At 46.2% G+C, this 144179-nt stretch overlaps 6 protein-coding genes across 6 annotated transcripts; all 6 read left to right on the plus strand.

Annotated features, from left to right (window-relative positions):
- The first annotated feature begins 24038 nt into the window (after window positions 1–24038).
- LOC117853977 (amino acid permease 6) lies at window positions 24039–30079 on the plus strand. Its single transcript, XM_034736254.2, has 6 exons — window positions 24039–24278; window positions 28118–28351; window positions 28460–28553; window positions 28655–28872; window positions 28981–29120; window positions 29212–30079. Exons 1-6 carry the CDS (start codon window positions 24149–24151, stop codon window positions 29854–29856), a joined length of 1461 nt encoding a protein of 486 aa, XP_034592145.1. The 5' UTR covers window positions 24039–24148; the 3' UTR covers window positions 29857–30079.
- A 1899-nt stretch (window positions 30080–31978) lies between these two features.
- LOC117853599 (amino acid permease 1) lies at window positions 31979–35123 on the plus strand. Its single transcript, XM_034735917.2, has 6 exons — window positions 31979–32054; window positions 33107–33340; window positions 33478–33571; window positions 33684–33901; window positions 33985–34127; window positions 34221–35123. The coding sequence occupies exons 1-6, from the start codon at window positions 31979–31981 to the stop codon at window positions 34830–34832; spliced, it is 1377 nt and encodes a 458-aa protein (XP_034591808.1). The 3' UTR covers window positions 34833–35123.
- A 28906-nt stretch (window positions 35124–64029) lies between these two features.
- Window positions 64030–64777, plus strand: LOC140222638 (uncharacterized). Its single transcript, XM_072293464.1, has 2 exons — window positions 64030–64169; window positions 64567–64777. Exons 1-2 carry the CDS (start codon window positions 64030–64032, stop codon window positions 64775–64777), a joined length of 351 nt encoding a protein of 116 aa, XP_072149565.1.
- An 8980-nt stretch (window positions 64778–73757) lies between these two features.
- Window positions 73758–79817, plus strand: LOC117851965 (amino acid permease 3). Its single transcript, XM_034733887.2, has 4 exons — window positions 73758–74148; window positions 77992–78225; window positions 78317–78410; window positions 78547–79817. The coding sequence occupies exons 1-4, from the start codon at window positions 74037–74039 to the stop codon at window positions 79526–79528; spliced, it is 1422 nt and encodes a 473-aa protein (XP_034589778.1). The 5' UTR covers window positions 73758–74036; the 3' UTR covers window positions 79529–79817.
- A 16484-nt stretch (window positions 79818–96301) lies between these two features.
- LOC117853828 (cell division protein FtsZ homolog 2-1, chloroplastic) lies at window positions 96302–101414 on the plus strand. The gene is made up of 8 exons (XM_034736115.2): window positions 96302–96558; window positions 97597–98285; window positions 98369–98668; window positions 98793–98883; window positions 99463–99587; window positions 100702–100794; window positions 100947–101012; window positions 101102–101414. The coding sequence occupies exons 2-8, from the start codon at window positions 97683–97685 to the stop codon at window positions 101216–101218; spliced, it is 1395 nt and encodes a 464-aa protein (XP_034592006.1). The 5' UTR covers window positions 96302–96558; window positions 97597–97682; the 3' UTR covers window positions 101219–101414.
- A 3464-nt stretch (window positions 101415–104878) lies between these two features.
- Window positions 104879–108284, plus strand: LOC117851304 (uncharacterized). Its single transcript, XM_034733100.2, has 2 exons — window positions 104879–107616; window positions 107702–108284. The coding sequence occupies exons 1-2, from the start codon at window positions 104973–104975 to the stop codon at window positions 108046–108048; spliced, it is 2991 nt and encodes a 996-aa protein (XP_034588991.1). The 5' UTR covers window positions 104879–104972; the 3' UTR covers window positions 108049–108284.
- The last annotated feature ends 35895 nt before the right edge of the window (window positions 108285–144179 follow it).

The following is a 144179-nucleotide window of genomic DNA, read 5'->3' on the forward strand; positions in this document are numbered from 1 at the left end:
TCTAAAGGAGATCATTTTTTAAATCCTTCTTTCCTCAGCCTCGACGCCTTAGCCCCGGACTTGAGCGTTCCATCGAGGTTATACACTCTAATGAGCCATTGTCGTCGGAGGATAAAGATTTAATCGAGGTTCATCGTGACGAACTTCGAGAACATATCTCTACTGACGCCCGTCGGGTCTTGGACTTTCTGGAGAGCAACGGCCGTCGGCGACCTCAAGCCGACAGAAGTCATCCGCTTCCTCCGCAAGTCGCCCTTGAAGACGCGGCGGCAGGAACGTCACGCCCGGCGGTGAACCGGAGCCACCCTCTCCCCCGTCAAGTCGAAGCGGAGGCCTCAATGAAGGAAATAGAAGAAGAGTACATCCGTCTCATGATAGAGTTAGGTCGGACTGAGAGAGAGCGCAAGAAAAAGAATAATTAGTTATTATATATTTTTTTGTTCTAAGGGCGACTTGTATTTTGTCGGCCATGTAATCCACCGTCCGTACCGAATGAATATATCGGCCGATTTGGACGATTCCATTTTTGAACCGTTTTTGTATCGGTTGTGTGCGATTGTATTACGGTCAATCCTTTATGCTCCGACCCATATACTAGGGTAATACCTTTTTAAATACCTTCCGTTCAAATCTCTAGTAAATTCTTCTCCCTTGATTGTTTCCAAAATATAAGCGTTCCCCGGAGCACATCTGCCGATTTTATACGGCCCTTCCCATGTAGGGGACCACTTTCCGAATTTAGGATCTTTCGACCCAATCGGCAATACTAACTTCCAAACCAAATCCCCAGGGGAGAATTGTTTAACTCTGACCTTCTTATCGTACCACCTGGCCACTTTCTTTTTGTTTTCCTCAATGCTTATTAAAGCTCTTAATCGCTGGCCGGTTAAGTCATCAAGTTCCCTTTTCATGAGTGACGAGTAGTCGTCGGCCGTTAACTGGTCCTGGAGCGAAATGCGTCTCGATCCCGCCCTTGACTCCCACGGTAGTACTGCATCGTGACCGTACACCAACTGATAAGGGGATAACTTGGTGGCCCCATGACAAGCCATCCTGTACGCCCATAAGGCCTCGGTCAAACATAGATGCCATTTCTTTGGCTGCTCTTCAATTTTCCTTTTGATTAACTTAATTATCCCTTTGTTGGAGGATTCGGCCTGGCCATTGGCTTGGGCGTAATACGGAGAGGAGTTTAACAATTTGATCCCCATATCGGCTGTAAATTCTTCAAATTCCCCCGATGTGAACATTGTTCCTTGATCGGTTGTAATAGTCTGGGGAATGCCGAATCGGTAGACGATATGATCCCTCACGAAGTCGGCCATGATAGCCGATGTTACGGCTCTTAATGGAATTGCTTCCACCCATTTGGTAAAGTAATCGGTAGCCACCAGAATAAATTTGTGCCCCTTGCTTGATGGTGGGTAAATTTGGCCGATAAGGTCTATTCCCCATCCTCTGAACGGCCATGGTTTGATAATGGGATTCATGGCCGATGCGGGTGCACGTTGGACATTCCCAAACTTCTGACAATCCTGGCATCCTTTATAATATTTGAAACAATCTTCGAGGATCGTTGGCCAGTAATACCCATTATTCCTGATCATCCATTTCATCTTATGGGCCGATTGGTGTGCTCCACATACTCCTTCATGGATTTCTCCCATTAGAGTCTTGGCCTCTTCTGTTCCCAGGCATTTGAGTAGGACGCCATCAATCGTACGGTAGAACAGGTCGTCTTCGAGCAGTACGTACTTAGTAGCATGAAAACGTACTCATCGTTCCACCTTCTTAGACGGATCTTTCAGGTAGTCGGCAATTTCTTTCCGCCAGTCATCGGCCGCGAGTTCCAGAGCCATAGTGCCTAGAATTGGCTGATATCCAGATGCATGCTAGGCGAGCTTGTTGGCATCCTCGTTGTGGTCCCTTGGGATGTGTTCGATTACTGCCGATTTAAATTCTTTTAAGAGTTGTAGGCAATCTTCATAATAAATTCTTAATACATCGTCCTTGCATTCGGACCTTCCGGTTAATTGATCCACAATAAGCATGGAATCCCCGAAGACTTCGACGGAATCGGCCTTGACTTCTCTTAGTAGTTGTAAGCCCTTCAATACAGCTCGGTACTCCGCTTGATTGTTAGTGGCGGTGGCTTCTATCGGTAGAGAAAAATCATAGCTTGCCCCCCGAGGCGATATGAGAACGATGCCAATTCCTGATCCGACCCTGCATGACGACCCATCAAAGTATAAAGTCCAAGGCGCCGGCTCTACGAGGGTAACCTCTGGTCCGCAGTGTTGGGCGACGAAATCGGCCATGACCTGACCCTTGACGGCTTTTGCCGATTCATACCGCAGGTCGAACTCTGACAAAGCTAAGATCCATTTGCCGATTCGACCTTTCAAGATCGGCAGTGATAGCATGTATTTTACTACGTCGTCTTTGCACACGACCACGCATTCTGCCGACAGTAAATAGTGCCTGAGTTTGGTGCATGAGAAGTAAAGGCATAGGCACAACCGCTCCACCGGAGGATATCTTGTTTCAGCATCCAGAAGTCTTCTACTGACATAATAAATTACTCGTTCCTTGCCTTCGAATTCCTGGACTAGAGCCGACCCAATAGCCTTTTCATCGGCCGATAAGTATAATTTAAATGGCTTACCAGTCTGAGGAGGAACCAATACCGGTGGTGAAACCAAGTACTGCTTGATATCTTCCAAAGCTTTGCGTTGCTCCTCCCCCCATATGAACTCCTGGTCAGGCTTCAACTTCAACAGAGGTGTGAACGCCTGAATCCGCCCAGACAGATTAGATATGAATCTTCTGATGAAATTCACCTTTCCGATTAAAGACTGCAATTCAGTTTTATTCTGCGGGGCCACGACTTTGTTGATAGCCGCTATGGTCTTCCGATTGATTTGTCTTCCCCGCTCGTGCACCATGAATCCTAAGAACTGTCCGGCGGATACGCCGAAGGCACATTTATTGGGGTTCATCTTTAGCCCGTGTTTCTTGGTGCATTCTAGCACTCTTTGTAAATCGGCCAGATGCTCTTCCTGTCCTTTGGACTTGACTACGACGTCATCTATGTAGATCTCTACCAGAATGCCGATGAGTTTGTGAAATATGTAGTTCATGGCCCTCTGATATGTAGCGCCAGCGTTCTTTAAGCCAAAAGTCATTACCACCCATTCGAATAAACCAAGGTGGCCCGGGCATCTGAAGGCCGTTTTGGGTATGTCCTCTTCGGCCATTAGTATTTGATTGTATCCAGCGTTTCCGTCCATAAAGCTAATAATCTTGTGTCCTGCGGCGGCGTCGATCAGCACATCGGCCGTTGGCATGGGGTATCCGTCCATCGGTGTGGCCTGATTAAGATTCCTGAAATCAACGCAAACGCGTAGCTTTCCGTTCTTCTTGTACACTGGTACAATGTTGGAGATCCACTCGGCATAACGGCATTGCAGCGATTAGCCGAGTTATTTCGGCTTTTATGTCTGGTAGAATTTTAGGATTGCAGCGCCGTGCAGGCTGTTGGTACGGCCGATATCCTGGTTTTATGGGTAGCCGATGTTCAACAATAGATCGATCTAAACCGGGCATCTCATGGTACTCCCAAGCAAAACAATCCTTAAATTCTCTCAACAAGTTTGTCAATTTACATTTGTATGCTGGGTCTAAATTTGCACTAATATAAGTCGGCCCTGGTTTGGTACCATCGCCTAAGTCTATCATCTCTAATGAATCGGCCGACGTGAACCCGTGCCCTAGCTTCCCATCTTCGCGGGCGAACTGATCCATTTAATCTGATTCTTCGGAGCCGACTGCTCGGATCGGCTGTAGGCCAAAATCGGAGACCCTCAAGAAGTCGGTATCCCAAATTCTGCCGGATATGCACTTGATGGTTTCGCAGCTCCACTGCTGCGTGTCGGCTGCCGCGATGCTGTATGCGGAATCGGCATTGACCACTTCGATGTTGTCGCCGACCCATTGTACAAGACACTGATGCATTGTCGACGGGATGCAGCAATTTGCGTGTATCCAGTCCTGTCCGAGTAGCATATTGTAGGACCCCTTGCCATTAATAATAAAGAAGGTAGTGGGAAGGGTCTTACTGCCGATGGTGAGGTCGACGCAGAGGGCGCCGCGAGCGGGAGACACGTTGCCCTCAAAGTCCTTGAGCATCATGTCCGTCTTGGTCAAGTCGTCATCGCTTTTTCCAAGCTTCCGGAGCACGGCGTATGGCATGATGTTGACTGCAGCTCCTCCGTCTACCATTAGTCTAGTGAGGGGGCGGCCGTTGACATGCCCTTTGAGAAACAATGCTTTCAGGTGTTGTCGTTCGTCGTCCTCAGGCTTCTCGAACGTGGCTATCATTGGCTCCAAAGCCAACTGTGCCATCTGTTCTTCTATTGCCGACACATCCTGTCGGTCGGTAGGAGTCATAAACTCCATCGGCAGTATGAAAACCGTGCCGATATCGGCTGCCGATTCATCACCTGCCGATTCGTCGCCTCCTCTGTCGTTTCTTTTGGGGCGCCATACCCGAGGCCTAACTTCCTTCTTGTCCATCGTGCTCTGTTGTTCCTCCTCCTGCTGTTCCCACTGGCGGAGACGTTGGATCCTTCTTTTTTGAGATTTGGTCAATCCATCGGGACACCACCTGGGGTTTACTGGTTTGGACCTTGGCCTGGCACGCTCCCATTCTGGCTCACGTCCTAACGGGTTTTCGTCTGTCACCCGAGCATCGGCCATCTCTTCAAGCCGACTGTGAACGTTGGCCCTGCTTTCTGACCGGTCATGTCGATCAGTCCTGCCCCCCTGCCTGTCATGGCGTCTATCTTCCGACCGGTCATATCGGTCACTTCTGCCCCCCAGCCGATCACGCACGGGAGGGCGCTGGTCGTCTTGGTCGCGCCAGTTCCTGCTGATCGGTTCTGGTCTTCCGTCTCTGGAGCGAGACCTGTTGAACGGCCGATTGCCACGATACGGGCCGTTGCATTCTGGGCAATTATCGGCCGAAGGTAGCCTGAGGTTGCTTTCCCAACAGTAGATGAAGAACGGGCACCTCCAGTGATCTTCGTGCCGCCGCATCGCTTCTTCCCGGGATCTTGAGCGTTCATGCTGACGCTGATATTTCTGGAGTAGGAACTGGGAAGTAATGCGTGGCTCTTCCGATTCGTCATCGTTGTCCTCCATCCGCCGCTTTCCCTTGACATCTTCAGGTGTAGCTTGATTTCTGGGGTCTACGGCGCCACTCTTTTTAGCCGATTCGGACGTCAGCACCTTCGTTTGGAGCGAATTCTTCCCTGTATCAACCATGTTGGTGGGGAAGGGGTGTTGGTCAATCTTCATTGGCTTGGCTGACTTTGCTGGTACTTCAAACTTAAGTCTGCCCTGCTCAATGGCCGACTGTATCTGCTGCCTGAAGATTTTGCACTCATTAGTGTCATGTGATGTAGCGTTGTGCCACTTGCAATATTTCATCTTTTTTAGTTCTTCGGCAGAAGGTATTGTATGATATGGCGAGAGCTTGATCTGTCCTTCCTGGAGGAGAAGGTCGAAGATTTTATCGGTCTTTGACGTGTCAAAACCGAACGTTTCAGGTTCTTTCTTGCCGAATGGGCATGATATCGGCTTCTTTCCTTTGACCCATTCTGCCAGACCGACCTCAGCATCTTCTTCGGCTTCAACCTCTTCCAGGAACGCCACCTTCTTCTGGAAGTTCCTCCGTGGATCGAAAGAACGCACTTCCTGTCCCGACAATCGGTGGACGATTTGGCTTAAGCTCTCGAACTCCTGTGAGGCGTATTTTTCTTTGATGTGGGGAAGGAGACCTTGAAAGGCTATATCAGCCAGCTGTGCGTCGTTTAGAGCCAAAGAGTAGCATTTGTTCCTGATTTCTCGAAACCTCTGTACATATGAGGATATCGGCTCGTCGCTTCTCTGCCTGAGGCTGGTCAAATCGGACAGCTTCATCTCATGCACTCCGGCGTAGAAGTATTTGTGAAACTGTTTTTCCAAATCGGCCCACGTGATAATGGAGTTTGGCGGCAATGTCGTGACCACTCGAAGGCCGACCCTGACAGAGATGACGAGAACAACCGCACCCGTAGAGCATCTTGCGTAGCTGCTTCTCCGCATTGGATGATGAATCTATTCACGTGTTCCACGGTTGAAGTATCATCCATCCCCGAGAACTTGGTGAAGTCAGGAACTTTATACCGATGGGGAAACGGCAGTAGGTCGTATGTAGATGGGTATGGTGTCCTATAGGTGTAAGTTTGTACCTTCGGCTTCAAGCCGAATTGTTCCTGAATCACCTCTGCAATACGTGCCGACCAATCCGGCTGTTGCTGGTGAACCGTTGGCTGGGGTATTGGCACGTGCTGCTATACCGGAGGTGGAATAGCCTAATGCTGAGTGAAAGCAGGTGGCATCTGAGTGAAAGCCGGCTGTGTATTAAAGATCGGCTGTTTGAATGAGCCACTCGTTTCATCATACAGTACGAGCTCTGTTGTTTTGCTCATCTCTGGTGCGACAGGCTGGTACGGCGGCATGGCTGGTCGAGTGGCCGCTTGGAAAGACGCCTGGAATTGGGGACTCCCCTGACTGGCCGATTGGTTTTGACCGGCCGTGGCTGATGGTGCCCCCCAAGGCGCTGGGCTAACCGGAGGGAACGGCGCAGAGGACATTTGGATGGAGTTATACCCCATAGGAACTGATGATGAGGAAGCACCCGAACCCCCAACAGAAAATTGGATCGGCTGAGAAACCGAATTCAAGTAACCCTGGTTTGGTGGAATCGGCTGAGTATATGCCGATCCCCTGTATCCTTGAGGTATCCCACCAGCGAAGGAGTTGACAACGGCGTTGTACACCGTACTTGCAAGCACCGGGGATTGATCAATGAAGGCGTGATAAACGGACTGTTGGACCATATCGGCCATCTTGTCCGAGTCCTCAGAGATTGTGATCTGGCGGGGAGTTGGAAACGGAGTCTTCTTGATAGTCTCCCCGCTTTTGGAGCGACTGAAAGACTGTAGGCAAGCTTTCCGGAACTGTGCCGTATGCTTATCCAATTCTTCCTTCTGGTCGTCCTTTAGATCTGCTTCCGTCACCCCGATGACGTTATCTTCGGAGACTTCGGCAGCTTTCGACATGGCGGCGGTTGTATTGGTCCCACCGCCAAAAGTGTGTTGGCGCTAGAAATCGGTCAACCGGATTCCCAGCGTCTGACACACGACCCGGGAGAATCTGCTTAACTCCTGTTCGGGTGATTGCCCTGGTGCGGTTCGCACGGCGTGCCAGCCAATCTGACCTGTTGATTGGCAAGGAAGAATACGTGTCAGGTCCGGAAGTCACGATTGGCTAAATTTCCGATCTCGAGAGAGCTTATCAGCGAATCGGCCGATTTGCCGTAATAAAGAAATCGGCTATAAAGCAACCGATCACTGTGGCAGTGTAGACAAAAACTACTGGAGTAATCGACACAATGCTATGGTAACAACACTAGGAATAGATCTAATCGGCTATGTGTGAAATAAGTAAATTAAATAGCAAAGTATAAGGAAAGCCGAAACTGCCGATTCCTAGCTGGATAACTGGTGATAAAACTAGAAAAACAGGTAAAACCTATGATTCTAGTAAATATCGATAACTAGTGAATAAGTCTAAGCGAAACAACAGCGATGCGCCCGAAGTTAAAGCTTAGAATTTACTCGGTAAAAGGAACTTACAAGATCGGCCGGAGGTCAAGTTGATGCAGCCCCGCCAACCCGTACGAACTCGTGAAAAGAGAAAGTTTTTGGCGAAGTCGCCTGCTTGAAAGTAAGTATGAGGGAATAGTAACTTGTTGTATTGAGTAGTTGATGATTACATATTTACAAAGGTAGATATTTATAGCCCCGTACAGATGACTCCTTAACTGACTAGAACTCTATCCCTAATTCAAGTAGAAAACGAATATTTACAAGTGCGATTCGTACTAGGTTGGTTATTATACGCTTCACGGGCTGATCTCCCCTTCATCCTTCTATTCCTTTCCAAGCCCATACCGGCCCAATTATTCCAACCTCCTAATCGGCCGATTCCTTATCGGCGAAAGGTAACCGATCGGGAACCTGGCGTGTCCGATCCGAACCCCAAGGTTTAAACGAGGCAGAAGCCATCGGCCGATCCGGTACTGTAGCATTGGCCGACCCTGGGCTGTAGCGCAAACCAACCGATCTTGAACTGTAGCGCCATTCGGCCGATTTCCAACTGCACTTTCCCATTTCCTCTTCTCCTGGCGCCGATTTCACTCGTGACGAAATCTGGCGTCAACAGAATCACTCATAGTTGGATCTGGTAAGTAATCGCCATCATCCGACGAGTCTGATGAATCATGCCAATCATGAACCTCAAGAACCTTAATAGCAACTTGATATTGCAGCCCACACTATTCATGTTGTATAATGTCCTTTGGTTGCAAATACAACTCTACACCAGCATTCGGATCATCTGGCTCTGGTATAAAAGTATCAACCTCATTAGGCAATTTGTCAAGATCAACACACCAGGTAACACCTCTAAAAATCGTCAAGTCAGCTTTTGATAATGTGCTTGGAGTTGGCTTGAAACCATTGCATGATCCACCAAGAATGCGCTCCACAACGGGTAAAGACCGAGCATGTGATGGAATCCCCTTCAACTCTAAAAGTGTTTGATATAGCAAACGGTGCTTAGTCGCCACGGATTGATGGTTCCAACGTTTGAATTTGAATACCAAGTTTACTACTGCCAAAGGAGGTGCATGGAGGACACGCTATAATGTCTGACCCTCAGAAAATATAATCAAGAAATTTTGGTCATAGTAAAGATGCAGAGTGTAGTCATTCTCTGTGAGTGCATACCTCTCCTGGAAAAGTGTATGTACTTCGGCAACTATAAATGACGAATAGTCTCCAATAGCAATGATAATAAGAGCATTTTGCAGCGATTGCTCCTCTGCAATAATTTGTGGCATTCTAGGAACAACACAAACTTCCAATGCTGGACGTCGTGATGGATGTCCCCTTGGAAGAGGTTCTAGAGACGGTGACCTCTCCCAAGAGTGCCGAGAAAGAAATCCCTTGTCATCTAATTGTGTTCTCATCAACGCACCAACCGAAGATATCAGCTCAGGGTGTGGAGTATCAGAGGGTAAAGTCCGCTGAGCAACTACTTTTGATTCCATCAAGCTTAACCTATAAATAATATCATCCAGAGGCCGTGTTGGAACCTTCGTCTCCAAAAGCGCAATGGTCCTCTTCATTGCATCGATCTCCTCCTACTGCCTTGAACACAGCTCTCTAAGGAGCTTTATCTTGTCCCTATCACCGATTACTTTGTTTTGTGCCATAGTTTTACACCAATTCCAAAGACCAACAAATTTACAACCGAATCAGTTGCATCCAACACGTGAAGTGAGGCTACAAATAAGAGCATAAAAACTAAGAACATGATATCAGAGAAGGAATGAATCAACTAAAACTAAAATAGATCTACCCATAGAAACAAGGGAGAATGAAATGACGCGATGCATTAGACGAAGCGGTAACCACAACGGCACCAAATCAAATAAGATAAAGCACTCTAGTAACGCAACATTCAGGGCAAACCAACGAGAAGGCAACATGGAAACACAATATCGATGGAAGAAAATAAAGAAGATAGGATTTCGATCGCATACATCTCTTATCACCCACCAAGAAGGTATGGAAGAAGAGCGGAGCTGGTGACCAAGCTTGCACCGATGGGACAATTTGCAAACGGCGAAAGAAGCTCGATCAAAGACGACGACAATATCGTTGAAAATTAGCGGCGGAGAAAGGAAGGAGCGAGACGATAATGGAGAAAAATAAACAAAGAAAGGGGAATGGTGTCTCGCAATGCCCCTACTATTGACACGACGGGGGACTCTTTAGAAAATTATCAAGATTCTTATCCTTTTGGTATTAAGATGTATTGGACTACAAAGCGTTAAATGTAAAAGAAACAAACGCATCCATTGTTCGCAAGGATTTCGTGGAATTTCAAATAGAATACAACAAACCAATGAGGTTTGTTTCGTAAAATGTCACGCCTATGGGCCGTGCAGCCTCCACACGGTTGAATTGAAAGGAGCGTCGATGGTCTAGATAATCACTTATATGGTCCGTAAACTTACACAGATTGTCCATGTGGACCAGTTCAATTCTTCATTTGTCGCCTCTTGTTGTAATATCGTCTCCTTCCTTTTGCTCTTCCATTATTTGTTTCTGCTTCTACTTTCCCCTCTTCGCAATCTTCTCCGATCTGTTTCTAGTTGTCACTGGTGTTCGTGAATAAGCTTCTTAGCTACCAAATTTGATCCCCTTTTTTATCTTTCCACTCTTTCCGATCTAATTCACAGCTGCTTTTTATATAATATAATGTATATAATGTAAATAAAATTATTAATTATAACTATAGTCGGTTTCTATATATATTTTTTATCTTTCCACTCTATCCACTCTTTCTCCAGATAACTCTTTCCAATACATGTCAATAATAATATACAATTCCTTAACTAATTTCCAAAGTTTATACATGTCTAGCTTCTTTTCTGGTTTTTAGGGCTTGACCTCTTGCTTATGTCCAGACACAATTTGGCTCAATTTTCCAGTCTCTTCCTAGTAGTTGAAGTGACACGTTCCACCATGCGGCCCCGTGTGGAATCATCCGCCTCCTCAAACGACACGCTAATTAACTCCTCTCACCTACATTTCTACCTCCCCCCATGGTTTTTTTTCACTGCTTCTCCTCTCCACTTCGTCTGACATTCTCTAGAGAAGTTGAAGAACTCTAGAAAAAACTGCAAAGGTTGGAGGATTCTAGGTATATTTGATTGCATTGTTAATTTTTCACTACTGCTTCTCTTCCTCTTCTATGCGCCTGACAAATCTTTTATCCGATGTATCAAAACAACTCGACAAGGAACCGCACAGTTTGGAAAATTCGAGGTATGTTTCCCTTTAATTTGGATCCTTCTAGTTTGATTCTTATGTTCTAATAACATTTGTGGGAAATTAGTTTCTTTACTTGGTCCCTTTCATTCTTGTTTTAGAATTAAACCAATCTAGGATATTTGTATGCACTCAACCTCTTATATTTTCCTATTTCTCTTTCTTTCGTATATTTCTCTATTCTTTTTTAAATAAAGATGGTAGTCCCTTTAAGCTCTTTTTTATTTAGGTCAAGTTCATGTGTTTTATTCATTATTCATACCAATCTAATCTACTATATTTGTTTAAATTTCAGGTAGATAGATTTGCAAGATGCTTTCCATGGTAATCTCTCTCTTTATATACCATTTCTGTTATATAATTTTTATAGTCTCAATATATGTTGTCTACAGTGGTTTAGAAGATGTGAAAATTTCATTTCGTACTATAAATAAAGATATACTTTAGTATGGTTTCTAGTCTACTTGTGTATACTACATAATTTACAGGCAAAAGGTACTAAAGTAATTTATTTTTTGGATGATTACATAAAAGATTATTATATATTGTTTAAGTTCGCATTAGAGGCACCGGTGGCTGTTACAAAGTTGTATACCTTGATGACCTGTTTCTCTGGGTACATATGTAGGCTTTGTTTTAATCTAATGGGTTTCACTATCCACAAATTATTTATTATTTGGCTACCTATAGAAAAATATTTGCTAGATGTTTAATTTGTTTTATGCTATCCTATGATTTTGGATGTTTACTGCTATTGAATATAATCCCTTTTTTCTTTTTTGTTGTAATTGAAGCTTTGGTTTGATAGGCTTCTGTCCGTCCTGATAAGTAATTTCCCAGCCATGTTAAGTCATAGTTGATTTCTTCAACAGCTAATCAGTTTATTCACACATTGATTTTCAAGCTAATGTAATTGTTGATTATTGAACTAACGTTCATCAGAGGTATTAGTAAACTGTAGGACAATTAAATACTTTAGTGGCCTCTTATTCCTATAATTGTTATGCTAAACCACTTACATGAATTCAGTCGCTAAGTCATAGTGATGGAATTAATGTAAATTTCATAACTATGTTCTGTAATTTTTAATCTGGGTACATTCGAAGGATGTTTTTCATATGAGGGGTTTCCACTATCCCAAAAATATTTGCTATTTGGCTACCTATAGAAAAATATTTGTGCAATTGCTTAATTTGGTGCTCCCTGTTGTTATTATATACATATAATTATATCGTTCTTTTGTGCTTGCTGAATTTTTTACATTTGATTGTTTTTGTTTTCAATTTGATACATACTTGTCACAATCCTGATTCTAATTGTTCTCGAATTTTTTTTGCAGAACCGTGTTCTTGGCGAAAGCTCTTTTGCTAGGAAAGACGTTCTGATGACTTGTGACAACATGTGCTACCTTGGCATACATGATGGTCCTCAAGACTGTCTGGTCTTAGCTTGGTCCCAAACTAATGGGAACAACAACAGGTAGATGATCACAGTTTGTGCTTTAGAAAGTTTGGTTGGCCAGAAGAGACTTTCGTCATTCAAGGTTCCAGTTGATCTAGCTCATAGGTTTGGTTTCATTCTCTGCCTAGATAATCAGACCGCAAAATTATTCGTGCTCTGTATGTTGAAGTTGGGCTAGAGAAGATCTTCTTTGACTTGGTGAGGAGTATCAAGTATTTGCCTTTTTACAATGATCCCAATCAGCCCCACAAGATTTTGAGGTGGATCTGAACAAGTCTTCTCAGCACCTAATCAAGCATCATCCAGACATGTTCAGTTCAAGAATCTAAATTATCCAATTACTATATGTAGTTCTTTCAGATGCCTGCCGTCGAAAATCTAATATATGATGAAATCTGAACCATATTCATATGGAGTTATCCAGATGCAGCTTCAGCTTCCTTTTGTTTTGTGTAATATGCGAGTAGCAAATGTTGCATCTATATATCTATAATGCTAAAATGTTTGGAATGCTGAACATATGTAAACAACTTATACTATTGTAACATCAATGGTGGTTAATATGTTAGAATGCTGCCTTTTAGATTTGCATTCTTCAAAAAAAATTTATTCACTGAAATATGTCTAAAGCAGACGTCTGGTCAGCAATCATTTTTCATTTGACAAAAAATGCAGCAGCAACATTGATTTTCCAGTGCAGTTTCTAATCGTCTGACATCTCCTCGGCAGTCCAAGAGCATGCATTTGTATTCACTTCTCCACGTTCACTGCATCAAAACAAGATGAATCTATATCTCGCTTCTCTTCCGATTCTCATTGCTTTCTCTAATCATTAATTGCCGATGCAAGATTTAAGCAAAAGGAAACTATTCAATGTTTTAAGGTTGCATCGGTTGATTGGCAAATCCTGAAGCATATATTGAACCATCTCACAGACTCCCAAAATATCATAGGGAAGATCTCCATTCTGATTTTATTTCTCCTATAATAAGTAGCCATTTCCAATCAAATTTAATTTTGCTCCTTTGCAGCAGCCCTAAGCAAGTAAACCGTCGAACTCTGACACTAAATATGGTAATTATAAAAAGGTTAAAATAAAATTTTCAGTAATTTCAACTAAATTTCTGATAAATGACATGGAAAAAATATGCGTTGTATAAGGTACATACAGGTTATATGATACTACCATTTGTAGTATGACAATACATAACCATTAGATGCTGCAGAAGTGCAATATGCTACTAATTTGTACATGGCACAATACTGAACTAACAATCAACCTTCCGTACAGAACTACTAAACCAAAGGTTCGCATATTTTACAACTTATATTACCACTAAAATAAAGTTTTGCATATTTGATAACTTTTATTAACGAAGCATAGGATGTATATCCCGACATAGAAGTTGAAGGCATTACTCCATATATCTCGAGGCTGGAAATAGCACTCTGATTACTTTCCTGTACAAATACATATAAATCCACAATATAAGAATAACAAATCATGTATTGAATTGTTAAAGTAAAGTCATAGATTTATACCACGAACACGATAATAAGTACTATAAATATTTGTACATGCATTTAATCAGAAACAGACAACATAAGAAGCACATATATATATACCTATAAGATGGCGTTCCTGTTATCATTCAGCAGAAATAGTAGCAGGATCCGTGTAATTAGCGCCAATACTGATTCTTGTAGTTTCAAGCCGAATATCGTCATTTAGATGAATCTCGGATAAAGCAGCGAAACATTTTGGCAAAATTTTAGTATTCAGGATCTTCGGTATTTTTTGCATGTTCTTGCACCATGCCATACACCAATAATCTTCAGATGTTTCATCAAGTATTGCGGCATAATCCATAGTCTCCAGGTAACAAAAGCGACCAAGCATAAATCTAATCACTGTCTCAGTACACATATGTGGAGGAATATGTTTAAGATGGATCTTAATACAGTCATCAAAACTTTCTATGTAAGATCCAAATGCAGGTGTCCAAGGTCCTAATACAAACTCACTCCGCACATTTAGAAGGTTGGCATGAATACTGAAAATATCAGGCCCAGAAGGTAACTGTACAATATATTTGTTTTTGCCAATGCACTGCACATTTAACTGACATCTAGAATGAACTTCGAAAGCTGCAATAAATTCTGTGTCGGTAAGAAATTTCTGACCGACAGGACGGGTACAAATAAGAGCTTCAGAATACTTGTATCGAAGCCAACTGCTATAGAGAGATACTGAAATATAGCAATCTGCTTCGTGCTTAACTGCAATTGGTCAGACTTGATATTTGTAGGATCTTCATATTGAACATGTAAAGAAACACTAGGTTTAAACTTTCTTACTTGAAGATTGATCTGGAAAACAAACACTCTTTTGTAGCATCGTTCACCATCAACAGCATAATGCAATGAACTACCAACGGGAACATAAAGCTTAATAACTAATGGTACTGAAATTTCCTTCTGGGACCAGGCTGCATCTATAAGATATCAAATTCTGACGTGATTTAGTCGAATCATCGACAAATTCAAGTGCACAATATGGACTAAGTATATATTCTATGGCATCATGATTCCATAAAAATAGTGGCAGTCCCTCGATGGTCACAAGAATATGCTCGTCGGCCAAGTCTATGCCAAATTCATCAAGTGGATGCCACTACCTGTACTTAAGAAGCGCTCCACATGGAGCAATATTTATAAAAGATTCCTGTATCGCAGCATATGCAGGCTTTGCATCATCATCATCTGTAAAAGAAAAGATACACTCCTAACGACTAATGACACCATGAACATCAATAGCACCTTTCTTGCAAAACATAATTTGAATTTCATATAAAGCCTTAGGAATAGTGGTCCATGAGTGTCAGGTGTCATAGAAACTACCATTGGAAATCGTATGGATTCACAGCTTCTAAATTGCAATTGCAATTGCAATTGAGATATGAAGTATCTCGCATCCATTGTTAACTGAATAAGAACCACCATAGCTTTAGACTTTATATGATAAACATATATAACAATAGATAAAGTATTTGAAAAAAATATCAACAGCTAATGCACCATACAATGCGAAATTAGAAAATCTGTGATTAAATTTCTTGTAAGCAATAAATAATAAAACATATATTCTCAGGGTATAGGGATGTTATATTCACAATTTCAACATAGTAAAAGGTAACAAGAATAATTACGATACTGCATTCAAGAAAAATGATACAAGCAACCACAAAATATAGTGACGACAAACAAAACGTGAATAACTACCATGAAAAATAAAGTAAATTACAAAGATACTTTAAAACTAATTCTAGAAGTTATATCTATATCAGAGGAATAAATATGCCTATAATACATGAAATTTTCTATGATCCAATCGAAGACGAATTGGAAAAATGTTGAAGATTAGTAAAAAAATAATGATATAATGAAAATATAAACATCTAAAGTACCAACGAGTAAGCAAAGATGGAGGATACCAGTGAGTAAGCAAAGATGGAGGTAATCCAAGGATCCCAAATGGAAGCAGAATAGCATGTTGTGAACAACTATAAATAGTAACCAAATTTAAATAGTAGATGAGTAAGAGCTCTAGCACTGCACGTACAAGAAAGATACCTGGACAACAATCAATCCAGAACGTCATATGACGTGGCATATTAAGACACATCACTTGCATACGTCGTGTCATAGTAGTAAATTTGCACGATACTCATAAACAATTCATATACAGACAAATCATACAAATGGGCCAAGAAACTTGATATTCAATACACACATACGGCCCAAGAAAGCATTGGAGCTAAAGGCTATACTAATCACATTGTTTGAAACTGAAACAATAGGTTCACGTAAATTTAAATTCTACTGATTGTAAGATGACTACATTTTAGAAGCAAATGAAGCCCACCTCTGTTACAAGGACACCCCTCACAATTCTTGGCCTCGGGTTGGAAAACAGAACGAACGAATAGAACTGTTTTTTTGCTAGGGTAAATAAAACAGGATGAGCCCTTTATTCGACCAACATGGTAAATCTGGTGGGCCACGTCCAATGACCAATCCGTAATAAATTTTTAGGAACACAGCCAATTAAGTCCAACTCACAATGATGGACCTAAACATAGCAGCACATAAGGTTGCTCAATGCAGCCCACTCATTCCCATACCTGTAACCTCTTTTCATATTGAAAGAATATTTCTAAATTTCTAATGAGCTTGTCATTTCTCAACCAAATATGGCATGGTTCAGTATTGAACATCTACAGATAGGCTGGGAATATCATCATGAGAAAGGGATAGGATAATGTCACTCTATCAAAGCATGACACATATCGGGTTGAATATTCGATCAGAAGTATTATAATAACCAATTCCCTCAACATCAGACATGTTATATCATTAGAATAACCAAATAAAGTATAACGAAATGTGGTTTAAAAATATCCATCAAGAACACAAGGAAGAACCGATGAAGATCCAACCTATATACATTTTTTTAAAATTATAAAGTTAATTCATTCTTGAATGTAATTGGAAGATGGCCATATAATCAATGCCATATGATCCTTCAAATCAAATTCAAGGCAAGTGGAATGTGTCACCTACAAACCACATTCATATGCCTACGAATCATATTAAGTATCATACATAAATGATATCCAATAACATATTTCAACAATACAGGTACAATAAAATATTAAGTTCATGATTACATGTTCCATAAACAACAGTTAATACATGTAAGTAATTCTACTCGACGTCCACACCAATTTTCAATCTTACTACCACCAAGTAGGCCAAGCACTGAGACAGCGTCAAATTTACGTTACCGATAGATAAATCTCTCATCCGCGAGTCCTCATAACCTTTGGAAGATCGGCCAGGAGATTACGCAGTGTCGACTTCACTTGGACCTCCACCATCCTCACTCGAGTCGTCCACACAACGGAGCTTGCTAGATGGTCCGCTGTCACCGTCTTCACCGTCGTCGCTGTCATCATCTTCGCCATCATCGCTGTCATCGTTGTCGCTGTTGGTGTCATTGTCGACACCTTCATCGATGTCTTCGCCACTTTCAATGCCGTAGAATTCGTCGGTCGAGGACCCTTGCTCACCATCAGATGATACTGCGATAGAGTCCTTCTCCTCCTCGTTATATGAGACAACCTGAGCAAGCTTGCGAGGCCACAACCCTGAAGGATCAATCGGGGAATCTGGCGGGGTGGACATTGTTGTCGTATGTGTGAGTCTCTACTCCTCCTACACTGTGAAGAATGATGCAGTTCAAGAATGGGACTATCGAAGATGAAACGCCGCGATTAGGCATCGGCACAATAGTGCGATGTCATATTTATTAATGGTGAAACAACGCGACCAACCTAGAGAAGTGGCATCATTTCGTTCCAACGATTTGCCAATACTCAGTGGTCCTTTCGTGGCTTCTGGCAACTGTACAATACGGTTCCTTTCCCTTGTACACTAGCCTTATACACCTTTTCTTTTAATACATACATCAAACTACTTAAAACAAATTAAATTATCATGACACGTCTGAAGTGGCAATCGAAACTTAAGGATAGTATCATCCTCAATTTTAACCCAATCACACCATATTACTCAAGGGCTATTGCATTCTTGCACCAACTCTGAACCCGTAATATCACTTTACCCTCATTTTTTTCCACATTCAGATCTTGCCTGTTCTTTTTGAAATCGAAAAAAAAATTATTCCCCAATACAATTACCACCACATAACGGTATCAACAAAGGTGACATATGATAATTTCGCACTTATCAAAATGCCCTTCTCATTATTTTAGAGAACAGTGATTTCACCCCTATTGAACATCAAATATATATACTCTTTTCACATTAGAATATTCCATAATATCCAAAACTCCATCACAAAGTTAACCCAAATATTAAAGTGGCAACTTTCTATTACCGCTGCTTCTTGCTGGTCACCATGATAATAGTGGGTAAATAGAGCAGGTCGTCACTGCATTTCCCAATAATTGCAACTATCGACCTTTTATACGCACTTCACAATGTTTTAATACCTAATTCCGGCTACTGAAACATGTCAAAGTGTTGGTCCTTTTAAACATTCCATCATAAATTTCTATAACAGATGCGTGTGACATGTGCCTAGCCACAAAATCTCATTGTCAAATGCAACTGAATGCTAAGATGTTTTTCTAGTAAGGTACAAAATCAAACTCGACAAACACGACACAATGGTTTCCATAAAATAGATAAACTTCTTCTACGAAGTTAGAAAATAGAACCAAGTAATTTGTACAACAAATGAGAAATCTATACATGTTTAAAGTTTTCATTATGAATCAAAATACAAAATAAGAAGATCCATGAAGAATTGATGAAGAATCTACCAAGATCCAAGCACCGATAGGTGGGACCCGCATGTCAACCGCACAGACGAAAGCGCAAACAACGAATGCGCCTCCTCGGTTCCTGTTCCCGTGTACGCTCACCGAAAAATGATTGCCACCCCAGAAATGCGCCACCGCCTTAACTTCCCGGCGGTCGGCAGCAGTTCCAAGAGAGGTTTCAAGAACTCCGCCTCGTCCTCGTCGCCAGTTCCCACGCCAGCCATAGAGGGGATTTCAAGAACTACTCTTGTTGTCCTCGCCATTTCACTGATAGGTAGGACCCGCATGTCAACCGTGTTGGAGGTATGCCCTAGAGGCAATCATAGAGATGATGATATTCCATTTGTATCCATGATTTGTATATTGTGTTCATTGAATATCCATTAAAGGCTACTTGAATTGATTTGCAATTATGTGAATTGTATGTGAAACTCTTTACTTGTATGGTTATTCTAAAGTTGTCCCTAGTCGGTGTTCATGTGAGGACACACATGAATATTAGACTAGCACATGTATTAGTTGATGACTATGTTTCACAAGTCATGGACATGGAGATGTTGAACTAATAATGTGGACACATGTGGAGACATGTGTTAGGACTGACCCAACACGAGAAGTAGTTCTCTCTTTAAACAACATATACGCTTTGTCCTTAGACCTGAGATTGTCGCATGTATTCTAGATGTGGATTGACCTACTTAGGGGCTATCAAACGCTGCACCGTAACAGGGTAGTTATAAAGGTAGCTTTCGGGTTTGTCAAGAAGCATGCTATGAGACATGGTCAATCAAGATGGGATTTGCCCCTCTCTGATTGAGAGTGATATCTCTGGGCCCCTCGAGTGATTGGATCCGAAAATGCATGGCCATGCTACGTACGGTTAAGAGTTAACCTACAAAGGGATTCCGAATCACAGGATCGAGAAAGAGCGGTCGGCTTGAAGCTAGACCAAATATCGTGAGGCAAAGGGAATAGCATGTATATTATGTTGTGATGGTTCGTCTGATATGATCTTCGTATGCGTATAGGAGTTGGCACGTCTTGCTAGAGGCCGCTACCGACTATTGGGCCGAGTAAGAGTACTCGGGCCATGTCTATACGTATCCGAACGCATAGGGTCACACACTTAAGGGGCTGGAAGCCCAATTCGGATCTGATCCGAGTTGGATTAGGTTTAGGAGTACTAATGGGCCTCGGATCCAGAGGCCCATCAGGAACCCCTATAAATAGAGGGGTGGGGGCGCCCTAGGGTTCCACACCTTTTGGCTGAACACACTTGCCGCGCCTCCCACGCCCTCGCCTGTTGCAACTCGCGGATCTAGCAATCCGGCTTGCGACGCTTCCTCCCTGCATGTGTGGATACCTTGGAGGTGTTGCGCCTGCAGCACTTGGACGAGCCATCGACGAGCCGCCGACGAGCCACGACGAGCCGACGACGAGCCGCGGCACCGGAGGCGATCTTGCTGTGCACGTGGACGAGCTGCTGAGGAGCCGCTGGACGTGATCGACTACGTACGACTACGTTGTTCGACTACGTACGACTACGTGATCGTCTTCACTGCACCGACGCATATCTACATCTTCCGCACCAGTAGTGCGTCGAGTGGTAATCCCGTGATCCTTATACAGCAGTTCTTCCTGGTTATACGCGGTAGAAATTTTGATTTGCGCTAGCGTAGCCTACCTCGTATCCCAACAAACCGCACATACAAAAACGCAAACGAAGAATGCGCCTGCTCGGTTCATGTTCCCGCGCACGCTTACCGAGAAGACAGCTACCATCACTGAAAAATGGCACCGCCTTGACTTACTAGCGGTCAGTGGTAGTTCCAAGAGAGGTTTCAAGAACTCCTCCTCGTCCGCGCCGTCAGTTTCCACGACAGCCGCAGAGGGGATTTCAAGTACTCATCCTACCGTCATCCTCGCCAGCTCCCAAAAGAGAGGTTTTCATGAACTCCTACTGTAGCCCCCGCTCAGCCCCTCCACCGCCCGCTCTTTGATTACCGTACATCGCACCGCTCCGCCTCTCCAGCGCCATAGCTCCATCCACGCCACCGTGTGAACCCTCATCGCACTCTGCGTCACGCGACGTCGATGTTGGCAATCATGGCGGCGAGGCGGCACCTCCCGTCACTGGCAGTGCTCCCTACCGAGGTGGCCATTGAGATCGCCGGCCACCTCACTGCGACCTCGAAGCGGCCCATGGACGACCTTCGCATCCTACGGGTGACCTACTCGTTCATGCGCTGTGTGTGCAGCGACCGTGCCGTCAACCGATGCGTGGTACTAGCCCGTTTCAGATGCGAGATGTCATAGAACAAGCCCGCCAGGTACGCTGCCCTCCTTACTCACCTGACCCTAATCGGCAACCTGAATGCCTGCTTCCTCATTGGGATACGAGAGTTCTTTGAGGAACACCGCAGCCCCAGCCATCCCTCTATGAGCTCACCCGAACCGCCACGGGCGGGCACAATGTGGTGGCCTATTTGGTTCCCTTCCTCCTCTACAAGAACAATAGCGGCGCCAGCGACGATGACATTGTGAGGTGGTACGTCATACGGGTCAAGGGCGAGGAAGATTCGGCGGCGAGCGGCGGCGACAGACCAAGGATGCTGAGCAACAAGGAGTGTCAGTTGTGCCGTGAGCAGGCCACGCAGGTGATTGGCCAAACGACGCGGCGCAAGGTGGGAAAACCACTGCCGCCAGCACCGGTGCGCGGCGACCTTTCGTGCGCTGGCGGCGGCTACGGCGGCACTTTTGGATGGCCACAGAAGACACTATTTTGCAACGAGGACTGTGGGATTCGCTGAGAAATTGTTTTGTTCCAAAGGGCACTTGGAATAGATAACTAATTCACTCTTTACATGCAACTGTGAATTAGAGTAACTTTTGCCTTTCTGCTGCTTTTGCTTGATGAGGTCCAGGACTGGTTGGCTGACTTTGTAGTCAATATGACTTGACCAAAGTACCAACAAATATCCCAACAACAACATATTCCTGACCAAGCAAATGAACCGCTTTAGCGTCAAACTCATTTGCACGATTTTCCCATAAAACAAGCTTCATCTCAAGACCACTTCAAATATGCAATAAAAACAAATCACCAATGCTACATACAAATATAAATAACCATGTATAAAAACCAATAGAATTTAACTCCAACAAGCAAGCAACATACCTCAAATCCTTGAGACCAAGGACTCTTCTAGGTGTATCAATTGAATTACTCCGTACCCATATATGAGTAACATCAAACACACCAACTATCATTGCTATAACATCTGAAAGTACACAATCATTGTAAGGGGGAAATAAATTTTAAAAGAATAATAAATAACTCAAAATAACCTAATAATCAATATCGCATCACTAACCTGCAAAATATGCCTGACTTCCTACATGCAAAGAAAGATCAGAAAGTGGCGACAAGTGAAACACAAATCGAGGAAACGATTCAACGACAGATTCAACACGATCCATCTTCGTCCATGGGGTGAGTTTGATCATATACTTCGCACAAAAAGGCTTGTAGGAAGGCTTCATATTGACCACAAGAAACTTACTAAACAAATACACACCACCTTCTTCGACGGCACTCCTAACCTTATCAACATCACGCCCACCAGTTTCTGCATACATAACGTCTCCCTACACACCCAACAGTCCGATCAACATACATACACATAAATACAACTACAATCCGAACGAAAAGCACACACCTTTTCGTCTACAAGGACCAAATAAAGATGCAAAGCAGGGTGTCCATCTCGAACACCGCAATAATCTCACATGCGAGCGATACGAGCACGCACACACAAGTTCTTGCTCGCTAGCGAAACATCACATAGCCTAGACCACACCATAATCGCAGTGGGTAATCCAAACCAAGAGAAACTCTGGAATTCCAAACATCAATACATTAAAGCGAAAAGCTTATATATAGACATAATCCAAAACAAAAAAAGCACTACATATCAACACGTTGGTGGCCACATGTGCGTACCAAAGAACATATCAACATTGCGCTGATGTACACATATACACCACCGCTGCCACCTATAACAATTTTATATATTTAATATAAACAAACACAAAGCAATCAAGCGCATCCTTATCCTTGAGGCTTCCAACCAGGACTCCCAACCAGTGGGACAAAGACACGTAGCCCAACACCTCGGAATGGAGCAGCGCCCCCTGGACCCGAAATCGATAAGCTGAAAACTTGTGGGTTTTTTCGCACAACTACGCGTTCCGGTGGCAGCCCTGGACGGCTGAGTCGGCCACGATCAGGCAGCTGCAAATTCGAGGCGATGTGGCCAGGCCTGGGGGCCACAGCAAGACCTGTCATTAACAGGCATGAAGCAATCAAGGAGGCGATGTGGCCAGGCCTAGGGGGCGCGACAGGACCCCTCATTAATAGGCACGAAGTAATCAACAAGCGCATCCTTATCCTTAAGGCTTCCAACCAGTGGGACGAAGACACATAGCCTAGCACCTCGGGACAGAGCATCTCGGGCCGCGGGCACGCGTCGAGGGCGAGCGGCGGCGGGGGGCTCCTTGCAAAATGCCAGGTGGGTGTCTTTCTGCAAAATCGGCACGATTTTTGAATTTTTTTCTTCTTAGTGTAGAAATATTTTGGACACAAGGAGCGCCACGTAAGAAAAACAAACGTGTTTACCGTAGACGGGGGCCTTCCTTGGACCCAGAATCGATAAGCCGAAAATTTAAGGAACTTTTCGTAAAACTGCGTGCTCCCGTGGCAACCCCGGGATGGCCGGATCGCCCACGATCGGACGTCCACGAAAAGCCCGGGTGACGCGATAGCACCCCGGAATAAGGGTAGTTGATAGCGTGTTTGATTTAATCCGGACGAGATTCACATAAACAAACCATAATCCAAACATATAGATTCAAATCGACAAAGCGAGATCCTTTTGGCTGCGGTTGCTGTACACATTTAATGAGCCGTAGTTTGACCTCCCACGCATTGACGCTTCCTGGCAGAGAAGGCGGGCGCGAGAGTCTGTGTACTGGCCGGCCACGCGTTTAATTTTTTTTTCCAAGACTGACTCGACTCGACCGTACCGGGCCCGGCCCAGCGTGTTCCTCCCTCTAGCACGCCTCGCGCCGCGCCGTGCGCGTATAAAATCTGCCGCGGGCTCTCGCTCCCGGCGCGGCGGCACAGACCGAACGGGATTCCTTCCTCCGAATCTCGACACAAATTACCCCCAACCGCACGGTGCCGGCCCGTCCCACCCGGCGGCGGAGATGACGCAGGACCTGGAGATGGCGGCGCGCCACGGGGGCAACGGCGCGGCCGACGGGCGGTACTACCCCCAGCCGCGGGCCGGCGCCGGCGGCGAGGAGCTTGACGACGACGGCAGGAAGAAGCGCACAGGTAAGCTAACAACTAGAGCCCAGTCCCGCCGCCGCCTTCTCGTCTAGTACTATCTTCCCCCTTCCCTCATCTCCTGCGTCCTGCCTCGGAGGAAGGCAAACCAATCGGAGGAAAGCAAACCAAAAAGAAAAGAAAAGAAAAGAAAAGAAAAATCTAGGGGCAGTCCGGCCTCCGGCGTGCATACAACTGCCCGGTGCTAGCCGTGGTTCCTCGCATCGAAAATCCTCCATCGATGATCGAAGGCAGTTGTAGCAGTAAAAAAGATAGCAGGGCGCCTTGCGGACTTGAGGTGGTGCCCGTTGTAGGCTGGGGGTAGTTGGTGTTCCCACGATGGAGTTCGGGTGAAGATTTGCTTCCTCTTTCAGGGGAAGTACGGCGAGGCGCCGAGGCCCACTCTTCTCTCTCTCTCTCTCTCCCTCCCTCCCTCCCTCTTTCCCTTGATTTGCAAGCTCTCCTCAAAGTGTATATCATCATATCATCTATTACGATTATTATTATCATCATAATCGATTTAGGAAGAATGGCTCAAAACTTTCGGTGATATCGATGGGAGCAGCACCAGCTGCTGAATTTTGTCTCGGCGCTGCACAACGGGACGAGTCAGTCATCCATCCGTCCCTGACGTGCACGGCCCAACAAGATCCTGTCTCGTGGCAGCTGGATGTTGCTGCATCGTTGCCAGATTGGACCTGCCAGATTATACTAGCTCGTCTTTGTTTTGCGTGCCTGGAGGAGGAGAGGAGGACTGGAGGAGGAGGACGACGCGCTTGCGGGCTTGGGGCAGCTGGGACTGCCCAGTGCCCAGCATGGGTCGCGTGCTGGTGCTGGTCCAACGCAGACCCAGGTCAAATGACACGGCGCAGCCGCGCAGGGAAGCGGCCTGCATTACGTCATTACATCTCATTATTAATTTATTTGGATTTTTAAATATATCTTTAGTACAGAGCTAGCAGAAATGCCGTGCGTTGCTATGGATCCTTACTTACTCTTACGTTCTTATTCGCTTATTTCTAATATGTTGGCTTCGCTTCACAATATGTTGGTACGTTATCTCTAGTAGTTCTCTCCTTACAAGTATAGTAGTAGAAGATATTTGTGCGTGGTTTGATGTCATCTGTTTATTTTGTGGGACCCACATATGGAAAAAAAATCACCGCTTAACTTCCGCTCTATCCATTCATTGGATTTCCCCTGTACTCATCGTCATCTAGCCAGTTGCTGCCTCTTCGTCCATCGGCGCCACCCGCATCTTGCCCCTATCCTCGCCGTCGTCCAGGCGCTGTGCATCTTACCATCCTTGCTGTCGCCCAGGCAAGCGCTCGTCCTCCCTGTGCCTAGCCTCATTCCCGCTTCGAGCATTAGGCCACAGCGCCTCTGGCTACCATGAGCAGAAGTGCGTTCTTCTCTTCTTCTCGTTTCCATCCACCTCCCTTTTATAATCCACTCCAAATCGTTCCAATCAAGTGCAAAATTGAGCCCCCAATTGCTAGATGTGGAGGTCTTAGTTCCGGATCTGAAGGGAATGGACGTCATTGACGGGGAGGGGGGGTGAGGTCCCAGGCGAGCGGCAGTAGTGCGTGGTGAGCGTGGGGAAGGTTGGCCACACGAGCGATGGAGCGGTGGCGCGCGTCCCATGCCGCCGCCGGCAAGCGCGTTGTATGGGCGGGACAAAAGAACAGGAGCAAAGGTTGGACCTCGGATCAATTGCAGTAAAGTTTAGGGATCTTTTTGCAAAATCGTCATGACATATTCCAAGGACTGCGGGTTGATTACGAAAAAGGTAAGGGATTTTTTTTTGCAAAACAACCACGACGGTTGGAAGAAACAACCGCTTTAATATTAGGTAGAGATATTAGCCATGACTTCCGTAACATCGAATACTTTTCATCGGAGGACCAATTTCCTATTGATTTTACTTTCCAAACAATTTCCTATTGATTTTACTGGAGTAATTCTTTTGGCATTAGACCATTTTGGAATGCAAAATACAGTCAGTAGGGACAATAATTACAAAAGGGCAGCATCATTATTTCATCATTTGTTAATGCAGGAGATATTGAGACACTAGTGAGAGGCAAAATAGAAAAATCTCTTCTAACTCAGAGATTTGCTACTTCTAAGAGGCCATTAGATGTTAATCATCTGATTGTTCGGAGAATTTTAGTGAAAGATATCACTATTTTATATTTTATATTGAAGTAAAGTTGCTTGTTTTTTGTTCTCCCTTGTGTACTATCCAATGTGCATATTGGAATTGTGTTAGGTTAAAGGCAAACTTGTTCCGCAGAGCTTAGATGCCAATTGACCTGGTACATATTTCTACTGCGTGCTTCTGCCCTAGTGTGAATAGGGAACTACTCGCATGCAACTTTCTGATTCAGCTTGTACTTTATAGATAGAATCCTTCTTCTGCACGTGTTGGACAAAAGTTACAGTTCTTTTTGACCGGCAATGTTTAGCACTTGCTTTTACACGCCACCGGTGTCTTCGACTGCGAGTGTTAATCAGCCTGCGTTTCCATGTCAGGGGCCCTACCTTGGGGCCTTAATCTTCAACAATCAACATACCTTTTGGCTGGTCTTCCTGGTGGTTTTCTCTTTGTGCAGAATCTGTGTCCTTGACGCAAAACCAAAAACATTTGGATGACAGAATCCTTGCTTTCTGTTTCTCTCCTTCACTTGGATACTCTCGCTGAATATCAAACATTCGCGGAAAATATGGTCAGCAGAGTTACTCTGACCAGGAGTCTAAACATCACATAGGTGGATTCTTTGGGTGGGAGGTTGGAGCAGTACTCTAAAAGAATACAGGCATGACCTGCTTCAGTGTGAGGGCTAATCAGCTGCATCTTTTGACCTGATAGATAGCTAGTCGGCGAGGAGATATGACAAGCAACAGTCAGCAGCAATGAGCTTATCAATGCAAGCATACATACACCGTAGGCCGCCGTCTCTGACCTTTTGGCACACACCCCTATGAACACCATTGCTCCCTCTCTTTTCCGCTGGACAAATACATATCAATATTTCCCCTTGATTTCTCTTATTTCATCTCATTAAAGGAGGTTGCAGATGATATATGAGATCATTTCATCTCACTATTGCCCCCCTAATGTTAGCAATACACGCGTTCTTGTCTGAAAGGATGAGGAAATTAAAAAGGGGCAATGCGTGGTATTTTTTTTCCTGTCCTTTAGTCCATTGCTAGGACGACAATTACATCCTATGCAGATAGGAATATAGGATAGCATTTTTATGCCAGCAATCCCCAAGCAATCAGCCAGGGCAGTCACATATTTTATATAGCACCCTGGACCAAACGGAAATCAAGGGGCCTTTGTTTGTTGAGTGTTGACCAAGGGGCGTGCGAGAGGCCTTTTTGTTATTGACTTTCTGTGAGGGGACATGAGGCCTTTTTGTTATTGACTTTCTGTGAGGAGACATTGTGTCTCCGGCGTTCAATGATTCATTTGGACTTGTCTGTGCCTCTCTGACCATGTGAGACAGGGACACAGGTCTTCTTCTCTGAATTTGGGCATGTGTCAGATTTTTGTTTTAGGTTAGGGCAACTGATCGAATTATTGCTTGTTAATTAGTAGGTGATGATATATAAGGAGCATTATGTGTTTGTGTACTCCAAATCTCCAATGGGAGACTCTGGTCAACAACTCGTAGAAATACAATCATTTTCTTTCTAAACAAAAAATAACTTTGCATTTCAATGTGGTTAAAGGTTCTTGTCATTACTCAGGCACTGATCGTATTCGTGCTATAAACATTCAAAGATTCAGAACGGTTTACTGCAACTTACAGCTCATTCAGTTTCTTGATCTATTTCAGGAACGGTATGGACAGCGAGCGCACACATCATCACGGCGGTCATCGGCTCTGGCGTGCTGTCCCTTGCCTGGTCGACAGCACAGCTTGGCTGGGTTGTTGGACCGGTGACCCTGATGATCTTTGCCTTCATCACGTACTACACCTCCAGCCTCCTCGCCGACTGCTACAGGAGCGGCAACCAGGCCACCGGGAAGAGGAACTACACCTACATGGATGCCGTCGCTGCATATCTGGGTACATAGCTGCTTCATGTTTTCACCTGAAGTAGACCAATGAATCATTTTCTGAATTTTCACATGGAAGATGATGTATATTGCGTACTGTGTATGAATTATGATGCAGGTCGATGGCAAGTCTGGTCCTGCGGTATTTTCCAGTATGTCAACTTAGTTGGAACTGCCGTTGGGTACACCATTACAGCGTCCATCAGTGCGGCGTAAGCAATTCTTGCAATAGGCTCATTCATTCATAGATTCTGATGATCCTCCAATCTCATCGTCGACTGAGATCTCTTTTGGTTGAATTGACGATGAGCAGGGCTGTGCACAAGGCCAACTGTTTTCACAAGAAGGGTCACGCGGCAGACTGCAGCCAATACGACACCGTGTACATGGTTGTCTTTGGGATTGTGCAGATCTTCTTCTCCCAGGTCCCAAACTTCAGCGACTTATCATGGCTGTCCATCCTCGCCGCTATCATGTCCTTCTCCTACTCGTCCATTGCTGTCGGCCTCTCGTTGGCGCGGACCATTTCAGGTGAACTAGCTACAAGCCTGTAAATTTCATCAAGAAGGTATTTCACAATGATATATAGACTTTCTGATCATCTTCTGACACATTGTGTGCCGTGATGTGTTCTCACAGGCAGTACTGGTAAGACTACTCTGACTGGCACTGAGGTCGGAGTAGACGTTGATTCAGCCCAGAAGATCTGGATGGCACTCCAAGCTCTCGGCAACATTGCGTTCGCGTACTCCTACTCTATGATTCTCATAGAAATCCAGGTAAGCACGAGCACTCAATAAAAATGTTCAGAGTTTAGCAATACGAACTCCAGTCAGTCACTAACTCTTAGAACATAAATTGAAACTTCAGGACACAGTGAAGTCCCCTCCGGCCGAGAACAAGACAATGAAGAAAGCGACTCTGCTGGGCGTGTCGACCACCACGGCGTTCTACATGCTCGCAGGCTGCCTTGGCTATGCTGCATTTGGGAACGCCGCACCGGGCAACATCATGACTGGGTTCGGCTTCTACGAGCCCTACTGGCTGATTGACTTCGCCAACGTCTGCATCGTGGTGCACCTGGTGGGCGCCTACCAGGTGTTCTCCCAGCCCATCTTTGCTGCTGTCGAGACGGAGCTCGCCGCGCGCTGGCCAAACTCCAAGTTCGTCACCGGCGAGCACCCCCTCGTGGCCGGCAGGTTTAACGTCAACATGCTCAGGCTGACGTGGCGGACGGTGTTCGTGGTGGTGAGCACGGTGCTCGCCATCGTGATGCCCTTCTTCAACGACATCCTGGGCTTCCTCGGCGCCATCGGGTTCTGGCCGCTCACCGTGTACTACCCGGTGGAGATGTACATCCGGCAGCGGCGGATACAGAAGTTCAGCACCAGGTGGCTGGCGCTGGAGACGCTCAGCTTCCTGTGCTTCCTGGTGTCGCTCGCCTCGGCGGTCGCCTCCATCGAGGGCGTCACCGAGTCGCTCAAGCACTACGTCCCCTTCAAGACCAAATCATGATGCATGATTGAGCTTCTCTGTGTCACTAAAGGGTTAGAAATTGTGTAGGACCATGCGATGCTCGCTCAAAGCATCCCTAGGGCCTAGATGTGTTCCGGGGAGAGTTATCTTCCGTTCTGTGGCTCAAAAATCCGGGGAGAGGTTTCGATGGCGTCTTGGAATTGTTCATTGTACAAAAGCCTGGGTTGATATAAGAATTTAAGAGGTAGCCAGCCTTGTTCAACCTGAAAAGAATCAAAAGGCAATGCAATGAATGCGAATTGTCCAGCCGTGCAATTAGGTGCCGGGCAGTTATATACTCGCTTTGGTTGCAAAAAAAATGCATGCGGTTTTATATTTGTGCGCCACGATTAAGAAAGTACTCACTGTCAAATTGTATCATCGCCAATTCATTATACTAGTCCATCAACGTGCAGGAGCACAACCTAATATTTTTAAAAGCTATTGAATTTGAAAATTATTAGAAATTAAACTCCTACCTAATAATTAAAATTGTTAACCTATTACTCTCTCATTTTTTCAATACTCCAACACAATACTCATATAGATATTTTAAATATTGTTGAAAATTTAAGAGGTTATTTTAAATATTGTTTATAATGGCATGAGTGGGTAATTTTGATGAAGGTTAGGGGTTACTTTAGTTAATTTTATATAATGATAAAGGTGGGTAATTTATATATAGATTTAGGGGGCTACTTTAGGATATTTTTATAATGACATAGGTGGGTAATTTTTTAGAAAACATAATAGATCCAATAGCTATGATGATTTGAGTTTACCAATTAATGGCCAGATGCTTTGCTTTTTTGTGAGAATTTCTAGAATTTCTCTCTTTTTCTAGAGTATCCATTTAGGAATCCTAGGTGACTTCACCTGGAAGCTTCAAAAGGAGTCTCCAATTAGTAATAGTAAGATTGGTGAAGATGGCTCATTTATTTGTGAGAGGGCTAACAAATAATCAAGTGAAAAAGGAGGGAAATAGAAAAAATTTAGTATGATTAGAAATTTTAGTATGACTTACATTCATTAGAAAATCTAAAATAGGCTAATTAACTAGGGAGAGTAGCTAATTGACACGTTTGAAATGTGGTATGATCAGTAAAATCAAGAATTATTCTGCAAGAGATTTAATGCATATTTTTATGGACTAAAAGATTTAAACCAAATTTACTAATATCGAGGTAAAATGTTTTGCTAGAATCTGAAGCGATATTTTAGGCACAAGATACGAAAAGGTAAATGCCACCTAGGTGTTTTAGAGGGCTCGCAAAATAGATTATGTAATACTTTTTTTTTCATTTTCTCGGATAGAAAATTATAGTTAAAAAGGAGAACCTATAATCCACTATCACAAAGTCTCAAATGGATAATCTACAATGACTATGCACCTTGTAACTTATATGTTGTAGACTATTTTCTTGAACAACCATATACTAGAAATAGTACTCCACGCAACCAGCACTACTCCACGGCTACATGGGATGTTTTGTAGAGGCTAGCTTCGTATGACTGTGTTATTGGGTCATCACAACGATTGGCATGTGCGGCCAAGGATTTTTGCAACCAGGCACATAGATAGCGGTCTATTTAAAGATTAATTGCCATTAGCGTGTTTGTTGGATCATGTTAATCCCACTATCTAGAGGTCAGTGTTTTCAAAACTTCGTATCAACTGGTTGCACTGTTCTTAAAAATCAAAACAAAGCTTCCTTTCTTCGAAAAAAACGTGCATCTCATTTGCTCTGGCTCTCTGCCTCCCCCCTCACGGCTGCGCACGCATGGCTTTCTTCTCTATCTCCGGTAGCTCTGCGACCGCGAAAGACGGGGAAAGGAAGCATAACATGCGTCAACCTGTGGTCGCTCCACGCCCAAGCTTTACCTGCCCACCCGTGCCGCGTTCATTTCCATCGGTAGCGTGGCGCTCTCTCCCTCGCTCGCCGGCGCCCCTATGCCTATATATAGCTTCCCCTATTCCCTCTCCCGTCCAATGGCCGGCCGGCGCCGCACGCGGAGCACACACGTCTTGCTGCCCTGCATGCCACCGGAGGAAGGCGAGGGAACCAATTAAGCACAGTATTCTCTGCTGTGGGCACGCCGGGGTCTGTAGTGGAAGAAGGGAATGAGCGGCGGAGCCATGGACATCGACATGCGAGCCCACGGCGAGGTTGACGACGACGGCAAGGAGAAGAGGACAGGTAAATGAATCTCGGACCTCGCTAATGTTGAATCTGGGCTTCTTCTGGATGTTTGATGAACAGACATGGGCAACTGAACATGCATGCCTCATGCAAATTAACATAAGCGGCCGGGGGGCAATGATCTAGACCAATGTGTCATACTACGGATTATATCGTGAAATGTGGAGATTGGGAGACTATTTTTTCAATAGTATGGATATGCATGAAGTGTTTAGGACATAATATATCACAGTAAAAAGAGATGCATAGGAACTAACATTTGTCTTTTTAGTTTTTTTTTCAAGAATTTTCATTTTAACTTTAAAGAACTTTATGGTAATAGAAATAACTAATAATCGTTTTTTAACTCGATTCCTACGTCCTTCTCAAGAGATTACGAAGAAATCTCTTGGACATCCATCTTCCAGTATTATTTCAAGCTTATTTTTATCTTAGTAGCACGCCTTAGTGAAAGTTAGCTCATATCAGCTTGTTAGGTGCTGACAATGGTAGTGGGTAGGGAAGCAAAGAGGATAAAATAGCAATGTGGTGGCAGAGGACAAGAACCACGGTAGGGAGGGACTTTGCAATTGCGGTTGCGATGATGGTAATTTTGGTGTGAATAATTGTGCTAAGGTATGGTGGGGGGTGGGGGGTGGGGGGGGGGGGGCTCAAGCCCCCTACCTCCCCAAACAATGGATACCCTCTCTGAGGGGAAAGAAAGAAGAAGAAGAAAATGAAGAAAAACGTACCTATTCTCCAAGGCTAGATCCACCATTGAGGGCATTGTGTCCTGTGGGAATCGGCCGGTGTGTCAATGTGTTAAATGAATTGGAATAGATGTGCTAAATGATTCCCAACCCTCACAAGACCCTCTAGAAGACCCTCTAGAATTTGTGGCGACATACATACACACCCTCTAGAAGATGAATTGGAATAAATGTGATAAATGATTTAACTATTCCTGTATTGAAGAATATGTTGAGATAATTTTTTCAAGTTCAATAAATTCAAAAGTAGTACAACAAAGTAATACTACTTGCATTGGTTTCGTATCCATGCTTGCACAGGTACGGTATGGACGGCGGCGGCGCACATCATCACGGCGGTGATCGGTTCCGGTGTGCTGTCGCTGGCGTGGGCGATGGCCCAGCTGGGCTGGGTGGCCGGGCCGGTGATCCTCCTCCTCTTCGCGGCCATCACCTACTACACTTGCTGCCTTCTCTCCGACTGCTACCGCGTCGGCGACCCTGCCACCGGCAAGCGCAACTACACCTACACCGAGGCCGTCGAGTCCTACCTAGGTACTCGAACCAAACACTTGCAAATTCAAGAAGACCAAACAGAGGCTTCGTGCAAATCAGCAAATGTTAACTTCACATGCAGAGATGGATGTAACTGACTCTGCAAGAACTCTACTCTTCCTCTCTTCTTTGTGCAGGCGGGTGGTATGTCTTTTTCTGCGGCGTCTGCCAGTATGCCAACATGTTCGGCACCGGCATCGGCTACACCATCACAGCGGCCGCCAGTGCGGCGTAGGTCCCTGGATTTGTACTGATTGATGAATGATGATCAACAAAACCAAACGATGTCTACTTGATCTACTGACTGATCAATCGGTTGTTGGTTTGGGGTTTTGGATGGCAGGGCTATCCTCAAGTCGAACTGCTTCCACTGGCACGGGCACGACGCTGACTGCACCCAGAACACGAGCGCCTACATCGTCACCTTCGGAGTGGTGCAGGTCATCTTCAGCCAGCTCCCCAACTTCCACGAGCTCTGGTGGCTCTCCGTCATCGCTGCCGTCATGTCCTTCTCCTACGCCACCATCGCCGTCGGCCTCGCCCTCGGCCAGACCATCTCAGGTAGCATATACATGGTGTGCACCAGCAAATAGTTCACATACTCCGTACTTGATAAATATATCTCTGTGTGTTCAATCTGCCAGGTCCCACGGGGAAGACGACGCTGTATGGCACGCAGGTCGGAGTGGATGTTGCTGACACAACGCAGAAGATATGGTTGACGTTCCAGGCTCTCGGCAACATCGCGTTTGCCTACTCCTACACCATAATCCTCATTGAAATCCAGGTGAGCGAAGATACTACTCCTGCTCTAATGGCCGCCGCAAGAAATTACTTGTGACGAGCTGGCGATGACGGCGGGTCGGGTACGACGGTGCAGGACACGCTGCGATCCCCACCGGCCGAGAACAAGACGATGCGGCAGGCGTCGATCCTGGGCGTGGCGACGACGACGGCGTTCTACATGATGTGCGGGTGCCTGGGCTACTCGGCGTTCGGCAACGGCGCGCCGGGGAACATCCTCTCCGGCTTCTACGAGCCCTACTGGCTGGTGGACTTCGCCAACGTGTGCATCGTGCTCCACCTCGTCGGCGGGTTCCAGGTGTTCCTGCAGCCGCTGTTCGCCGCGGTGGAGGCCGCCGTGGCGGACCGATGGCCGTGCTCCAGGCGGGAGCACGGCGGCGTCAACGTGTTCCGCCTGGTGTGGCGCACGCTATTCGTGGCCCTCATCACCCTCGGCGCCGTGCTCCTGCCATTCTTCAACAGCATCCTGGGAATCCTGGGAAGCGTCGCCTTCTGGCCGCTCACCGTCTTCTTCCCCGTAGAGATGTACATCCGGCAGCGGGAGATCCCGCGGTTCAGCGGCGTGTGGCTGGCGCTCGAGACGCTCAGCTTCTTCTGTTTCATCATCACCATCGCCGCCGGAGCCGCGTCCGTGCAGGGCGTGCGCGACTCGCTCAAGACCTACGTGCCCTTCCAGACCAGGTCGTGATGGAGTATACGTACGCCGCCGTGCTCGTCAGAGGGAGCCGGCCGGTGCTGGTCTAGTCTGTGCGCTTGTAAAGAAGATCCTCACGTGCTGGTCGAGCATGGGGTGTGTAGGAAGCTGCTCAAGCTCCTTGATTCTGAAACAGGGGGTCTGCGATTGTGGGTTGGATGGCATGGCGCCGTTTTGGGCCGGGATGAGCATAGGAGAGCAGATCCTTGTGGGCGTTATGAAATCCTTCTCTATTCTTGTGGCTAACTTGCAGAATTTATATAGCAGCAGATAGGAACTGTAAAATTTAACCAATAACAACCAGCAGCTAACAGTACTCAGTTTGCTAAGCAGTATACTACTGGTTTCAGTTATAATTGAACTTCTCCACTAGAGTATGCAAGCGCATAAATATTTCCATTTCACGACACGTGTAATCTAAACGGAGAGGTCAATCGATTTAGACTTAAATCGAGAGCTCCTGTATTACGTCTTGAGCAAACCAATAACAACAAGCAAAAAGTAATTCTCTCCAATTAACTCCCACCCCTATAACTTGAAGAAGCTCACCGGCACTGTTGGGATTCGAGGTTTTGGGTTGGGTGGATGGTCTCTGGACTGTGGAACTAGAGGGATGGCTGGAGGCAGCGTCGGTGGGGTGTGAGCCGTGAGGCCACCAGCCAGGTGGTGGAGGACATCTGGTGACCGGTGCATGCAATGGGGGCAAGGAAGAGGAGTGGTTTGGAAGGGTGGGGGACGGGGCGGCGGTGGGAGGCAGGCGAAATAGCACGGTGGCGAGGTCACCACCAGGAGACGATGGGGTCTTGAGGTCGGGATCGGATCATCACAAACGGAGACGAAGAGGATGACAAGGATGGCAGCAAAATCTCCTCACATTCGGATGGAGGAGGAGTAGAGTGAAAAAGGAGGGAATGGGAGGATGGAAGGTGGTGCTTGATTGCGTCAAAGGCGACGCTGGCGAGGAGGATGGCAGCGTGGGCGGATTGGGCGGAAGACTGTAGGGGGAGGGCAAAGGGAGGTGGAGGTGAGCATTTCTTCTATCTTTCCTTTCTTTTTTAGGACCACTAGTGGATGGAGATGGGCTGACGGGCTAGGGGAGCTCTCGATTGATTGATATTAGGAGACCCATCTCCTGCTAGCAGCCTCCTTACAATAATATCATAAATTCAAAAGCGGCACCACTACTATTAGAAAAACACTACAGTGGTTTCTTGCTAGTAGTCCTAGATTACTAGGGTATTGGTGAGATCTCACTAAATTAGGCTTGAATGTGCACAAAGAGTTAATCAGGTTGAAGATGATAGGTGGATCCCACAAGGAAATGAGAAGAAGAGAGGGAAAGAGAGATGGGTTGGGTAGAGCAAAGGTTTGGAGAGGTTTTGGCTAAAAAATCCTTTAAACATTTTGTAGTTTAGAATTTAAGGTTATTTTTTTGTTGACGCAACATCTGGACCTCAGGCTTCTACGTTGAACAACACGGAGGACCTACGAGATCTGTTTAACTCTAGTATAGGCTCCAAATCGGCTCGTGAGTGGTGCAAGGTGTGCCAGTCAATTTGACCTGAAAATTGACAAGGTAAACATTAAATTCCTGAGCCGATCGGCGGCGAAGCCTTTTGAACTCATGGACGGGCGTTCTTGGAATAAATACCATGACAAATAGATATTTAATATAAGCATGTGGTGTAAATAAAAATATTAATTGCATGTGCCATCGGCTATGTCAGCCGATGGGCTAAGATAAAACATTATAACACAACAGCCATAAAAGAGAGCCCTTGTTAACTATGTACTTATTAGATAAGCTAATGGATCTAGCCAATGTCTTGATAAATGTATTAAACTCAGACAAGGTAACACGAATGAGAGGGCATTGGCATCAATCTACTAACTTAAAAGATTAGAACGTAACGGCAAGGATAGCCAATGCTGACCATACACAAGGAAGATACATTAACAAATCTTAATCAATGTCTTGATAAGTGTATTGAACTTAGACAAGGCAACATGAATGAGAGGGTATTAACTTCAATCTATCAACATAAAAGACTAGAGCATAATCACCAAAGGTCTGTTGCCTACCGCTTACAAGCCGATTAAGGTAACAAAATCTAATCAATGTCATGACCGTGAATTGAACTTAGACAACATAACACGGTGAGAGGGCATTAACTTCGACCCATTAGTCTTAACAGACAAGCTCGCGGCAGCAAGGCCTCATAAGCGCCACTATCAGCTCAATGACATCATCACACTTCTGCGAGATACGGATAAGATCCAACCAAGGCTTTGGCTCTCAATAGTAGAACACTGACGTTAGAGGTCAGACGGTTAGCAATACGAGGGGTAGGGGTAAAGATCTATCGGACTTAGCTTGTGTAAAATAGTAAAAGCATGCAAGATCTACTTGCCGATACGATCTGATAACTATGAACATTTAACAAATCAAGGAAGCCGATGAAGACAACCTAACCAGATCTAAGCCGTTCGATAACTTGAGCAACGTCGAAAACAAGCAGAATATTGGACAAAGCCTAGAAAGTTCTACTTGCAATCTAAGATAACTCAATAACTAGCCACACGACAATATTAGAATATAAGACTTAACATAGAAAGTTCTAATAGAGGTCGTAATGATCGGGTGACGGTACTTACAAGCTTGCCCGAGATCGAAGCCAATGCAGCCTTGCATGCTAAAAGGAACTAATCTACTCTACTTTTACTCCTAGGGTTTTGGTGGTGTGGCGCTGAAAGGTTGTATTGATTGATTGTCGTCCTTACAAGGATCATGGGTTTATATTTATACCTTGGAGCAAGCTAAAATCTTAGTTAGATATGACATGAATTATTACAACTATTCCTAAAAACTATGAAAGACAAACATCCATGCTTTCCCTTATTTGGTGTAGTCGATTTCACTTTGGACTGGGCCCGCTTGGTCTTCCATCAGCTTCTGGAACCCTGGTCAACAGTGGCCAGTCTTGGTCAACACGATGTCATCAACAGACCCTGTTCTCTCTCCTTCATCGGCTATCAGAACCTTATCCACAACGGTTGACTCTAGTCAAAAACCGGTGTCAACACATGCCCCCCAATTTTGTAATATAATATTATGTTCCAAAATTCTCTTCTCTTATCAACATCTTCACAGGCCCGAGCCGATATCATTCCAAAATCAAAAGAGTTGTTGCCGCAATCATGATCCTCTTTCTAGTCTTCGCGATGGCACCGCCCTTGATTTTTGAGATTCACCTAATCAATAGTACTGTTATATAACCACTTCGTGCCTTCTTCTTCCACCTCAAGTCAAATAACCTTTTGCGTCGCTGCAAAATGAAAACCAGATCTCCACTTTCAAAACCATCTTCAAGTGCAACATTTGCAGAAGCACTTTGATGGTCTTAATAGCTACAACCACTGCCATCCCTGAGGTACTGTGATTCGGAATCTCTTTGTAGGTTAACTCTTAACCGTATGTAGCATGACCATGCATTTTTGGATCCGATCACTCGAGGGACCCAGAGATATCACTCTCAATCAGAGAGGGGCAAAACCCATCTTGATTGACCATACCTCACAGCATGCTTCTTGACAAACCCGAAAGCTACCTTTTTAACTACCCTAGTATGGTGTACCATTTGATAGTCCCTAAGTAAGTCGATCCACATCTTGAGTACATGCGACAATCTCAGGTCTAAGGACACAACGTACATATTGTGTAAAGAAAGAACTACTTCTCGTGTTGGGTCAGTCCCAGCACATGTCTCTACATGCGCCCACATTATTAGTTTGACATCTCCATGTCCATGACTTGTGAAACATAGTCATCAAGTAATACATGTGCTAGTCTAATATTCATGTGTGCCCCCTCATGAACTCCGACTAGGGACAACTTTTAGAATAACCATACAAGTAAAGAGTTTCACATACAATTCACATAATTGCAAATCAATTCAAGTAGCCTTTAAAGGATATTCAAGGAATACAATATAAATTATGGATACAATATAAATCCCAGTTCAGCCGACCCATGGTTGGCTCCCCTCGTGCCGCCTTTCATCCGGGACACTGCCAGGTGGGTCCCAAGTGGGTACAGGGTGATTGGCGGTAACTTTAGGCAGTTTAACCCCTAATGTGGGCCCTCCAATCCGTGTGCTTTCTCCTGATTGGTTGAGAGTGTGTTTCCTTGCTCTTTGAGGTGTGTTTTCTCCCTTAATGGACCTGCATACAAATATTCACCAACACTTGTGGAATTCGTTAGTAATAACTCCTACCACTACTGTTGATGCTTATCTTTTATGTGTTTATGTAGGAGTTGATGACCTATATTTGGTACTTAAGAGCCGTCAACAACCCTACGGTTTAGCTGCCGTATGGTCTCCGGGACGCTACCCAGCTCTTCCAGCTGGACCTCGAGCACCGGCTTTGCCCCGCCCCTGCGAACACCATGTTCGTGGGAGCAACAGAGTATGCGCCGGCATCCTTCCACGATCTGATGGAGGCTCACTCTGTGAGTAGTTCATCATTAGAGTTAGAAGTGGTGCACCACAACAACTTGTCATGTGAGTGCTTTATGGTGGAGCTCACCGCCCAGACCCTGCTTGGGGATTAGCACCCCCAGCCGTACCAGCCCACCGCTGAGCAGCGGGAGGCCGACCTCGTGAGAAGGTAGAACGCCTTGCTGCGGAGGCATCGGAGCTGGATGACTGCCATGCGCGGTTGGAGCGTGATCACGCCGAGCTGAGCAAGCAGCGAGGTGAGCAAACGGGTGGCGCGGCTCGCGACCGCTCACGTCGCATGCATGAGCAAATCATGCGCGATGGGGACGGTGTCCACTACTTCACGCGGGCCAGTCAGAACATGGCGGCCGTGATGATGATCTTGCGCTCAATCCCTGAGCCACAAGAACCCGAGGGCTTGCATATTCATCATGAGCTCAAGGGGTTGCTCGAGATTACAGCGGTCCAGCAGGCGGAGAGTTCCCTCCAGCGGAGGCAAGAGGCGAGCAGCAGCCATCGAACATGAAGCACGGGTGGCCCCCAGGAGGAGGGAGCGAGGGCGCCACAGCGACCCGCTGCCTCGATGCATAGTCGCCTAGGCAGCGCCCATGACATGCGAACTTAGATGAGCATGCTTGCCTAAAGATTTTTGTTCACAAGCATCAAGATGATAAGCATGGAATAAAACATATGCGAGCCAACCATAGGAAACATGTAGAGCAGGTGGAGCATCCTGATTCATTTTATTTTGAGATTGATTTTGGTATATCAAAATTAAAATTCATTCAAACTCATGAATCAAGGAGTAGAGAGGTAGAGGGTGCGCATACCATCACTCTTGAAGAAGATGGGGATCGAGGTGGAGCAGTGGTGATTCGGCCAAACCATGGGGTGGCCAACTCATTCTGGTGCTCTCGCCTTGCCCCTTGTCATGTCGGCGCAGTCGATGTTGTGCGACACCTTTGTAGGAGATCTCGAGTGCGTATGTTGATGATGAGCTTTAAAGATCTCCCCCACACTTATGCTTGTACCTGTTGCTTTATTCAAATAAGAAGATGGAAACAAAAGAGGGACTCTGTTGGTTCGAAAACTAGGGAGCCTTACTTTATTTGAACTCAAATATTTTTTTGGATTTTTTTAATTTTTTTCACCATGAGACATAACTCAAATAAGGTTGAATTAAAAGTGCATCAATATAAGCAAAAGAGGATATACTTACGGTGGACCCTTGAGGGGTGCTATGTACCTCCCTTTTATGTTGTGGAACATGAATCCGATGCCTTGGTCTATCTTCCCATTTGAATCAAGCTTAACGACTTACCCATTTGGATTTGAAGACTTTCCTGTAGGGGTTAATCCACATATACAACCAAGATCTATAAAATTATCAACTGTAAGGTTCATCAATCAAACTCGACACCATGTCTATTTTAATTGAAGAAGACATTTTAATCTAAGCACCATGCGTAATTTAAAAAGCCTATGAATGCACATCCGGAGACATACATTCAAAGCATAGCATACGAGCATAGAATAAGGAAGCATGAAAGCATGATCAAGCTATTTTCAAAGGGAGATAAACATGAGTATATGATGGTGAACCTCGGGCAACCTCCCGGAAGGGCTTTGTTTAAAGTCAAAAGTAGGACATACCTAAAGGCACTTACCATGGTGTCTAGATGATGAAGAATTCTGAAGAATCGCCGTGGTAACTCCTCACTTCTCTTTTTTTCATTTTTTAGAGGGTAAGATGCAAGAACCAACACCATCTCCAAACCAAGATAAGATTTGGCATCAGAGGAACTTACTCGGGTTACTCACTTACCTCCCCCACACTTGGAGTTTGCCTTGCTGGCAACACAACTCAAGTGTGTGCAGTTCAAGCTTCCTTTAGTAATCATTCCCTCATCAAGACTTACCAAGGAGTTGTAGTCGGTGTAGGTCCCATGCTCTTAGGCATCACCTGTCTGTAGTTCTTTCGTCACACCCAAAATTTTTTGAATTTCAAGATGTGATTAAAAGGAATAATTAAACAATGATTTTCTCATAATTTTAAAATTTTTACCAACATTTATTTTTCGTTATAGGAAATTTTGTATAGGAAAAATTATTCTTTGTTTTTCTAAATAAAATAAGGTTGTTCTGAGTGTTACATTTACGCCGATGCATCTTGGTGTTTCATGAGAGCAAAAGTTTCAAAAATGCGTTTAGACGACGCCCAGACCCTTCTGAGAAATTTCCAGCATTTTCTGGAATTTATTCTCATTTTCCTAGAGCTAAATCCATTTTTGGAAGGTTGAGTCCAAATATTTTATTTGGACTCCTTGTGTCCCAAACTATCTCTAGGATTTTTTCTGAAATTTTTGGGATTTTTAGAGTATTTTTTCTTGGCTTAATTGGTTTGTCTAGATTTTTCTAGATTTATCGTTACACGGGAAATAATTTCTGGAAAATAAACCCTATCCTTTCCCTTTGGGCCGAGCCTTGGGCCCGACCAGCTTAGGCCCTGCAGTCGGCCCGCTAGGCCCATCGGGGCCCGTGCCTCCCAGGTCGAGCATGGTCGGTGCCGTCACCGGCCTCCCTCGGCGTGCGCGCCGCTAGGGTTCCGTGCAACCCTATAAAGGGTGAGCACCCGTCTTGCGCCGCCTGCTACTCCTCGCGCCAGCTGTTCGCGCCGCCACCTTGCAAGCGCAGCGCCACCGTTTGTCCGCCGGCTGAGCCGAGCGTCGCCACCGATTCTCCCGACCTGGACATCGCTGACGAAGTCCGTCACCAAGACGAGCTCCACGTCGCCAGGCCGCACGCCCGCCACCTCTTCCCGCCATCCAAATGACGCCGGAGCACCGCCGCCGGGGGGGAGGGGACCCGAGCTAGTCGTCTGCCACCGCCACCGGGCCGATTTTCAGACATCTCCGACCGCTCGCCGCTGGTGAGCCGCCCCTGCAGACTCCCCTCGACCCCCTCTCCCTCTTGCGCCACCCGCCGTCGACTCCAGCTCGCTAGAGCGCCGGCAGCCGACCGGCCAGAGCTCCCAGCCGAGAGGAAGAATATGGCCCAACAATTTTGCGGTTTAGCCCCTAAGAACCTCGGTAACTTCGTCAAAAATCGTTGTGTCTTGTGCGTCTTACAGAAAGCCCCCTTGAAGGTTTAGATGCCTACAACCTAGTCCTACCCGAGACCTTTTGCAGATCCAACCCTGAAGATTTACCTATTCATGGTGACTATTCACTGAGTCTAAGGAATCTTCCTTGCTAGCCCCTGTCATCTATGGTTAATGATGTTTAGACCCTTGCAACCTTGTTTAGCTCATAGATTCTACGTTTTAGCTCCGTTTAACCAAGTTGAAGTTGTGTTAGATTCATAACAACATAAATTACGTGTTAGTAGTGATGTTTGCATTCATGCATGTCTTTAAAAATAAATTTAATATTAATTTGATTAATGCCTGATAAACATGCGTCTTCTCTAAATAAAATCTACTCAGAGTCATACACCGCTTTTCATAATAAACATCAATTTGATTAATGCTTACTTCATATCCTTTTGTAAATAAAAGACAATTAGGTTATATATCGGTTTTTCCTAAACTAAAGTTAATTTGATTAACGCTTATCTAAATAATTCTTCCAATTAAAAACTAACTAGAGATATATCTTGGCTTTTCATAAATTAAATTCAATTTGATTAATGTTTATTCAATTTACTTTCCGAATAAAAGCTACATAGGTCATATCTCAAGTTTCATAATTAAATGTTAATTTGGTTAATATAAAAATAAATATGTTTTGAATTATAATTTGGTTAGTTCAACCCGAACCATAAAGCTATGCGCTTAGATGTTCATATAAGCTTCATTTCCAAATTAAATGTTTAATTTGCATAACTTGTACATAAATATTTGTAAATAAAATTTGCCTAAGTTTTACACCGTGTTTTCATAGACAAATGTAACATGATTAATTCTAACTAAGGATACTTCTCTGAAATATCTTTACATTATTTTTCTCAACTAAAATAAATGAAGCATGTAGCTCTTGTCTTTTCTTTTATAATTCAAATCTCTCGATAGTTTTATCTCTTCAACCATAGCTTGATTCTAAGTGTTTCTTGCATTTGCATAATCCTAGAATCGAGCCCTATCCTTTAGTACACTCTTTTAAAGCTCTTCTCTTGATTGGTGTATTGTTCTTAGTTGTACTTGTTTGTTTGCTTGTATGTTTGTGCCGATGATTGCTTCGAGTAGAAGGATCGCAATTCGGAAGATTTGAAAAGTAAGAGTTTCAAGAGAGCAAGAGTTGAAGAGCAGTAAGAGTAGCTTTCCGTTGGAGAAAGGCAAGTGTGTCCTTGTGCTTTTGTCCCAATAACTTTACTTAATTGCTATTGTATATGCTTGCATTTAATTTGATGGGTCCTATTAAGGTTCGCCTAGTTTTTATGATCATTCCTTGTCAACCTGGGTTTATCTTTCTGTTGGGTAGCTATGCTTAGCTGCTATACTTGGGTTATGGTGGTTTTAATGAACTCAAATATTAATCTTGATTTACTTACGCTATACCTACCACTAATACAAGATCACATTGTTTAATTGGAACATGGAGCGACCACCTAGGAAAAACAGTGCAACCACAAGACTAAATGGCTCTGGTCTTGGCTAATTAATTAGAGACTCTTGTGGGTGGTAGTCAAACAAAAGGGCAAGAGGGGGTCTTGTGATGGGGTATAGCTCGCTCCTTTGAGTGGTATTTTCTTTGTGGATATTCACCTTAGGGGAGGGTTATGCACATGCAACTGTCGAAACCTTAGCGGACTCCTACCTACAGGGGAATCTTTGTAAAGGCCTCGTAGCGTCCCTATGCAATCACACCTCGAAAGTGTGGTATGGTGCCTAGCTAGCACCGCATGGTTGGGTCCAAAGTTCTTTGAACTTTTACGCGACTTGTGGGTGAAGATGTGCAACCCCTGCAGAGTGTAAAACTGATCGATCAGAAGTGCTCACGGTCAAGAGCAGCTTGGACCCTCACATGATTAATATACTCGAAGATGGACTTAAATCGTGGTTATGGTTGTGCCATATGCTTATGGCTTATGTTTATGTTAAATGTGGGTTGGTATATACTTATACCTTAGTAATAAGGTGCTAATAAAATTTGACCAACTAAAAATGCTTAATGCAGTCAACCAGTCAGTCTTTCCTTGTTTAAGCCTTGCATTCATATTTTCCTCCACACTTGCTAAGTATGACATGTGCTCACCCTTGCTATACCCAATGTTGCTAAGAACAAAAAGCTGCTATAAAGGTTTTGTGAAGATGATGCTGAGTTCTACGCGTACGTAACCCCCCATCGTTTGCCTATGAAGTTTGGAGCCTCCGTTTCCAGGGTTTAAGCTATGTATCTCTGATAGTCTCGTAAGTCTTATTTGTATCTTTTTACATGATATTGTTGCTATTATTCACTTATGATGTCAATATATGTATGAAACTAGATCCTGGCATACATATAGGTAGCACTTGGCTTTCTTTTAATATAGGGTGTGACATCTTTTTAATCTCCACCTGAAATGGTTAGAGACCAAAAATACCCAAAGGAGAGTTTATCCTAAAGACATGCTCTTGCTTTTATTGAAGAGAAATTCTATGATAATCTGGGCTATCTCTCGGTAGTGCTTTGTTTATGGTCACAAGCTCGACCATGGGAACTTCCTCTTGCAGCTATCATTGGCGATGTTGTTCCCTTCTTACCACCAATTGTTGTTGTGTCATTGAAGTTTTAGCTGCAAGGTTAGCGCCACAGTGCATCCACGAAATTTGCAATGTTTATGATAAACATATGCATCTAGAACCAACCTTCTAAACTTTTTTGCAAGAGAGGACCATAAGGTGGTTGTAGTCCTCGTGCGTGCTTGAGGCACAAAGCATGGCTGACTCTGGAGAGTCATGAGATGAGCATGGTCCTTGTGGTATTTCAAGAATGAAGCTCCCATGCTCATCTATGGAATCCTTTCCTTCAGACTCCAGAGTTGGCGCCTAACAAAATTCCATGGCCCAAGGATTCTCCATCTTAAGAGATTCATCATGGAAGATCAATGTTGATTCTTGATAATGGTCAAAAACAAAATGATACGGGTCAGCAAGAAGAGGCTCAAACTCGATCGAGGGTGATGATGATTGTTACTCTTCACAAAGGTGAACGGTCTCTTCCGAGTCGTACTCTTTCGGGAGTGGCTGATTTTGTGACTTCAAAGATAATGGGCTTAGGTGATACGAATAGAGATACATGCATCATCTTTTCTAGCGGGTTTTGCTTGGGAAGAGGCTTCACCATAGGATTTTCTAAATAAGAGATAGTTGTGGTGGAAGCGGCTTCCCTAAGCTTTTCATCTAGGCTCCCTAGAGATGCATCAAGAAGTTTTTCTAGCCGGTAGCCTAGGAGGAGATCAAAATCGATGATATCATAGATGTGGAAATCTAAGCGCACCTCGATTTTGTCTATGATGATCGGCACGTCCCTCGCGATCCCCCGACATTCAAAGAAGAGTCCCAAGGGACTTCTGATGTATTTGTCAATTGGGGTTAGAGGCTTGTTACCCACAAGAGTGTCCATGAGATACTCGGATATGATACAAGCCTTGGCAGTAGGCTCATGATGGGCTTCTATGGCATTTACCCTCATAGAACAAGGGATGGTCGTGGAAGTTTAGCTAATTCGAATTTCTTCGGAAGTATGTTTTACCTCCTTCGACCAATCCACTATGGTTGCATGGTGGAAAACTTCATCGAGAGCCTTGTATGGGCATAACGACATCGTAGGCTTCTCGTGCCTAAGATGATTTGAGGTATATCTAATGTTTCTAGAAGGATCATTCTCGAATCGGGGAGAGAACTCCGAAGGTTGAATTTCTTCTTCCTTCAATGTTCATGGTTCGGGAGAGGGCTCAACTGACGAATCTTGGGATGTGGAAGGTATAGGCTTAGATTTGGCTGTTGAGGGATTCCCATGGCTCGACTCGGATTCCTCTCGGTAGGGTTCATTTTGGTCGGTAGGTAAAGAAGAGGTTTCTCAGAGGCAATCTAGGATCTCTCTTCCTTCTGTCGGAGTTTCGCGTGCAAACGAACCTCCGATGGTGATGTTGAGGTCTAGGGTAGATTTCATGTCTAAACACAAGCAAAAGATGTACAATGATACATCGTTGGGTATAGACATGTCTAGGCTAGATGCCAAAAGGCGTAAGAACCTAGCCCATGCTGCACCTATGGACTCCTTCTCTAATTGCTTGAAGCCGAGGGGATGTCAATTGGAAGGGAGTGTATGCGTTCTGTAGGGGAGAACGAGTAATAAAATTCAACTCAAAGTTCTTCCCAATTATCGCTCATATTCCTACCGTTCGGGTGTACCATTGCTCCACCCTCTCTGTGAGAGAGAAAGAAAACAACTTCCACCTCAAGGTTTCCTATGTCATGCCTGGGATTACCAAGAATGAACACAATTCCTCAAACTCTTCTAAATGATCGAAGGGATCATCATTCATTGCTCCAGGGAAGAGTCGATTCCGAACCATGGCTATAAAGTTGGGGCGGAGTTCATAGCTAGATGAAGAAGATGATGGTGGCTCATAGAACTCGCCCTTTGGGGTAGAGAGGCTTTGACAGGAAGGCTTCTCCATGGGTAGCGGGGGTAAAGGTAGAAGGAAAGAAAAGCAGAAGATACAAGGATGACTAGGTACGAAGAATAGATAAAGCAACCGTTCCCCGGCAACGGCGCTAGAAAGCTTGTTGGTATATTTAACGAATGCAAATAATTCCGCAAACACATGGATACCGTTGTCGCTTTCACCTCAGAGTATTCCAAAGGTATCGAATCCAAGGGAGCGTGTGTGCACTAACTCCTAGTTTAGTCAATCAAGGGACACACCAAGATAGGTGGCGAGGGTAGAGAGGATTCCTAAGGATAGCTCTATAGGTGAGTTAAAGGTCGATCTCTCGGGTCAGAATACTCGCTTCAGGCACCGGCTTACCTGAATGAGTTAGGCGCCTTCAGCCAACGGCTCTACACTATATCCGAACGTGGAGGATTACGAAGGACCCATAGGACTGTCACCACCTACAGCCTACCTCTGTGGCTCGTGGGATATAAGGCAAATGAAGGATGACACTTAGCCTAGACACCACGTCTATGCTACTGATTACTACTGCAGTCTAACTACGTCTAACGTCCTGTAGCAAACGTGCAACACTCCATAGTAATATGGACTGACAAACCCACGAGTAAGAGAACTGATCGCACTCAACTATAAGAACTATATAAGAAAGGAATCACGAATACGAACTTGAAAAATTGGAGAAGGGCACCGACAGAACCGACACTTCCCCGAACTACCCCTCACTCTCTCCCTACTCTAAGCACTAGCTAAGAAACACCCCACCTTTGTAATGAAGCTCTACACTCTTCTCGAGAGGTGTCTGTGGTGTGTCCTCAAGTGAGACCCCTCCCCTTCTATTTATAGGCACTTGGGAGATTGGAGATGCTCCAAGCATCTCAAGAAAATATTCTCCTCCAACTCCTCTCCTTATGCCACCTGGCACTGTCCGAGACGGCGGAGCTGGACGACCGCCACGCACGGTTGGAGTGCGATCATGCTGAGCTGAGCATGCAGCGTGGTGAGCAAACAGGTGGCGCGGCACGCGACCGCTCACGTCGTGTGTATGAGCAAATCATGTGCGACGGGGATGGTGTCCACCACTTCACGTGGGCTAGTCATAACATGGCTGTTGTGACAATGATCTTGCGCTCGATCCCCGAGCCACAAGAACTCAAGGGCTTGCGTATTCATCGTGAGCTCAAGGGGTTGCTCGAGATTATAGTGGTCTGTGACATCTCAAGTAATTAGAGCCAAATCAAGGGAATTAAGAAACAAATCAAAGAATATCAATTTGATTAAGTGATTGAGCACCCTAGTAATAATGCAATTGGGCAGCAAATAAAAACAAATTTTATACAAGAACTCAATTTTTGGTCAATATAAAAGTGGTAGATTTCTTCAAATTGAGCAACTTTCATAATTAGCACTTTTTCTAATTTTGAGCGGAAGGTGTTCAAAAACTAAATAGAAGTTTGGCCAAAAATCAAATCATTTTCAAAATCAGTTTGACCACTGTTCTACCAAAGTTTGCTCGAATTTATCTCCAAATATGTCAAGAGTTTCACCTGTTGGCCTTTATAGAAGTTGGAGCCTCAAGTTTGAGCACAAACTTTTGTATTTGGAGATTTCACTATGCAGTTCAAACTTTGGGAGAAAATTTGCACAGAAGATCAGCCCTTCGCGCGCCACGCACGTGCACGCCACGCCCCTGGGCGCGGTCACCGCGCCGCGGCACGCTCGCCGATGCCACACGGCGCCACTTGCCTGCCACCGCCACGCTGCCCAACCACCGACAGTAGAGCAACAGCTCAATCGTAGTAGCTGGCCACCTAGCGCGCGCTTATCCTTCCCCCTGCACGGCGGATCCTTGCCGCCCAACTGCCGGCCAACCCACTGTCGCGCGACGCCGCATGCCGGCGCAAGCCACACCACCGCCAGCCACTCACGCACGCCCGCCCACTGCCACCACCGCCCAGCCACTGCCTACCTGGCCAATGCGTGAAGACCCTTGCCTCAGCATCTCAACCCCGTCCCTCCCCTTTTCTGGCTATAAACGCCCCTACCCATGCCGCCGACTGTCGCTTCCAACACCACCGCCCGCCATTGACGCCACCCATGGAGCACCCACCTCCGGCCCTCACCATCACCACCCGAGCACCGCAGAGCCTTCCCCGACCCTTACTCCACCTCCCCAACCCCACTCCTAGCCACCGCCGCCGCCGCCCTCGCCGGAGACAGAGCCAAAGCGGTCGCGCCGCCACTATCTCGTCGAGAGCTGCCGCCGGCCACCCTTCAACTCCAAGCCCTACACCGAACAAGTCACTGGTGAGTCACTCCCCACTCCTGTGCCCTTAGCCCGCTCCCCCGCGGTGCCCCCTCGTCGGAATCTCGTTGCCCGTGCCGCCGGCCGGCCCAAGGGCCACATTGCAACATGCGTTTCTATTTTAAGGGCCTTAGTGCAAATACTCAGGGACTTCGCTGTGAGATTTTGAAAAGTCTGAGGGGCGCTCTGTAAAAGTGAAAACTCAAATTTGAATAAAATGCACAGAAAATGGCTAAAACTTGGAAAATGACTAGAAAATTGTAGAAAAATGATAAAAAAATGTATATCTTGTTTTGTTGAGTCCCTGATGATGTCTAGTTTATTTCAAAAATGTTTATGTGCATGTTACTATTGCATATCTGATGCTATAATATATGTTGTTCTAGACTTGTTAAATGCTTTCTAAATCATGCGGTGGTTCAAAAATTGTGAAACCAATTTTGTTAGCTTCCATTTAACATGTATGTTCCAGATCTGCAACTTGTGTTAGTAGAATCTATTGTGTTCATACTGTTTTAAATTTAAATGCTTGATTGTTGTTTTAATACTATTATTTGCATGATAATTAGTGAAAATTTGATAAAAAATGCCAAATAAATTTTGCTAGTTTCCTGATGCTCATATCTGACTAGTAAAAATATTTATCCTTGTGAAATATTTATTTTTATTTGCTTAACAAAATGCATGTTGTTTAATCTCCTTATTATGGAATAAATAGATCTCATGCTTATAAAATCCTGATAAATTCACAATAGCATATGTTAGTGTTGAAAACCCTTTTGTAAAATTTGTGGAACTCAACTGATTAAAGAACTCTAGTTAAGAATCATTCTTCATAATCTGCAATATAACCATATTTGACTTTTAGTAAATTTCTATGGTTGTCAAATCCGTCTCAAATTTTTACAGTAGATATCTTGTGTAGGGGGAAAGCTCCTAAAAATCATTCATTTTCATATATTAGCAGATGCTTCCTGAAACATTTATTCATGTTAAAAGCTAATTTATTTAATAAAGATAATTGCTACTAGGAATTGTAGGTTCACAAATGATTATTATGCTCTTCATGAGTAGCACGATCATTCCTAAAAAGTTGGCTAAACAATACCAAAATACCACCACCTATTGTCTTTTTTAATAATAAGTCTCTAAGAATTTTATATGTGTACACAATCACCATCAAAATAAAAGCTATATTTTCTTTCCAACCAACCTTGTTTTGTGAAGAAAAGAAATGTTATGAACTTATCTAGGTGAATGTGGTCAAAAGAAAAGAAATCTTATTCATATGCATCTCGTGTAGAATCTAACCTCGCCGATGGAACTTATGAGCTCATCCCGAAGCCTGAAGAAGGACACCCTCCTGTTGAGCTGAGCTTGATTGAGGTGAATCAAGACCCGAACCAAAGTTTGGAAGAACCCCAGGCTACTTCAGGGCAAGAAGGCATGCCCCGGAGCATAACCCTGGTTTCTAAATTTATGCAATACTCTTGTTACTTATGTTTGTGCATTAAGTTCATAGGAGTTGTATTGAAACCCTAGTTGCATGCTCCCTAGTACCCATGTTCTGAATCCTAGCAGGTTAAGTCGCGTAGTTGCTATGCTAAATAGGGACACGGTAAAAGTCAGGTGATTTCCTGTCACTTGCTAGCTATAGGAGTTGCCTATTTACTTATGTTGGAATCATAAGGATGACGGGAGGGGCTTTGTGCGATGTTCGTGAAATGGTTGATGCCCCGTCTGTGTAGAGGAAAACTGCTAAGGTCAAACCGTGTCGATGTTCATGGTCAATTCTTTGAACATACTAGACAAATGCTGAGAGTATGGGTAATTAGTAAGCCTAGTACCTGATTGAATTGGTGTGGACCTTTAACCCACTCTCTCTGGAACTAGGTTCCCTTGGTGCATCATGTGGATACAAGTGCGGCCACTGCACGGCGTCATTCCAGGGACCGGTGGGGCCTTGTATCCAAGGGAAGTGGGCTTTGGACAAGCACCAGAGATCGATGAGAACAATTGATAATGTGTGAACTTGTCGCGGTACGCACATGTTGTGTGTTTAGGTCCACCTTGCAAGGTTAAGAAATTTGATTCGAATCGTCTATTTCTCGCAGATATTGAGACTGCTCGACTGCGATGTTGCACTGAGTAAGAACATGAACAATGATGATGCAGGCTTGATTAAATTGCTTGATCTACCATGCTTGCTTAGAATAGGTGCTTACCTAGAATGGTTAATCAACTAGAACTTGAGGCTAAAACTTGAAAGTAAGGACCCACTTTAGAAGCTTTTGGCAAAAACAAACCCCTCAGCCAAAAAGCCTTGCATGTCTAGTAGTCGGTGGAAGATACCACCTGACGGGTAAGTCTTGCAGAGTATTAGTATACTCAGCCTTGCTTGTGGCTATGTTTTCATGTAATGATGTTGATGATGTGATTGCTAGTGTGACTTGGCCGTACTAGCTCCCTCCGGAATCGATGGTTGAGTGGGACCCATCCTCGGTGGGCGAGGACCGTGGTGAGTGATGTTATAGATGGCTTCACCATGATATCATGTATCATCATTAGACTATGTTTCTTTCCACTGCATTTGAACTCTGAACTAGTTTATGAATTGAACTCAATTTGTAATAAATAATTTGGGACCTCTGTAATGTTTTCATCTGGATTGTTGTAATCTCTGGGCTCGTCTTCGTACGAGTATTGGATGCTTGTTTTGATCGCAAATACGTGGTTGTATCGGGTGAAACCCGATAGACTACCATCTTGATCTGATTAAATTGTTTGTTCGCATTTGAGGCAATGTTTAGCATACTTTAGCCGGGTTAATTTGGGTGGTTCTGCCACACGGTACAACAGGCAGAGAGTTCCCTCCAGCAGAGGCAGGAGGCGAGCAGCAGCCACCGAACACGAAGCATGGGTGGTCCCCAGGAGGAGGGAGCGAGGGTGCCACGGCGACCTGCCACCTCAGTGCACAGTCGCCTAGGTGGCGCTCATGACATGCGGCACCGCGAACGAGCATAGTCCGACCGAAAGCGTCACCATGTTCGCGAGGACCACTGCGGCCACTGCAACTGCTATTACGAGCACTCGCGCTCCCCGACCCCAGATGGCCTGGGCCTGAAGGCGTTTGGGGAAAGGATACGCTCTGCGCCTTTCTCCGAGCACTTCCGCACCCCAACCAATATCAACAAGTACGCTGGGGACACAAATCCTACCATCTGGCTAGAGGACTACTGGCTCGCCTACCGAGCCAACGATGATGACTTCATCATCCAGTACCTGCTGATCTTCCTCGCTGATTTGGCTTAGGCATGGCTGGAATATCTCCAGCCGAACTGTATCCACAACTGGTTCGACCTCTGGCGGATCTTCATCGGCAACTTCTGGGGTACGTACACCCAACCCGAAAACTCTTGGGATCTTAAGAGCTGCAAGCAGAAGTCGAGGGAAATGCTCCGAGAGTACATCCACCATTTCTCCCGGAAGTGCAACGAGCTACCCAACGTGATCGCGACGTTTATCTCGGAAACTACCTGCGAGACCCTCGTTCACAAGCTGGGTGCGCCAAGCCCCGCTCCACCAAGGAGCTGCTGGACATCGCTACCAACTACGCCTCTGGAGAGGAGGCGGTGGTTGCAATCTTCGACAAGGGGAAGGGCACCGTCAGGAGCAATGGCGAGGGAGGAAGCAGCCCCTCCCTCCACGATGGCAAGGAAAAGAAGAACAAGAAATGCCACGAGGGTGACCTCATGGTGGCCACGACCGCCTCGGCAAGCAGCAAAAAGGGGGGAAGCCCATCCCCAACCACTTCGAGAAGATGCTCGAGGGACCATGCTCGAGTCACGCCTACCCTGCGAAGCACCTTTACAAGGACTGCAACCTCATGAAGTGCTACCTGAGGGGCAACCTCAAGGTCGGCGCCAAAGGGAAGCAACAACTAGATGCCAATGTCAATGCCAGGGAAGAGGACACCTTCCCCAAGCCCCAGGATTGCCTCATGATCTTCGGCGACTCGAACTTCTACGGGAGCCACAAAAGGAAGAACATGACCATCTTTGACAGGATGGATCACCCCCAACAACATCGGGGCACCTAGAAGGCTTCCTTTGGTGGCCCCGATCATCACCAACTCCCGCCTATCCAATGTCCTCATGGACGGGGGATCTAGCCTCAACATCATGTACATCTCCACCCTAGATGGCATGAAGATCCCAAGGTCGGAGCTCTGACCAACTAGGGCCCCCTTCCATGGGGTTATCCTGGGGAAGTCGGCGGCCCCACTAAGGTAGATTGACCTGTCCATCACGTTTGAAACCCGCGCCAATTTTCGCACCGAGATCCTCACCTTTGAGGTGGTAGACTTTGAGGGGTCCTACCTGTTGGAGGTATGCCCTAGAGGCAATCATAGAGATGATGATATTCCATTTGTATCCATGATTTATGTTGTGTTCCTTGAATATCCATTAAAGGCTACTTGAATTGATTTGCAATTATGTGAATTGTGTGTGAAAACTCTTTACTTGCATGGTTATTCTAAAGTTGTCCCTAGTCGGTGTTCATGTGAGGACACACATGAATATTAGACTAGCACATGTATTAGTTGATGACTATGTTTCACAAGTCATGGACATGGAGATGTTGAACTAATAATGTGGGCATATGTGGAGACATGTGCTAGGACTGACCCAACACGAGAAGTAGTTCTCTCTTTAAACAACATATACGCTTTGTCCTTAGACCTGAGATTGTCGCATGTATTCAAGATGTGGATCAACCTACTTAGGGGCTATCAAACGCTACGCTGTAACAGGGTAGTTATAAAGGTAGCTTTCGGGTTTGTCAAGAAGCATGCTATGAGACATGGTCAATCAAGATGGGATTTGCCCCTCTCTGATTCAGAGTGATATCTCTGGGCCCCTCGAGTGATCGAATCCGAAAATGCATAGCCATGCTACGTACGGTTAAGAGTTAACCTACAAAGGGATTCCGAATCACAGGATCGAGAAAGAGCGGTCGGCTTGAAGCTAGACCAAATATCGTGAGGCAAAGGGAATAGCATGTATATAATGTTATGATGGTTCGTCTGATATGATCTTCGTGTGCGTATAGGAGTTGGCATGTCTTGCTAGAGGCCGCTACCGACTATTGGGCCGAGTAGGAGTACTCGGGCCATGTCTATACGTATCCGAACCCATAGGGTCGCACATTTAAGGGGCTAGAAGCCCAATTCGGATGTGATCCGAGTTGGATTAGGTTTAGAAGTACTAATGGGCCTCGGACCCAGAGGCCCGTTAGGAACCTCTATAAATAGAGGGGTGGGGGCGCCCTAGGGTTTACACCTTTTTGGCGAAACTCATCTACCGCGCCTCCCATGCCCTCGCTTGTTGCAACTCACGGATCTAGCAGTCCGGCTTGTGATGCTTCCTCCCTGCACGTGTGGATACATTGGAGGTGTTGCACCTGTAGCACTTGGACGAGTCACCGACGAGCCGCCGACGAGCCACGACGAGCCTCCGACGAGCCGCGGCACGAGGGAGATCTTGCTACACGTGGATGAGCTGCTGAAGAGCTGCTGGACGTCGACGTGATCGACTACGTACGACTACGTTGATCGACTTCGCTGCATCGACGCGAATCTACATCTTCCGCACCAGTAGTGCGTCGAGTGGTAATCCCGTGATCCTTATACGACAGTTTTCCTGGTTTACGCGGTAGAAAATTTTGATTTGCGCTAGTGTAGCCTACCTCGTATCCCAACAGTGGTATCAGAGCTGTAGTTGTTTAGTTTTAGATTCGGGATGTGTGCATATGGAGATATGCGAGTTTTCAATTTGATCTATGTCTTGGTTTCATGTTCTTGCTGCTATGGTCGGGTTTTCGCCATCGGAGTTAAGTGATACACGTAATTCCAGTTGCAGTGAGCAAAGATCAATGTGATTGGTCGAATCGAAATCCAGGTTCATACGTCAGGCGCATGAGATGTGCAATAGTAGATGGGATCTACTGCCGGGGTCGGGATTTTGCCGTGTGTGTATGCTTCGGTAAATCAGTCGTAACTTTTCGGTACGATCTCGGATCGGGGCGAATTTTATATGAAAATTGATCTACGGAAAAAGTTACACATGAAATTCAACGCTTCGTCGTTTTCGGCGAAATTAGATTTCCCAAATTCGGCTTAAAAGATGGAGTTTCGGGCCTCCGAAGTGTGGAACGTTAGGACGCTTAACTCTGTTTTGCAGGATGTATGTATCTTGTGATCAGTATGGCCCCTTTGTGTATGTGATGCATGTGTGTAACTCATTCGTGACCTGCGTGTCGCGCGTACGGCAACACGGCAGGAGCCATATGTGTTGTCACCTTAATGTATTTTTAATGGTCTGCGTACCAATCTGTGATGATCCAAGCAACTATGTAATCTTCATTACTAGCTTCTTTACTAGCTATTAGGCGTAATAGCATGTTCTAGTTCTTGGAGGACTCATCACTAGGAGGATGGCGCACATGGAACATGGAGATGGAGATCACCATGGTGAACAGGTTCTATGGAGATAGAGATCACCATATGAAAACGGGTCATACTGTGTCACAACTGTGTGAATGCTATTCTGTTTATGTTTTACTTTCTGCATGCTGTGATGTTAGAAGTAGAACGATCCCTCACAAAGTTTAAGTTAGTATGCCCTCCCAACTAAAACTTGCACCGTCCCATGTCTTGTACAATTAGTGGTGGGTCTATGAAATTAGGGTGCCACTAGTTTTCCTTGATTAGAAGGGTTTGTGTCGGACACTTACACGCATAAGGGTTGGTTTGCTTAACAAGGTTAACTTAACAGTTAAGGACCTTGGGGCATAAAGGTTGGATGCTGAGACATGGAGATGTTACCCAACAACAGGAGTCATATGTGATATGATTAGCAAAAGTTGCTTACCGATCTACCTTGTTTGCTAGCGGTGATGCTAAAGCTCACTAGTAGACTTGTTAGTTGTGGATCCTGAATCACTAAGTATCAATAGAGGGATATTGACTTTAGTGGGAGTAGATTCTGTTAAAATAGTTTAATGTGATTTGCTCTATCATGGATACGTTTGTCTTAGTGTATTTTGCATTACTTTTGTTGTAGATTAAATGGCACCTAGCAACACCACACCATTTACTTTGCGTTCGGTCCTTGAGAAGGACAAGTTGAATGGAACAAACTACTCGGATTGGATCCGTAACCTGAGAATTGTTCTCAGGGCCGATAAAAAGGAAGATGTTCTAGACACCCCACTACCACCAGTACCTGCTGATGATGCATCTGCTGCTGTTAAGGCTGCTTATAAGAAGACATTTGATGCTAATCTTGAGGTAAGCTGCCTTATGCTTGCTTGCATGGAACCCGAGCTGCAGATGCAGTTCAAAACAAATCATGAGGCACACGATATGATCGTGGCGCTCAACGACATGTTCCAGATACAGGCTAGGACTGAAAGGTTCAATGTGTCCAAAGCCTTTCTGGAGTGCAAGCTAGCAGAAGGCGCAGCAGTAGGACCACATGTAATCAAGATGGTTGGTTACACTCAGCGATTGGAGAAGCTGGGCTTCCCAACGGGCAAAGAGTTGGCCACTGACTTCATTCTTTCATCTCTTCCACCTAGCTATGGGAACTTCATCTCGAACTACCATATGCATGGGACGGAGAAGGGTCTGAATGAACTGTGTGGTATGCTCAAGACAGCAGAGGTAGACATTAAGAAAAGCGCTAGTACCAGCCATGTGATGGCTGTACAGAACAAGCCTACCTTCAAGAAGAAGGGAAATTCTTGGAAGAAGAAGGGTAAGGCTGGAGTGTCCAAGCCAAACCCAGCGCCCAAGGCTAAAGCTGGACCTGCTCCAGATAAAGAGTGCTTTTATTGTCACGAACCTGGTCACTGGAAGAGAAACTGCAAGCGTACCTAGCTTCGTTGAAGAATGGCAGAAGTAAGAGTACTTCTACCTCAGGTACGCTTGTTGTTAATGTTATAGACAATATTTTTCTTGCTGATACAATTATTAATTCTTGGGTATTTGATACCGGATCGGTTGCTCATATTTGCAATTCGATGCAGGGAATGATAAGAAGTAGAAGCGTGGAAAGAGGAGAAGTTGATTTCCGCGTGGGCAATAATGCAAGAGTTGCTGCGTTGACCGTCGGGACAATGCAACTCCACCTCCCGTCAGGATTTATTATGGAGTTGAATAATTGTTATTTCGTTCCTAGTTTAAGTCGAAACATTTTGTCTCCTTCATGCTTGATGAAGGATAGTTATTCATTTGCGAGTGAAAACAATGGTTGTGTGATCTCTAAGAATGATATGTTTATGGCTTTTGCACCCATTGTGAATGGATTATTTGTTTTAAATCTTGATGGTTCACCTGTCTGTAACGTAAGTGCTAAAAGGCCTCGGCCTAATGATTTGAGTCCTACCTACTTGTGGTATTGTCGTTTGGGTCATATAAGTGAAAAGCGCATGAAGAAGCTCCATTCTGATGGACTTCTAACTTCGTTTGATTTTGAATCATACGAGACATGTGAGGCTTGCTTGCTAGGCAAGATGACCAAGAGGCCTTTTACAGGATTTCCTGAGAGAGCAGTAGACTTGTTGGAACTCGTACATAGTGATGTATGCGGACCAATGAGCACGACGGCTAGAGGAGGATTCCAATACTTCATAACTTTCACTGATGATTTTAGTAGATATGGCTATGTCTACTTGATGAGGCACAAGTCTGAAACCTTTGAAAAGTTCAAGGAATTTCATAATGAAGTTGAAAATCAGCGTGGCAAGAAAATTAAGGCCTTACGATCTGATCGTGGAGGCGAGTATTTGAGCCACGAGTTTAGCAATCATCTAAAGAGTTGCGGAATTGTTCCACAACTTACGCCGCCTGGAACACCTCAGAGAAACGGTGTATCCAAGCGATGTAATCAAACTTTGTTAGACATGGTTCGATCAATGATGAGCCAGTCAGACCTACCGTTGTCATTTTGGGGATACGCTCTAGAAACAGCAGCTTTCACACTTAATAGGGTACCATCTAAATCCGTAGTTAAGACACCATCTGAGATGTGGACTGGAAAGGTTCCTAGTTTGTCTTTTCTAAAGATTTGGGGATGTGAAGTGTTTGTCAAGTGACTTCAGTCGGACAAGATCACACCCAAGTTGGATAAGTGCATTTTCGTGGGATATCCAAAGGAAACTTTGGGATATTATTTCTACAACCGGTCAGAGGGCAAAGTGTTTGTCGCTCGGAACGGGGTTTTCCTAGAGAAAGAGTTTCTCAAAGGAGAAAAGAGTGGAAAGACAGTGCATCTTGAAGAAGTTCAAGATGAGCCGATCGGGCAAGAATCAATGAGTGATGCTAACGTAGCAGAACAAGTTGAGATACACATGGCAAGAGAAGCACCGCCACAACCACGAAGGTCGGCAAGGCTCCGCGAAATGCGGGAAATATTATTGTTGGACAATGATGAGCCTGCGACATATGCAGAAGCAATGATGGACCCAGACTCCGAAAAATGGCAGAGTGCTATGCAATCCGAAATAGAGTTTATGGGAGACAATCAAGTTTGGAACTTGGTTGACCCGCCTGATGGTGTTAAAGCCATAGAGTGCAAGTAGATCTATAAGAAGAAAAAGGACATGGATGGAAATGTTCACATCTATAAAGCATGACTTGTCGCAAAAGGTTTTCGACAAGTTCAAGGAGTTGACTACGACGAGACTTTCTCGCCCGTAATGATGTTTAAGTCCATTCGGATTATTCTAGCTATAGCTGCATATTTCGATTATGAGATATGGCAGATGGATGTCAAGACAGCTTTCCTGAATGGAAACCTAGCTGAGGACGTGTATATGATACAGCCTGAGGGTTTTGTCAATCCGAAAAATGCTGGAAAGGTATGCAAGCTTCAAAGATCCATTTATGGATTGAAGCAAGCATCTAGGAGTTGGAACATTCGTTTTGATGAAGTGGTCAAAGGGTTTGACTTCACCAAAAACGAAGAAGAGTCTTGTGTTTACAAGAAGGTTAGTGGGAGCTCTGTAGTATTTCTAATCTTATATGTGGATGACATATTACTGATTGGGAATAACATTCCTATGCTTGAGTCCGTAAAGACTTCACTGAAAAATAGTTTTTCGATGAAGGACTTAGGCGAAGCGGCATATATTCTGGGCATTAAGATCTATAGAGATAGATCGAGAAGGCTTATATGTTTAAGCCAAGATACTTACATTGACAAAGTGTTGAAGCGGTTCAGCATGGAAGAGGCAAGGAAAGGGTTCTTGCCTATGTCACATGGCATACATCTCAGCAAGACTCAGTGTCCTTCGACTGCTGATGAGCAGGATCGCATGAGTAGAGTGTCATATGCCTCGGCTATTGGATCTATCATGTATGCAATGATAAGTACTCACCCAGATGTTTCATATGCGCTAAGTATGACAAGCAGACACCAATCTGATCCAGGTGAGAGTCACTGGACAACGGTGAAAAACATTCTTAAGTACTTGAGAAGGACTAAAGATATGTTCCTCGTCTATGGAGGTGAGGAGGAGCTCGTTGTAACATGTTACACCGATGCTAGTTTCCAAACCGACAGAGATGATTCAAAGTCACAATCAGGATTTGTGTTCACGCTAAATGGTGGTGCTGTTAGTTGGAAGAGTTCCAAGCAGGAGACGGTGGCCGATTCTACGACAGAAGCCGAGTACATCGCGGCTTCGGAAGCCGCGAAGGAGGGTGTTTGGATAAGGAATTTCCTCATTGAGCTTGGTGTGTTCCCAAATGCGTCCAGCCCATTGAATCTCTACTGTGATAACAATAGGGCAATTGCGCAAGCAAAGGAGCCAAGGAACCACCAGAAGAACAAACATGTAATGCGGTGATTTCATCTCATTCGAGACTTCGTTAACCGGGGTGAGATCAAGATATGCAAAATACACACAGATCTGAACATTTCTGATTCGTTGATAAAACCACTCCCGCAGGCTAAGCATGATGCGCATGTAAGAGCTATGGGTATTAGGTACCTTCTAGATTGACTCTAGTGCAAGTGGGAGACTGTTGGAGGTATGCCCTAGAGGCAATCATAGAGATGATGATATTCCATTTGTATCCATGATTTATGTTGTGTTCCTTGAATATCCATTAAAGGCTACTTGAATTGATTTGCAATTATGTGAATTGTGTGTGAAAACTCTTTACTTGTATGGTTATTCTAAAGTTGTCCCTAGTCGGTGTTCATGTGAGGACACACATGAATATTAGACTAGCACATGTATTAGTTGATGACTATGTTTCACAAGTCATGGACATGGAGATGTTGAACTAATAATGTGGGCACATGTGGAGACATGTGCTAGGACTGACCCAACACGAGAAGTAGTTCTCTCTTTAAACAACATATACGCTTTGTCCTTAGACCTGAGATTGTCGCATGTATTCAAGATGTGGATCGACCTACTTAGGGGCTATCAAACGCTACGCCGTAACAGGGTAGTTATAAAGGTAGCTTTCGGGTTTGTCAAGAAGCATGCTATGAGACATGGTCAATCAAGATGGGATTTGCCCCTCTCTGATTGAGAGTGATATCTCTGGGCCCCTCGAGTGATCGAATCCGAAAATGCATGGCCATGCTACGTACGGTTAAGAGTTAACCTACAAAGGGATTCCGAATCACAGGATCGAGAAAGAGCGGTCGGCTTGAAGCTAGACCAAATATCATGAGGCAAAGGGAATAGCATGTATATAATGTTGTGATGGTTCGTCTCATATGATCTTCGTGTGCGTATAGGTGTTGGCACGTCTTGCTAGAGGCCGCTACCGACTATTGGGCCGAGTATGAGTACTCGGGCCATGTCTATACGTATCCGAACCCATAGGGTCGCACATTTAAGGGGCTAGAAGCCCAATTCGGATGTGATCCGAGTTGGATTAGGTTTAGAAGTACTAATGGGCCTCGGACCCAGAGGCCCGTTAGGAACCTCTATAAATAGAGGGGTGGGGGCGCCCTAGGGTTTACACCTTTTTGGCGAAACTCATCTGTCGCGCCTCCCACGCCCTCGCTTGTTGCAACTCACGGATCTAGCAGTCCGGCTTGCGATGCTTCCTCCCTGCACGTGTGGATACATTGGAGGTGTTGCGCCTGTAGCACTTGGACGAGTCGCTGACGAGCCGCCGACGAGCCACGACGAGCCGCCGACGAGCCGTGGCATGAGGGAGATCTTGCTACACGTGGACGAGCTGCTGAAGAGCTGCTGGACGTCGACGTGATCGACTACGTACGACTACGTTGATCGACTTCGCTGCATCGACGCGAATCTACATCTTCCGCACCAGTAGTGCGTCGAGTGGTAATCCCGTGATCCTTATACGACAGTTTTCCTGGTTTACGCGGTAGAAAATTTTGATTTGTGCTAGTGTAGCCTACCTCGTATCCCAACACTACCACGCGATCTTCGGGAGGCCATGCTACGCCAAGTTTATGGTGATCCTGAACTACACCTACCTCAAGTTCAAGATTCCCATACCCCGCGGTGTGATCACAGTTAGCGCCAACCATGAGTTTGCACTTCTCTACAATGTGGAGAACTGTGACCTAATGACGCAGACCATCCGATCCCTCAAGTTCTTCGAGATCCGGTAGATCACGTAGGAAGTCGCCCCAGACTCCAACAAGGCCTCGACCTCAGGGGCCTTGAAGCTGACAGAGGATGCCAAGACAGTCTAGATTGACCCCGAGGACTCCAACAAGATGGCACGGATGAGCACCGCACTGTCTGCCAAATAGGAAGGTGAGCTTGTTGACTTCCAGCGCGAGAATCGGGACATCTTCGCATGGAAGCCCTTTGACATGCTGGGGATCCCGAGGGAAGTCGCTGAGCATGCCCTCGACATCAGGCCGGATGCTCGGCCTGTGAAGCAATGCCTACATTGCTTCAACGACGAGAAGCGAAAGGCCATTGGCAAAGAAATTGCCCAGCTCCTAGCAGCTGGGTTCATCAAGGAGGTCTTCCACCCCGAGTGGCTGGCCAACCCCATGCTGATGAAGAAAAAGAATGGCTGCTAGTGCATGTGTGTGGACTACACAAGCCTGAACAAGGCATGCCCCAAGGTGCCATACCCATTGCCTCGCATCGACCAGGTGGTCAACTTGATCACGGGGTGCGAGGTCCTATGCTTCCTCGACGCCTACTTGGGCTACCACCAGATCACGATAAAGGAGTCCAACCAGCTCACGACCTCCTACGCCGCTCCGGTCAGTGCGTACTGCTACATCACAATGCCGTTCGGGCTCAAGAACGCAGGCTCCACATACTAGAGGTGCATGCACCGCTGCCTCGACCACCTAGTCAGGGACATAGAAGAGGTCTACATTGGAGACATAGTCATCAAATCCCGCAACACGGACCTACTCATCGACAACCTGAGGGACATGTTCGAGTGTCTTCGCCACTACAACATCAAACTCAACCCAGAGAAGTGTGTCTTCGGGGTGCCCAAGCGCAAACTCTTGGGCTTCATCGTCTGCGAACGTGGCATCAAAGTCAACCCAGAGAAGATCACGGCCATCAGGAACTTGGGCCGATCACCAACCTCAAGGGCGCTCAGAAGCTGATGGGGTGCCTGGCCTCCCTAAGCAACTTCAACTCGCAGCTTAGGGAGCGCGGCATGCCCCTATATAGGCTCCTGAAGAAATCCGACAAGTTCCACTCAAATGAGAAGGCGCAGGAGGCCTTTGACAAGCTCAAGAAACTCCTCGCCTCGCCCCCGACCTTGGTCCCACCAGCCCTAGAGGAGCCCCTGCTGCTCTACATTGCCACGACCACTTAGGTGGTCAGCGCGGCACTTGTCGTAGAGCGTGAGGAGCCCGGGCACACCCTCAAAGTACAGAAGCCAGTGTACTTCGTTAGCGAAGTTCTGTCCAACACCAAGGTACGCTACCCCCAAATCCAAAAGGTGATTTATGCCATCCTGATCTCAAAGTGCAAGCTTGTCCACTACGTCGAGAGCCACCCGATCATGGTGGTGACATCGGCGCCGCTCAGGGAGATCATCCAAAACTGTGATGCCTCTAGTCGCATAGCCAAATGGGCAACGAAGCTCATGGGCTACCAGATCAGCTATGTGCTAAGGACGACAATCAAGTCATAGGTCCTCGCCGACTACATCACGAAGTGGACTAAGATCCAGACTCCCCCGCCCCCAACCAATCACGAGTACTGAACCATGTACTTTGATAGGTCGTCCATGGCGGCAGGTGCGGGGGCTGGCGTCATGCTCACCTCCCCAAAGGGGGATCATCTTGACTATGTGATCCGTCTCCATTTCCCTGCCACGAACAATGTGGCAGAATACAAGGCCCTAATCCATGGCCTCAAGATAGCCTCCGAGCTGGGCACCTGCAGCCTGTAAGTTAGGGGTGATTTGGAGCTAGTCGTTGACCAGGTCATGAAAGAGGCCTCGTGCCACGATGAGAAGATGGTAACATATTGCAATGAGATGCGGAAGCTTGAAGAAAAGTTCGACGGCCTCGAGCTCCACCACGTCCTTTGGCGTGACAACCTCGCCGCTGATTTCTTGGCGAAGCTCGCGTCAAGCCGAGAGCACGCCCTGCCGTAAAACACAACATCGGGGCCACCCACGGTGGCCAAACAGAGCGCCCCTGACCTTGAGGTTGTGGCACTCGAGCTGAACTAGACCATGCCTTTCCTCGACTACCTCCTGCGGGACACCTTCCCTACCAACGCCACTGAGGTGCGCCGCCTCACCAGATGCATGAAGGCCTTCGTGGTCGTCACGGAGGAGCTCTACAAGCGCAACCCGTCGAGCATCCTCCAAAAGTGCATTCCCACCGACTAGGGGCAGGAGTTTCTCCTAGAGATCCACACCGGCATCTGCGGCCACCACGTGGCCCCAAGGTTGCTGGTCGGCAAGGTGTTCCGATAAAGTTTCTACTAGCCCTCGACGGTCGCAGACGCCCAACATACCATTCGCTCTTGTGAGGGGTGGCAGTACTACGCACGGCAGACGCATGTGCCAGCTCAAGAGTTGTAGACCATCCCGATCACATGGTCCTTTGCAGTGTGCGGTCTTGACCTCGTCAGGCCCTTCAAAAGAGCGCCCGAGGGCTCACCCACCTTCTCATGGTGGTGGATAATTTCAATGGATCGAGGCAAAGCCTATCACCAAGGTCACCTCCGCAAAAGCCGTCGAGTTCTTCCTTGACATTGTCTATAGGTTCAATGTCTCGAACTCCATCATCACTGACAATGGCACGCAGTTCATAGGGAAAAAAATTCCTGCACTTCGCGATGACTACCACATCTGGGTCGACTGGGCCTCCGTGGCCCACGCACGCACCAATGGGCAGGTTGAGCAGGCCAACGGCATGGTCCTGCCAGGCCTCAAGCCTCGCATCTTTGACAGGCTCAAGAAGTTTGCGGGGTGATGGGCAGGCGAGGTGCCCGTAGTGCTCTGGAGCTTAAGGACCACCCCAAACTAGTCCACAGGCTTTACACCCTTCTTCATGGTGTATGATGCCAAGGCCGTCCTGCCCACCGGTGGTGCCAAGGCCATCCTACCCACCGACCTTGACTACAGGGCACTCCGGGTCAAGGCATACGACCAGGAAAGGTCAAAGGAGGCTTGCCAGGATGCGCTCGACCAGCTCGACGAGGTGTGAGACATGGCGCTCCTCCGATCCGCCAAGTACCAACAAGTCCTCCAGCGCTACCACAGCAAGCAGGTCAAAGACCTGGTCCAACGAAGGGTCCAGATGACCAAAGACACGCACAAGCTCACGCCACCATGGGAGGGACCCTACACCGTAGCCGAGATCCTATGCCCGGGGGCTTACCGCATTAAGGACAAGGACAGTGACATCCTCACCAACTCTTGGAACATTGAGCAGCTACATCACTTTTACCCTTAGACCTTTCTCAAGTTTGTACAAACATTTTGCACCATGGCAATCAAAAAGAGCAACATGCTCAGTTAAGTTTGATTTCTTAAGGCTTTCCTAGCCAAGCAGGCAGCACTGATCCACGAGTGCAACCAGAGCGTCCTACTCGTGGGGGCTGCTTGCATTCCTCGGTTGCACCTGTGTACGCCTATTACAATCCCAACCTGTGTCACTCGACCGACCAGGGCCAAACAAAGTCCCCCGCAGGCCAGTCCCCGCACTTCATTGTGCAAGGAAAATGACAAAGGCAAAAAACATGTGCAAAAGAGGAACCAAACTTAAAAACAAACATGCAACAAAAAGCTGCAGTGAAAGCATTCAAGTTCATTACATGGTCCAGGACTTAATGCGGCAAAGACAACAATTTAAAAATCTACTCCACAGGGGCTTCATGAGGGACATCGCTGCAAATCGCGGATGGAGAAATCTACTCGACCGACGCCTACGCGCCAGGAGCCACCATCTCCCCGAGCTGCTCGTCGGAGGTGCAGTTCCTCGCGTAGCCACTCCCAATGACGCCGAAGTTCACACCATCATAGTGCGTGTCCACCGAGGTGAAAGCGGTGTAGGTGCCATGGTAGAACACCTCTGTGATCAGGTCATCCACCTGATCATGCGCCGCTTCGAGACACTCCATGAGTGGACCCTCGGGAGCCACTCCCACAAACATGTGGGCCAAGAGCGCCTTTGACGTGCCCCGAAGTGACTCGAGCTCCCCGACCACCTCCTGCAGGTGAGTGCTTGCCATGGTCCGCTTCTCGATCACAATAGCCAGCTCAGTGGGCAAGCCTGCAACAACAACCACTCAAGTCAAATCGAACACTGAATAAGCAAATTCATGGAAGAAAATAGCTAACTATTACAGACTCCTGAAAAAGCTGAGCCTCCACGTCAATGGCCTGGCACACCTGCTCTGCCGTGTGTCGCCATCTCTTCAGCCTGGCGGACGCGCTTGGCTGCTAGCTCCACCTCCCAGGAGGCACGCTCTTGGGCCTCCTTCTTCACGCCCTCAGCCGCCAGTGCCATCTCGGTGGCAACAAGGAGGGTGCGCTGCTCCAAATCCTGTGCCGACTCAACCTCCGAGCTGGCCACTGCTAGGACCTCCTGCAGTCGCTCTACTTCGAACCAAGCTCCCCCCGACGCGATCGGTTCCTCCTCCAGCCTCTACCGGTTCGCGACCTCTTCAACCTGCAGCTAGTGCGCGGCGCACAGGAATCGCGACTTCTTCACGGACAGATCCATTAGCCACCATGACGAGTAGGTGACATGCAGCAGTGGAGGATGGGCCACCGTGACGAGCAGGGCACTCGCTGGGGTGATCGAAGCTGACAGCGTCGCCACGCCAGACCTCTCGCCGGTGACTAGTGACAGCCGGATAATCGGCCCCACAAAGCCCACCGACACGGGTGCCACCGCAAGACCAGGAATAAACTCCCTGCAACACGAAACTGCAGGATCAACCAGAAATTCAGGCAAAAAGCATGAAGTGAGCACACGACCTCAACACAAAAGGGTACAAGTGAAATCAAACTTCTTACCTGTCAGATTGCCACAAAGGAATAGGTGTCGTACGATGCTGCAGGGTCGGCTGCCCTGGCTGAAGGCGAGATGGTGGTGGCGGGGGGGGGTCAGGATGCCCCAGGTCGCAGCATTATCCTGGGGGGTGTCCTCAGGGACTTCATGAGATATCGCCCGACCTCCCACTGATTGGGAGGTCATGGCGACATCCTCGAGCTCCTGAGGCCGCAGGGTCGCCACCGCCTCCGACCAAGGTGGGGGAGGGGGGCGCCACACCCTCCGACACTTGGGACTGTGGCATTGTTGCAGCGCCTACCGTCTCGCACACCGGGACCACCAACACAGGCTTCACCGCCAAGAGCGATGTGTTGACGGTAGGTTGATGGGCTGTTGTGGAGCTCCCACCAGCACCGGGAGCCTCACCTGAGCCTCCGCCCGTCGAGGTCGTACTTGCCGCGATAGGCTGGTGGCCACCGCTCTCCGAGCCCACCCCACCACAGGATCCCGATCCGCGACCCTAGCCGAATGGCGATCGCGATCTTTTAAAATGTTGGCTGGCCGAGCGCGAGAAGGACTAGTCGGCCCCCCAGTTGATAGAGTCTCGGGCGTGCTTCATGCTCATCTCAGCGCTCGAGTCAATGACGGCCTGCTTTCGGGACGCCTGATCTTGCGCTAGGGTCGTGCCCCCACCTTCCCCTACTCTGATCCCGACCTCTCCATCATCAGAGGTTGGGGGAAGGAGCTCGGAAAGGCCCTCCTGTGAAGCACAAAGGACCCCCTGGTCAAAAAGGTCATCAAGGCTAGGTGCATCCTCGCTCCCGCTTTCTCCCTCGCCCATGTCTCGTTCACCTCCTCCTCCTCATCATCATCAGAGGGCAACCCAGCATCACAGCGTGCGTAGCGGCGCTTCACGCACTCGCGAATCTTCTTCTCTGCGTGTGAATTTCCCTATCAAGCTTGCGCCGCTGTTGTTGGGTAGCGCAGAACTTAGCGGCAGCCCGCTTGGCATCCCTAGGGTTGTCGTTCGGGTCACGGAATAGGGACGCCGGCTGCTCGAGTCCCTACGCACCAATAGCAGCTCGGGCCTCCAAACGCTCGCAAATGGAAAGTTGAGAATGAAAAAGGCCAGGTCGGGGACTCGCCAGGTCAAGAGGGAAGTTCCCCGCGAAGGCTCGTGGGTGCCCCGCTAGCACCGCGGACACCAGCACCCGGATGTTGATCAACTCCCGCACCCGCGCTGAAATCTCATGGTCGGGGAGGACTTCCAGGCATTCCCAGGAGTTGTCCATCATGCTAGAGTTCTTGAAGAAGCGGTGGGCCCTCCTTTTGAGTGGTAGCATCTACCGCTTGATGAAGGTCCAAACGACCCCCACGTCGGACACCCCGGCTCGCACCCTCTTCACCAGCACCTCGATGATGGCGTCCATGTTGTCCTTGTCGAGCTTCGAGAAGCCCCACCTCCATGACTCCACCATACTAGGAACCCATCGGTGAGTGTCGGTAGCTTTCCGGCGCCCTCCTCGAGGTCGTAGCCGGGGTCGCGGATGTAGAACCAGTTGGCGTGCCACCTCGCGGTTGGAGTCGGTCACCTAAATCTTTGGATACTTGCCCATGTACCCGAGGCGCATCTGAATGGGGATGTTGCCTAGCGGCACGAGCTCATCATCACTAGAGCTCACCTTCCGCTTCCAGATCTCAAATATCCTCCAAAAGAGTGAGGTGTGAGGGGTGATGCCAAGGAAGCCCTCACACACCACCAAGAAGTTGGCAAGCTACAACAACCCATTGGGGTTGAAATGCTGCAGCTTGAGCTAGAGGTCATGAAGAACCCCCGAAGGAAGGGGTGTGCCAGTGGCCCGAACCCCCGGGTGTGGAACTCAAGAAGGGAGATGACCTCCCCGAGCTCGGGCCACGGGAACTGCTCCCCCGCAGCGGCATACCATCCAGCCTCCTCCTTCGTTAGGAGGCATCCCATGGCCACTAGCTCATCGTCATAGGAAGGGCAGGCGATGCGGTGCCGGCAGACAGAAGGGAATGCGCACAAGCAAGTCACGGGACTAACCAGGTCACCCCCACAACTCCTTCTCTCTCTCTCCTAGCTGCTCGTACACGGCTACTGGGCAACGGCTGGGGGAAGGGTGGGCAAGTGGAAAGAATGGGAAGGAGAGGGGAGGCGGCAGATATAAGAGTGCAGCTCTAAGGAGGCCAACCGCCCCCTTCAAGCAACTGCACAGGGTGGTGGGCCTAGCTTCTGCGGCGGCATTGGAAACACACGCATCAAAAGCGTGACGTGCGTGCATGGCCCGAACCATCAAGGCACAACAGGACATGATGGGGCGATCGCTAGGTGGTGCCTCGACTCCCATGTGGAGACCCCTCAGCTACTCCGCGCCTGACGGCTGGGCCAAGGCTAGGCAGTAGGCCAAGATTCAAAGGCTGGCCCAACAAATGGGCTTGCGGCCGTGCTGAGGCCCAACTAAACCTAGACCTAGGGGATAGATCGGCTGAGAGAGTCCTAGCAACTGCTAGTCGGGGTGGCACATGGCCCCTGACCTCTCCCCACCATATTTGAGTCCTAATGTCAAGTCCGCCCCGGGTATTCCCGATGAGGGAAGGCAACGAGCCCTCCAACCTCCAACGCAGGAGATCGGGGACCAAACAGGCAGGCAATTAGGATTAACGGGACATCTCCCAGGGAGACATAGTCGAACTCCTAGCAATCGGAGAGGTGATTGGCCCCGCTCGGATTTCCCAGTGATGCTCAAATGAGCGCACTTGCCCGACCAGCCTGGTAGGCCAAGAACCGCTCCCCACGAAGGGACCACGTGGGGCATGTCCCTGACCACACAAAGTGCACTCCCCCGAGAGCAGCGCACCCAAGGACTTAGAGCGACCAGCCCCCAAGGCAAAGCAAGCCATTTGCAACAGACACTGAGGAATAAAATTCTCATTCCATGGAACAAACATTACAAGAAGGGTGCTCAAGACACCATGTACAGATACAAAAAATGCTTGGTGTTGCCGAGCAAGGCAACACCTGGGGCCCATGGGGTATGCTGCTAAAAGGATGGCGTGAAGCGGCGAATGCTCACGTTGTTGAGTTTCTTGTAGCATCAACACCTTGGGGCTGCCTATGCAGAGGTGGTACCGAGGACGAGAGCACTTTCATCTCCAGTAAGCGATGCCACCATCTCCCCTAGCAAGAGAGCAAACCACGGCCATGCTCAAAGTCTCCCATTAGAAGCAAGAGGGGGTCATAGTTGTGCCCAATAGGCTTAGGAGTAGTGTCATGGTGGCCTTCATCGTGCCCGGTGATCCGCCAAGGAACCATTTGGGAGCATCGGATCTCCCAAATGATTTCAGAAGGAAACCGGTGCTGTTCTTGCTTGTTGTCGATCCTGCCTACAGGATCCGTGAGGATCTTGGAGCAGGATCGGCAACGGGAATGAAGGTGCCTCAGACCCCCTATTGTATGCCCAGCTGCTCACTGAGATTCTTCTAGCACCAAGGGCAGGCTGCACAGCAGCCAACCCGGAAGAATCAGAGACACCCTCTCATCGGCCTCATCCCTGTACTCGCACACGAAAACATTTTGGAAGTGAACTCTGGAACCCCACGCGGCACACGACGCAGACTTTATAGCCTGAACGTAGAGTTAAGCCACCAAAGATCGCGAGGCTCGTGGAAAGGCGCCAGCCCGACGAGGGCATCGCAAGCCTCAGCACGCTGGCAGACCCACCTGAACGATAGCAGGGCCTCGGGATTCCGTGCTGCATGAGGAACCGGGTGGACCGGTCCTGACTGCGCACCAGACACAACCATGAAAAACCCAAAGGTTCAGGAAGGGTCTCCTGACAGTGCTTGACGGCGCCAAGAGATGAGCAGCGCTTGCATTAATAACCTTCTAAGTGAATCTCCGATTCCCTTAGAAGCTTGGGGTGCTAGACCCAGTGGGTCCACTCGAGCGAACCCACAGGACGTCTCAGCCATCGAACGGAGTACAAGAAGAGTGAAGGAGCCTTCCCCCGACCACAAGGTCGGGGGAAGCCTTGGGACTACTGACGGGTTCTTGTACCAAGGGTACCCAGGGAAAGGGATTTAAGGCAACTAGACGCAAAAAGGCCAAATGTCCAATAGCTAGAAGTGTACTGGAGGTGGCCCAGACGCCGCCGTGGCCCATCACCCGACCTCCCTTGGTCGGGAGCTAAAGGCCGCGATTCACCGATTTAGCCAGTTTGGGGGCAAGGCCTGCAAGGCTCCTTGACTAAGGGGTGACCGATGCCGTATCAGGAGCATTAAATGCGGGGCATGCCCCCCTGACCGCCCCACACCAGGGACATGACCTAGCGAAGGAAGCTGACCTTTAGCTGGGGGTCCGAGGGTGAGGCTACACCCCACAGACCGCCCAGGACGACTTGCAGAATGAGGCCACGCACGGTCGTACGTGCCCACATGTCCCGACATCATCATCACCCTCGCTGCCAGGGTGACCCGACAAGATCAAGTCCCTGCCACCACGCCAGACCCCGTACGGGCTCGTAGGCGAGGTGGGACCCAGCGTCAGGTGTAACGGCGTGGGGTGGTCGTGAGTGCACTAAGGAGGTCGGGGAAAGCCGAGAGAAGTGGCACGCCCCGTCCAGGCCGCTGACCAAGGCTCACTCACTCATCTTCGGTACGGACATCAGCAGCAGCTTCTGTCCCGATCCCTGCCACGGGATTGGCGAACAGGACGGGAGCACGCTGCGGAGCAAGCCAGGCCGTGCGTAAGCGGCCCACGCCACACAGGAGCCATCATATAGGACGTGCGAAGCCCACGACCGGCTGAGAGGACAGGATAAGAAAGTCCCTTGATGCAAGGCTGCCCCGACCATGCCACAACCCCCGACCTCTAAGGTCGAAGGACCCTTTCCATTTCTCAACAATGTGGCCCGGTCTCTAGCCTACATAAGGGAACCAGGCCACCCTTCTCTTGCTCTCTCGTATTCATTCACACACACACACATCACACGAGCGCTTGCTTGCAAGCACCCCGTTGTAAGCCCAGTGCACTCGATCCAAGGAACACGACTCCTGTCAAAACTGGACGTAGGGATCTTCCCGAACCAGTATAACTCCTTGTCTCCTGTGCGCTAGGCATTGGAAGTGAGGAGAGCGTGGCGTGAAATCACTAGTCAGCGGTACAAAACACCGACATCTTGAAACTCTAGTATTATGATTGTTGGAGATACTTTAAGTGGTACATCGGTTGTTGCAAATTCTCCTTATTTTAAGTAGCTAGCACAAGAGGTATTTTCTAGTAAAATGACATTATGTGACGAAAAGTTGAAGCGACCTATCAACTAGAAAGCAGAGCATGGACAATACAATATATAGATATGTCGAAGAACCCCTCAATCTTTGATACTTTGATACTTTACTATGGCGCCAAGATATGATAGAAGGGCCGTGTAAGAGGCGTATTTGTATTTTTTTTCTGTTTTATGCCTAATTCCTAAATGACTTGATTACATAATGTACTAATGTAATTAAACAATTATCAAGAAAGGGTTCCCTTTTTGTGCTATGATTGAATTGTTGTTCAATATATTTGAATTGTGGAGACGTTGTCTATATTACAATCAAAGAAGCCAACTTCAAATCGACTATTTTCTTTTTGACCCAAAAAAGATATATTCACTTTGGTTCAAATAGGGTGTGTTTGGATGGAGGGACGGAGAGGATGGGACAGGGTTATCCCTCTTTTTTAGGATGAGATGATCCCACTTGATGTTTGGTTGGAGGGATGGGGATGTCCCTAGTTTAGTGTTTGGTTGGCGGGATGTGTGAGGGATGAGATGGACGGCGTTTTCATGCCGTTAACTGTGGGTCCCACCTGTCATGCGTGGGGCATATCTGTCATCCTCTGTTTTTCTTTTTTCACGCATCTTCTTCCCCGAGGTCCCGTGCATGCCACCGCTCCTTCCCGCCGCCTCACCTCGGCCTAGCGCCAGCGGCCTCCGCGGCCCCCTGCTCCGCCGCCTGCCCTCAGCCCAACGCCGGCGGCCTCGATGCTCCCCTACTCCGCGGGGCGAGCTCTCCGTGGGGCATTGGGGCACGGAGGACGCAGCGCCCCAGATCTCCTACTCCTGCGGGCGGGGACTGGCCGCGCTCGTCGGCGACGACAGAGGGCGAGTGGGCACCATGCCCCTGTGCGGCGACCGCGGCGCAACAAGAGGGGAGACGGCGGCGGAGCGAGCGGCGCAGGGGGCTCGCGCAAAGGCAAGGCAAACGGGTTGAGCGGCAGTTGCGTGTGGCGCTGTGTGGGCAAGGCAGGAGGGGGAGCGGCGGTGGACCGAGCAAGAGCGGGCGCGGGATGGTGCGAGGAGGATATGGGAGCGAGATGCCGTCCAAGAGGGATGGATCGGTCCGCCAGTTTTCTAGGGACGGATCCATCAGTTTTTCGAGAAATATTCTTCTTTGATACCGTCCTCATCCCACGGTCCCTCCGACCAAACACATGCAATTCTAGGACCGTCCCATCCCGTCCCTCTATCCAAATACACCCATAGTTCCCAAAGCAGAAACCCAATTGAACATGCTTGTTAACTAAGCGTAACTTGGCTGATTAGGTTCTGTGTAGTGGAACCTATACATCCGGTTCAAATCCTTGGCTCGGCACATGTGCTTGGATTTGCTAGATTTATTTTAGGATTCAACGCAATGATTCGATGCTTAATGCTTATTGTGATTAAAAAAAAAAGATCACGCATGTTTGAAGTCTCAAAAGTGCTGAAAGTCCCCGTGCAGTCGTGCACCCTCGCACGTCCAGCGGACCGTTCTCATCAAATGGTTGCCGTATAGGATTTGGCTAGATAAGTAAATATGTAACCGGATTGCTAATTTATTAGTGTGGATTCCTAAGTCTCCAATACGATCATCCCCGTCGCTAACGTGGCGCTCGTCAGCCTCGATCATCAGCTATATATAGCGCTATTCATTGGCTCCCCGTCCCCTATTCCCTCTCCAGAGAACCACCACCGCGCTCGGCGGACTCTCGCTGTCCTTCCTGCCATCGTCACATCACATCTAGCGAGCGGAGCGAGCACAGGCGAGATCGAGGGAGAGGGAGCTCTTGCGCGCCGCCGCCGATTCACGCGTCCTGTCGCCGCGCGCGGGCGATTAGCCTACGACCTACGTGCGTAGAGAGAGGTTTGGGGGAGGAGGAGATCGAGGGAGGGTGGTGGTCGACATGGGAGGAGGGAGGCGCGGCGGAGTCATGGAACTCGAGCACCCCCTGGCCACCCTTCCCCGCATCCGCGGCGGCATCGACCTCGACGACGACGGCAAGGACAGGAGGTCAGGTACGCAACAAAATCCATCACCCGCACAGCTACTGCATCCATGGATGATTATTCCTGCTCGCACGCTATTGCTAATTTTTTGCGGACAATCCTTGTCGATCGATTCTTCCCCGCGGATGAAATTAAATACGTATATGGGGGATAATTTCCGCGCGGAGAAAAGAAATTCGTACGGGGGCTGATTTGAAGTTTTGAACATGCATGCCTAGTAGTAGCTATGGCGGAAACTGAATTTTTTTTCGTCGGGTTGGGAACTTGGGACCGAGGTCGTGACCTTACGTGATTCGGCCGGGCCGTGAGGATATCTGTACGGTCATTAAAGGCCGACACAGATCCCTACGGAATTAAAGCGTGCGTCCATCGTCCCTACGATCGATGGAGGAGTGTCTCGGCACCGAATACAACACACTAGTGTTAAACCAAGCATTTACTGTCACCTGATGATCTGTGCAACTGCTAAGATGCTCTAGTTGCATGCATGAGATGGCTGCAGTCTGTTTGCTGACTTGTTGAGCCTGTGGCTTGGATGTTTCTTGAGCCTGTGGCTAGGATTTCTGAATGGCTAAACGCCTAAACATGCCAGCATAGTATGATTCTTGTTCTCTGGTGCTGTGTGAATGAGTAGCTGGGGCTCAAAATATGGTCCTGGCGCCTACTACGTTTGTGGAGGCGTATGATTCAGAATATTTTGAAAGCATTAATTTCTAGAATATTCATGCACTGAATCAATTTTGATCGTGTGCCTGACTTACTGGCGCCCTGCGCGTATGAGCAAGAACCAGCACATCACGCACTGAGGTCATTTAAAGCTGCCAAAAATAGGAGCGGAACTAAGCTAAGGTGTTTTCACTTGCACTCTTTCCTGTAATGTTTTTGCATTATTAGAATCATTTGTTGTCTTTTACGTACGCAACAATATTCCCTTTCACATAAACGCGTGCTCCTTGAATTATTTGTTGTCTTTTACGCAACAATATTCCTTTTCCTGATACCCTGACTTTAGATTGTAAGGAAAATCCTTCCCCTTAGGAAAAGAAATAACCCACTGTCACTGCATGGGTGACCTTCTGTGGAATTTTCATTGGTATGTAGGCGGTATTAAAAACTTTCTTTCGCCATGTATCCCAGACATTTTCACGTAATTCCGTCGTGATGCTTGCCGCATCATCCTGCTGAATTATAAGCGTATTGCATATCATTCCTCATCGCCTTAGACTTTTTTTTTTCAAATCACAGTAAAGACGTAGAGCTCACATACACGCACGCACATTCTTGACTCGCCCCTATGAACATACTCATGTACCCTAACCTCATGAGCTCCTCCAAAAGACTGAGCCGTCAAATCCTTAAGACTGATGAAGTCACTACTGACGCCTCGCTGTCGACAAGCACGTCGCCTACCACTGGAAGAATAGCGTTAGTTAGAATAAATCCAGAAAAATGTGAGCATCAGTGCCGAGTTGAGGATTCGAACCCTGATGAGTAGGTTCCACCATAAGAAACTTTACCAGCTGAGCTCGCTCATCACCTCAGGGGGTGTTTGGATACCAGGTGCTAAACTTTAGCACGTGTGAATGTTCGATGCTAATTAAGAGGATCAAATATGAGATAATTATAAAACTAATTGCAGAACCCCTGGGCTAATTCACGAGATGAATCTATTATGGCTAATTAATCCATCATTAGCAAATGGTTACTGTAGCACCACATTGTCAAATCATGGACTAATTAGGCTTAATAGATTCGTCTCACGAATTAGACTCCATATGTGTAATTAGTTTTATAATTAGACTATATTTAATACTTCTAATTAGTATCCAAACATCCGATGTGACATGTGCTAAAATTTAGCACGTGGGAGCCAAACACCCCCTAAGCTCTAGCTGAAAAGGTAAGAGTGCGATAAAGATTATCTAAGTGATCCCTGTACTCTCAGTAGTATGAAAATGATATGCTTCGACTACGTTATGTACAATATTCTTAGTCTTTATTTAAAAGCAAAAATTCTTGTCAGTATATTTAGGCCTACTTTGGCATTAAATACTACCGGAATAGCATCCCTTCCCGTCCGGCCCCTGTCCACGGAAGTAGTAGCCCAACGGACTAGGGCTGTTCCCCTTACCTTCCCTCCATGAAAGCAGGCACAGCTTTCTAGGGTTCACCTCATGCAATGGAGCAAGTTAGTAGGCTGCTAGCTACCTACTCCCAGTAGGGTTCATAAACCAGATGAGAAGAAAAAGAACGGCGGATATGATGCAGAGAAGCTGCAGAGGCGGCCGCCGGCCGATCTCTCCCTTCCCCTGTCTCCATAGCTTTGAATGAATGCCGCCAAACCCAGCGGCGGCGCTGCACGTTCACTCGTCGCGATCGTGTAACCCATCCTAGCTTATTAGCCGCCATGCTTTCGATGGTTTCCAGTAGCTTTCTCGCCGATCCTCGCCTACGTCTCACGTTGGTCCCTGTATCCGCATGAAGGCCCCTCTGCTTTCTGCATGGCGCACGCCGAAAGGGAAAGGGGATGAGAAGGTTCCAATTCTCTTTCGTTACATTTTGTCCTTTGTCCGTTCTGATCATTCTGTTACGAGTCCGTTTGATGCGTGCGTCGGCGCGACGACGACTGTGTTGTTTGGATCCTCGATTGAGTGCACGTACACACATGCTTCGTGTTGTCCCTTTTAGGCAAGGGCATCTCCAACGATAATATGCTCGTGTACCGTCTCTCCATTTTTTTTATAGGGCGTGTTACACTTAAAAAATAGGCTGCTATATGGCACATTCAAGGGTTCCTTTATTACCTTTACAAGGAGGTGAGCCTAACTCAACTAGTTAGAGTAGGAAGTGTGGTTGTGCACTCTAACTATCTAGGTTTGAGTCCCCTCTAGCTCGAATTTAGGTGCCTATTTCTTCTTCTTAGTGAAAAATCACCTAGCTTCTCCTAGGTTGATCTAATTTTTTTATTTTTTTATTACCTCTACGCACTTAATTTTTCTTTCACGTAATATTTACATTTTCTCTATATTTCCGATTCCGATGAGATTTTTCCCTCTTCTCCCCCATCTCCAGTAAGATAGGCATGTAGCCCGATGGTAAGACTGCAAGGGAGCAGCTGGCCGGTAGGGGTTCGATCCCCCTTCCCGCATCAAGCCTCCAGGAAAGGCCACGTCGATGTGGTGCCGTTAAAAAAGATTGGGTTAAGGGTTTGGGGATTTTAAACTTATGCTTGGATTGGTGATTAAAAGATTTAAGGGCTTTGGACGGAAGGCCGGATGAGGAAAGTTGAGTGATGGCGTAGTCAGAGCAAGTTTAATAACGCAGCTAGCAAGCGGGCTGCAAGGTTTCTCTTAGCCTTTTCCTAGCCCACTCGTACAATGGTTAGCTCTTCACCATTAATACATGGTCCACAAGTCATTCTCACAAAGTTTCTTGGTTCCTGTGCCCAAGTCGGCTGTAAGCTTATAGCCCGCTTCTCCTCTCTCACCTCTTCTCTCTCCTCCACATCAGCATTCAGCCAGCTTACAGCCCCTTATTATACTTCTCAGTGGCGTAGTTAGGATTTGGGTGTAGAGGCAAACAGAACAATAACCAATAATCTTTCAATCAATCACTAGTTTGTGTGCTTACCTACTAGAAATCTAAAAATATATTAGCACTAAGCACGTATTAGTACATATTTGCTGAAACTTTAGGGGGGGGGGGGGCGGGGCGGGGGGATAGATTTGAACCACTTGTGAACTCTTATAATTTTTTACGTACGCAAACTGTGTCCCTTGCACAACATCTTCAATTTAATTTCTTCCCCATTCCCTCGGATTAATTTTCAACATCACTGTATTCATGCTGCAGGGACGGTATGGACGGCAACGGCGCACATCATCACGGCGGTGATCGGTTCCGGCGTGCTGTCGCTGGCGTGGGCGATGGCGCAGCTGGGTTGGGTGACCGGCCCGGTGACGCTGGTGCTCTTCGCGGTCATCACCTTCTACACCTGCGGCCTCCTCGCGGACTGCTACCGCGTCGGCGACCCCGTCACTGGCAAGCGCAACTACACCTACACCGAGGCCGTCAAGTCCAACCTAGGTGCGTGCCACTACTTGTCACTGATCTGATAATTCTGACGACCAAACGAGAGCACGCGCATAGCAGTAACACATACTGAATGCAAACGCAGGCGGGTGGTACGTCTGGTTCTGCGGCTTCTGCCAGTACGCCAACATGTTCGGCACCGGCATTGGCTACACCATCACAGCCTCCATCAGTGCTGCGTGCGTCCCTTGATCCCTTCTAATAGCCTTGCTGCAATTGACCATCTGATCGACGTTGTTAGTTGCCTTAACTTGCTGCGTATGCATGATAAATTGGTTGATTGATCTTTGGTTGGAACTGGATATGCATGTGCAGGGCCATCAACAAGTCCAACTGCTTCCACTGGCACGGGCACGACGCGGACTGCAGCCAGAACACGAGCGCCTACATCATCGGCTTCGGCGTGGTGCAGGTGCTCTTCAGCCAGCTCCACAACTTCCACAAGCTCTGGTGGCTCTCCATCATCGCGGCCATCATGTCCTTCTGCTACTCCACCATCGCCGTGGGCCTGTCGATCGCGCAGACCATCTCGGGGCCCCTGGGGAAGACGACCATGACCGGCACTCAGGTCGGCGTGGACGTGGACTCGGCGCAGAAGGTGTGGATGACGTTCCAGGCCCTCGGCAACGTCGCCTTCGCCTACTCCTACGCCATCATCCTCATCGAGATCCAGGACACGCTGCGGTCCCCGCCCGCTGAGAACGAGACGATGCGGCGGGCCACGTCGATGGGCATCTCCGTCACCACGGCGTTCTACATGCTGTGCGGCTGCCTGGGCTACTCGGCGTTCGGCAACGGCGCGTCGGGTAACATCCTCACCGGCTTCGGCTTCTACGATCCCTTCTGGCTAGTCGACTTCGCCAACGCCTGCATCGTCGTGCACCTCGTCGGCGGCTTCCAGGTGTTCTGCCAGCCGCTGTTCGCCGCCGTGGAGGGCGCCGTGGCGGCGCGGTGGCCGGGGTCCGCGCGCGAGCACGGCGCCGCGCGCCTGAACGTGTTCCGGCTCGTGTGGCGCACGGCGTTCGTGGCTGTAATCACGCTGCTGGCCATCCTGATGCCCTTCTTCAACAGCATCCTGGGCATCCTCGGCAGCATCGCCTTCTGGCCGCTCACCGTCTTCTTCCCCGTCGAGATGTACATCCGGCAGCGGCAGGTGCCGCGGTTCAGCACCAAGTGGGCGGCGCTTCAGAGCCTCAGCTTTGTCTGCTTCCTCGTCACCGTCGCCGCCTGCGCCGCCTCCGTGCAGGGAGTGCTCGACTCGCTCAAGACCTACGTGCCATTCAAGACGAGGTCGTGAGAGCCTAGCTTGTTCTGCGCGCGGCGCGCATGTTTTGTATGATCCGGCCGTGTGATACAGCACACACTCGTGCCTCTTTTTAGTGGTGAGATGCAGTAGTGTTCTGCCCATGGTTGTCAGTGGCCTGGAGCGAGTTAGGATTCTGTCGGCCTCCGAAAGAAACTGGACTTCAGAAGAACTCAGCGAAACTATTAGTTATGTGGTTGATTTATTAGAATGCAACCAAATTATTAGGGGGTTTGTCTGCTAGTTCTTTCAATAAAATAAAACATGTCTCGGATTATGCAGATGTACACAACATTCAAGGCCCTGTTTGGCACTGCGTTTTCTCAGGTGGCTGCGGGGAGAAGCGGAGAATCCGCCTAACGGTTCGCGGCTCCTGCGCTTTTCCTAGAATCGCTAGTGTCTCGCGGTGCCAGAATCCTATTGGCCTGTTTGTATACGCTCATTTCCCGCTTATCGGTGGAAATAAGCCATAAGCTCATCCAAACACCTTGCTTATTTCTCGCTTACCAGCCAAGCCGCTTAGCTCATGATCCAAAATTGAACTACCGCTCCGATTCTCCTGTACACGGCCTCTAGGACGCTTCTCGCACAAGCGGACCAATTTTTCCGGATACTCCTCCCCACCGACGTCCGCTCCCAGCGCCCATCCATCGCGGCCCCATCCGCCACCGGCTCTGGCCGCCGCCCTCCACCGGTTCCCTACCCATATCCAGCCCGCCTCCTCCCTGCCAAGCAGATCCCATCCGCCCGCCTGCTGTTGTTCCTGCAGTTCCTGCCCGCAGGTGCTGGCCCGCAGATCCCGTGCGCCCCCTGCTGATGTTCCTGCAGGTGGTGCTTCCGCCAGCTGGTGTTTGTGGATCTTTTCATATTTGTATCGATGGTGACGTCAATGCTTGTTAATTGCCTGGTCTAGTAGCATTTGCACATATCCTTTGTTTGTGGTTTGTTCTTTCACCTCGTGAGTGAAAATTTCTGTATGTTGGTTGGGACTCAGGAAAGATGAGGAGTTGAGGACTCGCCAAGATGAAGGTGCTGACCCCTGCTGTTGTTCTCACAGGTGCTGCTTCCGCCGGCTCCCCTTAGGTGTTGCCCCCCCTCCTTCCGCCTGCTGTTGAGAAGGAGCTATTGCTGAGAAGGATACCTGTGCGTCAATTTTTACTGGCGTCATTTACCGCCCACCAAGAATAAGGTAAAATTGTTGTCACTTCTTTGATGGATTGTGCAAATGGCAGATTGTGGGTTGCATAGTAGTACTTCTTGATTAATGCTGCTCTCAATTCATGGTCAGTAAACAAGATTGTAGATTTATATTTAATTCTACAATATTGTAATCAAATTTTAGATGGAAAAGTCGTCAAAGCTTGCGGCAAAATGGGATTCATTTGCCGCGAAGGCTTTCAATGATATTTATGTGGAAGAATTACTTGCTTTTAATTGGCCGCGACAATATTTGAACGCGGTGGGATATGCAAATCTTGTTAGAAAGTTTTATGAGCGTACCAAGAGACCATACAATGAAGGGCAAATGAAGAACAGGTGGGATATATTGAAAAAAATGTATACCCAATGGAAGACTTTGAACTTGAGAGCAACCGGATTGGGAAGAGATCCTGTTACTGGTTGTATTGTAGCTGATGATGAATGGTGGGAAGAACAAAATGCGGTGAGCCCACTAACACTCCCATTAGAGATAATTCACATACATGTTATTTGTTTTCAACATAAGGTCTAACGGCATGCTATTTTGGTGATATTTTACAGGCTACGCAAGGTTGTAACAGGTTCAGAACAGCCCCGCTTGAGTATGAGGATCAGATGCGAATCATGTTTGAATCTGTCATTGTTACAAATAAGACTTCATATGTTCCAAGTGGTGATAGCAATGTTGATGAACATGATGTTGCTGATGCTGGGAGCAACAGTGATTGGGAGGCACCTAAGGCCCCAACAAGTTCTGAGCGGAGGGCTGCAAAAAGGCCAGCTCCTAGTTCCCCTAAAGGAAAGAAGAAGAAGACTTTTAGAGACCAGTGCATGAAGCGTTTGGTCGATACATATGAGTTGAAAGTTTAAAGTAGTAAACATTCAGCTACTTCACAAGTTGTTGATCATGTTAGAGATGAGATTGGAAGTATGTTGGATCAGGTCATCAAGGATGGAGCTGAGGAGGGGAGTGATGAACACTTCTATACCACACAACTTCTTCAAAAAAAGGAGAACCGTGATGTGTTCATTACATTGAAAACATCAAATGGGAGGTTGAATTGGTTGAGGAGGGCTTGGGAGATAAGGAGGAAGCATTAGGGTCTTGCATTAGTGTGCCATTTCTCTTTCATTTCCCTTATGTTGTGTGAGATATTATTTTAATTTCCTAAGTATGCTTTGTGAGAGACTATGTACCTTTTATCAGTTGTGTTGTACTAATAAAAATTCATCTGATCATCTGGTTAGTGCTTTTTGACAGGCTTGCATTTTTTTGATGAGTACCTCTAGTGCAACTAGTGAATGTGAAGACAACAATGACTCTGTTCATACCATGGATGTCGATGAATCTGATGATACTGATGATGATTACATAGTGGCAATGCTTGGTCTGGACTACATGTGTTGCGGTGGGATTTTAACTAGAAAATGCCAGAAGCGAAATGCGGGTTGCCGCATGCTTCTCCAGAAATTGATTATGACAACCGTGCTACCGAGAGACTCAGTTTTCAAACAGGGTCATTCGTAACAGAGAATTCTTGTCATGGATTGATAAAAACAGCCAAACAGGGACAACTATCTAAAACTAATAACCTTATATGGAGGCTACTAATAAGATTATATAGTATGATAAATGATGCCACTGTAGTACATCTGTCCTATTTGTTTGAGCCTATCATATTTGTTTAAGCTTATCTGTGAATTGATTGCTTGAGAATCTGCTGTCTTGATAAGCTGGAAGTTTGAGGTGCGATTGGTTTCCTGGACATGGCCAAACATTGGTAGAAAAATGAGCATTATTCCTGATTGGGAAACCTCATATATCTCAGTTTTACCAACCAAGACTAAAATGTTTTGCGCCACAAAAATATTCTAAATTCCTGGGAGGCCCTCCCACACGCGCACGTCACAAAGTCACAAGTCACGCGATTTTTCACACAAAATATGCGTGTGCATGGTGCGTGGGATTCGAACCCATGGCCTCAAGCCTCACACATAGCTTCGTTATGATCTCACCTACACAGCACATCTGACTAAGTAGGAGATGCAATCCTTTTGTAGTGACTTGTGGAGGACCCTTTAGTCCCAGTTGATGTTACCAACTGGGACTAAAGGTGCCTCCACGGACTACAAAATTTAGACCCGGGACTAAAGCCTCTTAGTCCCGGATCAAAAACAATCTAGATTTTTGTTGAGGATGGAAGATCATTTTCCTACTAGTGGAACCATGCCCGCCAGATGGAGGACCATCTAGTTTGGTTGCCTGGTCCACCCCTAGGGTCAGGCTCTGCTCGTGCAAAATCAACCCCCTCCCCCAGCCAGGCTCGGGGGAACGAGGGAATCAAGCGTTTCCGTGGAGCCTAGCTCATGCGGTGCAGCGTGTGCGCGCGAGCGGGTCCATGCGAGAGAGCAGCGGTGTGGGAAAAGCATGTTGGCAGGACAATCAATCACATTCACTATATAGCTGTTTACGGTAAATAACATGCCAAGTTATGAACCACAAGCGCACGGATCATTGTAACTTTTCCCTTAGAATATTCCATCCAAGGTTTATCAATCTGTGGATCGGCAACGAACTGACTAAGGTTCTCCATCTAGCTAAACGGATCTAATCCTATCATGAAGCACGAATTGCATATAAAGGTAAACCCAATCGTGAGATAAGTATTATAGACAGAGTAAACATATCACATCCATATATATGAAGTAACACAACCAAAGGTAGTATGAATCTATTGTTTTCTTGTTGTAGTTCTAGCCAAAGTGGTAACCAATCTATGTAGCACCTTGATAAAGAGTCATCTCTCAGAAAGGCGGTTCGGAAGTGGCCTACTTTCTTATGGTCACCACTGCGAGGTGCGTTTTAACGCCTCCGGTTTTCCAAAGCTTTACCTCAAACAACCATCAAGCGCTCTTACCCGAAGCTCTTCCTCCTGATAGCTGTTGCAACGACTCCCACAATATTCGCCATTGATCCTACTCAACATTATGCAATCGTCTGACCTTTCCCCTCCCGCATCTGTCACCACACGAGGGTAATCACACCGACTTCCTACACACTACTAAGATGTAACTGCAAGACATAGACTAATCACCACGATTACATCTATTCCTACTAAGAACATATGCTAGCTAAACATATGAGAATAAGCATGCATCATAGTAGATCAAAGTAAGCACAAGATTAGATCGATATCACCATCGTGTATACATTGGTAGGTAGAAACAATCCTAGCGAAACATTATATCTAAAATATTATCAAACTAAGAGAGAAATCTATTAGGATTACTAAGACTTGTCAAAAAGGCAATGGAAAATAAATTTTGGAGAGAGAGAGGGATGAAAAACACGCATTTTAGATAAGTGGACATGTGCATGTGGCAAATGAATGATCCCGAGGCACAGATGAAGTCCTCGTTATCGGATTGCACATGGTTGGAAAATGAGTATAGATCAATCCTTAATATTGAGAGCACTGGGAACTTTAATGAGGCTCAAAGAAGTGAGGAGCATTTTATTCTTCTTCTTCTTCTTTTTCATTCCTTTTTCTTTTCTTTCTTCTTTCTTTCTTTCTTTTTCCTCATTTTTTTATTTTTGCTCCTCAGAACTTCTTGCAACATAGTACTTTACTCAGCATAAGTCAAAGATATTGCGATGATTCTCCCCCATGCTTAGATGATGCTCATCCTCAAGCATGAAAGAGTAAGAAAGATAAACTGCTGATTTAAGTACCAAAAGTTTTGATCTTCCGCAAAAAATTATTTTATTCCTCTAAGGGGACTTTCATGCCAAATTTCAGAGGGAATAGAGGGGGAAACACCTCAGGCCGATCGGCCTGGCCCCTTCTGGCCTCTATTTTTTTCACTTTTATTCTCCGTACTTGTGGATACCTCCGGGTCTTGATTTTCTTGAAAAGGCACCGATTAATCTTCTGAATCTTTATCGAAATATTTTTCCATACTCAATAATAGGTTGTGGTCAAGGAGGTAGTCACAAAAATAATATATTTGGGTTTAGGATGGATCCTAGCGAGGTTTGTGAGATTCCCAATGTAGAAATTCACAATGCTTGGACAGAAAGGTTAGCAATAAAAGTTTTATGCAAAGGAGATGGCCAGCTTCTAAGTCTCATACCATAAAAATCAATCTTAATCCAACTCATCAAAATATAAGTTTGCAATCTAAAGGTTTCATCATGAAAGATCATGCATGTATGTAGATAGCATATGAATCAATTTTAAATAAAAATAAATTAAGTTATGAGGTCATCAGAAAACTTAAATCAAAGAGCAACATAGAGTTTGTGGGTCTAGAATTTAGTTATTTAACCTCCACAATTAAAAGAGCTGGTATCTAATCCATTTAAGTTCATTAAACAGAGAGTAATTAGTCAAGTCATATACAACATTGTGTAGGTACAACAAAGCGACAACCTTCATCATTTTTCCATAAGCAAGATTATACCAAAATTATTAACATCATGGTATGCACAAGGTGATGGTGATCATGATTTATTGAAAACAAAAACTAGGTTGTACTCCTAGTAACCATGTTACTATAAGGAGAGATATACAAAGGTTGCATCGAGTCTATGGTTGAAGGCTTATATACATAGGCATTTAGAAAGATATGGACAAAGAGAAGGTTGAGGAAGAATTTACCATCCTTTCGATGCTTGTAATGAGGTGTAGCACAGCCTCCACCATGCTTAAGCATTGTGCTTAGCATGGAATAAGAAAAATGAACATCTTCTGACGACTGTGATCCTTGTATTCTTCGTCCGACAAGTCCTCCCCCATGCTTAGCATTGTGCTAGGCATGGAAGAAGAAGATGAAGCTTTTTGTGATTGTTGAAATCCTTGTTCTCAGCATCTGGAGCTTGTCTTTATGCTTCTTCACTTTTATTGCCTTTATTATCCTTCAATTTCTTCTCTTTTCATGAAAGCGCTTCATCATGCTTGAAAAATAATTCAAGTGCACATAATACCCCCGAGGTGACCGTTGGGAGTAGAAACAGTTTCTAACATACCAAAGACATGCCTAGGACCTTAACTTGTGGTAGCTAGTTCAGCGAAATAAACAAAAACCTAATGAGTGTACGTGTGTGCAAGTGTGAAAGCAAATGATAGATAGGAACATAAACAAAGATAATATTTGCACCAAGTTCTAAGCACCATGCTTACAACTAGGTTGCTGAAATTCTTCATAGCCATAGAAAAATTGTTAATCAAGGTCAAACACCATGTTTATCCCAAGATCAATAACTCTTTATAGCACAAGAAAAATAGAGCGCATTACAAAGCTTAAAAACCAACCAATGCAATATGGAGATGATATGAAAAGCTAGCAAGGTTTATTAAATTGAATGATGATGGTCTTAAACTAGGTATAAACACCATGTTTACACCTAATTTACCATGAAGAAAACTCTGCAGAGCATCAACACAATCATATAAAAGGCTCATCATAAAGTTTTAGGAGAAAGCCAAGCTAACATATGCATGAAGGAACAAATGCAAATGCAAATGCAAAAGGGTTAGCAAAAACAGGGGTTAGCAAGGTCAAAAAGACTATCGATGTTGTTTTGCAATTAGTTGAGTCAAAAAGAATTTCTTAGAATGACAAAGCAAGGCTGACCACTTCACAAGAAGTCAAGCAATATCAAAACAAAATCATTCATGAAAAGCCCCAATAACAAAACTAACAAGGCTCAGGGTAGGTTTATAGGTTTCCTATATTTTTAGCTTGAAACAAGAATTTTGAAGAGAGAAATCAAGTATAGAAATTCTAGCTAAGGGAGGTTTAAAAACAAAAAGGAAAGAAAGGTTTTTTTAATGAAAAGCAAAAACTTATGGTTTTAGGGTCGCTCTGGGTAAGGGTGTAGTGTAAATTGTTGGGATTATGAAGAGTAGCTCTGGTAAAAGGCTTAGTCTAAATAGAGGCAAAAACAATTAAGGCTGATCTGAATGGTGCAACAAGCTGATCAACACAAGTTAATCCTACCTCTGTTGGCTCTGGTTTTCGACGGGGCCAATAGGAAGGCTTACGTGGAAAAAATTTTTGATTAAAACAACATGAAAATGCAATGCAACATGAGGTAGAAGAACAAAATGACATGACATGAAATGGAGGTGATCTAAAACAAAACAAAAGTTAGCCTAAATTAACTAGCCACAAGTTTAGAACCAAAGGGTGGTGCCATACTTCATATTTCTCTCTAAAAAAGACACAAATAAAATGACTCTAAACACTAAAAGCACACAAAAAGGATCCATAAGTTTTCCAAGATCAAATAACAAAGTGTTCTCTTAGTATTATTTAAAGCATACAACATGTTGTTGCAGAAATTGTTACTTGATGTTTTCGATTGAAGAGCACAATATATACTGTCATCTTAATAAAGAAAATAAATAAAAAGATGGGTTGCCTCCGGCAAAGCGCTTTAGTGATAGTCATATAGCTAGACTCCCCACCTCGATCATGTTCATGCGAAGCCATGGCCCTTTGTGTGAGAATCCAAAGTATCCATGCAGCTTGATGTTATCTTTTGTAATCCTTCATGGTTTGCTTCTAACATGTCCATGTATTGAATGTGGCCTACTTGTGTCTTCATGTGCCAATGCTCTGGAGGTTTTTATTTTGTTCTGAGCTTCTGAATTTGATCATGTGCACTTGATGAAAGCATTGCACAAGCTCCTCTTCATTGTTGTCATCCTCATCTCCTCTATATTGTTCTTATCGCCTTGTTGCTGCCTCTTCTTCATGGATTTTCCCTTGCGTCCAGAACAGAAAATAAACCGAAATATAGACCCATTGAAAATTTTATGAAATTACCTTTTCAACGCGTGGTCTTTCATCTAAAAGGAGTTTAAATGAGAGAGTTATTGCCTGTTTTATTTTAGCACCGCGCACTGTCCAGAACTAATTTCATGACACGTGACCTTTGATGATTTGGCCATAACCGCTTGTAGGAATCTCCGATTGCCTTGATTCTTGATTCGTTGGAACATAGACTTCATGGGCTTCTGAATATCAAAAAATATTCTATTTTTTTATTTTGAGGTCGTGCGAAATCTTGATGACAACAGCAGCTTTTTGCGAATTGATCCGGAGATGTTGATGATATTGATCTTGTAGTCTTTGGGGCATTATGTCGCACATCCTTTGTCTTCAAGGTCATCACCATTGTTGCACCAGAGAGTAGAATGGCAGCAATATTGCATTTTATCCATAATTCTTACTTTAGCCAAAGTGTCGGGATTAGAGGAGTGTTGCACCAGAGAGTAGAATGGTAGCAATAATGCATTTTCTTCATAGTTCTTACTTTAGCCAAAGTGTCGGGATTAGAGGAAGCTCCTGCACTTTGTGTCAACAATCTGAGCAATTTTCTTCCTTGATCGCATGACTCCATTAGAAGCTCTTGAGCATCACACTGGAGAAGATTGGTAGTGTCATGTTGCTTGTAATCTTGTTGTCTCCAATCTTGATCAACTCCAAAACATCACCTTCTACACAGATAGACCCTCCAATCATCCCTCTTTTTGACATGGTTGCTTCCAACACCTGTTACTTGAACAAACAAATCTCCAAGAAACATTAGACTTAAAAATTAATTGACACAGCGGCGTACCTTGTTTATCATTATTTGTATCATCTTCATTGATGTGGACTCAATAGCAGATGCTGGGCCACTAACAAAGTTAACACCTACTGTCGGGGATAGATCCCCAGTACCCGCAAGGAAGGAAGAAGACGGACTCCTACTAGGATTCCCCTGTAATCCTACTAGGACTCATACCATGTAATCCTACTAGGAGTCCTCCTTGTAACTAACTAGTAATCCCGCCCCCGGAGTATATAAAGGAGGGCAGGGGTCCCTAAATCAGTAGACCAAGATCTCAGAGAACCATCATCAATAGCCAACAATCAGGCTACACAACACCCAAGCGCAGGGCACAATATACAAGACCCAAACAGGACATAGGGTATTACGCTACTCTGGCGGCCCGAACCTATGTAAATCTGTATCTTGTGTCCTTGCTTTTACTTCGAGTTCCAGATCCGGCGATCCCCCACCAACCAATCTACTACCTCAAGATACCCCTCCATAGGTTGTCGGGTATAAACACCGACACCTACTGCTAAAGACCTGAGATCGATGTTGTTATCATCTTATCAGAGTGAATTGAGACTTGAAAGTCCATGTTTGATCATCTGGCATCTAATATTTACTGCTTTCAAATATGCAGACAAAAAAAATAGGATATATACAATAGAAAAAATTAGGGGTAGTGCAAAAATTAGATAGATTGCCCCAAGGTTCGAGTTGCTGATCCCCGGCAACGCGCCTAAAAAGCTTGTTAACGGTAGTTAACATGACAAGTTGTGAACCGCAAGTGCACGGATCGTCGTAGCTTTTCCTTTAGAGTATTCCATCCAAGATTTATCAATCTGTGGATCAGCAGCGAAGTAACTAGGGTTCTCCATCTAGATAAATGGATCTAATCCTATCATGAAGCACGAATTGCATATAAGGGTAAACCCAATCGTGAGATAAGTATTATAGATAGGGTAAACAGATCACATCCATATATATGAGGTAACACAACCAAAGGTAGCATGAGCCTATTATCTTCTTGTTGTAGTTCTAACCAAGCGGCCTACTTTCTTATGGTCACCACTGCAAGGTGCGTGTTAATGCCTTCGATTTCCCAAATCTTTACCTCAAACAACCATCAAGCGCTCTTACTCGAAGCTCTTCCTCCTGATAGCTGCTGAGACGACTCCCACAATACTTGCCATCGATCCTACTCAACATTATGCAATTGTCTGGCCTTTCCCCTCCCGCATGCTGTCACCACACAAGGGTAATCACACCGACTTCCTACGCACTATTAAGATGTATCCGCAAGACATAGACTAATCACCACGATTATATCTATTCCTACTAAGAACATATGCTAGCTAAACATATGAGAATAAGCATGCATCATAGTAGATCAAAGTAAGCAAAAGATTAGATTGATATCACCATCATGTATACATAAGCCTTGATGATCACAAGGCTCGGCTCCAGAACTCCACCATGGCTTTGCCGCGCAGGGATGACCATGGCGGCTAGGGTCTAGCCTAAGCCATCTCCTAGACAACCTCAAAGACTTGCAGCAGTCCTCAGCACCCTTCAGTGTGTGTCCCTCTATCCATCGACTTCTGGTGGATGGATCCCCGTGCTCGATGAAATATCAGAGTATTTATAGTCTGGAGGACCCGTGGCTGAAATTGGAAGGCAAGAGGGTGAGGAAACACCCTAGGTTGATCGGCCTAGATCAGCCTGGACCTTCCTTTCCTCATCTCACGCTCTGCTTTGTTCCCAAGTCTTCTGAGGTGCTCTGGTATCTTATTTTCACTTACATGTGGGCCTGGCATGTCAATAGCTTCGGGATGAGATTGATCTTCTATAACTTTCCAAATCTCCGCTTGATCCTCTTTGATCCCGAACTCATCTTGCTATATCTTTGCAAACTTAGCCCTTAAGTAATCTTGGAGTGCTTGCCAAAAATGAGCAACAAATGAGCTTAGAGGACCCTAGGCCAATCGGCCTGGGCTTCCATAGGCCGATCGGCCTAGGCCCTTTTTGGGCTCGTTAGCCTTCGTCTTTCTCTAGTTCGTCGCATGTTCCAGGCTTTATCCAATTATGCTCCATTTAGTCCAATTTCCTGAAAAACAGAATATGCTCCAAAATACATTGCATATGCGAAAACGGGGTTATTTCAGGAGCCAGGTGGCAGGTTAGTATAATAATATGTATGAAAACACTACTTAAATGGTACTAAAAGTGTATCAATAACGAGCATCAACAATAGCCAGGCTAGGTTCAAATGGGTAACCAATCAACTGCATATGGATGGAACAAGCCTGACCGATTAGAGCCTAGTTCATAGGTGCAAGCCAGGCTACGTAGGACCAACCAACCAATCGCGCCCTTGGCAACCCTGATTATTTGTAGTTGATTATCTGTTCCGAGTGTAAAATAACATGTGGCTGATGATAGCTCATTTGATTCATGAGTGTGAACAGAAGATGATTTTGACAATATTTTTGAAGTTTGTAAAATAAAAATTTTGATAAAATAATTAGTAATACATTCCAAGTCACTGAACTAGCTAAGACAATCGGGAGTAGTGTTTTACGCCACTTCAAGCAATATCCATTACTTAAAAAAATATACTACAACAAGTAATCACCCATGCAAAGCGGAGGCGGCGGCACTGAACCCTAGCGCGAGCAAGAGGTGAATGGGAGGGAGATAGAGGGCATCGGTGCAAAAGCGAAGGGGATTTCTCGTACTGCAGGGTCGGGAGCGCGTTTCAGTCCAAGGCAAGTCACGGTGGGGGACGGGGCCATGCGAGACGGTACTGCGCGGTGACTGTGACCCATTCGGCAGGATTATTTGTGGTCTCCTGCCACAACATGTAGTAACCGCGGTCCCATTTTCTACCAACTCTAGGCTAATCCTAAAGCAATGCGCTAATAGATCTAAAATATCACTAACCAAGACATAAGGCTTATGCTAATTGCCTTAATCTTCCCTTGAGCACTTTGGTGGCTAGAGCATTCATGTATGTGTGGAAACAAGCCTATAGCTTCTTCAAACTCTAGCACATGTGCAAAGATCGGGTATTTATAGCAACGAACACATTTACTGTGGTCACCGGCTGATTCAGTGATGCACAAATGATCCATGCATTGAATCAGCATGTAACAGTTTGGGCACTAGCCATTGAGCCACTGACTCCCGAGCCCTGCTGATACCATATGATCCAGTGCCCTACCTTGGTTATCACCGCATCATCTAGTGATCCCAAGTGACGTTGCTTCTGGCATCGATCACCTATTGATCCGGTGTTATCTTCACTTGAGCACCGTATGATTTGGTGTTGCATTCATTTCTTCCAAGCCAATCTGGAGCCGAGCTGATCACACTGATTCATCCAATGCTCCCTCATTGCACACACCAAATCATCCAGTGATGCATGTTAACTTCAAACCAAGTTGATCACACCTATTCATCCTATGATCCCTTACTATGCATACCGAATCATCCGGTGATGCATACTAACTTCAAACCGAGAGTGATCAAACTGACGCGTAGGATGGTCCGGTGACCCTTCATGGTTGACATCGTATGATTCGGTGCACATAGTGCACGCTTCCTTCCTTAGCCTTGTTGACACCGATTGATTCGGTGCTTCGCCATACATCACGGTAAGATCCGGTGATTACGACAGTGTACTATTTCAGCAGAATTCATTTGATGTCTCCGCGTGTCTTTGTCTTGGCTTCATTACCATCATTTGAATAACTTAGAAAAAGACTATCTGGATTTTTTTTATATGATTTGGATGTCATAGATTATTCTAAATCTTTCTTTTTATTATCATTTTCATGGCTTTGAAATTCATCCTTAAAACCTATAAAACACCTACAACGGTACACCTTGCTAACACATTAGTCCCAATGACTATATTGTCATTAATCATCAAAATCACTATAGTCTAGAGCCATTTTCCTTACAATCTTCCCCATTTTGGTAACTGATGACAATACAATCAAAGCAAGATATAATATAGAAATTAAGTCCAACTACTTGGTTGGATGCAATGCAAGAGCAAGAACTCGTGAAAATTGAAAAAAATGTGATGGACAACAATTGAAGGAAACCAACTCTTACCAATTGAATCAAAATCTCCCTCATGTGGTCATGATGGATATAAGGCTTCCCCTTACTCCAATGCCACTCTTTTCCCATTCTTGAACCAAATTCTTGCAATCTCTCCCTAGCTTGAAATCTACAATTTCCCCTATACTTGAGGTTCTTACTTTCTTACATGCTCTTCCTTAAGGGCGGCTCCCCCTTCAAGATTTACTTGCTTTGGTTGCTAAAATTATTCTCTTTTAGAATCAAACACCAAAAAAAGTTAACTCCATTTAAGGTTACAAAATTATTTGAGGTGAACTTCATTCCATAGCTCTGTAATTAATGGTGGTATTTTGCTCATTGACCAATACATAAATATCCCTGGAAAGAACTACTAAAATGGTAGATCCTGCCCCCCAAACTTAATTTGTTTGCCTTTTCCCATTTGCCATCTATATCCCATTTTCCGCTACTCTGCTGCCTATATCACCCCTCTCCATAGAATCCATCGGAGCTCTTGGTAGCAAAAATATTAGGATTCCTAGTGTTATATTTGCGATCTACTGTTTGTTTCCATAACAGACGTTGCAGGCCCAAGTTAAAATCTGAGTTCTACGCACCTATACCCCACACACTCCTTTCTCATGTACAGAGAAGGCTGGTTTGCTATGTGAAAGTTTTATTTAAGACGTGCATAGCACATTTTTTATTAAGAAGAAGAGAATTACAACGATGCAACTTCAGAAAAGACCTCAAAGCGCTGAGTGACAAGAACCACCACCTGCGACCAACAACAGAAGCACAACAATACTAAAAGGAAACCACAACACCACCACCATACTAAACGTGACCTAAGACAAATGAAATCTACAAGAGATAAGGACACCATGAACACACGCACATCACCGATAGCCTAACAACCCGGAGCCAGCGGAGGTAGAGCGAGAATCTCATGCAAGACGATACCTCCTAAGGGGAGAAGCGACACCAACGCCGCTATCGTTCGTCTGCCCACGGAGGAGCAAATCAAGTCTTTACTGGCAAAACCAAATGGATTTGGTGGCCGCAACAATGCCCCCAGCAAGGTGAGCTACGTTAAGGAACGCAACTGTTGTTAGCACTGGCGAATGCCGGGCAAAGCTTTGGCTAAGGCCCCCAAAACCAACTCCACGTAGCCGACCGTCAAGGCCTGGATGAGAGGCAAATCGATGGGATGGCAGCGAGCAGTCCACGACAATGATGATGGGGAACATCTGTAGGTCAGCGACCGCCATCTCGACGACAACCATCGGCAGATGAGCGAGCGACCCACTGTGGTAGGGTGGGAGGCTCCAGCGACAAGTGGGTCATCCACGGGCCATCCATGAAGAGCGACCAGAGCACGACCAGGGTGAGGTGGGGTGAAGGGAGGGAGGAAAGTAAGGGAAAGGTAGGGGGAAGGGGCTAGGATCACGCGTGGCAGGTAGGAGCCCAAGCTGGTGAAGAGCGACTAGCGACCATGGTACGGGCCTAGGGGACGTCTTCCACCGACGAGCACACCGTGCAGGTTGACTATGCCTACAAGCCTCGTCGCACCAGATCCAAGAGCGGAGCATGACCCCACCAAGGGCGCCGCCTCCACGCCCGCGTGCGGCCACCCAGCAACCCGCGTGACCTCCACCAGCAGCGACCCCCGCGACCATCTAGCAACACGTCCAAGAAAAGGCCGAGCCTTGCGGAGGTGGCGCAACGGTGTATGGGTTCCCGAACCTGCAGCATGCCGCGCATGCGTCCCACAGCCAACCGCCGGCCCCAGGCATGGCTGCCGAGGAGGGGCAGGCAGTTCCCATGCCCGTTAGCCACCCTACGACGGCGGTGATGGCGGAGGGGGAAAGAGAGGCGAAGGTGAGGCCCCGCCGGAATCCGACCACCGAGCGTCGCCCGTCGAAGCCTCGGCTCTGGTAGCGGCGAAGGTAGGGAGCAGGGATGGCGGACCTGGCCGTGGCCGCCCGAGCCACCACACCACCTGCGTCCTCCTCGTGTCACAGTGGCAGCGCCCCCACGCCGCCGCGCCGGCGGTGGCAGCTCCGGGTCAGCCTGCGCGACCGGGATCCGGAGGAGGTGTCCAGGCGGCGGCGGCGGGCGGCGGGGTTGATGGCACGGCGGAGGGGGGGAGCGACGCTCCGAGCCCCGGCGACAGCGGCGGTAGCCACGAGATCTAGGGTTAGGGGTAGGATTCGGGAGAGACAGAGGTGGCCCCGCCGCCACTCTCCTCACCGCTCGCCGGACTTCCGGCTCGTGGCTCCGGCGGTGAAGCAGGGAGCGGTGGAGGCGGGCCTAGCGGCGGGGAGGTGCGGCGGCCATCCAAGTCGCCTGGCTCGAGCAACGCGGGGCGGGGTGAAGGTCACTCTTGCTATGTGAAAGTTTCTAAGCACGTATCTTGTTGCTAAAGCATTTGATCGAAAATCTCCATAAAGGCATTCTCCCATAAGTTGAAATGCAAGGCAAATTGTCATTTGTTTTCTTCTAGTAGTTGTTTTCTATTTTCATGAACAAATATTGGTACCTCAAAGTTCATTTAAGAGATGGATTGGTGGTGTTGTGATAAAATCATGATACGCTTACGTTCTCTGATGCCTAAAGGTATACTGTGTTGATTCGCACTCCCTCCATCCCAAATTACGAGACGGAGGGAGTAGGTTTCAACGTTCGTTACATGCTTATAGTGGCTTAGTGCTGTTCATATCTATCCCAAACTCAAACAATTTGGGCCTGTAAGATACAACCACCCACCCACGCACGCTGCGGGCTTCTCTTTCGTTTTCACGACGGCGGCCTGCTCCCTGGGCGACCGATGCCACGACGCGCGCCGGCCAGGCCGCCGACGGGTGGTGGTGCTTCGGTCATGTGACTGACCAGCCATGGAGGCCTGGACCATGCGGTTTGAGGCCATATGCGCTTCCAAGGGGGCAAACCAGCCAAGCGGGAAAGCACGTGCCCAACGCTTTCGCTGTCCGTGGGCCGCACCTGCCTTCACCCAGTTCTCGGCCTGTGTTTCTGTTGCTTGCTACTACTAGTAGTACCATATACGCCGCTGTTCACGGCACGAGGTGTACGTGTACCCTTCTAATGGCTCAAGCACTAAATACAGTTTGCTAATGTAATTTAGATATCTAGTCTCCTTATGTTTATTATACCGGGTTATCTATTTTATGTAAGTAGCAGGGAAAGAAAATCTCGCTACTTCTTCAATGACAGTGGATGTATATAGCGACTGCGTTGCACTCTATCAACTTCGAGGTATGATTGAGTCTCTTAAAGGAACCACAATCACTTGTAGGAAGGTTTGGAGTTACTCATCTTTTCCTCGAGTGTGTCTGTGTGTACTAAGTTTTGCAAAAAGTTCGTCCTACAATAAATATAAAAGAAAACAATACCTCACGAAAACAATACCTCACGAACCTTGATTTTTATCCTTCACACTTGGTAACTTTTATCCACTAGGAAAACAATACCTCACGAACCCTGGAGTATCGTAACCACCCAACTGTGTCGCCAAATCCACTCAATCTTCTTTAAAATTCTTCAACTTGTCAATTGCCAATAAACTGTTTGTCTTACATCATTCATGATCTCGTTTATTCATGTACTGACATAATTTTTGTCAAGCTTTGTCTCGAGACGATGGCAATTGATGGGACAGTCTCGATTTCAGACAGGCCCTTACATTTTTTTCTATATGTTTTTGCTTTTTCAAAAAAATTATTAAAGATTCACATATTTGAAATTTGAGTCACAGCTCTTTTGAAGGAAAAGGACGGCGGTGTCCCTATCTGATTTGTTCCGCGAATGTTGAAACCGAGAGGCGAAAGCGGCTGAGGCCTCGCGCAGCCAACAATCACCGCCAGCTCTGCAAACCGTGGGTTTAGGGGAAGCCGCCAGGCCAGGCGCCACCCCGCAGCGAAAACAAGAGATTCCACTCCAAGTACACCACCTCACCTGCGAGCTGCGAACAAAGCCCAAAACCCTTTTGACGATAAGGCGGCCGCCCGGCGTCGGCCGATTCCTCCCCAAATTTCCCATCCTCGAGCTGCTGCCGATCCCGCTCCGCTGTCGGCCGAGTTCGCGCCGGCCGGAATCGCTCGTGGTGAGTGCAATCTCCGCCGCCCCGATTTGTGCTCCGAATGAACTCTAGTCTTAAATGCATTTGTTGGAGAGGGGACCAGATGAGCCCAGGGCCGGCCGGATCTGCCGGGGTTGGACCGTCGGCGCCACCCTCCGCGCCGTTCCCTTGGATTGTGGCGCCGCGCGTTTCGGGGGGTATGGAAGCAGCGCCCCGTCTACCTGGCAGCAGGGGGGCGTGCGTGGTTTGCCGGTCCATTCTGTGCGGCTGGATCAGCAGTTCTGTATCTGCTCGCGCCTGTTCTGTAGCCCTACATACTGTCGGCGGCCAGGCGGGAGGGAGCCTTGGGCACGGCGGGAGAGTGAGGCTGAGGCGAGCTCGCTAGCCCAGCCAGCAAATTTGAAAGCTCGTGAGCTCCGAGCGGAGTGACTGCTGCTCGCTCGTTATTCTTCTCCGTTTTGGATTTTTTTTCCCCCTTTGACACTGTCATGCCCACTTTGTGTGGAAGAATGGCTAAATGTGGCATCACCTAGCGTTATCAATAACAAAACATCGTAGTGGTATTGCTTCCTGTGGAGATCTCAATATGGGCAGTGGATAAATCGAATGTCTATCCTTGGTTAATGATTTATTTGTGTCATAATTTGTCAGCTGTGGGCATGACACTCTTGATTTACTTCCTACTCCTGATAAATTGGCATCAGTTAAGCATTTAGAATGAAGTGTTGGACTATAAGGATGGTGAAATTTGACTCTTGACGCTTGAACGGTTGGCTGTGGTGAAGCCTCGGGGCTTGGGGGCTTTGCAAATTTGTATAAGTCATGTCCCTTTAGCACCTTCTTCATATTAGTTACGTCGGTGTCACAGGGTGAGTCTCATGTTCCTTCATATAATCCGGCTGTGCTCATTGTTTTGCAAATCACCTCACTTTTCTATGTTGTTATGTAAATCTCCCTGCTTGCAAGATTTGATCCATAGATTGATGGCATTCGTTTCTTGGTTTTTGGTTCCCTTTTTCAATGTTTTGAATTTTCCTAATTCTTTTTCCGAATCGACTCTAGATATGAGCAGCTGATAAGTCGAATTTCAAGGCCATTGGACACTGTCAGGAGAAGTACATTGATTGCCTGCCCATTAACTTATTAAGATGGCTACACAGTTACCATGCTTCACACAGCTCAGTCCACCATCTTCTAGTTGGGGAAGTGAAGTTCCAAGCTGCAAGGATACATCTGGTAGGGCATTTGTCAGAAGTACTCGAACTTTGGGTCACTGTCACTTCAGGTGCTGTGCAAGCCCCCGCAGTGCCAACTCTTTCCAGAAGAAAGACTCGTTCCTTGACCTCCATCCAGAGGTGTCTCTGCTCCGTGGTAAGAAGAATGTTGAGGTCGTGGACCCATTGAAAGGTGCTTCTGATGGAAGCCCGTTAGAGGGGCTGGGAGTGCCACCAGACCGGAGTGATTATAATGAGGCCAAGATCAAGGTTGTTGGAGTTGGAGGTGGAGGTTCAAATGCTGTCAACAGAATGATTGAAAGCTCTATGAATGGTGTTGAGTTTTGGATCGTGAACACTGATGTGCAGGCGATAAGAATGTCTCCTGTGCTTCCCCACAATAGGTTGCAGATTGGGCAGGAGCTGACTCGAGGTCTGGGTGCGGGGGGAAACCCTGATATTGGGATGAATGCAGCGAAGGAGAGCAGTGAATCCATACAGGAAGCACTTTATGGTGCTGACATGGTTTTTGTGACGGTAAGTTCTAATCCATAGCTGTCTTGGCATGTGAAATAATAACACTGGGATTTGATAGTACTCTTTTTATCCTCAAATTGCAGGCTGGAATGGGTGGAGGGACTGGAACTGGAGGTGCTCCTGTAATTGCTGGAATTGCCAAGTCCATGGGTATACTTACTGTCGGTATTGTCACTACGCCTTTCTCATTTGAGGGGAGGCGGCGGGCAGTTCAAGCTCAGGAAGGAATAGCAGCTTTGCGAAATAGTGTGGACACCCTGATTGTCATCCCAAATGACAAGCTGTTATCTGCTGTTTCTCCAAATACTCCTGTAACAGAAGCATTTAATTTGGCTGATGACATTCTTCGACAAGGCATTCGTGGCATATCTGATATCATTACGGTAATTTGATGTGGATGTTCAATTTATCACCAAGTTGCTAGTTGCACAATTGAAAGTCAAAAGAGTGCATTTGAACATTTCAAAGGTATCTAACTTACAAAAAAATGGCTCTTCTCCATTTCAGGTTCCTGGATTGGTTAATGTTGACTTTGCTGATGTGCGTGCCATCATGCAAAATGCAGGGTCATCTTTGATGGGTATAGGGACTGCTACAGGTATTACATCTGACATTCTTCTTCTATAGAAGTGATAACTTAACTTGTACTGTAGTAGTGTATGATCTGGCTCCATTCTTTCTGCAAATTGAACTCACAGTTTTTGCACCCTATTTCTTGGTCAAATTGGCTACAATAAGTAAACACTGTTACAGAAAAAAAGAAAATAAGAGACTGATTGGGATTATGGTGATAATGAGATAAACTTAGAGCTTGTACATGCTTTCATATCTGCGGGTTTTTGATAGCTTCAGAATTGTTGTTCCACATGGCATAGATAGGACCAACGGCTTTCTTCCATTGACAGATTGTTATTGTGAGTTAATGGAGAAAATTAATATCTGCGTATACATGTCTTCTTGGTTGTCTTATACTAAAAGCATAAAATGGGATGCTAAACTACTTACTGGATTGATATATTTATGAAAGCTGATTTTTTATGCTATATCAGATATACCTTGTAGAAAGCGTTGAGTTGAGTTTGGTTTGCTGTTGCTACAATGTGGAGTTTTCTGCTTTCGTACAGAAAGTATAGGTAACTTAATTGCTTGTCTTTGTCGCCTCACTCTAAATTTTCAGGAAAGTCAAGAGCAAGAGATGCTGCTCTTAATGCCATTCAGTCGCCACTGCTAGATATTGGAATTGAAAGAGCTACAGGCATCGTATGGAATATCACTGGGGGAATGGACCTTACTTTGTTTGAGGTTTGGTCCATCTATTTTCTAGCTCTTTTGATGACAGCATGGATTATTTTCTGGCCAGTTTTTATATGTCACTGTTCTGTACGGCTTATCATATGACTGTCACACATCTACATAACAGGAGCAAAATTTAACCAGAAAAGTTGCTTTTAGGAGGCAGGGAGTTTTTATTTTGGGCTATGCAAACATAACAAGTTAATGGGATAGGTTGTTAGAGTGAAGGGATAGCATGCAGACTACTATTCTTCTGGTTGAGAATTTAGTTTTTCATTAAAAGGTCAACTGTTCTGTTTTATTGTGGATGCATCTTTTGAGATCCTGTTGATGGATTTTGATATCCCAGTGGAGTGATTGAAACACTGTTTCCACAGTGCACCAGATTTTGCGTATACTGAACTTGAAGGTTCAGTGTCATAGATTTGAACTGCATATACTTGAAGTTCAGCACTTGGGGTTGACATGATAAAATAACTTGATGTGTTAGATTTCTACATTATAAATATGTTTTTCTTAGAAACGTTAAAAATTTGTATGGCCTTATTTTTGTCGGAACAGTAGCATATGCCGTCAACAACTATAAACACATCCACTAGGTGAGTAAGAGTAAGTTGAGGCAAAGTGGCAAGCACTATGAGAGTTGACATTAAGACCTATCTTCATTGCCCTTAAAAACCTTATTTTCTAAGTTCCAACACTGCACTTTCATACTTATAACTTTAGTGTACAAAACTCAATGCCATGGATTTGACATTTGTTTCCAAGAAAGGGAAAAAAAACTTGATACATGCTTGGAAGTTTTGACACCATATGCAGTGACTGTATATGTATCGCCAACAGGGCTCTGTACTTCATAAAATTCCACATATCAAGCTCCTGGAACCAATATGGTTTGTACTTTTCTTAGATGTGGAGCTTAGCTCCATGCTTCATTGTCTCAATGAATTTCCTAGCAAGAGATGTGCTTCTCCTTAAAATAGCTATATCACTATTGCAGGCCCTGCATTTATCTTTACATTTATCTTTCAAGAGACATACTTAAATGACCAGCTTATTTAGGCACTGTTTTGCTCTATCAGGCAGGTTACACTTACCGTCTTTAACTATTTGGTTGTTTCAGGTAAATGCAGCTGCTGAAATAATCTACGACCTTGTTGATCCAAATGCTAATCTGATATTTGGTGCTGTCATAGACCCTTCACTGAGTGGTCAAGTAAGTCTTGGTTTGTTTCGCTACATCTGATGGACATAGGACAGCTCATTTATCATAATTCTCTTGCAGTTTTGGCAGCATGGGAATGTCCTTTACCTCATTATATGTCAGTTTTACTTGAAAATGCTTATGCCAATAGTTTTTACTCGCAGGTGAGCATAACCTTGATTGCTACTGGATTCAAACGGCAGGATGAACCAGAAGGTCGCACCTCAAAGGTAATTCTTGTCGAATAACTAGTGACCTTTTAAGTTCTGTGAGGAATTTCGGACCCAGTCTCACATATGCTTGCAATTGCAACTAAAAGGGTGGCCAGCAGATCCAAGGCGAGAATGGCCGACGCCCATCCTCCGGCGAAGGCAGCATGGTGGAGATCCCCGAATTCCTCCGACGAAGAGGCCCCTCTCGCTTCCCACGAGTTTGATTGTCCAGGCTTCGCCCTTCTCCCGCCCTGTATGATATACCTCCGTTAGGTCAGATGGTTCCTGTAAGGCACTGAAGCCTTTCAGACTAGGCGTAGTGGTTCTTGTTCAGTTTTGTGCGTGATATTTTTCGAATCCTCCTGTCAATAATGTGTAGAAGTGAGCTTGCTAGTGCTATAGAAAATGTGTTCCCTTTTACTCCGATCTGCTCATCGTTGTCTGTCGTGCTGTTCTGCTGGATCATACTCTGGATAGGAGAGAAGTGATGGTTGTCTAGTTGGCTAGTCAATGAACAATCCAGAAGCTCACATTACAGAAAAATGTCCGGAAAAGTGCGGGAAGATTAGGATCGACGCTAAGCATCAATATATTCGCAGTTCAACCGACGGTACACAAGAGAATAGATTCGGTGCGTTGCTACTACTAATCCAAGGTCACACGACGAGCGACCTGAGGGCCGAGGCCCGAGAGCATGGTGATAGAACCCCGGGAGCCGCCGCCAGGGCAGCACGGCCGGGATGTAGGGGTCCGTGAGCGCGTCGTTGGCGTTGGGCAACGTATGCTCGAACCGTATGGCCCGGATCAACCCCGTCACAAATGCCCTCGATCGTCGCGAGCACGAACAAGTCACTAGTGTAGGATGAGGTGAGTTGAGGTAAATTATCAATATTTTTGTGAAAATTATTCCTATTTGGTTCTACTAGTCCCATCAAGTCATACTCCTGCACGAGCTAACATTTTTAAAAGCTATTATTTTTAAAAATTATTTAGAAATTAAACTCCTAGCTAATAATCAAAATTGTTTACCTAATACTCTCTTTTTTCAATACTTCAACATAATACTCATATAGACGTATACTTATCTTTGTCCAGTTATGATTAATTTTTAATTAATAATTACTATATAGATTTTTTCATTCACATTCACACTTTTTTTATTTTGTATCATACCTCCATACATTATGTTTAGTATACATGTATAAATGATCTACATGGTGACACTCATCATGCATACTTAGTATTTCTATATTAATAATGACATAAATAGGTAATTTAGAATCATATATTAGTTTATTTTTAGATATTTCTGTATGATGCACATGAAAATAATTAGATTAAGATTTAGGTGTACTTTAGGTTATTTTTAATAACAACATATATGGGTATCTAAATTTAGCATGGCATTTTAAGTTATGTTTATAATGATATGCATGAGTAAATTGGATGAATATTATGGGGTTACTTTAGATTATTTTTTTAAATGGTATAGCTCGGTAATTTAGATTTGGGTTTAGAGTTTATTTTAGAATATTGTGGTAGGTAAATTTTTAGAAACTATAATAGAACAATGACTATGATTATTATAGTTTACATGATTGATGTTTGATGTTTCTAATTTTTTTTAGAATTTCTAGGATTTGTCTTTTTTTTCCTAGCATGTCTCGTGAGAACTATGCAGAGTCTCCAATGGAAACAAAAATGAGGCCACATTACTACAAAACTATTACCTTTCATTTGTTAAATATTCAAACACGATACTTATATAGATATATTCTTATTATGTTCATGCGATTGTGATATATTTTAGTTAGTAATTACTCAATAACATTTTTATCCACATTTATAATTTTGAACTTTTCACTTTGCATCACATGTATGCGCTTGAATTTATTTAATAGATTCTAAGTTTTAGCTATAATTTTAACATAGAAATATATATTCCCATCGCTTCCGTTATATCTTTATAAATGGTGACACATATCATACATAGGTGATATGTTTGGTTGGGAGAGTGGTAACGCAAATGAAAACGTAATCAAATCACAGTGGAATCAGAGGTGGAATGAGTGATTGCAAGCTTTGTTTGGTTTTGTAGTGTAATGGTATCAAATAACACATCTGTAGGAAAACATAAGCAGCTCTCCTGCCTGCTCTAACTAGCCTCCAGGTGGCGGACGGAACCGCGTAATGATCCGTTAACACTCCAGGACAGGCGGTAACGAGATTGACTAACCGGTAACTGATTACACGGTAACTCATTACAGGCCGCGTCCAACCAAACACACATACCGCTGTCTATTTCCCTCCGTAACCTGATTATGATACGTAGGGGTTTAATTATTATATTATATATCAATATTTTAAGAAATAGATAATTTAGAATTATGTATTGGTGTATATTTTTAATTAAGGTGATTTAGATTCAAATTTAGGGTTACTTTATGTTATTTTTAATAATGGTATATGTGAGTAATATAAATGCAAATTTAAGGGGTTACTTAAACTTATTTTTGAAGTATCATGGCAATTTAATTGTAAATTTAGGAGCTTATTTCAAATTATTTTTATAATAGCATAGCGGGTAATTTTGATGAAGATTAGTGGATTACTTTAGTTTATTTATATAATGGCAGAGGTGGGTAATTTAGATATAGATTTAGGGGTTACTTTAGACTATTTGCATAATGGCATAGGTGGGTAATTTTTTAAAAATATAATAGATCTAATGGCTACAATGATTTGAGTCTACCAATTGATGGCCAGATGTTTTGCTTTTTTTTTGAGAATTTTTAGGATTTCTTTCTTTTTCTAGAGTATCTACCTAGGATCCTAGGTGGCTTCACCTGGAAGTTTCAAAAGGAGCCTCCAATTTCTCTCTTTTCTATAATATCCACCAAGGATCTTAGGTGGCTTCACCTAGAGGCTTTAAAAAGAGCCTCCAAGATATTAAACAATTGATTCCTTTGAGCACATATTGTTACTATACATTAATTAGTATACATTAATTAGTTTCTTATTGTGTGCCATGCGAACACTTCACCATCCAATAAAATTGTAGGATGTTATTTGCATAAAAGTGATGCTACCAGGTTGACAAAACACGCTGACAAAACTGTAGGGTATCGTATCTAAAACTGTAGAGTATTGCATATGAATTTTTTTTCGAACCACACGGTACAAACGCAGACGCTCACATACACGCACACACACTCGTCCCAACGAACACACACGCATGCAACCCTACCTCTATGAGTACCTTTGAAAGACTGAGCTGACAAATTCTCGAGGTTGATGAAGTCACCACTGGCGCCTCGTTGTTGATGGATACGTTACCTACCACTGAAAAATATAGTGCCGGTTAAATCCTAGAATAAATTCAAAAAAATGCGAGCACCAGTGTCGAGTTGAGGACTCAAATCCTGGTGGGTAGATTCCATCACAGGGAACCTTATCAGCTGAGCTACGCTTAATTCGCTAATTGAACGTTTTGTAGTTTGGTCAACTAAAATGATACAACGGTACAAGTTATTATTTGATGATGTAATTTACTATAAAAATTTTCTATGGTCTAAACAACTCACTTTTAATTCTCCGTCTCAGTTTCTTTTCATGTTCGTCCAACTTCCATCATTGTGTTGCGAGTTCTCCCCTCTCACGCCCTCTAGCGGCTGTTTTCAATAACTACTGTAGTGCTCAAGAAATAGCAAGGCAATAATGCTAGAAATCCATGTTCAGTCCGAGAGCAGCAAGAAAGATCCTGCGCTAGCCGGTGACAGACACAGAGAACAAAGCGACTGGCATCCAGCGACTGTAAGCGAGGACCGTTGACTCGTTGACCAGCGGTGCCCTCTTTCACATGTAAAAGTGCTATAAACAACATCCACGCCCGCACTGGAGCAGTCGCCCCCACGCCACGTCAGCCCGCACTCTCACTCCCCCACACCCCACTCCCTGCTCAGCTCAGCTCGGCCGCACATGTCGCGGTCGAACACCTCCTGCTTCTCTCTGCTCCTCGTCGTCTTGCTCTCGCTCCTCGTGAGCGAGTACAGCTCCAAGCGCGCTGCCGCCGCCGCCGCCGACGACGACCGCGAGACGCTGCTCGCTGTCAGGAAGGAATGGGGCGGACCAGCGCAGCTCGCGTCCTGGGACCCCGCCGCGGACCACTGCAGCTGGCGCGGCGTCACGTGCGCTGCCGGCGGAAGAGGGGCGGTCACGGAGCTCTCCTTCGATGGCCTCAACCTCACCGGCACGGTCCCGGCGTCCGTGTGCGCGCTCAAGAGCCTCGCCCGCCTCGACCTCTCCTACAACCACCTTACCGGCGCCTTCCCCGCCGCCGCGCTCTACGCCTGCGCGGAGCTCGGCTTCCTCGACCTCTCCAACAACCAGTTCTCGGGGCTCCTCCCGCGCGACATCGACCGCCTCTCGCCGGCGATGGAGCACCTCAACCTCTCCGTCAATCGCTTCGACGGCGAAGTGCCGCCCACGGTCACAAGGCTCCCGGCGCTCAAGTCGCTGCTCCTCGACACCAACAACTTCACGGGCGCGTACCCGGCGGCGGAGATAAGCAAGCTCGCCGGGCTCGAGGTCCTCACGCTGGCCGACAACGCGTTCGCGCGGGCGCCCGTGCCCACGGAGTTCGCCAAGCTGACTAACCTCACATGTCTCTGGATGGAACAAATGAACCTCGCCGGGGAGATCCCGGAGGCCTTCTCCAGCCTCACGGAGCTCACGGTGTTCTCCTTAGCGTCGAACCAGCTCACCGGCTCGATCCCGGCGTGGGTGCTGCAGCACGCTAAGCTCCAGAACATCTACCTGTTCAACAACAGCCTTTCCGGCGAGCTGGCCTCGAACGTCACGGCGGTGAACTTGGTTGAGGTTGACGTGTCGACGAATCAGCTCACCGGAGAGATACCGGAAGCCTTCGGTAACCTCAAGAACCTCACATTCCTAGCTCTTCATCAGAACAAGTTCACCGGTTCGATCCCAGCGAGCATCGGACTGCTACCGCAGCTCAGAGACATCCGGATATATGACAACCAGTTCTGCGGCGAGCTCCCGCCGGAGCTCGGAAAGCACTCGCCGCTCGGCAACCTCGAAGTGGGCAAAAATAACCTCTCCGGCCCGCTGCGGGAGGGGCTCTGCGCCAACGGGATGCTCTACGACATCGTCGCCTTCAACAACAACTTCTCAGGTGCACTCCCGGCGAACCTCGGGCACTGCGTCCTGCTGGACAATCTGAAGCTCTACAACAACCGCTTCTCCGGCGACTTCCCCGTGAACATTTGGTCGTTCCCAAAGTTGACCACTGTGATGATCCAGAACAATAACTTCACTGGCACTCTGCCGACCGAGATATCCTTTAACATCTCACGAATTGAGATGGGAAACAACATGTTCACCGGATCCGTCCCGACGTCGGCAACAGGGCTGCTCACATTCCTGGCGGAGAACAACCAGCTCGCCGGCGAATTGCCATCTGACATGAGCAAGCTCGCCAATCTTACTGATTTGTCAGTGCCCGGCAACCGGATCACTGGCTCCATCCCAACATCGATCAAATTGCTGCAGAAGCTGAATTCACTGAACATGAGCGGCAACCGAATGTCCGGCACGATACCCCCGGGGAGCATTGGGCTGCTCCCGTCGCTGACGATCCTTGATCTGTCCGGCAACGAGCTCACCGGTGATATACCGTCGGACATGGGCCAGCTTCACTTCAGCTCGCTCAACATGTCACTGAACCAGTTCACCGGCGAGGTGCCACCGTCGCTGCAGAACCCGGCTTACAGCCGGAGCTTCCTCGGCAACCAGCTATGCGCCAGGGCGGCGGACTGGGGCACAAACCTCCCGACGTGCCCAGGCGGCGCCCACGATGACCTGTCGAGGTCCCTGGTCATCCTCTTCTCATTGCTCGCCGGCGTTGTCTTAATCAGCTGCGTCGGCGTCGCCTGGCTGCTCTTCCGGCGCCGGAGCGACGGACAAGACGTGACGGACTGGAAGATGACGGCGTTCACCCAGCTTGACTTCGCCGAGCAGGAGGTGCTCCGCGAAATCCGCGAGGAGAACGTGATCGGCAGCGGCGGGTCTGGGAAGGTGTACCGCATCCACCTCGGCGCCGGCCACGGCCGCGACAAGGAGGGCGGCGGCGGTGGCAGGATGGTGGCCGTCAAGAAGATTTGGAACGCAGCGAAGCTCGACGCGAAGCTGGACAAGGAGTTCGAGTCGGAGGTGAAGGTGCTCGGCAGCATCCGGCACAGCAACATCGTCAAGCTGCTCTGCTGCATCTCCAGCCAGAGCGCCAAGCTGCTGGTCTACGAGTACATGGAGAGCGGCAGCCTCTACCGGTGGCTGCACCACCGGGACCGGGAGGGAGCTCCGGCGCCGCTGGACTGGCCGACGAGGCTGGCCATCGCCATCGACGCCGCCAAGGGGCTCAGCTACATGCACCACGACTGCGCCCAGCCGGTCGTGCACCGCGACGTTAAGTCCAGCAACATCCTGCTCGACCCCAAGTTCCAGGCCAAGATCGCCGACTTCGGGCTCGCCCGGATGCTTGCCAAGGCCGGCGAGGCCGAGACCGTGTCGGCCATCGGCGGGACATTCGGCTACATGCCTCCAGGTGAGAAGGGCAGCTCGAGTTCACGATGATGCCAGTTCAATCTGAGACAAAGACAATCCATGCTGATTGGACACGAATTTTGCAGAGTATGGCTACAGGTCAAGGGTGAGCGAGAAGGTGGACGTCTACAGCTTCGGCGTCGTCCTGCTGGAGCTGACGACCGGCAAGGTCGCCAACGACAGCGGCGCCGACCGGTGCCTGGCTGAGTCGGCATGGCGACGGTACCAGCAAGGACCTCCGTTCGACGACGTCGTCGATCGCGACATCCCGGACACGGCCTGCTACCTGCAGGACATCTTGGCTGTGTTCACCCTCGGGGTGATTTGCACCGGTGAGGAACCCCAAGCGCGACCGTCCATGAAGGATGTCCTACACCAACTCACACGGTGCTGCCGGATGCCCGCAGAGGCGGAGACCTGCCGGGTGGAGTAGCAGATCCTCGAGCGCGAAAAATGCAGGTGGCAGAGGATCATCTCGGACTCCGGCCGGTGGGATGGCAACGAGTGATTCAGGTGTCAGTACACTAATTGTTGAGTACATTGCTAACTAGTCGGTATTTAAAAGCACCAAACTCAAAGCAGGCATAAACATGACGTGTAACCCGTGACTAGATCCAATATATGAACTTATAGACATTAGCTCCCACTAAGAAAGCATGTTGCTGTTCACCGATCCATGCCTCCACTAAGTGTCGGTACTCCGAAGATCTCCATTCCACTTGCGACTGTTAAGCACTGAGTCAAGTTTGACAGACGACAGCGGTGAAAACATCATCTTTGGGGCACGTCCGGGATCCAATCGACACCCACCAATACCCTACGAGGGGAGGAAGCCTCACAAGAGGGTGGGCCGGTGACTGGAGAACGAGGAGATCCAAGAGAGGGGATCATGGTCTCGCTAACCCGGCATATATTGAGATGGCGCGATCAAGGATCGTGGAGGACGGCCGGGCAAGACACCAGCAGTGGACATTTACCGGCTAACAGCTTGTGCAATTTTGATGGTTGCAGTAACCTCACCATGTGAAACAGTTGCAGTAGGAGCGGCAAATTGGTGATGGACTCCAAAGCAATGCCTACAGGTAGAACGCGATGTCTCATACTGTGGCGGAACTGCCCAAATTAACATGGCTAAAGCACACTTAAGTCGCTTAACACACGGTCATGTACTTTAAACAAGTCAACTTGGTTGTCCGTCGGATTCCTTCTGATAAAACCACTTGATGTAGGATCGAGAAAGCAAGACTCGCACGAAGGCGAGTGGTTACAGAGATTACAACAGTCCATCTCAATTAAACTAGTGCATCGAATTATTACAACATCAAGTTCGAAATTCAAACAAGGTTTGCAGAGTTTTCAAATAACAACAATAAATAAGCGGAAGCTAGACGTCGTTGCATGATATCATGAAGAAGCTGATCATGACATCAATGATCCCTGTCCTCGCCGTTCCAGGAGGGATCCCATTCAACCGTCCAACCAGGAGGAAGTTGGGTTGGCTAAGTGCCACTTGCAGCGAGCTCAGGGGTATCAACATCACCTGAAAAGATGTGCCACAACAAGGCTGATCGACTACGCTCAACAAGACTTAACCGACCGATGGTACTAATCCACCAACACCAAGACATGCAAGCTTTTTGGCTCTGGGGTTTGTTTTGCTAAAAGCGACTAGTGTAGGTCCTTACATTCAATATTTTAGCCACAAGTTCTATTATTGTTTTACCATTCTAAGTTAGTAACTATACTAAACCCAGCATAGTTTCCAAGCAATTAATACAAGTAACAAAATTAGATCATCATCATCTTTCATTCTTACTCCGTGTAGCATAGCGATCAAGTAGTCCCAAACTATGAGAGGTAGACGAATCGATTTGAATTTCTTAACCATGCATGGCGACCTAATCCCACGATATCCGCGCACCGCGAAGGGTCGCTTCATTTGTCAGCCGTCCCTATCAATTCCCAGACCCGTGTTAGGCCCACTTCCCTCGGTACAAGGCTCCATAGACCCAGCCTCTGCCGTTCTATAACCGCACTTATCACCACATGCAACCACAAGGGAACTCCGTTCCAGAGACAGTGGAACGATTCGCTCACGTTCCGGTTCAATCAGGTACTAGGCTTCCCTATCCCATACTAGGTATGAGATTAGTACGTTCAAACACTTGATCACGAACACTATCACATCTTGACCTTAGTCCAGTTTCATGTAGACAGACGGGGCAATCCACCGACCACCAAAAATAGTTCACAGAGCCCTGCCCCACCCGTCATCCTTAAAGTTGCAGCAAAAGAAAAGGCATTCAACTCCTATAACTCACGAGTGACAGACAATCACTCGACTTTTACCGAGTCCTATTAAGCGTTGCAACTACTCGACTTACTATACTAGTGTTCATATCAAAGGTACTAAGTTCATGCATCTATGGTTTCAATCAACTCCTGGAACATAAATGCACAATCAAGCAATCAATTGTTGCAAGTATTTAAAGATAGGAAATCATGCTCCGGGGCTTGCCTTCACACTGGGAGTTAGCGAACTGGTCCTCGGCTTGCTCCGGTACGGGCTCGGCCCCGACTCGATGCAGGTCCGCTATGGCTTCTTCTTCTGGCGCCGGGTGCAGCTCGTACGTTTTGTCAGCAAGGTTTAGCTTTACACAAAATGCAAATGCATCAAGTTCAAACTTCCATGCTTTCTCATACAGGATGCAAAACATGAATTAGCACTGAAGTGTAAATTACATTATGACCACATTCACCTAAACAAGGTTCTAAACCTTCTTTATCTGCATAAGCTAAGGTGTGTTGTGGTATAAAACCCGGGGTTGATTTGATGGTGATTGTGTACATATATACAACTGAACTTTATTAAACTTTAGATCAGAAAGTTATCCTATTTCTGAATATTTTTTTAGTACCTCTTCCGAAAAAGACCATTACCTTTACTTAATGGTTCTTTCTTCCATTTAATTATGTCCATGTTCAAAATTTTATTTCAGTCTCCAAATAGTGAGGTATGATCTTGGTAATTTAATAGTAGATTAGACATAACATCATTAGGTTATTGTAAAAATTTAGGGTGCATTGGATCAGTACAAAAATAATTAAAATTATTTCATCATCCCAAGGTGATAAGTACTTAATCATTTTTAACTCGAGTTATTCAGAGAGTTTGTTGTTGAAATTTTAACAAAGCGTTACAAAGAAGCAACATAGCCTTTGGTGAATTTTTCAGAATTTTTAACGTAGGGCAACCATATACCATAACTTCTTCTCATTTATCTTCCTATAAAAAGGTAGGTGGGTTCCAAGAACCTTCAGATAGGGTTTAAAATATTTCTTGTGAACTAGCCTTCACCACTGATTTACTCAATGTGGTTTCACATTTTTCTCTGTGGTGGATCCACCTCGGATTACCTTGATTAAAGCATAGCTAAGTCGCCTGACACGCGACGCTCATGCCTTAGTCAAGTTAACTCGAAGTGCCGTCGGATTTCACCCGATTAAACCACTCAATAGGACCTAGTTTAGCAAACTCACACGAAGGTGAGTGGTTCCAGAGAATACAACAGATCCATAGAGTTAACCAAATTTGACCATTTAGTTCGACATCACAACGAAAATCAGAGTTTTACAAGATTCAAAAGCAGCGGAAAGGTAAAATAACGGAAGCTAGCGCCGGGGGTCGGATGTCCCTGATGAGGCCGATCAGGACATCAGTGATCCCTTTCCTCGCCGCCCGAGGAGGGATCCCACTCAACCGTCCAACCCGGAGGGAGCTGGGGTGGCCAAGTGCCAACAGAAGCGAACTCAGGAGCTGCGACTTCACCTGAAAAGAAAGCCACAAATAAGGCTGAGCTGCTAAGCTCAACAAGACTTAACCGACCGGTGGTAAACTACTCCACCACGCCTAGACATGCAAGGCTCTTTGGCTGAGGGTGTGTTTGCCAAAAGCGACTAATTTAGGTCCTTACTTTCAAGTTTTTAGCTCTAATTCTAAGTTCATTAACCAGTCTACATTGGCATCTTACTCTAAGCAAACATGGATCCAACTTTATGTATATAAACTCATCATCAAGACCATGTCATCATCAGACTCCTTCATTACTCAGTGTAGCATAGCGATCAAGCAGTCTCAAACTGTGAGAGGCAGACGAATCGATTCGGGTTGTCTTAACCATGCATGGTGAACCTAACCTCACGACATCCGCGCACCACAAGGGTCGCTTCCTGTGTCGGCCGTCCCCATCAATTCCCAGGCACGTGTCAGGTCCAAACTTCCCTTGGTATGCAATGCTCCACAGTCCCAGCCTCTACCGTACTGTGACCGCACTTGCACCCACATGATGCACCATGGGAACCTCGTTCCAGGGACAGCAGGGGTATAAGCCACGCCCTAGTTCAATCAGGTACTAGGCTTCCCCATCCCATAATAGGTATGAGATTAGTACTTTCAAACACTTGATCACGAACACCACCACTGTCGGGCCTTAACAAGTTTCATAGACAGACGGGATGATCAGTCGACCACCAAAGAGTTAACCAAACCCTGCCCCGTCCATCGTCCTTATAGTTGTAACAGAAGGGAAAACAAATAATTCCTATAACTCGCGAGTGACAGGAAATCACTCGACTTTTACCGCTTTCCTATTTAAGCATAGCGACTACTCGGTCCAACAGCTAGTGTTAAAAATCAAAGGAACTATGACATGCATCTAAGGTTGCAAACAACTCCTATACGTAAATGCACAAACATGAGAAAGAAGGCATGCGCAAGTTTGGGAAAACTTTGGGGTTCATGCTCCGGGGCTTGCCTTCAAGCGGAGGGGAGGAAAGTGGGTCTTCAGCTGGTGCGACTTCGGCTTCTGGAACTGGTAGCTCAGCCACAGCTTCATCTTCTGGCACCGGGTGTAGCTCGTAGACGCCGTCAGCAAGGCGAAACTCTACACGAATGCAATGCAGGAGTTAGTGTTTAGATGATTATTTCAACAGCAACACTCGTAAGTCTTAGCCCAGAAACTTGTAGCAAGCTATGGAAAGAGTGTGGGGTTTCAAGCTTCAGTGGAGAGAGAACAAGATCAAGGGTCGGATTGGAAGAAACTTATGATCTGACTCTTAAACCTTAGGGGATAACTGTGGTTGGGGTCCTCAGATCTATTACAGAGAAGTCCCCAAAATCTTACACAGATACTCTCGGGTCAAGGTAAAAGATACAGCCGAGTCCTTGGGCGAAGCAACTAAAGGTCGACCAACAGACAGGGTCGGGCGAGACGGAAAAAGGGGTCGGGCGAACTGATAGGGTCGGGCGAACCGGTGAGGGGTCGGCAGCTTACCTTCGGTTTATAGGTGAAGCTTTGGGGTCGGGAAGGAGTAGACTTGCGCGGAAAGGCTTAAGCACTTAAGCACTAAGGCTTTGGTGGAGGCGATGTCCGGCGGTGCTCCGGTGGCGGCGGAGCTTCTTGTGAGCAACAAGGAAGCTCTGGCACAACGCGGAGGAGCAGGCGGCTGGGTGGATTGGGGAGGTGCGGGTGTTGAGCGGGAATGAGAGTTTCTCAAGACTTAGGTGGTGGCGCTCAAGCACAAAACAGGGGAACAAGGCGATGAGGCAACGATGGCGAAGGGAACTCCAGTAGGACTCTGGCATTCCCTTTTTATAGCTGCGCGGAGAGAGAGGGAGTTGGAGTAGCACGAAGACCGGAAGAAAAGGATGGAGTGCGCTGCCATGGCGGCGATTGAGCGGCGATGACGGCGGAACAGGACTTCGAAGATAGCGTCCCCACCTATTGGGCACTGGAGATAAGGCGGCACAGGCGCGGTTTTGCCGGTGGTTGAGATTTAGCGGAGGTGCGCGTCGTCGTGCGGCGGATCTGATGGGTGTGACAGGGGGAACGGCGTGGCAAGCGAGGTTGCACAGATGAAAAGACAGGCGGGCCGTGGCTGCGCGGGCGAGCGCGGAGCGGCGGTCTGCCGGGCACAGTTCTGGCAAGGCGGAAAAGAACTGTCGCGGCCGGAGTCGGGGTTGGTGATGGAGGAATCGTCGCGTAGCGAGTTCGGGGCAGCGCGTCTGTGGAGGGGTGGCGGAAAAACCGGAAGGCATCGGGCCTTGCAGCAGGAGATCCGGTGAGGTGATGATGGGCGCGAGCAGCGAGGCAGTTTGGACGCAGCAGGCGGCAAAACTCTGCCATAGCGGCGTTGGAGCACCAAGGCGCGGCTGGCGAGGGTGCGAGCGAGATGAGGCACTGCAGAAAGGATGCAGAGGGGCTTCCGCGGCGATTGGGGAGAAGGGCGCAAGAATCCATTCTGTCGTGGCCGGCGACTGGGCGAAGCAGCGGGCGTCGGAGAAGTTGAGCCACGTGGCGGGAGAGCTCTGAGGCGATGCAGGCCGCTCGAGTGCGTCTGCCTTGGGAGATCGGGGGAGAAAGATTTGCGGGTCCACCCGTCATTCCACCGGTCATTCTCGGTTTCTCCTCTGCTTAAGATTGAAAGGGACACTGTTGGGGAGACTTAGATGGAATTGGCGGGGTGAGCTGGGGTATTCAGGGGTCGGGACCGGAAATTGGGGTGGAGCACTCCTGCTCGGGAAAAACTGAGATAGATGGATTTTGAGACTCGGATTAAGATTAACCCGAAAGATTTGACCAGGGTCGTTACATTCTCACCTCTGGATGAATTATGATGCAAAAAGACAAAAAGCAACCTTAGATTTCAATTATAAAACTAAAACAGAGACTTAAACATATGAGCTAGGCTCCACATTATTTTTATAAGTTTCCATTCTCTAAAACAAACACTTGAGAGTTCGATTCATCATTTTAGCATTTTTTTGTAATTTACTATGATTTAAATAACTTAAACAAGGATTAAAAACATATAACATTAATTCTATCAGAGACATATGCCAAAAGTATTTTTATCAGAAACAACACTTTATACTGAGTCTAGCAAAATTGATTTTACATTTTTACAGTTTTCGTACAATTTATGGCGTATTTTCCAGTTTGGATTATTTTCTAACAAAAACAAAAGAAAAACCATGGTAAACTTGCGATCTAGCCCTTATGTCTATAGGTTAAACGCGCAGGGGTCCCTGACTTTAGCGCTAAGGTCCCTGGAAGAAAGAAAAAGACACAAGTGTGTCCTTGGCAGCGCACACGGCGGCGGTCCGGCCAAATTCTGACGATGCGCCAGCCAATCCCGGGCAAGAAGTTGTGGGGAAGGCGCGGGAGCTCACCAGGAGTCGATTGGCGGCGGTTGGGGGTGTGGAGGAGGCTCGGTGGGGCAAAATGGCGCAAGGGCGGGGAGCTTCGGGCGGCGGCAAAGTCCGGCAGCGTGCCGGTGTCATCGGCGCTTAGGGACCCCAAACAAGCGGCTTGGGAAGCTTCGCACGGACACAACGGAGCTAGCAGTGGCGGCCGCGAGGAGCGGGGAGCTACGGAGGTGTGGGATCCACAGAGAGGTGACTCGGTGGCGGGTGCAAAACAGAGCATGGCGGTGATGGGTGTGGCGAGAGCGAGCTGGAGCGGGGAAAGGGAGTGTGGCGGTGTTGGCAACGGACTTATAGGCGAGCGGGGCTCCAGGGCCAGCGGATGGGACCAGGTGGGGGGAGGGCCAGGCGTGCTACTGCGGCCAATCAATGGCAGCGGCGCCATTGGTGCAGAGGAGGGAGGGGTGGCGCGATAGGCGAGGGTGCTGCAGGTGAGGCGTGCAGGTGCGGGCGAAGGAGCGTGCACGGCAATAACGGCTTTGCCGGGACGCGTCACTGGCAAGACGGGGAGGAGTTGTCGTGGTCAGGGCGGTAGTTGGCAGCGGCGGCGTTGTCGAGCAGGGCGTCCGAGGGGGCGTGCGCTCGGGGTAGGGCAGCGGGCAGGGTGTGCCCTCAGGCGAGGTGGAGGTGCTGGGATCAAGGGGGACCGCGGCGCTTCACTGGCGGTGGGGCGGGCAAGGCGTCGTCCTGCCGCATCCGCAGACCGGGCAGAGGCGCTGCGCCGGTGAGCGGGGGCCACGTGGTGAGCGACGGGCAGGCGCGACGCACACGCGCTCTGGCACGCTCTGGGCGCAAGGGATTTGCGGGATTTGGCAATGGGGCGGTCTTCGAGTGCGAGTTACTCCAGATTTTTGATCTGCGCGATATTAACTCCCTTTATAAAAGTTGTAGTCCTCAGATTCAAGTTCAACTTTTGTAATTGGACTGAGTTTAAAATCATAGCAGATTTGAAGATACAGAGCTTCAAAGTTTGATGGAACGTCGATTTCCAGACTTAGAAGGATTTCGGCGGTTTGGTTGTTTTCAAGATTTTTGGCTGAATTAAGCTCCAGTTTCGAAAAGCTTCTGAGGTGAATTTGACCAGGGTCCAATTGATGAAGTTGTTGTGTAAATTTAGTTCTCAAACTCTTATAAAGGGTTTTGCTGGCATTTTGTTCAAATTTTGTGAGATAAGCTTATGCCAAGATGCATGGTTGAACTGAGTCTAGACTTAGTCTAGATTGAAGGTCGGGGGCTGGGTTGACCAATCTGGCCGAATTTGACCTAGGTTTTCAAAGCCTTCTGTGCAGATTTTGACCTTACTCCTTTGGTAAAAGTTGTTGAGGGCTTGAAGCTCTAAAATGTTTGTATAGAGTTCAGCTTGAGTTCATATTGGAAAATTTTAGATAAAGAGCTCCAAAGTTGGGACTTCATCTGTTTTTCTTAAAACGGTACAGATTCAAATTTTGAGTTTTTGAAGATCTTCTGCTCAGATTTAGACAAAACACAAAAAATAAAAGTTGTTACAAAAGTTGAGTTCTACAACTCTTAGTTGGACAGATTTATGTGTTCTTAAGTAAAAAATTGAGTTGTGGCATAAATAGTTGTTTAGCTTGGGAGGGCAAAAGTGTCTTTTTACTTGTCTTCACAACTGCCAATTGTTCTTCTCTATGCTCTAATGAATTTACTTAATATTAGACATGGTTTAATTAGGCTAGGTTGTTACACAGACACCGCCACTTCACATCAACCGGAAGTGGGTTTTCACCCAGAGTAACCCAATGGTCGCAGGAGTGGATAGCACCACAACGACGCGTTCAAGGAGGTGAGTGGCACCCGTGAGCATCACCATTGTCAGCACTGATAGGGCGTCAGGCATGGCTTTCACCTAGAGCTCCCCGAACCCCCAACCGCACGACGAAGTCACGGCAGCCACGGCCGTCGGCGGTGAACACCAACAGCGCAAGCACCAGAAAGCCCACGGCCCCATTTGAGAGATGTCGCCAACACCGACAGCCATGGGCGTGCACAGCAGCTAGCTGAATCGTTGTGTGCCTGCACTGACCTGTGTGCCGCTGCAGCTTCCAAGGGGCACCAAGCGCCGGCACCTGGCATACGCCATGCCGTCAACGACCCAGATCCGGCCACAGTGGCGCCAGTACCCTCGCTGCCCCCGTGTCCAGCACAACACACCGGCGCAAGGAAAGTGTAGCGAAAAGGTGGAGCCACCCATTCCAGCGTGGATCCAACTGCACACAAGTGGATTGGTTCGCCAATGGGACGGATCTGCTCACCAGCGTGCGGTTCAGGCTGGCGCAAGGCGGAGCAGCGCCATGCCGGTTGACACCAACAAGGACCAAAATGGCCAGCCCTGGAGCCAATCTAGTGGTCAACCACAACGCTGGTCTTCACCTCCTCGTGGACGAACAACGCACAAGGGTGAAGCTCGTCAGGAGGAAAGTGGACCAAAATAGCAGCTACCCAAACTTCAGATTGAGAGGAAAACTGGGGGAAACAAGGTTGGAGGAGGGAGAAAAAGGTTGCAGCTGGCTACCGCTTGGAGCTGGCGGTGGCAGCCACGCTGGGCGAGCTTGCGGCGGTCTTTGGGCGGCGGGTGTGTCGCCCCCGCGTCGCCCTCGGAGACGACCGCAAGGGACCTGTTTCCCAATGCTCCTTTTCAAATTGTGTTTATCGACTTAGCGCAAAGTTATCAGGGGGTGTTTGAATCCTGGAGCTAAAGTATAATCCACGTCACATTGAATATTCGGAGGCTAATTAGAAGGACTAAATATGAGTTAATTATAAAACTAATTACAGTAACCATTTGCTAATGATGGATTAATTAGGCTTAATAGATTCGTCTCGCCGTTTAGTCTCCATCTGTGCAATGGGTTTTGTAAATAGTTTATGTTTAATACTCCTAATTAGTATCTAAATATTCGATGTGACAGGGACTAAAATTTAGCCCGGGGATCAAACACCCTCTAAGCTAGTAGATGTTATGCAGGTTGAAGATAAGACAGTGTAACAGTGGTCGCATGTAGGCTTCATAACGGCAATAGCTTAGAGATATCGCTCACCCTCCTCCTGTTGCTTGACAAGAAAAAGAGCCGATAAGATCCAGCAGCTCAGTACCACAGCACAAATCACTAGATGGAAAAATGGAGTGGATAATGAGTTTGTGATGTTTCACATGTGTGTTTCATGGACGTCTTCACGACTTCTTATTGGAGACGCATCCATGTGCGGACAGTTTCCACCACTAATTGGCAATAGTAACCACTCAGTTAACTCAGGATTAAATCATAGACTGTGTAGTTATCTACTCTAATATAATGATCGTTGTCAAAAGTTAACATGCAGATGATACGCCAACTTGGCTTAGCTGCTCACTGTGTCGCAAGTCACAAGTCACCTCATTGATTATGTGGAAATTAAAGGAACGTGAATATACGTGTTATGTATACCGAACCCATTCTCTCTTTTGTTTACTCATTCAAGAAAGTGAGTGAGCACTTCTATTTAATTTGGCTTCACCAACCAAAACTAACGGTACGGGACTATCCATGCCATGCACAATTGCTTTAAGATTCCATAGAAAGGCCTCTCCATGAGCCGCATTTTCCAGGAATTCCCCACAAATGCAAAAGTAGGAATAAGAAGGATAAAGGACCGGTATGATGTAATATTGGTAATATACTAGCGTTTTAGCATAATTCCCAATTGGGTTGAACTAGACCTGAGCATTTAGCATTTTCAGGCCGGGCTGGGCAAAAAAAAGCCGGTTCACTTCGAGCTGAAAATTCGTGCTCACGACTGTCCCATGAGTGTTGTTCGGCCGATTTTTTGGGCCAGGCTCAAGCCGAGCTTGGGCTTCACATTCATTTTTAGTTAAAAATAAAACAAATAAATTTTCTAGACGGGTTGGGCCAGCCTGAATTTTTTTTTGAGCTTGGTTTTCGCTGACCACGCCCAATTCCATAGTAAGCATGTGCGGATCAAATCCCAGCAGGCTCAAGCCGTGCCAAAAATGCTTAGGTATAGGTTGAACTTACACTAGAATAACATGATTCATATTTAAGCAATCGGAGAATGGAGTAAACCTTGAATTCATAAATATGCAGTCATACTTCACCTCAAGTGATACCTGATAGTAGACTACCAAAGTAACATCGCCTAACCAGAGCGTTAATAGTCTGTTTTCATATTTGTTTTTAGTAAGCTTTCGATGAGAGCGTTCTGTCTCAAGAATTGCAACCTACAGTTAAGTTCACGTAGCTATTTCTCTTCAGGAATATCCAGCTGGCTTATATCTTTTTTCAATGGAAAACAATGAGGCTTATGCCATTCTTTCTAGAAATAAAAAGTACTGTGGTGTCATTTAGATATGGGTATATTTTTGTTACGTAAATAACTAAATATGTTATTCAAGTTACACTCCCAACTAGTTTGCCTACTTCACAGGATCTCCAATAATATAGGATATGTTACCAATATAAGATACTCAAAAAGTTCTCATTCCCATATCCTTAGACATCATAGAAATCACATTTCATAATAATCCGTTCAGATTATTTTTAGTTTGCACATAGTTCGCAATGATTATTTCGATGTTTCTCATTTTTTTTATTAATTTAAACCTCCGCTTAATATGTTTATTGGACTTAGAATCATCCGTTGTACCTGAACTAGAATTGACTGGTTATTGAAATACATTAGTATAGATGGTACAATCCATCAACAGCTCCTTAAGCCATTCAGCCTCATTGGTGGAGGTCTCTATCCTATATGAGGAGAGATCCTACAAAGTAGACGATAGGAAGAACAAGTTGATAGTGTTACTCAAAGAGTATATTTACATAATAAAATGAGTAAAATATACGAGCGGTCCTTGAACTTTTCAAGGGGTGTTATTTAGGTCCCTAAACTTTTAAAATGTATTTTCAGATTCCCAAACTTGTCTCATCGGGTTAACTGAATTCTGTCATCCGAGTTCCTATACTATAACACCCCGTCCTCCAAAGCCGCATCGCTCAACCCTTCTGAGGGGCGGGCACGCGTACACATAGCACCCTTCTTACACTTTTGTCCTCACTAAAAGGATCTTGTGATGCCTAGAATGGGGGGAGGGGGGCGTGAATAGGCTCACTTTAAAATTTTTCTGAAAAACTTCGCAGCGGTATTAGATACGTCGGAACTTCCAACACTGTGCCGGAACTTCCGACAGGATCGGAACTTCCGGTACAGGGGTGGAACTTCTGACGGTAGGAAATGAGCTGAACGACATTCAAAATAAAACTTAAAACTGCTAATTCTATTTGAGTCAAAAGATTATAAGTGATGACTAGAGACTACTGCAGGTGATATATATGAGAGGAACTTCACAAATATATAGATCGGCACAAAATAAGATTCTAGGTCAATATGAACTAGAGGAACACAACAAGCACATGAGACAAAGGATTTGTTTACCGAAGTTCATTTCCACAAAGGAAGCTACGTCTCCGTTGAGGAGCTCACAAAGAGCTGGGTCCTCACTAACCCTTTACCTCTCTCAATCAACCACAAAGAAGGATCGAGTTACTTATTATAAATCCTCACAAAGAGGATAGGTGATACAAACTTCCCGGGCACACCACACAAAGAGGGCGCTCAAACGGGCGACGCCTAACCGTCTAGAAGCAAGCTTCAAGACCAACAAACACGAATCAAATGCTGAAGATGCTTCAAGTGCTCTTGAGATGAACTTGTTAAACCTCACACTCAAATCCCCAAGTCTCACATCTCCAATCCTTTTGTCACCCAAGCCCTAGCTCAAATTCTCAAGGATTTAGCTCAAAAGGGAGTGGGGAGGAGTATTGAATGCTCTAGAGGGTGTTTTGCTCGGGGTAGGTCAGCAGCAATGAAGGAGGAGGCTGAGGGGGTATAAATACACGAGCTCCAAAAACTAGCTATTACAGTGCTGTTATGTGCTTGTCAGAACTTCTGACACAGGGTCGGAACTTCCAACACAGTTATATTAAAACGGCTGAGAACCCCTCATCGGAAGTTGTTAGAAACTTCCGGTGCTTATTATCGAAACTTCCTACACAGGGTCGAAATTTCTAACACTGTTAAATTAAATCCCTTGAGCACCCCCAGTCGGAAGTTTCTGAAAACTTCCGATCAGTATCAGAACTTCCAACCCCATGTCGGAACTTCTGATACTCATAGGAACTGTGAGAAAATAAACGTGCAGGTGCGTGAGTGGTGTCTCTCATGGGTGGTTAGCATCTCAAATGAGCACTTTGACATCTTCAAGCTATCCATCCACATCCTCCTTTATAGTACGGTGTTCCTATACTCACATTCAAAAATAGAAATTATAAAAATGTCTTCTTTTAAGTTCCAACACCGTTCCTCAACAAAATTGGGGTTCTTTTCTTACACCTTTGCACTTTTTAGAATTTAAACCTGTCAATCACTCGATAAGATCATTAGTCTCTTAATCATGCATGTCATCAACACCAAAACCCACTTAGGGGGCCAAATGCACTTTCAATCTTCCTCTTTTTTGTGATTGATGACAACACAATTAAGGCTCACATGAGAAATATATAATCCTTTTGAATCCAAACATATAGGTAGGCCCTCCTGTAACATGTGCATCTTTCAAGATAGAGACAAAATGGCCTCAAATGCTATTTGCAGATTTTAAGTGAGCTTCCCCTATATCCTTGCATTCATGGGGTGCAAAGGTGTGACATGTATATCAACGTGATGCATATGACAAGATATAACACTTTAACAAAGTGGCAAATAAATAATACACCAAGCCATGATCAACACATATGGATAGAGTTTTAGAACCACACTAACAAAGCAAATAATAAAAAAGTCTTACAAACTTAAAAGTTCATTTGGCACACCATGCATCACACCACATAAAGTTCTTACATGTCCACAAGCCATAAACTAGAAAACTCATAAAAGATAGCACAACTACCATATGGTCCATGGTGAGCTCACTTCCCCTTTGGCATCAAGCTCCAAAAAGGGGAGGCCCTTCCATAGCCATCACTCATCATCATCCTCGTCATCTTCATCTTCATCCTTATCCTCCGGAGTGTGAGCCTTAGGAATATCTTCTTCTTTTTCTTCGGACTCCTCTTGCCCACCAAAGTCTTCCTCATCATTTCCTTGGGTAGCTCCAAAGAAAGTGGAGGGCTGCCCAATCTCCTCCCAAGGGTTCTAGAAAACCGGTGGAGGAGGAAAATCCATAGGAGCGCGGAGAGGAGAGTGTGGGATGTCATTCTTGGCTATGAGCTCCTTTTGCCTCTTTTCTATCTTGAGGAGCTGCTCATCCATATGCTTCTTGTGAGCATACATGTCCTCTGCATTATGGCGACCCACATTGAAGCAAGCAAAGAGACCTTGGGATATAAAGCTGAGGATCCCTTTCTTCTTAGGATCACGAGGGGGTGGAGGACCTGTAGAGCTAGAGGGCCTATGAGAGGATGATGGTCCAAGAGAAGGTGAAGCTCCAATAGATGGTCCTTGAGAAGATGAAGGTCCATGAGAAGGTCCTTGTGGTAGAGGACGAATACTATGTGAACCAATCTTGCAAAGCCTCTCAATGTGACCCTTCTTTGGCTTGTAGATGGGATGGCCCTTATCCGTTAGAATCTCCAACTTGATCACTTCCTTGATCATAGCAAAGATATATGGAGCATAGTGATAACTCTTCTTGGGTGAGTAAGACAAAATGATGATATCCTCCCAAATAAAGTCAAAGACGCTAAATTCATCCTTGTCGTGATGCATCCATGCAAGCAAGTTCTTTGACATATTGGAGATGTTGTCCGCATCACCAATTTTAGGACAAAGAGTATAGCGGGAATAGTTGATTTAACAACTTATAGAATGGAATCATGCCCTTGGTGGTGCCATGCTCAATTTGCCCATAAGCACTGTCATACATGAAAGCCATCTCACCATCCTCAATGACATTCTCCATCTCATGTATCTTATATCTATCAATATAATATACACCATAACCAAGAATATCCGCAAACTCTGCATAAGTCACTGAGAGGGGCTTCCCTTGAAGAGTCCAATGCATCACCTTAGTGGCTTGGTAAATATAAAGAGTTGCATAAAACTGAGTCACCACTTCCTTATTCCAATCTTGATTGAACTCCATAATAGAGAGAAGATTTTTATTGTTGCAAGCTTCCCAAACTTGATCAATGACCGACAGCTCAATTGCTTTGAAATAAGGCCAGTCAATGGACTTCATCTCAGTGGTAGGATGAGATTTGCAAATGATAACTGACTCATACCAATCGGCGTGAAAGCGCAACAAAAAATGGGCATCCCTAAAGAATTCCTTTTGAAACTGAGATGGCCTGTCATACCTGAGAGCTCGAATATCATGCTTCCCCTTCTGATAATCCACTGGTCTAACTCCCATATAGCTTGACCTTTCTTCCCAAATAGGTTTTGCCATCTGAAGGATCACTGACTCGAGAAAATCCAAGGTGATCATCTCATTTTTATTCATATGGGCACCCGGAGCGGATGCATTCTTCATCTAAGGACGAACACCTTGGCTAGGTCCCCCAGCTAGAGTAGGATTCCCCCTGCCTTTAGCACGAGTAGGAACCTTGGGGACAACCTTTCTCTTCCCCTTCCTTTGAGAGATGGGCATATTATTGGATTGGTGGAGGAATTTGATTCAATTTTTGGGTCTCCTCACGCTGTTTGCTTCTCCTTTCACGACCCATCTCGAAGATTTGCCACATGGATCAGATGAATCCCAAGATGGATCGAAGCTTCCAAGGAGTGGAGAATCCACAGATAGCAAGAGCTTCAAATTTCCACGGCTAAAACTCAAGATCTCCTGGAGAGATTGAGAGGAGAGAGAGAGAGAGAGAGAGAGAGAGAGAGAGAGAGAGAGGTGCCGGTGGTGTTTGAAAGAAGAAAGTTAGGGTTTGAGGGGGTGTGTCCAATGGGTATATATACTCCCAGGTAGTCTATCGGAAGTTTCGACGGGGCATCGGAAGTTCCGACGAAAATTAAAAATGACTCTTGAGCACCCTCTGTCGGAGGAAACTAGAAAATTCCGATAGTCATCAGAAGTTCCGATAGTGTGTCGGAAGTTTCGATAATAAATAAAACTTCTCCTGAGCACCCTTGATCGGAACTTTGCTGATACTTCCGGTGGTTTTGGAAGTTCCGGTGGTGTACCGGAAGTTCCGATAAAGTTAAGATAGCTCCAAAAAGATTGATTTTAAGATGGATAAAGATTGAGATTTGTAGATATATAGTTTATGGACATATAAGACAAATTGACACTCAGTGATCAGCCAACAAGCAATATTACATAATAATGATTACTTGAGTCAAGTGTTGATCCAAAGATCAAAATTCAAGTTTTAAAGAAACTCAACACAAATAAATCCATTTTTCCTATCTAGGCAACAATCAAGAATGTGCAATAAGTCAAGCTAAGTTATGAGAATCCAAGATATTTAGCTCATTCCTCAAAGCACAAAACCTTTGCTCATCTAGAGGCTTAGTGAAGATATCGGCAAGTTGCCTTTCGGTGCTTACATGACGTAAAGCAATATCTCCCTTAGCCTCATGATCCCTTAAGAAGTGATGTCTAATATCTATGTGCTTTGTTCGAGAGTGTTGCACTAGGTTGTTAACTAGCTTGATGGCACTCTCATTGTCACACAAGAGTGAATCTTGCTAAACTCACAACCGAAGTCACTCAACATTTGCTTCATCCACAAGAGTTGGGCACAACAAGCACCGGCTGCCACATATTCAGCTTCGGCGGTGGATAAAGCAATCAAATTTTGCTTCTTAGAGCTCCATGACACCAAGGATCTACCAAGGAATTGGCAAGTCCTCGTTGTGCTCTTTTGATCTACTTTGCAACTAGCATAATCCGAATCGGAGTAGCCAAATAAATCAAAAGTGAACCCCTTGGGATACCATAAGCTAAGGTTAGGAGTGTATACTAAATATCTCAAAATTCTCTTAACGGCCATCAAATGACATTCCTTAGGATTGGCTTGGAATCTTGCACACATGCACACACTAAGCATAATATCCAGCCTAGATGCACAAAGGTAAAGTAGAGAGCCAATCATGGAGCGATATACCTTTTGATCAACCAGCTTTCCTTCTTCATTGAGATTGAGATGCCCATTCAATGCTATGGGTGTCTTGATGGGATGCACAAAGGTAAAGTAGAGAGCCAATCATGGAGCGATATACCTTTTGATCAACCAGCTTTCCTTCTTCATTGAGATCGAGATGCCCATTCAATGCCATGGGTGTCTTGATGGGATGCACAAAGGTAAAGTAGAGAGCCAATCATGGAGCGATATACCTTTTGATCAACCAGCTTTCCTTCTTCATTGAGTTTAGCATCGACCATGTCAAACTTCTTGAGCATATCTTTTACATATTTGGTTTGACATATGAAAGTTCCTTCCTTCATTTGATTGACTTGAAATCCAAGAAAGAACTTCAATTCACCCATCATGGACATTTCAAACCTCTTGGTCATGATCCTACTAAATTCCTCACAAAACTTTCGATTAGTAGAACCAAATATAATATTATCAACATATATTTGGCAAATAAATATATCGTTATCTACTTTGTGAGTAAAGAGAGTAGAATCGGCTTTGCCCATTACAAAGTCATTCTTGAGAAGAAAATCCTTAAGGCATTCATACCATGCTCTAGGTGCTTGTTTAAGCTCATAGAGCGCCTTATGGAGCTTGTACACATGGTTTGGAAATTTTGGATCTTCAAAGCCCAACGATTGTTCCACATACACCAACTCGAATAGGGGGCCGTTCAAGAATGCATTTTTCACATCCATTTGATAAAACTTGAAATCAAGGTGAGTAGCATAGGCTAGTAAAATATGAGTTGACTCAAGCCTAACTACGGGTGCATAGGTTTCACCAAAATCCAAACCTTCAATTTGAGTGAAACCTTGTGCAACTAACCTTGCCTTGTTTCTTGTGACCACACCATGTTTATCTTGTTTGTTGCGGAAAACCACTTGGTGCCAATCATATTTTTCTTTGGTCTCTCAACCAACTCCCATACCTTATTTCTTGTGAAGTTGTTTAATTCTTCTTGCATGACAATCACCCAATTCGGATCATCAAGTTCCTTCATCTACCTTGAGAGGTTTCAAAGAAGAAACAAACGAGTAACATCCACAAAAGGTTGCTAAACGTGAACGAGTAGTTACCCCTCTTTGAATACATCCAATGATGTTGTTAACGGGATGATCCCGTTGAATGTTTTGATGAACTCTTGGATAAGATACTTGTGATTGACGTTGAATTGGTCCTTCATCATCATTTTCAACTTGTGGAGCATCTTCTTGAGCTTCACCATCTTGTTCTCCCCCTTGATCAATGGCATGAGCTTGGTCATCACCATGAACTTGACTTTGATCTTGGCTTGTTGAGAACTTGGTGGTTCAACTCTTGTTGATGATGATGGATCATTGTTGTTATTTTCTTTCGGTGCTTGAGCCTCAACTTCACGCGATCTTACTTCACCCAATCCCATTCTCATGATTGATTGACTTGGTGGCTCTTCATCATCTACAAGATTTTATCAACTTACTCTACTTGAGAGCTATTGCATTCATCAAAAGTCACATCTACCGTGATCTCAACACAACCGGTGGTTTTGTTGAAAACACGATAGGCATGTTCGTTAGTACCATAACCAAGTAGAAAGCCTTCATCAACCTTTGGTGCAAACTTGGAGCTTTTGGTTTCTTGTTTAGAATAAAATATTTACTCCCAAAACCTCTAAAGTAATGCATCTTGGGCTTGTTACCGGTGATTATCTCATAGGGTGTTTTGCCCAAATACTTGTGGAGGTAGAGGCGGTTGATAGCATGGCAAGCCGTGTTAATTGCTTCCACCCAAAAGATATCTGGGGTCTTGGACTCATCAAGCATGATTCTTGCGGCTTCAATAAAGGTTCATTGTGGTTCTCTCCACAATGCTATTTTGTTGAGGAGTTGTTGATGCCAGATTTTGACACGTATGAAATTGGCATCAAGAAGGGAAGGAATCAGCTGATGCGACGAAACACGGAGGTCACGATTGGGAATCGGCCGATTGGTGCTACAGTTGAGGATCGGCCGATTGGTGCTGCAGTATTTCGGCGAATGGAGTTGGTGGAAATCGGCCGATTGGGAGGCTGGAGCAGTTGGGCTAATATGGGCCTAAAGTGGACTATGAAGATAAAAAGGAGATCGGCCCATGGGAGCGTGATGACCAACTCCAATACGAATTATGCTTGTAAATATTCGTTTTCATTTAAAATTAGAGATAGAGTCCTAGTCGGTTAAGAGATTGGTTGTAACAGGCTATAAATAGCCGCCTTCATAGATCTGTAATCATCATCAAATCAATACAACAACCTACTATTTTCTCGCACTTTACTTTCGAGCAAGCGACTTCGCCAATACTTTTCCTCCTTTCACGAGTTCGTACGGGTTGGCGAGGCTGCATCAATTTGATCTCCAGCCGATTCTGTAAGTTCCGCTTATCGAGTAATATCTAAGCTTTAACTTCGAGCGCATCGCTGTCGTTTCGTTTAGATTTATTCACCAGTTATCGATATTCACTAGAATTCTAGGTTTTACCTGCTGTTCTAGTTTTATCACCAGTTATCCAGCTTGGAATTAGAACTTTCGGCTTTCTTATATCTTGTTGTTTAATCTACCACTTTTTGCATAGCCGATTAAGATCTATTCCTAGTGTTGCTACTGTAGCGTTGTTTAGTTTACTCTAGCAGTCTTCTTTACCAACGTTGCCTGGTAATCGGTTGTATTATAGCCGATTTCTTTATTACTGCAAATCGGCCGATTCGCTGATAAGCTCCCTCGAGATCGGAACCTTAGCCGATCACAACCTCTGGGATCTGACACGTCTCTTTCCTTGCCAATCAACAGGTCAGATTGGCTAGCACGCCGCGCGAACCGCACCAGGGCGATCACTCGAACAGGAGTTAAGCAGATTCTCCCGGATCGTGTGTCCGACGCTAGAGATTCAATCGGCTAATTTCTAGCGCCAACAGGAGTGTATGGAGCGAAGAACTCATTCTTGATCCCTTCTTCATAAATTTTTTTTCAACATTTGTGTTTTGAAACTCCGAGCCATTGTGACTCTTTATCCTCTTGATTTTCAACTCATATTCATTTTGAGCTCTTCTAACGAATTTCTTGACTATCCTTTGAGCTTCACTTTTATCATGCAAAAAGAATACCCAAGTGAAATGGGAAAATTAATCAACAATAACAAGACCGTATTTATTACCGCCAATGCTAACATAAGCAATGGGTCCAAATAAATCGATGTGTAGAAGCTTCAAAGGTCTTGATGTAGTCATGATATTCTTAGCAGGGTGTGGAGTACCAACTTGCTTCTCGGCTTGACATATGCTGCATACCCTATCGTTCTCAAAGACAACATTTGTTAGTCCTAGGATGTGATCGCCCTTTTGAAGTTTGGCCAAGTTCCTCGTCCCAATATGGGCTAGTCGGCGATGCCAAAACCAACTCAAGTTAGTTTTTGCCAATAAACAAGTCTTGGGGTCAACTTTATCCATTGTGAAATCAACTAAATAGAGCTTGCCCTTCAAACGACCCGTAAAAGCAATAGAGGAATCCTCCCTTTTAAAGACGGTCACACCCTCATTTGTAAAGAGACAAATGTAGCCCTTGTCACAAAGTTGTGAAACGGACAACAAGTTGTATCCTAAATATTCAACCAAATAAACATTAGAGAGAGAGTTGTCATTTGAGATAGCAATGTTACCCATTCCGATTACATCCCCTTTGCTATTGTCTTCATAGACAATACTTTCTTTAGGTGTGTCATAATGCTCTAAGGATGAAAACATATCCTTCTCCCCGGTCATATGATTTGAGCATCCACTATCGAGCAACCATGCGGTACCACCGGAGGAGTAGGCCTACAAAACACGTTAAGCTTGAAAAATTTAGGTACCCAAAAAGGTTTGGGTCCTTGTTGGTTAGATGGATATATATCTTTGGAACCCACGCACTTCTAAAGATTGCCTTTTTAGTGTAGGCACCAACATACTTGATCGCTATTTTACCATTGTGGTCCAGTTTAACCATGTAGTCGGTGGTATAGCTTGGTGAGGGCTCATGTGCAACCACCTTGTCCTTTGACTTGGTTATGGATTTTTCCATAGCATTTACCTTGGTAGTTGTTTTGACCATTGGCTTGACTTGAGTTGTGTTGGTCTTTGTTACACCATGTGCCATATTCATCAAGTCACCAAGGTTTGCACCTTTGTTGAACATGAGGACCTCCTTACCATTCACCAAGTTCCGGTCATTTACCTTGCTTCCCTTGTAGTGTCCAAGTCCGTCCATGTGCCTAGGATGCCTCCCATCCTTATACTTGATCTTAGGCTCGGGCTTGACATTACCTTCATTACCTTGTGCCACTAACATGTTCAATCTTTTGATTTGAACATCCCTTGCTTTGATTGACTCTTCTAGCTTAGCAATGTTAGCAACACAAGCATTTACATCAATTTTATAGCATCTTGAGCAACCTTCACTAGTGGAGACGTTGGAGTCAAGATTTGCCTTGGAATTGATTTTGGTGCTTTCCCAAAGAGCACTATAGTTAACTTCAAAATCTTTGAATTTGACCATCAAGCATGAGAAGCTTTCTTGAAGTTCACTATGAGTAGCCTTTAGAGAAGTTAGAGATTCATTTGCCAAAGTGCGTTCCTTTGACATCCTCTCATTTGAATCATTAGATAGAGACAAGTCAATAGCTAATTTTTCACCCTTAACCTTTTCTTTGGCAAAAGACTTCTCTAAATCAAGGTTTCTCTCCTTTTCAAGGATGAGCAAGTCTTCTTGCCTATTGAGAGACTCCTTCTTTTTCTCCAATTTCTTCAAAAGCTTTTTAATCTCTTTATAGTCTTTCTTTCCAAATTATTTTTATCGTGTTAGCTTTATGTTTTTCTTCCTCATCCTACAACTCATTTGGCACATTACTAGATATAGAGGAGGAGAGGGAGGAGGAGGATGTAGCATCTAGTATCTTGGTCCCTTTTACCATGAGATAAAAAGGAGTGTCATCTTCATTGTCGGAGGTGTTGTTGAAGAGTCTAGTTGGTGTAGGAGGCTTGAGTATAGCTAAAGTTGCCATACATTCTTTGTTGGACTCTTCATCACTAGAATCCCATCCTTGACCAACATAAGCTTGATCTTGATATTTCTTGTTTTAGTCCTTGCTCTTCTCCTTGTACCTCTTCTCCTCTATTTCCTTCTTTTTCTTGTGAGGATAATCGGCAATGAAATGACCAACTTCCTTGCACTCATAGCATCTTCTTTGTGATGTCTTCCTTCTATCATCACCACTCTTCTTGAAAGCCTTCTTCTTCAAGAACTTCTTGTAGTTTCTTACGGCAAATATGGTTTCTTCATCGGTGCTTCCTTCATCACTTTAGTCTTCCTTCTTTTACTCGAGAGCTTTGGGACTTGACTCAACCATGACACTAGAGCTAGCATTGAGAGCCACACTCTTGTTCATCCTCGAGTTAACATATTTGGCCACATCTCTTTCAACCAACTCTTGATGCAATATTTGACCAAGAAGTTTATTGGGTGTCTTTGTCTTAAAGCTTGGATCTCTTCTAATCATGGTGGTAAGAGTGGGGTTCTTGGAGTGAAAGCTCTAAGCATCTTCTTGGTGACTTTGTGATCATCCCAATCCGTGCTTCCAAGAGATCTAATGTCCGACACAAGGAGCATTAGTCTATTAAACATTTGCCTCACGGTTTCTTCCTCAAGCATGATGAAGTGTTCGAGCTCTCCATGAATCAAGTCCATCTTGCCTTCTCTAACTTGATCAGTCCTCTCATGTGTCTCCTTTAGTGTATCCCAAATCACCTTAGCAACCTCAATGGAGCGGACCTTGTTGAACTCTTGAGCACATAGAGAGCCGGTGATGACCCTTACGGCTTGTGCATTGCGGAAGTAATCTTGAGTTTGCTCGGCCGTAGGTATACCATTCTTAGGTGGAGTCACACCTACAACCACAACTTCCCAAATAGAAGGGTGAAGCCCGTAGAGATGCATTTTCATGTCATATGACTGCTTGGGATAATCCGTCCCATCAAAGTAAGGAGGTTTTCCCAAGTAATGGATTGAGATTGACAAGAATGATATTGAGATGATGCATTTGAGTAGTTAGGAGGAACTTGATGAAACCCGAAGAAAGGATGCTTGTCTCTTTCTTCCTTCATCTTCTTCTTCATCAACTTGTCTGCCTTCTTCTCGATCTTGGCTTTCATTTTCTCTTTTCTTCTTTTCTTAGCCTCCACGTACTCACCCTCAAGTTCATCACTTGAGCTCGAATCATCACTTGAGCTCGCTACATGTACAGAGGGTGGTCAACTCCTTGGAAGCTGACCAAAGGGGTCCACGGAACCTCCTCCAAAGCTAGGAGTAGCACCAACAATGGCAGCAGCTAAAGCGGCAGCTTCTTCGGTGGCGCCAAGTCCATCCCCACTTTGAGACACCTTGAATCCCTTAGCAGTTAAGCCTTAATCAAGAGATTAGGCTCTGATACCAATTGAAATGATCTTGTGATGCCTAGAGGGGGGTGAATAGGCTCACTTTAAAATTTTCCTGAAAATTTTCACAGTGGTATTAGATACGTCGGAACTTACGGTATAGGGGTGGAACTTCCGACGGCAGGAAATGAGCTGAATGAAATTCAAAATAAAACTTGAAACTGAAAATTCTATTTGAATCAAAAGATTATAATTGATGAGTAGAGACTACTGCAGGTGATATATATGAGAGGAACTTCACAAATATATAGATCGGCACAAAACAAGCTTCTAGGTCAATATGAACTAGAGGAACACAACAAGCACACGAGACAAAGGATTTGTTTACCAAAGTTTATTTCCACAAAGGAAGCTACGTCTCCGTTGAGAAGCTCATAAAGAGTCGGATCCTCACTCACCCTTTACCTCTCTCAATCAACCACAAAGAAGGATTGAGTTACTTACTGTGAATCCTCACAAAGAGGATGGGTGATACAAACTTCCCGGGCGCACCACACAAAGAGGGTGCTCAAACGGGTGACGCCTAACCGTCTAGAAACAAGCTTCAAGAGCAACAAACATGAATCGAAGGTCGAAAATGCTTCAAGTGCTCTTGAGATGAACTTGTTGATCCTAGCACTCAAATGCGCAAGTCTCACACCTCCAATCCTTTTCTCACCCAAGCCCTAGGTCAAACTCTCAAGGATTTAACTCAAAAGGGAGTGGGGAGGAGCATTGAATGCTCTAGAGGGTGTTTTGCTTGGGGTAGGTCAGTTGCAATGAAGGAGGGGGCTGAGGGGGTATAAATATCCGAGCCCCAATAACTAACCGTTACAGTGCTGTTATGTGCTTGTCAGAACTTTCGACACAATTATATTAAAATGGCTGAGAACCCCTCATCGGAAGTTGTTAGAAACTTCCGGTGCTTATTAACGGAACTTCCGACACAGGGTCGGAACTTCTGACACTGTTAAATTAAATCCCCTTAGCCCCCCCGGTCAGAAGTTTCTGAAAACTTCCGGTCGGTATCGGAACTTCTGTCCCCCTGTCAGAACTTCCGATACTCACCGAAACTGTGAGAAAATAAACGTGATGTGCGTGAGTGGTGTCTCTCATGGGTGGTTAGCATCTTCAAGTTATCCATCCACATCTCCCTTTATAGTACGGTGTTCCTATACTCACATTCAAAAATAGAAATTATAAAAAGGTCTTCTTTTAAGTTCCAACACTGTTCGTCAACAAAATTGGGGTTCTTTTCTTACACCTTTTCACTTCTTAGAATTTAAAAACCTGTCAATCACTCGATAAAATCATTAGTCCCTTAATCATGCATGTCATCAACACCAAAATCCACTTACGGGGCCAAATGCACTTTCACTCGCTTCATGTAAAAGGGTTAACCCGAAGGTGCTATGACTGGTGGACAAAGACTTACAAGTTGGATTCACCCTTACTCAACTAGCAAGGTGGTACTAAACATGCGCACCTGCGCTCATGGGCCACTACTGGGCCAACCAAATTGGACCGGGTGTCACATACACCCCCGATTAAAGAACCTGACATCCTTTTCGGTCCAACTCACCCACACTTGGGCAAATGTCAAGGAACGTCCCCTCTTAGTGCACGATCGTACGTCCAGTGCCGATACCTTATGCCATGTCGTGTGTCCCATCCAGAGCCCACACACGCCATGCACTATATGCCCGCACACTAACCCATACGTGCAACCGCGAGGGTTGGCTCTGATACCACTTGTAACACCCCGTCCTCCAAAGCCGCACCGCCTAGCCCTTTTGAGGTGCGGGCATGCGTACACATAGTACGCTGCTTACACTTTCGTCCTCACTTCGTGTAAAAGGGTTAACCCGAAGATGCTATGGTTGGTGGACAAAGGCTCATAAGTTAGCTCCATCCTTGCTCAACTAGCAAGGTGGTACTAAACATGTGCACCTGCGCTCATGGGTCACTACTGGGCCAACAAAATTGGGCCGGGTGTCACGTAAACTCTCAAAATGCTTTTTAAAATTCTCGAATTCATGACTAGTCCAAATAGAGGGGATTAGGAGAATGAGGAATGCTTATGTTTTCATGCTTGCTCTTATCCATTCTTGTTGTTGTGCACTACCCCATGCTATGTACTCCTTTGGCTCTGGCGCATGCCATCATCCTCCCCCAATCAAGTGTCAAGACATGCATGCATGATCGGTGGCATGAGGTGGTTGCGAGGACGGTGAGTGAGGAGGAAGCACTTCCATCAGCAGCAGGTGACAAGTTTTGAGATTTGAAAATATATTTTGAGAGTTCAGAGATCAGGATGACACCCCAGGACAAGTTTGAGGGTATAAATATGCACTTTGAGAGTTTAGGGACCCGGATAACACATTAAGACAAGTAGGGAGGGAGACTTAAAAAATGCATTTTGAGAGTTTAAGTTCATGAATGACCCTCGGGATAAGTTCAGGACCATCGGTGTATTTTACTCTAATAAAAATACCCATGTACATATGACACTACAGTGATGTTTAGACTAATTCGTTCACGATGATAGACTAGTTCATTTAGCGTTGTGGATCTATTTGTTCGTGAGTGGAGTCATTTATTTACTTTCATAATTTATTATTTCATGTTATAATTTATATTTTTCTAGTAGTGAAATCATTATCCGAATTATATATATTTTAATGTATATCGTAGAATAATTTGTTCATTTAAAAAAGAGTGAAAATATAAATTATGCTTGTTGATCTACAGCCATTAGGCCATTCCAGGCCCAGTACCTGAGGGCTTTCACCACGTTGTGTTTCTGCGCCACACTTCCGTTGCTCTTTGTGACCAGTGCGCTTCAGTGACACAAAGCAAATCTTTTTTTTTTTGGTCGCCGAAGCAGCTGAAGAATTGCACGCTGTTTGTGAGCCGGAGTGAAAAGAAGGTAACAATTGGCCTTAAAGCTTTGTGGGCTGTGCCTATATGTTTATGGGCTGGGCTTGTGTTTTATGTCCTCCATTTCTACCCTTTTCTTTTGAACTATATCTGTTTTCTCGCAAATAGAACACGGTTGACGAAAAGGCCGTCAGTGCGTACGATTTCACGCATGGACCTCAAAATCATGGTTTATTTCTTTTCTTTGTTTGGTTCCGTTTGCTTATTTTTAGCACGTGTCACATCGAATGTTTAGATACTAATTAGAAGTATTAAATGTAGACTATTTACAAAACCCATTATATAAGTGGAGGCTAAACGGCGAGATGAATCTATTAAGCCTAATTAAGCCTAATTAATCCATCATTAGCAAATATTTACTGTAGCAACACATTGTCAAATTATGGACTAATTAGGCTTAATAGATTCGTCTCGCCGTTTAGCCTCCGCTTATGTAATGGATTTTGTAAATAATCTACGTTTAATACTTCTAATTAGTATCTAAACATCGATGTGACGGGTGCTAAAAATAAAGCAGCCTAAACCAAACCAGGCCAATTCGACTAGCTAGGTTGCGAATCGCTTTGACTATGATGATGATCCTGACCTTATACCATGGGTCTATAAAGCAATTGAACGATGTACGATTCATGTGCACGCCTCACGAGAGACTTTTGGATGTCCCCTGTACACCAGATTGCATTACGTGAACTCATAGTAACTGCGACCTTCGTTCGTTTTAAATACATGAGATTTCGAACAAAATGATTCACCAACGTGTCAGGCTTTCTAAATTAATTAAATTAATGAGTAGAAGCATTAGCTTGATTGAATATAGAAATTACTCTATCCATCCTAAATTATGGATAGAATGTAGTTGTATTCCTCGTCCATAAGAAATTACTGCTTCCTTGTCCATAGAATGTAGGGGGGCTGGCAGGGGTCACGGCACCCCGTAATGATCCATATAATCAAGCTAAATTACATAATCATTAATTTGTTAGGGTAATAACTAATCATTTAGACTTTTTTCTAGTAATTAGATCTTTTTTTAGGCAGTAATTAGATCTTCAAAATGAGAGCTCAGTTAAATTTGTCAAGCCTTAAATGTGGCGTTACACTATCTTATTACTATATATATCACTTATTTGCTATAGACAAACTAGTATTTTATAAATGGTAAAAATACTCAACTCGTTACTCTTTGACCATCCGCGGTGCTATATTAAAATGTAGGTACCTATATTGTCATGCTATACATACTTCTACCATGATTACCATTGGTCTTACTTGGAACGGTTGCCCGTTCCGCACAAGCATGTCCTGTTTCCCTTGCTTCTCGCATTTCTCGTTCGTAACTCGTGTTTTGATCACCGCAGTGCATAAAAGTGTGTCCGGTGCAATCCATCCGTGGAATTCTAGCACCAATGCCGTAACGCGGTCCCCAATAGGCTCATTATCTATCGGTTTGATTTAGCTTGATCCAGTCCCTCTAAATCTAATTCTGACTCCGCCACTGCTCCATTCGTTCTAAGCTGTTTTGTTTGTAGTTTTTCTATGCACTTTAATAGTGTTACACTATGTTTATGTACATATTAAACTCTAAACCCTAAATATTTAAGAGGACCTATAGGACGGATGACAGAGGAGTAGTAAATCTCATGTTTGACATGTGGACAACTGCCACCTAATTTACTCTGACCGCGGTCAATGCAAGACGGCCGGTCGGGTACGTAAATCGGTGGCACAAGTAACTGCGTTCAATTGGCCCTGAACCCGCAAAGAATTCACAAATTCTCCATAAACTCATGACACTACACACGGAGCTCTCTGGAAAGCAGCTTGCCAAATGCATGCGGCGCGCATGCGCACGCAATGAAAGCTGCGCGCACGCGTGCACGGTGGGGGCTGATCGCTGCTGGGGCACTACCACAATGTGGCTTCTGTCCACCTGTGACCATGACGGCCTAATCATCACCATCACCACCCAATGTGTTCTTGGATTTGGCCACTGACGACTGCGCCTAACCATGAAATTTTTTTTATATTTTTTTACAATTTTGTACAAATAAATAGTCGAATGAAAAATTTGCAGAAATAGACCAATGCCGCTGCTTGAAACAGCGGTAGCTCCCTGCATACCGCTTACTGCCCCCATCCGGCGAGCCGCACACGGAATCCAGTGGCGCGGGGACGAGGCGCTTCCGCCAGCTCATTTGGCGGCAGCAGGCCCCACCTTTTGAAATGGCGGAAACGGGAAACTTCCGCCACATGAGGCGGCGGTAGCTCCCCTCATATAAGCAGCACCGTGGTCGCCCCAGGCGCTTGGCCCATTTCATTTGCGCCTGCTCGCGTGCGAGAGCCAGAGCACCAGCCAGTGAGAGAAGATAGATCTCGGGGGCTTGGCCTGTTTCATTTGCGCCTCCGCGCATGCGAGAGGCAAAGCGAGAGCGAGCTAGAGCGCCAGCCAGCGAGAGAAGATAGATCTAGTAGTTAGAGGTATTTTTTCGCTTCGTTAGAGGTATTTTTTCTAATCCTCTAGTTTAGTTAGTTTAGTGTAGATAAATCTGATAGTTAGTTTAGTGGATATGAGATATAGAAAAATGTAGGTTAATTAGTCTAGTAGATTTAAGACATAGGAAAATCAGTTTAGTGGATTTAGCTTAGGTATTTAGTCTACAGTAAAATTAGTTTGTTGATTTATGTAGATTAATTTTAGATGAATATTATTTGCAATGGTAGGGTTATATTATGTATAGGTATTCAGAATGTAGTTGTTTCAGGGGTAGTTGGAATTATTAGATTTAGTTAGAACTTTTGTTCTTGTCGCGTATATTGACACGCTGTTTAGGGTTAGATTAATGTAGTAACATTTAGTAATTGCCTATGCTAGTCTCGTGTACATTGACCGGGTAAAATGAAATAAATTAGTTTGTAATTTTTGATTACTCTAAAATGGTTATTACTGTCGATGATAGAATTACATGTTTGTACCGTATATTAGGTGTCATTGGAGTTAACTGATTTAAGCTATTGAGAGTAACTTCCATTGTTCGTGTCATGTATATTGGCAGGCATGTTGGAAAGTTTATATTTTCAAGTGTTCTATGGTCTGGGAGAGGTTAGATATGGTCCATAAGGGGTAGATTTGAGTGGATTTTAGTCGTTCTGCAAGTATTTACCAAGAGCAAGAGAGAGAACTTGGGGAGGCATATGCAAGTGGCTTTGTAAGACTTTCGATCTTGATAGAGATCAAGTGGATCTATCTGTTAGGGCTATAGTGAGGAGACGGCCTGACATAAACTTTTGGGAGCTGATCCTGCTTAAAGGAATCTAGAACTACCGGGCTTATGTAAATGGTTGTACGAAGCGTGGTTAACCGCTCATATTGTATGTTCAAGTGTTCATGAAGATTGGATCTAGCAGTCAAATGGAAGAACAAGTAGGAGGTGCTGAAGTCGAAGCCGAGGAAGGTGTGGAGAGTACTGATGGGCAAAATGAAAAAGATGATGAAGATGGGGCAGAAGAGAGAGATGCAGAGGATGATGATGCAACCCGTGAGCCAAATGGGGAGGCTAATGAGGGGGAAGACATCCCTGAGTTAGTTGAGTAGGTGGAGAGGGAAGGAGAAGAGGCTAATAGTGTCATGGATGATGACTCGTTGAACGAGAAAGATGCTTACCCTGTCCCGCGAAACTGGTCAACTTCTTACTATTCCACCCTACAGGTCAGTGTAGGGGAAAGTGTCCCCTGGGAGTACAAGGAGAATGAGGTTTGTGTGGGTGCTTTGTACCCTAGTGGGGATGAGGTGAAGGCAGTTGTGAGGCGATAGTCCACTTTATCTTTGCAGTAGCAGTTTAGGGTGGTGAAGAGCAATCCGACGGTGTATGATGTCTGTTGTGTGAGAAATAATTGCCCGTTTAGTGTGCACGCATACAAGGGGAAGTGGAAGGATTATTGGGAGGTGACTAGAGTGGTTGAGCACCAATGCTTGCTGGATGAATTGGAAGGAACACACCGCAACCTCACTGCTGATTTTGTTGCTCAATACATGTATCCTCAAATAGTGAAGAATCCCAACTTGGAGCCCAAGTTGATTATTTGTGCCATAAAGGAGAAGTTCAAGTACAAGATTACCTACCACAAAGCTTACTGAGCCAAGCAGAAGGCGTTGGACATGAAGTGGGAAACGTATAAAGCATCGTATGATAACCTCCTTCTCCTGTTGCACACCATATGCCAGAGGAACCTAGGAAGCTATTATGACTTATCCATGTGCTCAGTTTCTAGGCAAATAGATGCTGCAGCGGTCATTCTTGGCCTTGGATCCTTGCATTGAGGCTTTTCAGCAATGTCACCCAATCATTTGCATTGATGGCACATTTCTGACTGGAAGGTATAAAGGCACAATCTCGATAGCTATTGCGTTCGACGGTGCGGCGGATCCACTTCGGATTAGCTTGATTAAACATGGTTAAGTCGCCAAACATGCGACACCCATGCTTTAGTCAAGTTAACACGAAGTGCCGTCGGATTTCATCCGATTTAACCACTTGAACAGGACCGAGTTAGCAAACTCACACGAAGGTGAGTGGTTCCAGAGAATACAACAAGTCCACCGAGTTAAACAACTTAACCATTTAGTTTGGTTATAAAACAAACATCAGAGTTTTACAAGGTTCAAAAGAAAACAACAGAAGGTAAAACAGCAAGCGGAAGCTAAACGCAGGGGTCGGGCGTCCTTGGTGAGGCCATCCAAGACGTCAGTGATCCCTCTCCTCGCCGTCCGAGGAGGGATCCCACTCAACCGTCCAACCCGGAGGGAGTTGGGGCGGCCAAGTGCCAACAGAAGGCTCGGGAGCAGCAACTTCACCTGAAAAAAAGAACCACAACAAGGCTGAGCTACTAAGCTCAACAAGACTTAACCGACAGGAGTAAAGCTACTCCACCCATTCTAGACATGCAAGGCTCTTTTGGCTGAGGGGTTTGTTTGCCAAAAGCACTATGTAGATCCCTATTTTCAAGTTTTAGCTCAGGTTCTAAGTTCATTATCCGGTCTAAGTTAGCAACTTACTCTAAGAAAACATAGAACCAACCAAAAGGTATATATATATAATCATCAAGACCAGTTCATCATCATATTCTTTCTTACTCAGGGTAGCATAGCGATCAAGCAGTCTCAAACTGTGAGAGGCAGACGAATCGATTCGAGTTCTTTAACCATGCATGGTGAACCTAACCTCACGACATCCACGCACCACGGAGGTCGCTTCCTATGTCGGCCTTCCCCATCAATCCCCTAACCCGTGTCGGGCCCATTTCCTTTGGTGCAAGGTTCCACAGACCTGGCCTCTGCCGTTCTGTGACCACGCTTGCCACCACGTGCGACAACTAGCAGGGGAAACTCCGTTCCAAGAACAATGGGGCGACCGGTCACGTCTAGGTTCAATCCGGTACTAGGCTTCCTCATCCCATACTAAGTATGAGGTTAGTACTTTCAAACACTTGATCACGAACACCACCACTGTCGGGCCTTAGCAAGTTTCATAGACAGACGGGGCGATCAACCGACCACCAAAGAGTTACCCAACCCTGCCCCGTCCATCGTCCTTACAGTTGTGACAGGAAATCACTCGACTTTTACCGCTTCCTATTTAAGCAAAGCAGCTACTCGGTCCCACAGCTAGTGTTCAGATCAAGGGATCTAAGTTATATATCTAGGGTTGCAAACAACTCCTATACGTAAATGCACAAACAAGATGCAGAAGGCATGCGCAAGTTTGGAAAACATAGGGGGTTTTATGCATCCGGGGCTTGCCTTCGAGCAAAGAGGAAGAGAACTGCTCAACTTCTGGGGCAGCTTCGGCTTCTGGGGGCAGGAGCTCGGCTACACCGTCGTCTTCTGGCGCCGGGTGCAGCTCGTAGTAGCCGTCGACGAGACGCAGCTCTACACGAAATGCAATGCAAGAGTTAGCATTTAGATGGTTATTTCAACAGCAACACTTGCAAGTCTGAGCCCAGAAACTTGCGACAAGTTACAGGAGGGTGGGGAGGTTCAAAGGAGTTGGTGGAGATCAAGAGGTAAGGGTCGAAGGAAGGGAACTTATGATCTGACCCTTAATCTAGAGGATTTGTTGTGCTAGGGGTCCTCAGACTCAACGCTGAAAGGTCCCCAAGTTTTACACATACACCCTCGATTCAAAGAAAAGATACAGCCGAGCCCTCGGGCGAGGCGGAGAAGGGTCGGCGGAACAGACAGGGTCGGGCGAGACGGAACCGGGGTCGGGCGGATAAGAGGGGTCGGGCGAAGCGGACAAGGGTCGGTCGAACAGACAGGGTCGGGCGAGGCGGAAAAAGGGGTCGGACGAACAGAAGGGTCGGACGAGGCGGAAAAGGGGTCGGACGAACAGAAGGGTCGGACGAGGCGGAAAAGGGGTCGGACGAACAGAAGGGTCGGACGAGGCGGAAAAGGGGTCAGCAGCTTACCTTCGTCTTATAAGGAAAGCTTGGGGTCGGGAAGGAGCAGGTTCGGTGGAGGAACTGGAACACTAAAACTTGCGGCGGAGATGTCCGGCGGTGCTCCGGCGGCGGCGGTGCTTCTTGTGGGTCACCAGTAAGCTCTTACGCAGCACGGAGGAGCAAGCGGCTGGGTGGATTGGGGAAAGTGGTGTGGAGCGGAGAGGAGAGTTCCTCAGGGACTTAGTGTGGTGGCGCTGTGAGCTCGTACAGGGAGCAAGAGAAATGGCAGCTAGGGCAGGGGAACTCCGGCGGGGCTCGCGCATTCCCTTTTATAGCGGCGCGGGAGTGAGAAGGGGAGCGGCGCGAAGGCCGGGGAAGAAGCAATGGAGTGCTCTGCTCGGGCGGCGATTGAGCGACGATGGCGGTGGAGCAGGACTCCGGGGATGACGCCGGCGGTCATTGGGTACTGGCGTCAGGGCGGCGCAGGCGCGGGTTTGCCGGTGGTTGAGATTTGGCGGAGGCGGGTGTCGTCGTGCGGTGGAGCTGATGGAAGTGACCGGGCAAATGGCGCTAGGATCGAGGGCGCGCAGGTGAGACGACAGGCGGCTGCGGGTGCGCGGGCGAGCGCGGAGCAACAGATTGTCGGGCGGCTTCTGGCAGGGCGGGAAAAGGAGCTGTCGTGGCCGTGGTCGGGGTTGGCGGAGGAGGGATCGTCGTGTAGCGAAGACCGGACGGCGCGACTGTGGCGAGGTGACGGAAAAGACGGGCGACATCGGTCTCTGAGGCCGGGATCTGGCGATGTGATGATGGGCGCGAGCGGCTTGGTGTTGCAGAAAGGTTGCAGAGGGGCTTCCGCTGCGATTCAGGAGAAGGGCGCGAGAATCCATCTAGTCGCGGGCCAAGAATGAGGCGGAGCGGCGGACGTCGGAGGAGTCGAGCCACGCGGCGGGGGAACTCTGAAGCGGGCATGCAACTCGAGTGCACCTGTCGCGGGAGATTTGGGGAAAAAGATCTCGTGGGGCCACCGGTCAGATCGAAGGGAGGTGTTGGGGAAGACTTAGAAGGATCCGGCGGTGAGTTGGGGTCGGCGGGGTCGGAACTGGAGGCCAGCGGAGAGGGGTCGGGTCTCCGGGGTCGGGACCGGACTGGAGGTTGAACACTTAGGCTTGGAAAACTAAGACAGGTGATCAGGGGCTCGGATTAAGATTAACTCGGGAGATTTCAGGGTCGGTCGTCACAGCCTACCCCCCCTTAAAAGAATCTCGTCCCGAGATTCAGGTGTAAGAGTAAGGTGTACAGACCTTACCTCCTTGATGAGATAGAAAACCTGGGAAGTGCTTGTTCAAATACTCTTCTGTTTCCCACGTTGCTTCATCCTCCGTGTGGTTCCTCCAGAGGATCTTGTACATTTTGACCATTTGGCGCCGGGTATGCCTCTCTTTCTGGTCAAGAACTCTGTCTGGGTACTCGGCGTAGGTTAGGTCGGGCTCGATCTGAAGCTGCTCTTGCCCTAAGATCTCGGTTGGGACTTGGACACATTTCTTCAGTTGAGACACATGGAAGACATCGTGTATGGCCGATAGCTGTTCTGGGAGTTGGATCCAGTAAGCAACGGGTCCACAGGTCTCCACAATCTCATAAGGGCCAATGTAGCGGGGAGCCAACTTTCCTTTCACTCCAAACCGTTGCACTCCTTTGGTCGGGGAGACTCGAAGATACACATGATCACCAATGTCAAACTGTAGGGGTCTTCTTCGCCTGTCGGAATAACTCTTTTGTCCAGATTGGGCAGCCTTGAGATTTCCTTGAATTACCCTTACTTGCTCTTCGGCTTCTACCACTAAGTTAGGGCCATAGATCTGTCATTCTCCAGTTTGTGACCAATTCAAAGGTGTCTGACATCTCCGGCCATATAAGGCTTCAAACGGTGCCATCTTTAAACTGGCCTGGTAGCTGTTGTTGTAAGAGAATTCCGCCAAGGGCAAGCACTTGTCCCAAATTTTGTCATAATGGATGACAAAAGCTCTCAACATGTCTTCAAGGATCTGATTGACTCTTTCGGTTTGACCATCGGTTTGAGGATGATAGGTTGAACTACGGATGAGTTTGGTGCCCATGGATGCTTGTAGCTGTTCCCAAAAGCATGCTACAAACTGAATTCCTCGATCAGAGATGATGGTCTTGGGTACACCGTGTAGGGAAACTATGCGGTCGAGGTACAACCCTGCATACTGCTTGACTGTGTGGGTGGTGCGGACAGGGAGGAAGTGGGCAGACTTGGTCAGGCGGTCAACTATAACCCAAATGGAGTCATGCCGCTGTGATGTAAGGGGCAGTCCAACAATGAAGTCCATGCTGATGTCTTCCCATTTCCAAGAGGGAATAGGTAGGGGCTGCAGGGTACCCGCTACCTTTAGATGGCTGGCTTTGACACGTTGACAGGTGTCACATTCTGAAACATATCGGGCAATTTCCGGCTTCATTCCACTCCACCAGAAAGTTTGACGGAGGTCATGGTACATCTTATTGCTGCCAGGATGGATTGAGAATTTAGAGAGGTGAGCTTCGTCTAGGATCTGCTTCTTAAGGTTGGGGTCGGATGGTACAACCAGTCGGTTTCCATAGTATACTTTTCCAGTCTCATCCTGCCGAAACTGCTTATATCCTTCATCTTTCAAGGAGATCTTCTTGGTGATCCGCTTTACTTCCTCATCCTCCACTTGTGCTGACCTTATTTGGTCTTCTAAAACAGATTCAAGGGTGATGTGGCCGAGGGTTCCATGGGGAATAATTTCCAAACTGAGTTTTCCTATCTCATGACACAAGGTTTCGGTGAAGATTGTTGCCAACAAGCAGTTGCAAAAGGTCTTGCGACTAAGAGCATCGGCCACCACATTGGCCTTGCCGGGATGATAGTGAACTTCCAAATCATAGTCTTTTATCAACTCTAACCATCTCCTTTGGCGCATGTTGAGGTCGGCTTGAGTGAAGATGTACTTGAGGCTCTTGTGGTCGGTGTAGATGTTGCAGTGGGTGCCCATCAGATAGTGTCTCCATATCTTTAAGGCATGAATCACTGCTGCTAACTCAAGATCATGGGTCGGGTAGTTCAGCTCATGAGGTCGTAACGCCCGTGAGGCATAGGCAATGACTCGGTTGTCTTGCATAAGAACACACCCAAGTCCAGTGCCAGAGGCGTCACAGTACACGTCAAACGACCTAGAGGGGTCGGGTTGAGCCAAAACTGGGGCTGTGGTCAGCAAGTGCTTCAGGGTTTTGAAGGCTTCTTCACACTT

Source organism: Setaria viridis, chromosome 4, assembly GCF_005286985.2.
Source record: "Setaria viridis chromosome 4, Setaria_viridis_v4.0, whole genome shotgun sequence".
NCBI classification, from domain to species: domain Eukaryota; kingdom Viridiplantae; phylum Streptophyta; class Magnoliopsida; order Poales; family Poaceae; genus Setaria; species Setaria viridis.

Bases quoted from the DNA above. Each gene is read 5' to 3' on its own strand.
- LOC140222638 (XM_072293464.1), top strand. From the start codon at position 64,030: ATGCCTTTCCTCGACTACCTCCTGCGGGACACCTTCCCTACCAACGCC. The intron at 64,170-64,566 runs GTGCATTCCCAC...CATTGTCTATAG, and splicing joins CCGTCGAGCATCCTCCAAAA to GTTCAATGTCTCGAACTCCA.
- LOC117851965 (XM_034733887.2), top strand. From the start codon at position 74,037: ATGGGAGGAGGGAGGCGCGGCGGAGTCATGGAACTCGAGCACCCCCTG. The intron at 74,149-77,991 runs GTACGCAACAAA...TTCATGCTGCAG, and splicing joins CGGCAAGGACAGGAGGTCAG to GGACGGTATGGACGGCAACG. The intron at 78,411-78,546 runs GTGCGTCCCTTG...ATGCATGTGCAG, and splicing joins ACAGCCTCCATCAGTGCTGC to GGCCATCAACAAGTCCAACT.
- LOC117853599 (XM_034735917.2), top strand. From the start codon at position 31,979: ATGAGCGGCGGAGCCATGGACATCGACATGCGAGCCCACGGCGAGGTT. The intron at 32,055-33,106 runs GTAAATGAATCT...ATGCTTGCACAG, and splicing joins CGGCAAGGAGAAGAGGACAG to GTACGGTATGGACGGCGGCG. The intron at 33,902-33,984 runs GTAGCATATACA...TCAATCTGCCAG, and splicing joins CCTCGGCCAGACCATCTCAG to GTCCCACGGGGAAGACGACG.
- LOC117853828 (XM_034736115.2), top strand. From the start codon at position 97,683: ATGGCTACACAGTTACCATGCTTCACACAGCTCAGTCCACCATCTTCT. The intron at 99,588-100,701 runs GTTTGGTCCATC...TGGTTGTTTCAG, and splicing joins TGGACCTTACTTTGTTTGAG to GTAAATGCAGCTGCTGAAAT. The intron at 100,795-100,946 runs GTAAGTCTTGGT...TTTTACTCGCAG, and splicing joins ACCCTTCACTGAGTGGTCAA to GTGAGCATAACCTTGATTGC.
- LOC117853977 (XM_034736254.2), top strand. From the start codon at position 24,149: ATGACGCAGGACCTGGAGATGGCGGCGCGCCACGGGGGCAACGGCGCG. The intron at 28,554-28,654 runs GTAAGCAATTCT...GACGATGAGCAG, and splicing joins ACAGCGTCCATCAGTGCGGC to GGCTGTGCACAAGGCCAACT. The intron at 29,121-29,211 runs GTAAGCACGAGC...TTGAAACTTCAG, and splicing joins TGATTCTCATAGAAATCCAG to GACACAGTGAAGTCCCCTCC.
- LOC117851304 (XM_034733100.2), top strand. From the start codon at position 104,973: ATGTCGCGGTCGAACACCTCCTGCTTCTCTCTGCTCCTCGTCGTCTTG. The intron at 107,617-107,701 runs GTGAGAAGGGCA...CGAATTTTGCAG, and splicing joins ATTCGGCTACATGCCTCCAG to AGTATGGCTACAGGTCAAGG.